Consider the following 111,038-nt stretch of genomic DNA (forward strand, 5'->3'; position numbering starts at 1 on the left):
CAAAAGAGTTTATTATGTGGTTAAAACAATGAAAATACAAAACGTGAATATTGTAAAGGGTGATTTTGGTTTATCATTTAGGTTGCTAATAAAGTCCACAGATATTGATCAATACGTTCCTACATGGTCAGGGGATGGGAATGGGGTCATGAGGGATTGTTATATTAGCCAGCTGGAAGGAACATTTTACCAGGGAATGTAAGAAACTCTCACAATATCCATGTTTTCTATATCCATTGATATAATGCTGCCTTTTGGCTTTAGAAATCGGTGGGTTTTGGAAAAAAGAAAGAATTTTTTTTTAATATACAAAAGCACTTTTATAATTTTGTTATGTAAATTTGTACTTGAAAGCATATTATTATAACATATTTAATCATTTACAAGGATGACAACTGCCAGGTACAAAATAATGTTTTTTTTTCTTACAAGTTGTCTGACTTAGAAATGGCAGTTGAGAAAATAATAACTGTCCCATACAGAATTTGAATTTAATGAATTACATCATCGATTATTGAAAATTTTCACAAAATATGTATTCAGCCTAATAAATCTGTTTTTACTTCAACAATAACTTTTTTGACAGATGGCCAGACATTCAGACAGACTGAGGTTCAATGTTAGTTAAAAAGTATCTTTGCAACTAAACTTAAATTCTAAAGAGTTTCTAAAAAAACATAGGGTATTAATGGCATTCATTACAAAATGAATGTAGCATTTTTTCTATTCATATTTTTTAAATGAAAAGATTATTAGCATTTTCTAAAAAAATTAAGTAAAGAATATCATTCTTTTGAATAATCACATTTTCTTTGAAATTAAAAGAAATATTATGCTAGTTATTTAGAAACAAAAGTGGATTTTTTTGTGGATAATTCTAGTTAAACCTATGTACTAAAGGAGCTGGGCGTATGTTTGTCCAGCAAGATCTCATGGTCCAATCAATCTGGAATTAATAGGGCAGATTGTTTTCTATCAGGGTAAGTTTTGGGCTCGACAGTCGCGAGTTTAGCGCTGCCGAGCTCTAGGACAATGCCACAAGAAAAAGGATTAAAATCAATAAATACATCCGATTAATATATTTTTGTTGTTAATTTTGTTTCAGATTTTACAATTATCTTGTGAAGAATGAGTAGAAATAGAATTTTGAGTTCAGTTTTGTGTTTTCTAGGTATTTATGTTATATGGTAGAAGTTATTAATTATTAAATTATGAATTAATGTATAATAAGGTATTAGAATGTTTTGACAAAGAAGGCAGAAAGGCCTTTTAGATCCTTCAATTTATACCATTGTGTTATTTTTTTTGCTGCGCGTTAAATTAAAAGTTGTTATATTATAAGAACAAGGATGAAAACATCCAGAAAAACGAAACTCAAAAAATCATACGGTCATTATTCAAAACAAAAATTCCGTCTAATTTTATCCCAAAATTGCCAAATCACATTTTTCTCAATAAGGACATACTCAAATTTTAACACTTGATTATGGATATGCTTTGCTTAAAACATCATACCTTATAAAAAATTGAGTCAATTATATAATTTTTCCAAAAGTATAGGAAAGCTTTGGAACTCTATAGCTAGTTCGACCCCATAAAAAAGGATTTAAATTTAAAACGTTCGAGTTGTTTTGAAGAACTTGTAAAAATTTAGTTTAGAATTTATTATCATAATTCAATGAACCAGCTTTACAAATCTTTGGTCTTTTTAATGCTTTTTATTTGTCTTTGAATTCTAGGAGAAATACTTCTTTGTATATAAATTGTATGTTATCTTTGCAAAATTTACTAGAATCTCGTGCTAAGAGATTTTCCAAATATTGGCAGGGAACAAAAGGAAATTCAATCTGAAACATTATTACAAATTTCCAATTATTGTTTATTGTTCGCCCATATAGTATAGGGTATGATAATGGCGTGGGCCATGGTGACGCTTCGGGTACAAGTCCTAACTGTGAGTTGCGCCTGTTTTGGGCCAAGACATTTCCCTTACTCTATCTATTGTTGTCGCGAATAAGACATAGCAGCAGTAGGAACTATTTTTAAAGTCTTTAGTTATGACGCGGTGTCGGACCGAGATTCGAACCTATTACTTTCCCGGCGACGAGCGGATGCACTATGTGTTGATCCACGGTCGCGGGTTATAATAAAGGGTATAGTGAAAAAGGTTATGAAAATATCCCAAACCAATCCAAAACAAATTTATAAAGCTTCCTTGAAAAGTACAACCAATTCTGACCAGCATTTTCTCAAATCTTAAGCTTCAGACAAGAAATATTTCTACTTTACTATAAATTGGGAAATTGATATAAGATTTTGGAACAAAAACATCTTTATCCTTAAAGGAATTGTCCCTTTTATTACTGAGTTTTGCACTGATAATTTACATGGAACATAATCATTGATTTGGGTTTTTCTTCAGAGAGGGATGGGGCATTAGTTTGTAAATTAAAATGGTCCCCAAAGTTTTGTAACATTGACCATGTCCTGTCATTCGTTGGCTCTAGACTTTATAGACCTCATTACATATTGATTGGTTGGTACAAACAAGCAAAGTCCAAAACTGTCACTAATGGGGTAATTTTATTTATCATAATTGTGGTTTAACACACTGTAATAATAAGCAGTTGAAAAACTTTTGCATCTAGTGGCACTTTAAATGTTTTTTAAAAATAATATGATACTTCTCTATGCTGCTTTGAAATCTCTTGCAATGTTGCGTTTAAGTCTCTAAAGTAATTTTTTTTTGTGATTTATCTTGAAAGGGTGGTGACACCCTCCCCCAAAATAGTTAAAAACCTTCCCAGGACCTATGAGAAGTTACCCTGTAAAGGAGAATCATATCGGTTCAGGGGTTAGCGAGATCCATCGGTACAAACATACACACAGACAGACAGACATCCTGTTACTTTAGTCTAAGGATTGTATCCACACTTGAAAAAATGCATGCGCAATCAGTAAATAATTTTTGTTAAAAAGTTTTATATTTCTTCTGTAATTATATCAGCAGGTAGCCTTTTTTTAGTTCCTGTTTAGTTTTTACTTTTTTATAAAGAAAATATAGATGATTAATACAGGTACAGGGTGCGTCACATAAATCGGGACATTTTGTAATTTTTAAAGAAATAAACATAAAATCGTCAATTTTAAAGATTTTATTGAATTTTAAAAACTGGGAAGCAAAATAGGTATATGACTAGTAGATTATTCAATAAAATCGCCGCCAGCCTCAATCACCGTCTCTACAGGTCCAGGTTAAAATGTACCTGTCCAAGCTGGCGTAGTTCTCCTTGATAGTGGCAATAAGGGAGGTCTTTGTGGTATGGGCACGTCTATTGGTGCATGCTTCAAAGTAGCCCTAGGCCCAAAAGTCCATTGAATTAAGATCGGGCTACTGGGAGGCCACATTTCCTTAGGATCATGAGTAACCGCCAAATTGACAAAATCCATGTTTTTGCTCTCATTTGGGCTAGGATTAACCTACAGTGGACTTTAAGTACTCAAAATGCGTGTCTCGATGAGCTTAAGACACACAAAAAATTTTGGGTCAAATTTCCAACTCCTTCCCTGTCGGGCCCTACTGTTTGTGATTTCTTAAGGCTCAAAATCTTGAAAAATCGACCTCATTTCGGCTAGGATTGAGCTAAAATGGATTTAATCACGGCAAAATGTGTGTCTCAATGAGCCTAAGACACACACAAAATTTGGGGTCAAGATTCCAACTCCTTCCCTGTCGGACCCTACGTTTTGTGATTTTGCGCACTTAACCACCGGCGCATTTGGAATCTGCCTTGTTGAACATATACGCGTCCAGCTCGGTGTACACGTCCATCTTCGTCCAAAGATTTTTGTGCTAAAAGGTCATTACCTAAGCTTTCTATAGTGGGGTCAAACGTCCTGATTGGTCAAGTAGTTTTTGCGCTATGGCCGTTTAAAAAATGTCCCGATTTATGTGACGCACCCTGTATAAGACAATTGCCCATAAATTGATTTACATCCAGAATGATAATACACAAATTGACCCCTTCTATTGATTACAATAAGTAGTTGAAACGTATAGACATGCCACTTTCTGAACCAACACATCAAAATTCAATAAAAGTCCACAGAGTTGTTAAGCCAAGGAATAAGAAATATGTTATAAAACTAGGACTAGTATAATAAAAAGCCCAATGTCCCCTCCCTCCCTCCATGGGGTCAATACTTTATTTGTTTCATAGTGTAGTACAATTCGACCACATTGTTGGTTAAAGATTATAGGCAGCTTTTAATTAGTCAGCTATAAACAGTTAAATTTCATAGGATAAAACTTTGCTTGGGGAAATTGTTTTGTCCGACTATTTTTTTAAAGTTGGATGGATTGTCGCAAGGATGATTGAATATCTAGAGCAATACATCTATTATTTTTAATGAAAAATAATACGTTTTTTTGTTCATTGCAAAATACAAATTGTATTTTCAAACTTTGAGTCGACTAATTTGAAGCCAAATTGTTGTCCAATTGAAGTTATTCCGAATTTTAGTAGAATATGCAACTGCCAATTTTAAGCTAATCGAGCAACGATTATTTTTAGAAACAAGACAGCCACAGCAGATGTCTAACCAATAAAATATTTCATCTCCCAATTTTAAACCAATCCGCAAAACAGAGGCGTACACACACTTTTAAATGGGTGGAGACAGGGAGAAGCCCTAATGGGGTTAAAAAAAGATTAATACTTGTCTTGTGGGATGCTGACACTACCCACCCGCTAGAATCGGCACTCAAGGAATTAGAACTAGCCATTTTAAAATCTTTTTTGATGTTGTAAATTCTCAGCCGCTAAGAAATTCAAAGAATAATTTATTTATAGATAATACACGCTCATGCCTCTCTCATTATGAAAGTTACCAACAACTTTTGACTAATTTTAAACTTTTTTAACGTCATTTATTCATAAAAAAAACTTAAAGTTGTTTGTAATTTTAGCTAAATAGAATCCATTCAAATCTATTTGATTTTACCAACTTTTGAAGGACCGGGGTTTCTTATAGTGTATCTTTAGAAATAATCCAGAATTTTATATAATGACTTAAAGAGGTAATTAAGAAGTTTTAGGACCGGGGAATTTTTAATCATTTTGGTGGAATAAAAAGTTTCTTTTTAATTACCCGCGCACTTTACTCGTACTTCGATAATTATTTCTGATATCATCTTTCTTTTGATTCTGTTATAGAAGTTTTATAGAATTTCATGCACCTATCAAAGTGGACTTATTAGAACAGGGATATGTACCTGCACAATTTTTCCGTTGCTCGATAGCTGACAAATTATAGGAAGCCGGCAAGAAATACACCGCTCTAGCTCCTGAAAGACTACCATAGGGAGACCCAAAAGCCTTTGAAGCCTTCATTGATCTAAAATGACATTTTAAAACGTCTATAAATTTTTTGTTGTTGATGCTGAAGACTTCAAATTTGGGATACTTGTGATAGTCATTTAGCAGTTAAAGCGGCGTATTTCTTGCAGACTTCCATTAAATAGTTTTCTTAATGTAAAATATATTAGGTTATTAGAATGTTTAAATTATATCTTATTTTTAAAATTTTCTTTTATGTTTCCACAAATAGAACTATTTGCATTTCAACCCATAGATAATGTTTTGAAAAATGATATTAAAAAAAAATTTAATTATTTCATGCAATTGATTTTTTTGATAGCTTTGACAAATTAATTAAACAAAAACATCTCTACTTACTTTTACCCATTATACTATTATTTATTCATATATAAAGTCTAAATTAAAAAAGATAAAGCCTTAAATTAATTCCATCTTTATTTACTAAAGTTCATAAAACAAATAATTTGCGAAATAAAAGTTTATAATTTGCTAATTTTACATAAGAAATGCACTAAGCATCGCAAATATAAAAATCCTGGCTCATTAGGAATACAAATAAAAACTTTCAAGGACCGGGGTTTTGTTTTGAGACCAGGGTTCTTAGCTTCTTTCATTTTCATAAATAACTTTACCAGAAAAGTTATTAACTAACTATCTCAAGTTTGTCAATAGATCAATTAATCAAGTTCATTCAAATATGTTTTAATTGATTATTTAGCTTGTTATTTATAAAGTGTTTGAGGATCCTTTACGCGTGGAGATCAATATGTTTTCGTCGAAAATTGCATAATTAAGTTAAGTATTATTAAAACATTACAATAGCCTTTACAACTATGGGCTTTACTTGTATTATCATTTATATTTTTTACACGCTGATCTTATGATAGGTATACCCAAGGAGGGAGGGGAAATTGGGCTGTTTATTATACTAGTCCCAAACGTCTTATAAGTCGTTTTCTTATTGGCTTAACAACCTTGGGGACCTTTATTAAATTAGGATTAGCTTGTTAATTAAGTTGAGTGTAATCTACAGAATGAGTAATTTTGTGTATCAATGGGGATGCACATCAATTTATTATAGGCCATTGTCTTATCCCTTTAGATCGCTGGGTATATCAATTCTTTTTTTGACCATTATAATTTATTTTATCAATCTTAATCATGTATTATTTGTATATATTTCTGATCTTTTTTTAAAACTTTCTTTTTCGTAACTTTTAACCCATCTCTCTATAGGAAAAATTTTCTATTCCATTTCTTATTACTTATACCCTCCATGATTCAAATGAATTTTACAAGAATTGTTAACTGTGTAAAAGTGTTCTTAAATTGTTGTATTGAAATATTGATTAAGTGACTGATAAAAGTCTCATATCAATAAAAAGAGAAGCAAAAAAACTGTAAAAATGTGTCCAACCCACCCACGAAAATGATGGGATGTGGGAATTAGAAAATTAACTATTATTCAATACTTAGAATAAAGATTTTGAACTAACGAATTATTACATAGGTTAGGTAAGGTTTAATACTTTGTAATATCTGTGTGTGTGTGTGTGTGTGTGTGTGTAGCCATTGTTTCTTAGGGTTTGGACCTTAGTAGTCATGGAGAAGGACGAGACACTTTTGTATAGCCATTAGGACTATCAAGCTCCACGCTCAAGTACATAATGCCTTGACCCGCTGTCTCAAAGGGAGCTACTCTTTATTACCTCACCCTCGCCGAGTATGGCAGGTGTATCAGACTGTAGTCATAATCTCATTATTAGAATAGTGTTAAGTTAATAATATAGGTGTCTAGTTCTAGTAGTAAATGAATCAATTTTTTTACACCAATAACAACTCAGTCATTTAATACGTAACTGGACAAAGTTTCTAAAAAATCAGCTATGTGACGTCATAAAAATGAGGGAGTTGAGAGGAGAAGTGGGAAAGAAAACTCCTATAAAAGAGATGGATAATTCCTCATTTTTATGACGTCACATGGGCGATTTTTGAGACACTTTGTCCAGTTACTTTAAATACAATAATGTCGAGATATAAATGCATTTCGATAGTTTTTTTTATAGGGCTCAACAATTAGGCTCCCAAAAGGGTTGGCTATTCCAGAGATTTTATAAAACAAACCCTATTTATTGTCTATTACCAATACCCTATATTCCTGATAATCTAAAAAGGAGAAAGTGCCCCCCTGTCCTGATCTATTTACAATTATTTTTCTTTAGACTAACAAATGCAAAAATAACAAAAACATAAATGTATTATGACCAATAAAGTGCGTATAAAAAATTAAACACTTTAAGCTGGCCACTTTGGAGTTTTATATTAAAAAACAGGTAGTGCAAACTTCAGTGTTTTATTTGGATACAAGCATTATGTCAGTAAAGCTTATAAATAAGGCTCGAACAACTTACTTTCTACATCTACTAAACAAATTAAATCATACAATCGAATATTCAGAAAATGTTCAAATTCTAAGCTTTTTACCTTTTCTTTTAATTTAACTAAATTTTCTAGTGTAATTGTTAAGTGGCTTCAAATCTACATGATCTCTGTTTAAAAGTCAAACTTTTCTGCAATTATGGATATTTTATTGAAGGGAGATTAAATTTGATCAACAACCTTTGGTAGGTAGAGATACTCTCCTCCAAAACTTGAAGAAAAATGAAAACATTTTCAGAAACCTATTTCTCTAAAAAGGATAACTTAATCGGTCCATTGTTTAGCAAGAACTTAAATACATACATTTTCCCTCTTACTATAAATTCTATATACTAATGATATAATAAAATTCATTCAAATTTTTTCTCATAGTTTTTATCATGGACATGACTGTCATAAATTGAAAGCGGGTTAAAATACTTTTACTAAAAAATAAACTAAAACAATCATTTTCATATTAAGGCTTTATATATCGTTTGATTATATTATTTAAAGCATAAACCAGAATTTCTCTAAAAGTCTTTTAGGCTGTCAGTCTTCCAAAATGCATAGAAGTCTTATTGGTGAAACTAACTTAAAATCTGTAATTCATCCCTCGCTAATTGAGATCTCGCTAACAGCTAAAACGATTATGTTGTGCTTTTCAAAGAATATACTAGTCGTGTGATGATATTAAGTTAACATTCTACTCTGCATTACACAATAGGTTTATCTAATTTTTAATTGAATAAAATATCTCCAACGGATTACAATAAAAATACAAGTTAAATTGTAAATTAAAGCAGAGCTAAGCTTACAGAAAAGAGTTGTTGATAAGATTTTGATATTACTTGGGTGGCATCGGAATTATAATTGGAACAAGTGGAGTTTCAATATAATTGAAAATTGGTCGACTAAAAAAAAAAGATATAAAAATTCAATACAATACATTTTTTTTTGCCACAATTTGGTAATAAAATTAAGTTTTTTCATAATATAATCACCTTTGTTTTTTATAAACTTTGCATATTTAAATTCTTAGAGAAGAGACAAACTACATTTATAGAAAGGATTCTTTTGAGTTCTGTCGCCATGCTTCATTGTTAAAAATGAAGAAAAGAAGAAAAAATCAAAAACCCTTTAATTTCATTATCATGAGAAGTAGACAGAGCCGTCATGTCTCAATGGTTAATGGGTCTGTTTTTTTTATGTCAAACTAGCAGGGTTTGAATTAGAACCTGGTTAAGGTGACTAAATAAAGGTCTTTCTTTACATACCCCGTCAAAAACTCTAAACATTATGAGGTCTATCTACAAGATTTGAAGTACTTGTCTTTATTTGTAATAAAATATATACACTCTTCAGGTAGAGCAAAATCTTCCACAAGGGCTAGGTCTCGAGCAGTAGTGCTCTGGAGAGGATAGTAGATTAAAAATTCAATATTGTTTTTGCTTGAGAATGAATTGGAGTTATTTTTTTATTCGTTTTTTAATAAAGCTATAGGGTTTATATTGAAAAAAGTAAAGCGAATATTTATTTTTAACACTCTTTATATTAAAATTGTTTGTTTTTGTAGCCCTTACAAAATAAGATGTTAATTTTTACTTTTGTGTGGGGATGCTAGTAAGAATAAATGTGGGGGTTTTCCTGCTTACAAATATATTCAGGGATGCAGGGACTCCAAAATTAAAAATAAACCTACCCCCTTTCCCTTTTGATACATAGCTTAAAGATGGTATTTAGAAATTTCCTCCTTCTCAAAATATTTAAAATAAAATTAAAACAGGAAATATACACCCCCTCCCACAAAACACATTAGCTAGATTAGATTAGGTTAAGTTGGAAGTGGCAAAAAATTTTAAGGTTAAGTCCCTAAAATGATCATGCCTTGGCTTGGTTTGTGGGCTTTGGTTAATAAATTTGGGGATTTAACCACCAACTAGACTAGTTTAAGAAATTTGGAGTGCTACATGACATTAAAGTTAGAACCCTGCGGGGTTTATGGGCTAGGGGTGATAAATTGATAAATTTAGACAGATTAAAAGAATGTATTATTTTTTCTTACAATTAAAAAAAATATAGATTTTTCTTCCATTTACCTATCCTGAGGATCCCTGTTATAAACTCCACACACAGTTTTGCATTCACTTTCTCTTCTCTTTAATTACAAAAGTGGACACAATTTAAATTTACTTTTTTAGTGCTTTATACATATAACTAGCGGCTTCGCCCCTAGCCTCAAGAGGTAATCTAAAGATTAAAAAGAATTTTCTGAAGCCGAAGGCTCAAAAAAAATTGAGGGAGATTTTTTTTTTTTGGGGGGGGGGACCTTAAACTACCACAGGACCAGTAGGTATATTCCTTGAAGAGTAGAATCCGATCGGTTCAGTGGTTACCGAGATCTTAAGGGACAGACGAACAGACATTATTCTACTTTGTATTATAGATAGCGGTTACTAGGGGCACTTAAATTTTAGTTTTAAAAAGAATAAGTAAAAAAATGTTTGTTCTTTTTGGGGGTGGGGATTGTCATTTTTTTCTAGTTGCTATTTCTCATGGGAGGGTGATGGCACCCTCCCCTATAATAATTATAAACGTTCTTAGAACGACACTGTAAAGAGAACCATATCGGCTCAGCGGTTAGCAAGATTCTTACACAGACACCCTGTTACTTTTATATACTTCAGTGTCTTGGGGAGGGCGGGAGAGGTCTGGTAAATAGCATAAAACCACCCCAAGATATTTATAGAGCTTCCCTGATAAGAACAACCAAGTTCAATAAAAAAAATTCCTGCTATATATTAATGGTTAAATATCTGTATAATTATAAAGTAAATGCTCATTAATTAAGTAAATATTTCAATAAATTCCAGCTGTCATTTTTGAAAAGAAGAACCTATTTACCCCAGACTGTCAGTTTTATAGTATTTTCAGTGGAATAAGAATAAAAATATGTCAAATAAAATTAATCTTATTTGTGGACGGGCAGACGGAAGATAAATACATTTGAAATTATTGAGTAGCTTCACACCCTAAAGTGCCGAGGTATTTTTGAAATGCAATGCGATAATACGTATGTGAGTATGTGAAAGCAACCATTATCATTATAATTGAATGTGGGCGTGTTTTATACAAACAAATTTCACAGTTACCATTGCACTTTTACACGGCTTTCCATTCTTTTGAAATTTATTTTTCGACGATTTTTTCCGAAATCTAAAGCAATATTTTTCTTGTTTTTAAAAGTGTTTTAAAATGACTTTTGCAAATATTTTGTTGTTTCTTACAATTGAGAAGCATGGCAAAGATAATAATGTAGAACATCAAAATTGTCAGGGTAGAAAGGTGGTACTATTATTATTGAGTTTTAGTTTTGACCAACGAGACTAATGTTCAAGATTTGTACTACATAAGTTTTGAACAGGGCAAAGATAAAGACTGTTTAGTACACTAGTCCCCAAAGTTTATATTATCGCTTTCTTATTCGTTAGCTTATCAACTTTTGGGACCTTAATTGGTTGGTTCATTAAGTTGGGTATCCAACCGTTTCAACCACTAATTGTAATCTTCAGGAGGAATAATTTTGTGTATCATCATTGTGGATGTACATTGTAAATCATTTTATCGTCTTGTACCTGAAGTTTAATTAATTACGGAATTATGAACACTTCAGAAAATATAAATTTGTAAATAATTTACATAATTCATGTAATGTTCTAAAGATACTCTACAGCACATTTTATTGACGGACGGACTGTGAGATGTACGTACATAATATAGCTATAGAGTAGAGACAGACATGCAGTACAAAATCTGAAAATAACCAGCTTATATTCGTATTTGACTTATTATTTTCATGTCTATAAATGTGTTGAAAAAAATCATTAAACAAATTTTGCTTTTAGAGTAATCATAAACATGCTTCTGTTCTCACAAATATTTTAGCCTTAGATTTAGCAGTTTAGGAGATCTTATTTGTAGCCCACATTAGAATTAGCAAGAAATTGTTTTTAAAATCAACAATCTATGAATATATGGAGAAAAACCATCTAAAATCTTAACCTTTCTCTAATTTAAGCCCATTGAAATTTTTTGGCATGGCATAACACAACATGTGCATACACTTCCGCTCATGTATCATATCATAAATTACCAGTATCGCTATTTATAACCAAAAACAAGGATGACAACATCCATAAGTGGCGAATCACAAAAACATTAAACGATGTCTAGAAAACAAATAGAATAACAAAGTAACAAGTTAGACTGGATATAAATCTGATGGATCATCTGAAATAATCTGGAAATCACTCTTTACAAAAAAATTTCAAAACATACAAACAGGTTTAAATTTGAGTCTTCGGCATGGCTGACGAGCCCTGATGGGAATGTTGGCAAGAAGTTTCTATCCTAAATAGGAACCGAGAAAATCACGTTTCCCCTACTTCCTGTCTTATTATTTGAAATATAGAGTAGCTCCAATACTAAAAACAAACTTGCCATTAGCATTACTCTCATCATAGACACCACCACTAATTTAATAGATACTAGCGGCTACGCCCCTAGAGTGGCATTTAAATGTTTTTATTTTTATTTTAAATATCTAATTTGAGAAATAATTTGTCTATGGTCAAATGTTTTAATGTTTATTGGTTTTCGCAAAACTGAATAGAATTCTAATACATTTAAAAATTTAATAAATAAAGTTTAATTACATTAAATCATAAATACATATTCAATCTTAAATAATGCAATAGTTAGTTAGTTATAGAATGAAAAAATACCCCCCTCTCTTAATGTATTTAAGAAATAAGGGGGGGGGGGTATTAGTGCTCAACGAAAACTTTGTGTGAAAGTACCGTTTAGTTAATTATAAAAATTATGTTTAGAATTCTGAAAATATTTAGTTTGATTTCTCTATCTAAATTCAAAAGACAGGTTTGGAATTCTGATGTGTGTGAATTTAAAAAAAGTTATGACAGGAACGACAGCATACATCAAAGCAAAGAAAAATGTCTAGCATCGTTATATCCAGTTTTCTACGAATATAAAAAAGTACAATTATAAGATTAAAACAAATTTTTTAGCCCGTGCCTTCAGCATCTCGGGGCTAAAAAACTGGTTTTACTCTTATAATTGTACATTTTATAATCGCGGAAAGCTGTTATAATACGATGCGAGAAATAACTATTAATTTTCCCAAAAATAAAGCCGTCTATCTCAGTTTGCAGCTGAATAAATTATATTTTTCCAAAGGAAGGATGGAAGAACATACAAATCAAGCTATAGAGCTGTTTTCGTAAATGTAATTCTACAAAGAATTATGCAGTGTTTGTCCAAAAAAGGAATGATTAAGGGTTTGGGGTTATACAACCAACTTTAAACAAGAGTTAAAACCAAGGGAAAGTTAAGACCAATGACGTTATATTTTAAGAAGAAAATGCGGGTGTTAACCTAGCGTTTGAAAAATAGCATAAACCCTAACAACAATGACCAATAATAGTGCTTATGAAAATTATGAAAATTGTTTGTTTGTTTCAATTGGCCACAGTAAAAGTGTCTGACTATGACGTAAGAAAAAAATAACAATTAACCAATAAGAAGCCAGTATTCACAATGGTAAAATATATAGCGGCCTCTCATTGGATAGTTGTTATTTTTTTCTGACGTCATAGTCAGACCCTTTTACTGTTTTCTTTCAATTTATCTCGGTGCTACCTTATTTCTAAGAGATGTTGACTATTTATTACAAAATAGCGTAAAGCCTTCATGACACACAGACAGATTTACAGACATGCTGCCAATATTTTAGGGTACCTGTGCTTCTTAATAGAGATAATTTTAATTTTCTTTTATTTGAATTTATAAATATTTTAGTTTTAATGTTATGAAAATCCACATGAATCATACCTTTTCTTGTTTTGCACATTTTTTAGTTCAATAACACTTTAAAGTCTGGTTTTTGCAGATTTCTTATTTTTTTGCTTATTTGTTCTAGCGAAACTACTTTACAATTCTTGTGTATTGGTCTGTCCCATATACATATTAAATAATGTGTTGTATAAAACAATGAAACTTTATGGATTAAGAATTATTTGAACATCCTCAAATAATAACTCATAAAATCACTTGTGACGAAAGGACTAACTGGTTAAGCAATGGCAAAGGGCAGATGTTCAGTCATCATAAAAAATTGTGAAAGAAAACTTTTAAAAAACGAAAGGGAGAAAGATTATGAATAAATCATATAGAAAATTACAAAATGTTTAAATATGATTGCACATTTTTGTCTTTGGTAGCATGACCGAACGACATACGGGACAAATAAATTATATACTAGAGGATCATTGGCACAGAGAATCTTCACAAAAAAATCAGCTGTCAATCTTTAATATTTCACGTTTCTTCCATTCCGTTTCTTAAAGATGTACAGAAGAACTGAGAGACAGACGGTCGAACATTTTACATTATGGAGAAGCTTTGCTACTAAAAAACTGTCTATGATTAACATATTGAAACGTCAAGATGTTATTTTTAAGCAAATCATGGAAGTGGGGTTAAGACAATTGAAGATTAATAAACCTGTCTTATTAATTCTTTAGTAACTTCTAATTCACAGGGACTCAAGTAGTGTAGGTTAATTTTTTTGCCAATGTTCCAGCCCTCCCTGACTCAACTGCATTAAATTTAGAGATTTGATAACTTAATTTTTTAAGGCATGGCAGTTGAACATTGAAAAATAAAATGTAGAATTTAATGATTAAATGCTAAATTTAAAGGCTTTTATTTGTATGTGTGTTTCAAACTATTGGAAAGATGTTCAGCAAAGTTTTGTGTAGGTTTCATGGTAGGTTTTAGGCTAGAAGGGAGTTATATCACATATGGCTCCGAGAAAAATTACACACACCCCTCCCCCAAAAGAATATATACTTCTGTATGTTCCGTATTTTTGAAACATTAGAATGAGGTTGGGTGAATCAACTAGTATCTTTAAGCTTTGTTAAATCTCATTAATCTTATTTTATCTTTGGCGATAGAAAAGCTACACGTTACTTCTTAATATTTAATCTATGTGAGGTCCGACTGGAGAAAATTAAAATATTTGGTGGATAATCTACAACACAATTTGATTAACTTGGCACAGAACAATCAAATTTGGCGGGGGTTTTAAATTATTTTAAGATGCATTTCCTAAACATGTACTTTTCAGTTATAACAAGGCTTTAGAGGTGGGCAATGGTTTAGTATACTATTTTCATGGGTTTGTTTCTGAATTCTATTAGGATTGATGTTTTTCTGTCTAAAGTTTGAAACTTACCCTAAGTACCTATACTAAGCTTTTCTAACAATTATTTTTCGATCATTAATATGTTTAGCTGTTTGTGAGATCTTAACAGAAACTCATACATGTAACAATCAATTAAGCTGCTTCAATCATTACCCTCCAACCCACAAAACATTTAGAGTAAAAATATCCCTACTGCAAAAAAAACTAAAAAACCATCAAACTTTACTCGTCAAAGTTGCATGTTAACCAGCTAGACGCATTCTAATGCTTGTATTAAATAGATTTTTACTTTGATATTCCTCGTGCTCGTTGTTGGGGAGTTGATGGGTCCGAATCTCAACCAAAACTGCGTCGTAACTTAGGACGTTAAAAGAAGCACCTACAGCCTTTTTGTCATATGCACGACATGTAGATTATAGGGAATGCCTTAGCATAAACAAAATCGCAATGAATTACAATGTACAACTAGGACATTCATACAAAATTCGTGCAATTAAATTGTTTTTTTTTTATACAATTTTATACAATTATCAACCTCCCTCTTGTGGTGTTTTCAGGTATGATGATTTAATTGTTAATATTAACACCTTAATATGCATTATTGATAGGCTTCATTTTTAATGGGTGTTATCTTTCTTGTGAACCTTTCATATTATTTTTCATTAAAAATATTTTCAATTTGTACCTTTAAATCTTTTAAGATATTAAGACAAATATTTTAATCTTATTGGAAATAGAATAAAATATCATTTCATTATTGCGTTAATGATTATAAGTTAATTTGATGAAATTAGTGACATTAAAAAAAATTAAAAGTCCAACAGTGGTGTGCACAGAGATTTAACAGGGTGTGTGTGTGAAACCATTAGGGGTTGAACAAGGGGAAGTCAGGCCTTTCCAAATTCAAATTTAAGGAGAGTGTTGGCAACCCTCTTGACGCACACCATTAGCTGTATAAATAATTAAAATATGAAAGCAAATCAAGAAAAATATTATTTGAATTAAACAGAAGGAATAAAGAAAATATAAATATACTGTCAAAGGACATACATACAGACAACGTGGAATTGTATAGTAGCCTCGCTCCACAAAATGGAGTGGGAGTAGGAAGAGTAGTCTTTTCATAATTAGTTCAAATAAATTTGTGTTTTCAAGTTGCTTGTTTTATTAAAAACTAGCGGCTGTGCCCCTAGCATATGGAGGCTTTATATTGGAAGAAGAATGGATGGACGGGCATAACATGATCTTAGGCTGTTGACAAAAACTATTACTTCTTTCTATAGTAGGATTTTTATTTGTAAATTTAAGTTTTAAATTAGAAGATGAAGGGGGGTGTTTACTTTATTTGGTGGAAATTTCATTAATTTTTCCGAAAAATAGTATAAAAATTGCACTAGGCTTTAAGGCAACTTTACTGTAGCCATTTGAGAGGTCATATTAAACAGTTAGTCAAATAAGCACAACTTATATTTATATATCATTTGTAACAAAATTTTGTTTCAATACTGGTCTTTAAAGTTTTTATCTTTATAATGATTTTAAATTTTGAGGAATAACTAAAAAAAATGTAGGAGTATTTAGTATTTTTTTCTCTCGAAGATTTCTTATCTATCTTTAAAGTCAAGGTTCTTAAACCTTTGAGGTAACCAATTGTTGATTGCCAATTTTCAAAGAGAGCGAAGCTTTTTAAAGTGCCTATAAAAATAACGTCATACAATACAAATGACCGATATAGGCCAATACAAAGACTATATTACCAATGGCATGCCAGTATCTGTTTTAATTGACCAATGGTAGGCCAGTATGGCGATATTTTTTTTATAAGCCACTATGAAGAGCTTCAGTCTTTTTAACAAATAAGTAGAACTAATTGCAGATTAGATTCAAATTAAATTAAATTTTTAATTTTCTTTTTGTTTCATAGCACAAGTATTGTTCAGTTTTATTATTTTTTTTATAAATATCTATTTGTTGGCCTGGGATTTGGCTCCTCAAGGTCTATGTAATATGTAAGGTCGGAAATATTATTCCGTAACGGTTTCGAACAGGTTTGATTTCTTTTAAATTGTAGCGGATTTTCAACTGTGAAGGAAAGACACAATATTATCTTGAATATAGACCAACAAAAAGGCATATAGAATAGCTTGCAGATAATCAGTTAATCTTTTCCCATGGAAACAAATGTCATAATATTTGTTCATAACATGCATCTTTAGAAAACAAAGCTATAATCTAAGTTTTATCAAAAGTTGTCATAATTGTAAATTTCATTTTTATAACAATATCCTATTATATAAAGTAGTAAGTATTTTTTTGTCTGTTATGAAGGATCTCGCTAACCGCTGAACCGATGTGGTTCTCCTTTGCAGTGAAGCATCCTATAGATCCTGACTTGGTTTTAGGCTATTTTTCTACCTTTCCATATCCCTTCTATAGAGTCCCTAGATGCTATGGGCACAGCCGCTAGTATATTACAAAGCTAAACAGGCCCTTTTACTATCAATTTGAAGGTAAAACTGTTTTAAAATTTGAGAAAAAATTTGATTTGATGATAATATTAAATTTTATTAGTTTTCTTGCATAACTAATCTAGTAAGAACAGATTTGAGTATTTTTTATCATAAAGATTTTCTATAATCAAGGAATCTTCTCTCAAAAACCGTTTACTTTGAAAAGATTTGGAAGCTTTTATGGGTCAAATGTTCCTTGTTAAACTTCAGGTTTTTAAATTTATTCTGAAATCAGGAATTGTCTGCCAAAAAGTGTAAGCATAATTTTACGAAGCTACACTATAAATTAAAATTTCCATTTAGTTCTAATTCCAACGTGTTAAAAATCAAAGGATATAAATGTAACATTTCTAAAATTAATGTCGAACATATAGCACATTAGCACAAAATTTACTGATATTCACATTTACATTATTGTTGTGTTAACCTAGAAAACCCATAGAGACGAAATAACCAGTATTTATAATTTTGATGTATCTCTAAACAAAACCAATTCTTTGATTGCATAATCTTTGTCTGGAAGTCCTAATTGTTAGTGTGCATATTGATAAATCCCGCATACTAAATTTAATTATTTTTAACATTTGACAAAGCAGCAGTAGAAACCATATTAAACGTGTTAGTTATGACGATGTTTTTTCTCGAGATTCTTATATTATCTATCCAACAATGAGCGGATGCCCATTGCCCAAGGTGATACGTTAAAGAAGCCACATAACCTGAAATTAACGTTGTCATTATAGCCAATATTAAGCATTGCTAACAGAATACTATGTTTTCAAAATGAAGCTTTCTAATAATGACACTTTGATAACAGTCTTATATTGATATTATAACAGCACAAAACAAACAGAGCTTCCCAACTATTATAAACTGATATGTGACGAATTATTTTCTTATTGGCATTTGGATTAGAGTGTCCTTTTTCCTTTGGTTCTCACGATATTAATATATTGAATTTTAAAGGCCATGGTTAAAATTTTCTAATATTGTTGTTCCGTCAAAATTTGTTACTGTAAATATGTATCTTATAACTACTATTGACTCTGCCTCCAGCACCTAGTAACCAATATGATTTTAAAAAAGATTATTGATACAATTTGTAATTAAGGAATTCTGTTTATGCCTTATTTTCCTGGTAATAGTAGATGGCATCTCTAAACATACATATCATAGTTGGGACTTTTAGATAAAAGTTGTTGTATCAAAGTGCTCCTATCATTTTCTAAATTAGTAAAGACCTAAGGTATAAATCTGAAAATTCTTATATAAAAGTAAAAGGACGTATGACTGTCTTCGTGGATATCGCTAACTCTAGAACCGATATGGTCCTCCTTTACAATGCAAGGTCATTGGAAAGTTTATAACTATAATGGAGGAGGATATCACCACACTTAAAAGATAAATTGCCTCTATAAAAATCACCCTATCCCAAAAAAATAGTTTTTTACTTTTAAAAAAAAAACTTGAAATTGAAAGTTGGGTGGTCGACTTCAACCCCCCACCTCAAGTTCTCTTAAGCTTCTAGGGGAGTATCCACTAGTGTAATCTAGAGAAATAATGTATATTTAATAAAAATCTACCATATTAAATTAATGTAAATAGTTAGCAGTACCTACTTGGTATCAGGCCAGCCTCAGGGAGGGAACAAGGACCCCTGCACCCCCAATCCATGCGGAGAAAATACCAGATGTTATTCAGCTCCTGTCAGAGGTTAGATAATGTAAATAATACATCTAGAGACCTACTCATTATATTGCCAATTTGACACAGTTTGAATGAACAATATGGCCATAGTATTGTATATCGTGTAAAATTGCATCGCTAGTATTATTGGCGTGTATCATATGTGACTAAACATAAACAGACAGGGGCGATTTTTCTTGGTACACCCACCCTTAAAATAGTAATGAACCTTTTCAGGACCCATAAAAAGTTACATTGTAAGGGTGATCCATATCAGTTCAGGAGATCCTTGTGTACAGACAGACACAGAAACAGAAGACATCCTGCTGTTTTTATTTAATACTTATATTTGCGGGAACTTTTGTTTAATGAAATCTTCCAATTTTTAACATTTACAAAACAGCCTGCTTTATTGCATCAAGATCCATGACAGATCTATATAGGAAATAAATGTCTATATATGAGCTCAAGTTTTCCAAGCAATAAATGTTTAAAACTCATAGTGCTTCAATAATATGTAATAAACTCTCATTGACCAGAACGATAAGACCCATTATTTTACTGTATGAAGAATAAATTCATTTTTTTATTTCATGTTGCTATTTGAATTATATTGCTGTATTAAATTTCTATCCATAAAACAGAAAATTTAAATCAATAATATAGTAAATAAAAGAAAACTAAGTTTTAAAATAATTTGATACTAGCAATACGTGCGTAATGTGGTCAGATATTGAACTAAAATTTAACAGTTAACTGAACATTTTAACCCTTTCAGGACGATAATTTAAAATACAAAATATTAGGATCCTAAAATAGTTTGAAGAAAGAAATCGTCAGGGAGAAGATAATGGAAGAATAGGGTTAATAGTCAGAATTCAGATAACCAAAAGAAAGTAAATAAAACATTGAATAAACCTAGCCAATAGCGAGATAATTAAATCGAGCCCAACTCTAGTATAAGAATATATCAATATTTAGGTGACCCTGTCATATCATGTGAATGTTTAATTGGTTACGAGGTACCCGCAGGGGCTGACCCATTTGATGGCTGTGTAGAACTAGGCAAATAGATAACTATGCAATGCGAACAAGGAAGAGTTGGAGCGATTGCCCTTAAAGCACTTTGCTGAGCACAGAAACCCCTACCTCTTATCTAAAATAAAATGAAATAAGGGTTGTTAGGCTACCGAGGGATTAGGGGTTAGATTTTTTCAATTTATTTCAAAAAAGGGTGGGGGAAGGGTTCAGTTCTCGACAGGAACATTGAAGGAAAGTACCCTTGTAAAAAAACAGAACTAGTGCTTGCTGTTTTGCTTTTTCAAAATAAAGAATTGTTCTCAATTACAAAAAATGTTCAATTTTAAAAAGATCAAAAAGAAAAATTAAATATTCTAAATTAAAATAAGCTAACTAAAAATGTAACTAAAGTTATCTATGACAAGGAAGTACAGCCGCTAATAACAGGGGAAGCAGTAGACCACAATCGCCTATGAGGTTTGTTTTTATTATTTGTATAACTCAGCACATCCCGACACACACCAAAAAACTAAGAGGCCTGTCCTTTAATAGGGAAGAAAGCAAGAAATAATAAACCACTTACGACTCAAAACTACTAAATAAATTGCATAGCTGCTTATTCATGACTAGTAGCTACGCCCCTGGAGGCCTCTACAGACACTTGAAGGAAGAGTGTAGGCGTCCCTTAACTTTTATTTTTTAATCAAAATAAAAAAAGTATATTTTTTAGGCAATTTTTTTCTATGGATGATCCTTATTTGAGGGTTTGGTAAATAGTTATAAACCGAATGGAATTCGGATTGCAAGATCCTTCAGTACACAAAGATAGACAAACACACAGACAGTTAAAAGTAGTTATAAGCCTTCTAGAGACCTAATGAGACCCAAATCATTAAGCAGATAGAGAGATCCTTTGGTATACATTGACCGACAGAAAGACAAACATATTGTTACTTTTTATTTAAGGATTACATTTTTGAAGCCAATTTCCTGATAGTTTATCATATATTACTAAACAAATTTTAGAAATAAAAAAAAAACAAGTAAAGTCTGCTATTGGTAAATTTTATAGACATAACTGTCCATATGTTAAAATTGTTGCTATTCAAATAAAACTGGAAAAGTTGAATTAGATTAAATGAAATTCACTTATCACCTGAAATTTTATTTCCTACTCAAGTTCAATTATTTGATTATATTGCAATAAATTATATTTCATTGTACTTTCCTTCCTCTCTTTGAAATTTATTTCTAGAATAAATGTTTAGGTAGCGCAGCTACTCTATAGGTATTATTTTCTGACCATTTTCTGCAACATATAAATATCTTATTAAACATTTATCTTTTTCACAAAAAAAAAATAAATGTAAAACGAAAAGCTCCTGGTGCTTGCTTACATATGAATACTGGAGCACAAATAACCCCCACCTTCCCTTAATTTTTAAGAAAATAAAGAGGGGAAGGCAGTCTTTACTACCACCCCCCCCTTTAATTTTGAAAAAAAAGGAGAAAGGGGAAGGGGGTAGTCTTTCATCAAGCTTCTTCTTCTGAAATAAAGTAAAAATTGTATTATTTTAGTGGTCTTGTATGACATCTTTTGTTGCCAGAAAGCAAACTAAGAATTATTAAACTAAACCTTGAATAAACATTTTCCTAAATGATTTGTGCGAAGTTTAAAATAATATTTTCATAAGCAGGTTATTAGTCATTGCGTTTATATAGGTGCAGAGTTTTCTCTTTTCAGTATATTTGGTAGCGAAACTTCTACATACTAAGGTCTAATTGTGTAATAATTGATTTCTTTATTTATTAACAGTTTTAAAAAAAACCTGATAACATATATTGCAATAATTAAAGTTGCAATATGATGCGTTATGATTTAAAAGACAAAATCCGCCAAATATAAGTCTAACTTTACTATTGTTGTTGTATTGGAGGTTATATTTGTTATTGTCTTATGAGTATATCTTTTGAATAAAAGAAACAAGAAGTTTTTTCTTGCGCTATGCAAATGCTTTGCTACAATAAAATGTTTAAAGTTAATTGACTATATATTCATAGGGATGACCTCGCATCTAGTGCACCAGTAGTAATTGCAGAGGGTGCTCCTCTGGAAGCCCTGCCCGACCCTCGACCAGCTGCCAGACCTGTCCAGCCAGTCACTGTAAGTCCTTTACGTCCTCTGGCGACCACACAGGTACACACAACATCCAGTAATGGTAATGTTTTCCGAAATGTCCGTTTGTCTGTAAGAAACAATTATTAAAAAACTGCTATTCTAGATGGAAGTCTTGCATTTTTGGCAAAGGTTCTCTATATTTATGAACATCATGTTTATAATTTACTTTGTTCGTCGGTCCGTCGGCCATGCTACAAAAGAACAATACATATTTTATGCCAAGGTTTCGCATTAAAAAAATTAGGACAATGATTTTCTGGTTCAAAAGACGCAAGACGAGTTTTTGTAAAAATCATATCTATTAAATATTACTGGGTAATAATATATTGAAATGGTTTGCCTTCAGACAGACATAAAAAAACAAAGTTCTAAGCCTTCTAGAGCACACTATGCATTAACAAAAACTGAATACTTATTAATGATTTGTGTACATATTGTTTTGTGTCTGGTTATAAATAAATAAATGCGAGGGAGTTTAATAAGACCTCAAGAGAAAGAATAAAAAATGTAAGTGTCATGCATATACTTGGCGTAAATAGCAGATGGTTAGAGGGGGGAGGGGGGGGGGGGTGGGATGTATGACGCCAAATTAAGAAGCTCTTTATAGTGCCTATAAAAATATGACGTCATACAAGAAAATTGACCAATACACAGACTAAATTACCAAACGCAGACCAGTATACATTTTAATTGACCAATGGTGGGCCAGTCTAACGCTTTTTATATGCACTATAAAAGCTTACTTAATTACATCACAATATAACAGTTGTTTAGCTAATAAATTTCTTCGTGTCAACTATCCATAGCTGCAATTATAGCATCAAGTAAAATATTTTGAGCAGTTGGTCTGTACAAAACAGCAGCAGCATCTTTTTATATACTGCAAAAGCATTTTTGCAGCTGTATACCTCTTTTGCGGCCGAAGAGCAGTGCATTGCTCCATTATTTTAGTGTTTCAAATATTATATTGCAACCATCCCAAAATAAAATGTTTGTTTACGCCCTAGTTTGTGTTTACTTAAGCACTTGTCTCAAAACATTTAAACATTTAGGCATAAAAGGAAATCTGATGACAAATACAAATAGCTGCCCATCACTTAGGCTAGCAGGGATGCAGGAATAGACATAAAAAATATTATTGAAGTGAAATGTTTGTTACATTAAGTTTGATGATAAATTAATGATAGTATGTAACAACAGGGATGTAGGGAAAGATATAAAGCAGAAAATAGTAGTCAATCACTCATGCTCACATAGATACATGGAAAAAAGTAAATAATTTCATTTGATTTAACATCAAATTCTGAAAAAATGTAAAATGAAGACATGCCTGAGAAACAAAGAAAACCTATGAAAATTATACTCTCCAAGTTGGTGATACCATTAACAAGCACCTTTTTGTAATAAATATCTATAGAAGAAAAATTTACCTCTATTGCTATTACTTATCTTGTTATCCATGCATACAATTTTTTAACAAACAAGTATATCTCTCCATAATTTAAGTCTGGAAATAATTTGTATAGAAAAATGAATATTTTTATTTGTTTGCATTTTGTTGCCAATTATTATACACTATCTAATGAAGTTTAAGCTTTATAAAACACCATCATTTCAGAGCCTTAAAAAGGTTTTTTATTCATTATTACTATTTATTAAAATCATACACAGTTTTTCCTTCAAATTAGCTAATTGCCTCTATTTTGGAATTGGAAAGCTATAAAAAAAGTTGGCTTTTAATATTTTGGATTATATTTGTTTAAAATTTTAGAAAATTATTACAAATTTAATATAGTAATAATGAAATTATTTAGTTTAGCTATCTAGATAATTCATATTACATACCAATATAAACTAAATTAAACAAAAACCAATAAAATAGTTTAATTTTTTAAAAAAAATTCTATAAGTTCACTTTGTATTGTCCAAAGAGATGGATTTTCGTCTAATAATCGAATGAATAAGAATGAAGTTATATGTGGGCTGAAAAAACAATTGGTATCCATTATTTATTTTCACTGTTTGTAGAGTCAATTTGATCTGCAAAATAGAGATAGATAGATGGTTATATATATATAGATAGATAGATAGATAGATAGATAGATAGATAGATAGATAGATGGATATATGGATAGATGGATAGATGGATAGATAGATAGATAGATAGATAGATAGATAGATAGATAGATAGATAGATAGATAGATAGATAGATAGATAGATAGATAGATAGATAGATAGATAGATAGATAGATAGAGAGAGAGAGAGAGAGAGAGAGAGAGAGAATACATCAAGTGTCAAAAATATGTTAGCAACACCCTCCTAGCTGCCGAGATGATAATTTATTAAATAGTACAATGTGTACAAACCTAGACACCAAATTGGAGTGCACTTATTCAATTGTCTGAATCTTATTTATTATCCTAATTTTAGATTTAATTTTCCTCAACTTATGTAAGGGAAGTTTCACTTTTAAAGATACACTGTAAAAAAAGTATTTTCGTTAAAATATATTCTTAGGTAGTAATTTGTATGAATGTTAGTTTGGTTCTATCTCTTAAACAGCTACACTGATTGCTCCCCAAATTTCAGAGAAGATTTGTATTGGCTTCTTCTTGACACATATTGAAAAATTATCAACCTAACTCCAAAACCTTGTAGGGGTACTTACCGAATCCGTATATACACTAGAATTTTTTAAAAAGATAGTATTATATATTATTAAAATTAAAAAAAAAAAACAATTAAAGTGAAATGCTGTAGTAAAAGTTTTATATAAATGGCTTTTTTATAGTGAATGAGAGGATTTATAGGTTTGTAAAATTAGACTAATTCTTTAATTGGGCATTTAACCTAACTGTGCATTCATTAAAAATAGTTTAATCTGCCTTCGAACACACAGCCCCTAGATCTATGAGTGGGGCAGCCAATAGCTGGGTTTTAAAATTCAAGGAAGATTTATTTCGAAATAAAAAACTTTTCTTTCAGCATGCAGTTTTCTCAATAAAATCATGTTGCTTCATATTCTTTAATTAAACTGTCAATATTATGTCAGCTGCGAAACACTTTATTAAAGCTACTAGCGCTTCGCCCCTAGAGGCCTCTAGGGGCACTTGTGGAGGGGGGAGTCGAATTTGATAACCTAATTTCTTATTTTAGATTTTAAAAGAAAAAGTAAAAAAAAATTTCTTTTTCGGGGGGGTTGCCCACCCCCATCATTTTTAATTTTAGTTAAAAGAATTTTAAAAATGTTTTTTTTGAGGGGGGGGGGGTATTTTTTTTTTGAGGGGGGGGGGTTGGGTTTGTCCCACCCCCCAAGAAAGTAGTTATAAACCTTCCTGTGGCCTATGAGAAGCTACCCTGTTAAGGAGAACCCGATCGGTTCAGCGGTTAGCGAGATCCTTCGGTACAAACACACAGACACACAAACACACAGACAAACAAACATCTTGTTACTTTAGTATAAGGGTATAGTCGGCGTGAATATAACTACCTAAAAACGATTTAAAAATATTATATCGATATTATGTCATCCCGATCACTTTTTATTCGACATAATTCCTGAAAATTTAGTATCACTAGAATGCCTTCAGGTTTTTTTTTTTGTGTAGCTTTAATAGAATTCCTTGCTTTTTTATAATTGAAGCAAGTACAACTAATACTAAGATTTATATTTTAGGCTCCCAGAGCAGTTGCGAGTTTTAACCAAGAGTCCAGATTACAAGAGGGCAAACGACCTTCATTTTTACCTCCTAGGTATAGATAAATCCTTATACGAAAGTAATAGGGTCTGTGTGTGACTAAGTGTGCGCACTGAAGGATGTCGCTATCCATTGAAACTATACTTCTACTTTTCGATGTAGCTTTTTAGGCCCTGAGAAGGTTTATATCTATTTTAAAGAAGGTATCACTCCATCCCAAGAGAAATTGACTAGAAAATAATGTCCTCACCATCTTTTTACTTTCTTTTTAAAAAAAAATTGAAAATGGGGACGGGGTCAACTCCCCCTACCCCAATCCTTCTCGAGTGCCCCTAGAGGCAAAGTCAAAGTTTAAGCAAGGTGATGGAGTCGAGTCGCAACTGTAACATAACCAAAGACGTTAAAATTACTTTTAACTGCTATATCATGTGCACGATATTGGAAGCAGAAGGAATGCCTTGACAAACAAAAAGGAGATACAGTCAATAAATTGATTGTTAATGTTAATACCAAGATCATGCACTTATTTAATCATGATATGGTACAACAAATAATATCTTGTGATATATCTATCCGAATCTAGTAATAGTGTCTAACTTTTTATCTTTGTGACGTAACAAAAATCGAAGGATGAGAGGGGAGGTGGGAAAGGAAACCCCTAAAACAGAGATGGATTTTTGTTACGTCACAAAGATAAAAAATTAGACACTATTAGTAGGTTCATCTATCCCTCTTGGGGCTTAACTAAGATTTGCTACCCATTCGATTACAGATCCCCTAGATGCTATAGCGGGCGGATCCGCTAGTATTTTATAAAATGGTTTTATTCATCTTGTATTCAAAATTTCAGAGGTGACTCTGGTGGAATTGTTCGTCCAAATGAAATTGTTGATGTAGATACTCCAGATCTTTTTCCTGAAGGTACAGTTAGACTCTCCATTTTTTAAATACGTCCGCTAGATATAGGGGAAGTTCAGATATCTTAAAGGGCGATAGATTGATGTACAGTGAAGCTAACAACAATACTCTTTTTGTAGAATCAAATTATTAGACTTATAAGGAAGGTTGACAACTGTACACCCCCCACCGCAAACCAAAACATGAAAATTAGTTTGTAATGTTGCTGTGTCAGTCATGATAAAATATTAGTTAGATATCTGAAGAACTTTGACCAATAGGTAGGCCCAATTTATTACTATTTCAAAGAAGCACATTCAGGCAATGGCTGTTCAATCAAAGGGTTGGTAGTCTTAGATAAAAAAAAATTGTCTAATAATTGAAACGCTTTATTTAAAAAAAGTAGTTAAATACTTATGCGGTTTTAAATAATAGCATCTTAGTGTTAATTTTTGTTTTTAAAATTGTGTTTCCTTATTTATTCATCTTTGCCCCTTAAAAATTGCCTTTGAAACTCCAAAAATGTATTTTTTTCTGTAAAAACGTTTGTAGTCAAAAGTGATCCATCAATTAAATTAAATTATACAAACAACAAATTTATCTATTATGAATATGTAATCCAATTAAATGTTTATCTCCATTCAATTAAACTTATAAAAATATCTACATAACAATTACTAAGAAATCTATGATTTAATGCTATTAATGATTTATTCTGTGGAGCACAACTACAATATAAATTTAGTGTAAGTCAGTCTGTAATGATCCTTCCTAAAAAATACTCATGTTAATGAAGATTAAAATGATAAATGTGTTACTTTAAAACAACAGGAAGAATAGTTTTTTCTCGCATCGTATTATAAACAGCTTTCCACGGATATAAGATTAAAACCATTTTTATATTTGTAGAAAACTGGATATAATACTATGTTAGACATAATTTTTCAGTATGGCTGAGTACCGGTTCTAAACCACCGGATATTAATCGGTTTCAAAGGGAATAATTTACTTTAATTTTGTTTCTCTGCATTGGACGTAATAGTTCTAGATAGACATTGTTAGGAACAGATTTAATTACCTAATTCCATATTAGAAAACAGTTCTTAACCATTTGTGTTGTTAAAGAATTATATTACTATGACATAATAAATAATTGAGTAAAAATTAGATTGATTACATGTTTATTAAAAAAAACCCTGCAATTTAATAATTGCCAATTATAGTTAGATATGATCAAGGATGACAATATGCATAAATAGCGAAACACAAAAATAGATTTGAAATAAAAACAAAGCAAATGAAAAGATAAAATACAGCAATGTTGATGCTCATTGGTCTGAGAAATTTTAACAAAACATTTAGAGGCCTTTTCTTACAGCTAAAATCTTTATCTAATTAAAAATCTCCCCCATAGCGAAATGGACGGATATACAGTTTGTTTTAGAATAAAAGTTGCTTGGCTATGGAACTTTTAGATCATTGAAAGAAAACTAAATAGCTGGTTTGGTCGTATTTTCACTGTAGCTTTTCTCCTATTTCTAGCCCCTGAGGAGGGCTCTAATCCTGCGGGCCAATTTCTCAACCCTGTGGAGCAATCATTAAGATTTGCCTAACCTTGCCTAAAATAGCCTATCAAAGGCAACTGTGAAAATTAGACGAAACCTGCCACTTCGTTTTCTTTCCATGACGATATTTTTAAAATCGTATATCTTAAATATACTTCAATAAATATAAATTATATAAACGTAAAATTTTATTAATCTATTTCTAAAAGGGAATAATATTAGCATTTCCTTCCTACAAGAAAAATACAAATTAAGAACCAATTAAAATATATTGTTATTTTTACCAATATAATAATATTTTACTAAGCATCATAGATATAAAATAAACCTAATTAGTAAATATAGATTTTAACAACAACTATTATTACGTAAAAAACAATTAAATTTAGACATAAACGATATCTTGTGTCTGTCTGTCTGTTTGTACCGATCAATCTTGCTAACCGTTGGTTCTACTTCATATAGCTTCATATAGTCCTGGGAAGGTTTATAACTATTTTGTGGGAGGTTAACACCATCCTCCCAAGAAATTCTCCCCTAGAAAAAAAACTTCCCTTCATTTCTTTATAAAATTTAAAATTGAAAGTAGAGGAAGGGGATCATAACAAAATTTTTTCTTTTTTATTTTCAGAATGTTTAGTGCACGAAGATTGCGAGACAAATGAATATTGTACCCCTCCTCCAGAAAATAAATGTATAGATGCATGTACACTAGATGGTAAGATAAATAATAAATGAATATTGTACCCCTCCCCCAGAAAATAAATGTATAGATGCCTTTACACTAGATGGTAAGATAAATAATAAATAAATATTATACCCCTCCCCCAGAAAATAAATGTATAGATGCATGTACACTAGATGGTAAGATAAATAATAAATAAATATTATACCCCTCCCCCAGAAAATAAATGTATAGATGCATGTACACTAGATGGTAAGATAAATAATAAATAAATATTATACCCCTCCCCCAGAAAATAAATGTATAGATGCATGTACACTAGATGGTAAGATAAATAATAAATAAATATTATACCCCTCCCCCAGAAAATAAATGTATAGATGCCTTTACACTAGATGGTAAGATAAATAATAAATGAATATTGTACCCCTCCCCCAGAAAATAAATGTATAGATGCCTTTACACTAGATGGTAAGATAAATAATAAATAGATATTATACCCCTCCCCCAGGAAATAAATGTATAGATGCATGTACACTAGATGGTAAGATAAATAATAAATGAATATTGAACCCCTCCTCCAGAAAATAAATGTATAGATGCATGTACACTAGATGGTAAGATAAATAATAAATGAATAATGTACCCCTCCCCTAGAAAATAAATGTATAGATGCATGTACACTAGATGGTAAGATAAATAATGAATGAATAATGTACCCCTCCCCCAGAAAATAAATGTATAGATGCCTGTACACTAGATGGTAAGATAAATAATGAATGAATAATGTACCACTCCCCCAGAAAATAAATGTATAGATGCTTGTACACTAGATGGTAAGATAAATAATAAATGAATATTGTACACCTCCCCCAGAAAATAAATGTAAAGATGCCTGTACACTTGATGGTAATATAAATAATAAATGAATATTGTACCCTTCCCCCAGAAAATAAATGTATAGATGCCTGTACACTAGATGGTAATATAAATAATAAATGAGTTCTGTGACCCTCCCCCAGAAAATAAATGTATAGATGCCTGTACACTAGATGGTAATATAAATAATAAATGAGTTCTGTGACCCTCTCCAAGAAAATATATTAAGATTCATAATCCAAATTTAGAATTTAAAACGTTTTTTTTTTTAAATAAACCGGTATATTTGTCATATAATGCAATAGCTTTCTTCTTAAACAAAATTATACTTAAATTGAGTTTTTAACCAAATTGTTTTGATTTCAATATCCATGATGGATTTGAACTATATTTTTATTTTAGTTTGTGGTACCGGAGCTTTATGTTTAACTCGAATCCACCGGCCATTGTGTGTTTGTCCTGATGGCTTTGATGGAAATCCTTATGATAAATGCGAAGAGGTAACAGTTTTTCTATCCTGGCTCCGAATCCGATTTTCGCAGGACAAAATCTTTAAACTTGTTCTAAACCGTAGAGAACCGTGAAACATTTAAAGTGGAAATTATGTTTGATAGTAGTATAGCTTTCAGAAAATTAATCATCTGAAATTATTTTGATTATTGTGCTTTCACATGGGTTCGACAGACACCCCTTTTTACGAAAGTAAAGGGTGTATTTATCCTTAAACTTTTTTGCCAAATATTAAACCTATAACAACTCCATCAAGAATATTAGTTTTATTTATGTAAAATTTATAATTCTAATCATATTTTTCTGTTTTAGACGCCATCAAGAGTTGGCATGGTGTTCAAGAAATAGAGCAAATTTATCAAATGAAAGTGATATTTTTAATGCAATTTTATATGTACATATTTTTATAATGTATTCGATAATAATAAGTTCTAGCTGAGTTAAGTTCTATGAAGAAAATAAAGATACAGGTGAAATAGAAATATAATTGATAAACAAATTATAGCATCAAATTTTATATGCTTATCTATCTTATTCTCCACATTAATAGAATCCCTATATTATATTCCAATTTTAAATGTATGCCTTTAAGTAAAACGTATATTTAAATTCTAAAAAAGTCATTAAAATTGAAGAGGATACCCTAAAAATAAATTAACTTTAACACTTACTTTAAAAATAGAAAACCAATAAATGTACCTATACTTAACAGGGAGGTAGGGGATATAGGACTTACAATTACATTGGTACCCAAAGTTTTATAAAAAAAGTTATCTCAAGAGTTTGGTTACTTTTATCAAATTTTGATTGGTTGGTTCCAAACTTAGTAGTGTAAAAACTTTTTAACTGATAATTTTAATCTACGTCAGGGGAAATTTTTTGTATTATCATTGGGGATGACATTAATTTATCTTTTTCATTGTCTTATCCCTGAAGATCCCTGATATATTAGAAATCAAGCCATGTAAAAATTGCGGGTAGGGCCCCCTTTAATATCCATCAATCTGAACCCATAGCCAAGAAATAAAAGTTGCATCGTGTTTGTGTTATTATTATTATTGGACTCTGCCATTTCTAGCGGCTACGCCCCTAGAGGCCCCTAAGGGTACTTGAGAGGGGAGTTGAATCCCCAACCCCATTTTTTTAAATTTAGAGTTAAAAAAAATATTAATGGGGGGGGGGGGAAGGGCAACCCGTCCCCCCACAAACCCATTTTTGATTTTATTTCAACATTTTTTTGGGGGGGAAGGGGATTTTTTTCTAGGGGCGATTTCTCTTGGGAGGGTGGTGGTACCCTCCCCCAAAATAGTTAATAAGTATTAAGGAGAACCCGACCGGTTCAGCGGTTAGCGAGATCCTTTGCTACAAACAAACAAATATAAATCCTTTTACTTTCTTATAGGAATCAATTACTCTTGTTAGAAATCTTTGAAAATTAATAAATCAATGCTAAATATGCTTGAAAACCAAAATTTTCATACTTTTAAATGCTTTAGATTTCATAATAAGACTTTTTTGTTCTTTTACCTTGTTAGTGTTAATTATAGAAAATAGTTGCAACTTTTATTTCTTGACTATATAAGCTCTATTGAGTTCTGATTTGAAAAGCTTTATCATTAACTGTTTTATGTATTTTAAATGTCTTCCAAATTGGGCATTCAATGTTCCCTGGCAGTTCAAGGAACACTTGCATATATTTTTTATTTGTAATTTTTAAAAAAAAATTGTAGTTGTAAGCTTCTCTTAACTTCTTACTTATAGCAAGTCTGACAATTTTGTTTGTCAAAAATGTAAAATTATTTTGTCCTCTGTTAAACAGAAATCAAATAAGCTTAACTACTTATTGTAATTTATCTTTCTTTTTTTGTATTCAGTTATATAAATGAGTGTCCTATAATGATAAATTTTTTATATTTTGTAATGCATATTATAAAGTTAAATAGTGTCCTATTATAATAATGCTTATATACAGCTTCATTTAGTATAATCTTTATATTTAAAAACACCCACTTTTATAGAAATCCAAGAGAAAATAAATTCATGAAAAATATAATTTGTTTTTGATCGACTAGCTTTTAGTATTTCATTTAATGTCCAAGTTCAGCTATTTCATAATTATGGTATGTTCTTGCCTTCATTAAAAAAAATAATCAAACCTCTGACGCTAGAAACACGCAAGTAAAAAAAGATTGCACACAGTGGCGTGCGGTAGGAGGGTGTATTGGGGGTGACTAGAGCCCCTTTTAAATTAAGAATTTGAAATTTGCCTGGCTACCACTTTGTTTATTCACCGATGGTTACACACCCCCATGGTGAATTGCTTTGCAAGCCACTGGTTGCACATAATCTTTAGATGATCAAAACATGGTGTTGGTTCAATAATTATGCTTAAAATAATAAACTTAATTTACCATTTAAACCTTATATTTAATGGATGTATTACAGCATTTTTTCTTTCTTTATGAATTGGATTCTTGCTGCGTATGAACAAAATTGTCCTTGTTAATAAATTATAGTTATAAATGTCCATCAGTACTTTTTTGTTAATAAAAAAATCATTAGAATAGTTAACAATCTATACCTTAAGAATGGTGGACAAAATTTAGTTTATTGTTATTTTCACAACAATTGTTATTGCTGCACTATTTGTAAACATAGGTGTCCTTGTTGACCTTATGTAAATTAGTCTTAGCTCAATTGAAACGTGGTTCTTTAAAAGGTGCTTCCTTAATAGTCTTATAATATTACTCCAGTTCATCAGTACTGAATCCTTACAAATATTAAATTAAATAGGAGCTCAGCAGCCTCAAATTCACATGGCTGCTGGGTCTTCGGCAATATTAGGTGGTTGACTTAGACTTCAGTAGAACCTAGTTCTGAGGCTTTGGCTGCTGCTGATAAAAAACTAAAAATGGCAGCTGCGAATAATGTTGTTGTTATATAAAATAATCTTGATTTTTTACTATTCTTAAGTAAAAAATATAGCTTTAGCTGCAAATTTGCATTATTTTGTTATGGCTAAAAGGTTGAATTATCGCTAATTATAGATGCAACTGCCTAGCCCTGGATTAAATGATAAAAATAGAAATATTAGGATATTAATTGCGATCTTATTTTAAATATAATTTTTATTCAACTTAATACGCGGTGAACTGAATTTAGTTTCCGAAAGTGTGCGTAGCTTCCGCGTCCTATCTCAATATTTGCTACTAGCTAAAAAAGCTTCAAACTTTAAAAAAAACAAAATTTGAAAAATTTTAATTTTTGAATGTATAATGTATAAATCGCTTTTCCATTTGACCGGAGTCGCTAAAAAAAGGGTCTGCAATAATTGGGTTATCTGCTGTACACTTTAGGAAACTAGGGCTCGAATAGGAATTCATTTTCAGCTGATCTAATACGCACAATTTTTAACGAGGACAATCACGTCCACAAGAAATGCAACAAAAAATCTCTAAATAAGAAATAACATTGTATGTATTATCTGTGTGTCTGTCTGTCTTTACCGTTGGATCTTGCTAACTCTTGAACAGATATGGTTCTTCTTCACAATGTAGATTCTCATAGGTCCTGGAAAATTTATTACTATTTTGGGGTAAGGTATAACCACCCTTTGAAAAGTAATGGCCCCTGTAAATGGTGAATCCTGGAACAATTTGAAATAATGCAGTAAGTGTAGCATCATCATGACGGTGCGAATATGTCAATACGAAGTATCCAGTATTTCACGCAATTTACCAGGGTTTTTTGTTTAACATTTTTGTTAGATGACCATAGAGCAACAAAAGCTTATTTCTATTTATTATTACTAGTAACTACGCCCCTAGAGGCCTCTAGGGGCACTTGAGGAAAGTGGGAGCTGAATTCTATAACCTAATATTTTATTCTAGATTTAAAAAGGAAAAAAAAAGTTTTTTTTGGGGGGGGGTAATTTTTTTCTATGGGCGCTTTCTCTTGGGAAGATGGTGGTATTCTCCCCTAAATTATTAAAAAACCTTTCCTGGACCTTCTTCGCTGTAAAGGAGAATCATATGTGTTAAGTAGTTAGCGAAATCCTTCACTACAGACAAAAATAGCTTACTTTTCACGAATGCAATAAATTTTATAAGCGTAGCTTTTCTACTTTATGCATTTACATTATTTCTAATATGGTGATTCCTAGGACATTTAGTCACAATGTATCTAAAGTAGTATCTCTATAGTTAATCTATGTAAATATGGAAAATTTCATATGTCCTCTTATTGACTTTTTAAGCTTTAATTATTTGAATATTGTAATCCTTGTTTAGATAAAATATTAATCCTTTTTGCGTGATAGATTACTTTGCAAATTTTCGAATAAACGAATAGATGAATTGGATAAAAGTTTTCAAAAAAAAAAAAAATATATTATCACAAAGATAGATAAACAAACTAAAAATCCCATAAAACAGAGCAGTATTTTTGTTTGAAATCGTTATTACTATTGGACCAAAGATTTATATTTTCTCTGACCTCTGGACGAAGCCCATTTTGTTCCGAATTTGTATCACTTTTGAAAAGTGAGACTCCAGTTACGTCATATTTTTCTTTCCCGAAAAAGGAAAGGGGGAAAGAAAAAAAGGGAAGGGGGGAAGAAAAAAGAGATGAGAGAAAAGGGGGTTTTCCCCATCTCTTTTGAAGAGATTTTCTTCCCCCCTTCCCTTTTTCGGGAAAGAAAAATTTGAAGTAACTGGAGTCGCACTTTTCAAAAGTGATACAAATTCGGAACAAAATGGGCTTCGTCTGACCTCTGATATACAAACAGTTATAATTACTAGAAGAGAATCAACAAAAAACAAAAAAAAACAGTAAAAATGATAAAAGTTGGTAAACAAGACATGAGAAAAATACATTATGCAACTAGTTTATTTAGAAATCTTATTATCCCTGAAAAATATTGAATACTTATATAATTTACATGCATTTTATTCATGGTATATTGTCTTCAAAAAATGTATTATTATCTAACATTTATTATTACGTCTAAATCAAATTGCAAACGTTTTTTAAAAAAAATAATGTGGTGGTCTGTAAGTCGTCCTGTAACGATATGTTTTCCAGAATGGTTTCGAAACCGTATCCGTTTAATTTGAACCGGTTCTAAACCTACAGAAAAACCATGTATCTTATAGTATTACAGACAATTTTCTACAAAAAATATTAGAACAAAAATCATAATAATACCATTTTTTTGCCCGGGCGTCAGGCCTCTCGGGGCTAACAAAACTTGACTTAATCTTATAATTTTTAGTTTTACTATCCGCGGAAGGCTGTCTATAATACGATGGGATAAACTCTTGCCTTTGTACATGAATACATTCTTTAAAACTTATGCCGCTACGTCTATTAATATAAGAAAGACATTCAACCAAATCCTTATACTAAAGTAACAGAATGTGTTTGTCTTTTTGTCTGTCTGTTTGTTTGTACTGAAGGATCTCGCTAACCGCTGATCCAATCGGGTGCTCCTTAACAGGGTAACTTCTCATAGGTGCCGGGAAGGTTTATAACTTTTTAGTGGAGGGAAAAAATTACCCCTCCCCCAAAATGAAAAAAAAATAATTTAAAAAAATAAAATCTAAAATAATAGATTGGGTTATCAAATTCAACTCTCCCCTCCTCAAGTTTCCCTAGAGGCCTCTAGGGGCGTAGCCGCTAGGAATTAATAAGACAAAACATTTAAAAGTTTTGCTGCTTAACAGTACCGTGGCTTCTTTATAATTAGTGTCTGTAGTATGTGTCCGAAAATAAGTATTTATGTAAAAACGTCATTCTATGATCCTGTCATTACATTACTCTATTTGATCCGAATATGTAAAATGAAGGAATCAATTTTATTATGCATATTTTAACTAAACTGTACGATATAAAATATAGTGAGCTTGTTTTTGCTGCGCTACTTATGAATATAGTGCTCATTGGTATATTTATGATTTTTATATATGGCCTGCTTGACTAAGTAGAATTCAAATGACTCGGCTAATTTACTATAGCCGTATATACTTGTGTGCTGCAGTGTCAATAACAATTCTCCTCTTGATAAATGGTTTACCCTAACGCCTACGCGTAATCGGCTAGGCGGACGACAAGATTTCTAAATTCTTAAATCATTTCTACTTTTTCTATTATTATTTCATTATTACAATTCAAACTACTCTTTTAGTATTTACTACTAGCGGCTACGCCCATAAAGGGCTTTAAGGGGGAAGTAGAGTCGACCAACTCGTACTAATTTTATTTTTAAAAAATCTGAAAAATGAAATAAAATTTTGGGTGGGGTAATTTTTTGTCTAGTGGTGATTTAATCTGGTAGATGGTGGTACCCTTCAAAAAATAATTATAAAATATAAACCTTCCTAGAACATATGAGAAGCTACACTTTAAATTATAGTCAAATAGGTTAAGCGGTTAGCGAGATCCTTCGGTACACACTAACAGACAGTCATCATTGTACTTTTACATAAGGATAAATGAGAAGAAAAGCAGAAATATATGATTATATTTAAAGAAAATAAGATTTAACTATCTGCCAAACTGTAAATAACTATGCTAAGTGACACCGCAATATTTCAGCTTTAAAAGTATCATTCATTTGACCAACAACCCTGTAAATATTAAATGTGTGTTACTTAAGATCCATTTAACGGATTTACTGATTATCAAGCTACGAGGCTACTCTAAAAGTTTTTTTGTCTGTAAAATTTATTATCTATTAGTGTGTTAGGGAAACGATTTTTTTCGGTTACTACCCTATAATTCAATATAAGAAAGGAGGGGAGGTAGGCTTATCCCATTTACATGTTACTTATTTCTATTGTAGATTACACAAAACAATGAGCATATACTCTACACTAAATTTTTCCGTTCAATTTAAATTTTGCAGTTTAAGTTTTGTCTTTGTTTTTAACAGGGCAATTTTTATTTCATACGTGCCTAGATAGACTAAAAGATTTATTTATGAGCAGTACAACCCTTACATATAATTGTAGTTTGAAATTATTAATAATCTACCAGCGCAATATTAAGAAGTATGTTAAGAATAATAAGCTTCATAAAACGTCGAGCAGAGCGATGTTTGTCTGTTCGTCTGTCTGAATTAAGATCTCTTTAATTGGGCTCTACTCTTCAGGGAATATGACTACTGGTACTGTGGTGGTTTTAAGCTTTTTTCTGTGTGTGTGTGTGTGTGTGTGGGGGGGGGGGGGTTAGGTCATTTTTGTGCATCATGAACCACCATTATTGGTCTAAAAAGTTCACACATTAAACTATAAGGTGGCAGATACACAGAAGTCCGAGAATATCTACAAGTTTCAAGAGTACAAAGTCAAAAAACTACTAAAACATGACTTTACTATTTTGTTTAAAAAATCTTTTTGTAAACATTAGGAAACAAACACCAAAAAATATTTATAAAACTCATTTGACAAAATATACATATATGTACTGCACAAAATAAGACTCTGACATAGTCCCCATTCAACCATGTAACAAACGGACTGTCGTGGTTTTAAAAGTCGCTTGGCTTTTCTCATATAGCCTTTGAAATTATTCTACTTAAAACTCCATGGATGGACATTTGTGTATTTGGATAATTATAGAATATTAATTTATCATATTACTTTAGACTTTCTATTAGGAATGACATCGCCATAAATAATAATATTATTGAAGAACCATTTGAGAGTGACACTTATGGTTATAAAAACATCATGAGACACCAAACAATTGTAATTCTGCATGATTTATGTGCAGTTAACCAGTGTTTTTTCAAAATCACACACAAAATATTTAGTTTTTAAAAGCAATTTTATTCATAAAAAATTTGGCAATTAATTTCTACAATAAGCACAGAAGGTTGGGGGACATTGCTGGTTTAATAAATTTACAACAAGTGAACCGTCTTTTCCCCCCAAAATTAGTCAGCTACCAAAGGCAGAAAAAGTGTATTGTCATAGGGAAGATTAATTTTCCTGTTCCTGAATATCTGACTAATCAGTAAAGGTTTTGTATATCCGCAAAAAAATGATTTTAGTAGCTCAGCTTTATTACTTATCGTCATAATCCTTTATTTTATGAACAGTTGAAGAATGAAAAAAAAATTTTCTAAGGTAAATAATTAAAGCACAAAAAATAAAATATACTGCAAAATGTTTTAAATAGTATCTTCTTTTTTATTTGCATAAAAACGCATTGCTTCTTTAGGCTATAATCATCTTTAGCTGGAATTGAATTGAGTAGTTATTTCAAGTGAACATAATGCTTATGGGTTGGGTCATATAATATTGGGCGGCCAAAAAAAATGAGCAAAGGCAAATTTGTATAATCAATCATAGGATTATAGATTTTAGCAATCCATAAATGGCGAAAGCACAGCGACTTTGCGACAATAGACTTAAGTACATTAGAGTGACTAACATTTTGTTTCTTTAAATTCCATGATTTTCTTTAATTATGATTCTATATACTTTGATTCAATAAGGGAGGGGACATTGGACTGTAAATTATACTGGTTTTGATAAACAAGTTCTTTTGTTCGTAGGATTAAAACTTTGGGAACCTTTATTAAATCCTGATTGGTTGTTTCAAAACATTGTCCTAACTTTTTAACCCTTATTTTTAATATACAGAGGGGTTGATTTTATCTTTTGGTAATGTACAATCATTTTTAAAAATCAACATATAATTTATATCAATTATATCTAGTACGTACGGCTTTTACTTAGTCTTTTAGTTTGTAAAAAAATTTTAAATATTGACTTTTAAATATTAAAAAAGAAAATATTAATTTTTTTTCTATCTCAACAAAATATGACATTTAAAGATGTTTGAATTTGGCATTTTGTTGTTGTTGCAATGCTTTCATTTGATTTGATATGTTGAGTGTGCCATCTATTCCACTATGTTTATCACTTAGTAAAATAATCAGAACCGAAAAACCTTCTAATAAAGTAGCAGGGTGTCTGTCTGTTTGTACCAAAGGATCTCGCAAACTGCTAAACCGATATGGTTCTCCTTTATAGGGTAGCTTCTCATATTTCCTGGGAATATAACTATATAACTAATATAAAATTTTAAAAAAATTCTTTTGTGATCTAAAATAAAAAAATAGATTATCGAATAGAAACCCTACCCCCTCAACTGCCCCTAGATGCAAAACTAATTTCCTAAAGCAAATACTGCCCTGTAACATGTTTCCTTTTTATAATCCAACACACCCTCTACTTTTTTGCTATTGTGATTTTTCGCTAATGGTAGAACATTTTGAGGATACGACAATGTGCAGAAGTGATAGGACAATTGTGTTTGCATATTTGATTAGTTTTGACATCTTTATGATATGATGTTAGTCATGCAAAATAACAAAAAATTATTCAGACGACTAGTATTTGGATGTGTGAATTTATTAATGTTGTACTTTAGATACCATAAACTGATCTACTGACTATTTAATAAAATTTTCTACTACTTTAACGATCCTGATGGTTTTAAGCTATTTTATAAATCTGGAGTGGATTAAAAAAAGTTTATGCTTTTGAAATTTATTTCCCATGCAAGTTGTTTGAACACCAAATGGTGTAATAAAAAGTAAATAATTATGCCTTGATTAGCTTTATCATTTTTTGAAGCTATAATCCGTAAGTTTTTAGAGATAAAAATTACTATAGCAATTTCAATGTTATTTTATATGTTTATATATGTTATATGTAAGTTATTATTCAGATCTAATGTGTAGGTCTTTGAGATCTTTATAATAGTGATGTTAATTGGAGAAAATATGCATATTAAATACTACATAGCCGTTTTGTATTTCCCTAGATGTAGCTTTTAACTTAATTGCACCAACAATATCCTATCTTTGAAAGTGGACCTTCTCCTTACTATAATTTTAATTCCTGTAGTGATATGGTATAATGTAAAAGGATAAGCTAATCCTTTCCAATATGATCGAAATAGTACTTTTCAAAAGTTTAAAATGATACTTTTTGTTTGATTTTCAAGTATTAAGCCTATGAAAATAATAATTATAGGCGTTCAGTTCAGGCGCGTCTCTCTATTTGACTTTGAAGTCCAGAGAATACGTCCACCCTGTTCATCCATGAAGTCCTGGCCTTGGCATGTGTTTCAGCTTCTCCGCATGTCCACATAAGTATTAAATTAATCTGGGAAAGTGGATAGGGCCATAGAAATCACTCCAAGTACAAGGGAAATTGTCATTTATTTGAATTAGAAGAGTAAGTTAAGATTATGATTGGTTATTTCTATGAAGTTACGTGCGTCAGTAACCAGTAGCAAGTAGGTCATACAGCGGAGCATGCATATTATTGGAGCGAAGCTACTGCATAACTTTCCAACAAGGTTTATATTTTTTCGGAGGGGGGGGGGGGGGTTAAACACTTCTTTGCCTTTGCCGCCTTGGATGTATCTGCTTTCCAATTATAATTAGCCCTTTCATCGTGAAAACTAAAGACCCTTATAATTTTTTTGATACATTTATTTCTATTTTAGGAATCCTAGCCCTTTTAGCCCATTGTGATTGTGAAAGGCACCCCCAACATAAAATAAGCCTTCTAAACTAAAATGTACAAAATATATTTTGCTTTCTTTGCTTAGGGGAAAATATTTTACGTTTTCCCAGGTTATGTCAGTTTAGTTCTTACAGAAACCTTTCTTTGTATTGACATTTTTTTTGTTACAATGTCCTAACTGCTTTGCACTTGAAATATTCCTGTCATAACTTTAAATTACGTACCCTTTTTAACCCCTATTGAACTTTGTCTTACTTTTCACAAAGTTTTGATACTGCGCTATCTTAAAAAAATTGTTTTACAACTAATGTTCTACAGAAAATGCGTTACAGGAAAAATGCAGCGCAATATGAAATCATAATTACCATGATTTTAAAATTATAGAATATTAATCAATTAGTTCTAACTCTAAAAAGGACTATCTAACCTAAATCATACACACCTACAAGGACTGTTTTCGATAAATACGTTTTTGTTAATTAAAAAATCTCTGACGTAATAAATTTAATTTATTATATTCCGTTTAACACGGCGTTATACATAGCTATTCATCACTGTACGTCACTTCACAAAATATTGTACTAAATGCTTCAGGAATAACCATTTGAACTTTGAAAATGATAGGACAATTCTAACATGCCTAGATTAACGATAAGAGCTAACCGTTACATATGTACGTACATACAAACCCTAATTATAGAAAAGCTTCGCCTTTAATTAAGTAATAAATAGCAAAAAAGATTTTTAAAAATCTTTTGTTACAAATCCAATTCACAAATAAGCAATGAAAAAAACAAAACTAATATAAAAAGGTGTATTTTCTAAAACTAGAACAAATTATTACAATATAATGAGAATTCAAACCAGACAGAATTTTCTAATGATCTGTGGTGGTGGTGCGTCAACAACAGACCTCTTACATACGTCCACTGCAGACACCGATGCTAGTGCAGACCTCCTGGGGGTTCAGGTTGTCGTTCACGATACCCTCGATGATGGCGGGCAGCTGGGCTTCAACAAGGGCGTTGCAGGTGGCGACAAGGTCGGGCAGGATAGCTCCCATGGCAGCGCAAATCTAAATGTAAAAAGAACATAGTAAAAACATTCAAAATGTCACTTTTATAAGAAGAACAAAAAAGCTTATAAACATAATAATTTTCTCCATTTCATCTATAATACAAAGTAGCTTGATGTCTGTCCTTCTGTCCGTCCGTCTAAAGCTTAATATCTCGGTAACCACTGAACCGATCAGATTCTACTCTTCAGGGAATATACCTACTGGTCCTGTGGTGGTTTTAGGCTATTTTCACCCCCAACCCTCCAAAAAAAAAACAAAAAAAATCCCCATATTTTTTTTTTTTTTTGTAGGAGATATCCTTGGTCCTTTTTTTGTAGGAGATATCCTTATTTTAGATATTCTTATTTTTTTTACGAATTTCACCTTAACTTTTTTTATCATCTCTTGGGGCAAAGCCCCTAGAGGCTACGGGCGAAGCCGCTAGTGCTTTTATATTTCACTAAAAAAAACTCAAGAAAACTTCGAAGGCACCAAAGAATATTTTAAAGGGTTTTTATTTCTATGTACACATAAGATTTTACTTTAAATACTATGAAAAAAGCCTATTTAAAAAAATGCATAGCAGGCTAAGAAAATAAATTAATCAAAGTTTTTTTTTTGTATAAATCCCAAATAATCAAAATTGCTAAAAGTTTACCTCTTCAACGAATTCAACAATCTGTTGTTCAGTGGGATCACTGACCAGGAACTCATCAATGTCGGTGACGACATCAACACAGATGTCACACAACAAGTCACGTGGCTCGGACTGGTTTGGTGCGGCAGCGGTCAGGCCAATGACGGCGCACAACAGCAGAAGGGCGGCTCTCAGCATTCTAAACAAATAATTTTTGAATTTTTCAGAAAAAATTATTTGAAAAGTGAAAAATGAGAAATTAAAAAAAAATTAATGAAACATATTAAAACAGATATCATTTAAGTTTTTCCCAGACGCCAAATACTTGTTAAACGCTGATGATATGGGATTGAATTTGTTATTGATTCAATTTTCCACTTGAAAGCTTGGGTTTGAAAAAGTCGAGACTGCTTAATTTGTAAATTGTAAAGACTAAGTTTCTCAATTCTTCAATTATATGTAGAATATACAAAAAAGTTAAATCTTAATGGATATTTAGAATATTTAAATTACTTTTTCTTGGAAAAGATAATCTTAATATGCTTTTAATGACTAATTTTTAAGGTCAGACTTAGGAATTTGTAAGAAAAACTTAAATACCACATATAAACTAGTTAGAAATAAGGCTTCATAATGCATGAAATATAACATAATCGCCAATCTTAAAATATAAAATTGACATAAACGGTTTAATGTATAAACACTTGAAAAGTCGAATAATAATATGACCAAATTGAAGGTTTTTGGTAATAATGCCCTAATCATTTTTATTTGTTTTTCAATAGTTATATTTAGGCGAAAATTGATGCACACCTATAATAAAAATGTGGAAAGAAAAATGAAAAATTAAGAACTCACCTGAATGTGTTATTTGTGTTCAAGGATTCTAAGGAATGTTTTCATTTTTCAATATGACAGTATTTATACTAACCTCTTATCTCCCCCCAATAGATATTTTCTAAAAAATATGTTCACAAACTATTAACTTTAATACAAGCATATATCTTTGCATAATAGCAATAAAAGTATAAAAAACAACATTATATCGCTAAAAATCCTTGAAATATGCTCCATCGATGGAATGTTAGCAGTTTTGACAGGGAAGTTTTTAATTACTCTCTCGATCGATCCTTTCAATCTAAAAACACTTCCCAGCTAGACTCGTCTGCCATAGCCTTCAGAGCCATTCTTTCTCCCAAAGTTACAGAACCAGTTTGCCGACTTCCTTTACCTACATTATTCTATTGGTCAGAGGTTCTTAACCTTGGAGACCTGCTGCGGATATGAGTACGGCCTATACCAGTTAAACCACAGCCTTAAAATTGATTTTCAAGGTCCAGCTTCTTTCAGAGACACGTCTATAAAGGACGTGTTCTTAGCTAGGGTTACCTTTACTCACTCCAACAGTGTTGCAATGAAATCTCAATCCTGTCTCCAGATCACCTAAGTTTTATTTGTAGGAAATATTAGTTGTTCTTTTCTGTAAAATTTGATGGAACAGTCTAAAAAACATTCGGTCATGATTTAGGAAGAGCTACGCCCCTGAAAAGTATAAGAGATAAGATATTTTAATACCTAACATCACGTTGGATTCAAAAGAAAAATTAATCTTCATGGCAAGGACGTCAATGATTTGTTTGACAAACTTCGTGGTAAATTAGAAATACTACATGATAAATTTGTTTTGCTTGAGGGGGACTATTTTCCACATCACCCCCCCCCCCTTGGACAACCTTGCTCAAGTATAAGGTTTGTTTTTCATTCATTATGACCTCTTGAATTTTCACAAATTCGGGGTAAATTTTTCATTGGTTGCATGATTTAATCTACTTCATATTTAATTTTTTTGCGGAGGCGGGAGGGTGTTATTACAGCCACAGCCATCATCCCCCCCTTGGACAATATTTCTCAAGTATAAGGTTTGTTTTTCATTTAGTATGACCTTTGAGTTTTTATAAAACGTACAAAAAAGCTAAATTTTACACACTTTTGGAGCAAAAGAATTAAAAAACTATCCAATGACTATAAATTATTTAGCTGTTTCATAGCTTCTCTTAAATTTCAATTTATCCTTACATTATTGGACCATTATTCATTTCTATTCTGTTTTATACAGGAGCATAGCTTCAGCTGGTTTCGCTGGAGTTCCTCAAACATGGATTGTTACCAAAACCTTGTCTCGAATTCCTCAGACGCAGCCACAGCTTCCATCAGCCCTTCAGCTTATAGAAACCGCAGGAATCAAATTGTATTCGGTCTAAGCCGCAGCTATCCACAACCACAGCAACAGGCGCAGCTGCAGATCCTGTACCAGTATTAGGGTCTTACTAACCCTAACAATTTATTAACCCAACTTAACCTACCCATTTTGGCTATTTTTTTAGATTCACTATTAAACAATATCGTGAGAACACATTATTTTCTATAATGACATAATTGAAAACAAAAAGCATTATTAAAATGAATACTTTTTCTTTTTTTCACGTGTTGGGAGGTAAGTTGCTCCCAAACCTAATCAACCTCTCCCTTAAACTTGTCTATCAGCTCACTAAGAATGGTTTTATCTCTTGCTGTTTGTTTTTGCCAATTTGAAAATATAAAAATATAATAAACTATTTTGGGGAGGGTGGATGAGCCCAAAGACGGACCCCCTATTAATCATTCTTATGCTAATACTTTTTATAAAAAATAAACTGTTAATATTTAGAATAAGCAAAATAATTGGCTGTTTTCCTTTTAAGTGCCTAGTGAAACCCAGAAACTCCTCCTTACTTTGTAATTGAAAATAAGATGGGGGGGGGGGGGAGGGGGGATTGTTTAATTGTTTATGTTTAATTTTTATGCCCAAATAAGTATGTTTATGTTTAAAAGGGAGAATTATGTTGCTATTTTTTTTTCAGCTCATAGCCTGTTAATTCTGCCTTACATTATGACTTATGATTGTACTTTTATTATCTTTCTTTCTCGCAACTTTGAATTGTCTTTACTTGTTAATTATAGTTAATACGCATGTTTTAACTATAAAACAAATTAAAAGATAATAAAGCTTCGTTTTTTTGACGTACTGTTTTCCTTTGTAAACAATGAAAATTATCTAAATTTTTTCTTTAAAAAAATTAATATTAACGTATTTATATATAATCAGGTAAACATAATTTGTGATGGAGATATATGGCTGTTTATTAAATCTACTAACGGTTGCGCCCCTAGCATTTAGGAGCTGTGCAAAAAAAGAGATAAAGAAACCAAAATAGATTAAAAGCATCTCAAGGCTTAAATGTAAAAATGAAATAGACCAAACCCGTCCTGGGACCTATGTGAGGCTTCTCTAATATTGAGAACTCAATCATTTCTGTAGTCATTGAAATTTTAAGCTTCATACAAATTTACTTTACATAAATGGATATCCCCAACTCCCCAACATTTTATACATCAATATTTTCTTTTTATGCAAATATACAATAAATCTTAATTAGATTTAATCAAAATTACAAATAATCTTTATTAATATTTGAAACATATTTATTACTAAACAATTTACTAAATAAAAGAAAAACAAGGTTGGTTATTTCCAAAGCACTAACATAATAATATTGCTAAGTTGTAGTTAGATATGGATTTTTAAAAATAAAATCACGCAACCTATTTGATATATGCAAATTAAAACGAAATAAACGATAAATTTCCTACCCTCCCATTGAAATATTTTATTTGTTTTTGCTTTATCAAAGGGGGAGGGGGGTGGTGGTGTAAACCTTAGCCTCTTTGGTGAATTGCTGTTCACGCCACTTATAATATACCCACCATATGTATATACCAGGCTTTCCTGAAAATTATAGTCAAAGTATTCAATTTGTTTAACTGTACGTTGAAGCATAACCATAAAACACACACACATGTAAATTCTCTTAGTATCTATGTGATTGAAATGTATGATACAATTTACTTATATTTTATTTATGAATATTAAAAATTAGAACGGGATGATTTACCAAAGTTTTTTAGTAGCCATGCTTTAACAAAAAAAAACTAGGAAGGAAATGAATATAAATAAGTAGATGTTATAATTGTTGCATTCATTAACATTTATGTACATATTAGCATGGAAATATTATTTACTTTAGACCGCCCACGTCATAATTTAAATGATTAGTAAATATAGGAATCTACATTAAACATTTCGGTTCAGGTAGGAAATGTGAAGAAAGTCCTTTAGACAAAAACACAATTTTTAATTGACTTTTAATTTTCCATAACTTGCTTAATGGTTTTATTTTGGAGTACCTTCAAACTAAATCTATCTGATTAACTGCATGACTACGTGGCCAAATTTCCCTCTAATAACCAACCCTTTGATTGCAAGACCCTTGTCTGGAAGTCCCCCAACTGTGCATTAGTTGGACCTAAGCAGCAATAGTATCAATTTTGATCGTCTTTAGTTATGACGTAAATTTATGACGAGATTCGAACCTAGCACCTACCCGACTATAAGCGATTTTTATGACACATATGCATTTTGTGCAAAGTGCTACATTTTGTATATCTAACTTGATCCAACGTTTTCTAACAATATTAGTCATGTAATGAATATATTTTTTTTCTCTCTGAATATTAATTCATGTCTATATATGTTTATATTTCTAATGACTCTAAGGAACGGTATGGGGGAAACGTGAATTTCTTGGCTGCTATTCAATTTAGAAATCTGAATTTTTGTTTCTATGAGCATCAATTATATAACTAACTTGGTCTGTCAGTCTTTCGGTAATGCTCTGACGCTAATTTTATTTATTTTATAAAAACTTGAATAACTCTGCTCTGCTGCTATTCTGTATAAACAAGAATTTAAAGATTTTTCTGATCAATGAGCATCTATTCCATATCTTACTTGGGCGGTTATTCTGTCGGGTAATGGTCTGACAGTTGTTTGATTTATGTTAGGAAAAATTTATTTACTTGGGTGCTATTCTAGAAAAACTAGACATCAAATAAGGAGGTTTTGTTTTCAATTTAAAATCCATTGTATATTTTTTTGTTGTTGAAAAAATAAAGGTAGTAAGACAAGAGAGGTAATGTCTGTTTGAGCCAATAGGAGAATTCCATTGGAACCTACACTAAATCTCATTGGTTGAAATTGTGTACACATTTCATTACGAACGCATGTTTTTTTTTCATTTCATACATAGATAAAAGTCAGCTGTAAACAATATCATTTCTTAGTACAAAGCTTTAAATGAGAAAGCTTCAAACAGAGGTGGATTCTTTTTAAAAATTAGGCTCGCTACTCACTGGTGAGGCAAAATTATTTTTGTGAAAATTCCCCAAAAAATCGCATAAAAAATCTTCAAAATTAAATAAAATTATAAAATGGTTATTAACATATGATTTTGTTTAATGTTAGTAGATTTTTAATAAGCTTTTGGATGATTTTTCACAAAAATAATTTTGCCTCACCATCGAGTAGCGAGTCTATTTTTTTTAAAGAGTTCACCTCAGCTTGAGTCAAAAGTAAACAATAATATCGTCTGCTAATAATGTTCCTTTCAAGATTTGACGAAAAATCAGGTCAGAAGCGTAATCTAGATATAGTATGTCTATTGTTGAAAATATCTCTCCCCAATACACGTCTAATCTATAAATCATATTGTCCAGTCTATCGGTAATAGCCTAAATTAAATTTTTCTCAGCTGTTATCAAACACTTCTGAAATATTTTGTACATATTTGTAGGACCACTGAGCATCATTACTTACTATGCCCATCTGTCTGTCTGTTTGCCCTCTATTTCATTTCATTTGCTTTGCTGTTCTTGTTTTTACATTAAAGAGCTTCGCTACTTATGGATGTTTTCATTCTTGTTGATTTATAAATTGTATGAATCTAAATGTTTGTTTTTAAAGCAACATTAACTGGCTAGAAAACAAATAAGTAAAGATTTTCTTCTCTTATTTTCTTAAGGCTCTACATTAAAAAAATTCTTTAATAACTTTATATCAAACTAGTACTTCCCCCTAGAGGCCTCTAGAGGGATAGTATCCTCACCCATTTTCAATTTTAGTTTTAAAAGAAAAAGAAATATTTTTTGGAGGGGTATTTATTTTCTAGGGACGATAACTCTTGGAAGGGTGGTGGTACCCTCCTGTAAATATTTATATCCTCTCCAGGACCTATGACAAGCCAATATGTAAAGGAGATACATGTCAGTAAAGCAGTTATCGAGACCCATCGGTACAGACAGACACACACAGACAGACAGATATCCTGTATCTTTCATAAGGACATGCAAAAGATGAACATTTCAGAATGAGGTATCTAGTAATGCAATTTAAATTTTGTTAAATAAACGAATGAATGTAAGAGGAAATAAAGTAATGAAGTTCAGGCAATTTACACCTTACGAAGGTGAAACACCAACAAACTTATGAAAAAATGTTTTTAAAAAAATGTTAGGTTAGATTAAGTAAGAGCTAGAGGAGTCTTGCTGTGGTTAAGATTTAAATTATGGAGGGGAGAGGGGTGTTAGCTGCCCTCTTGTTTGTGTTGAGGGACTATACCAAAATTTATCTAAATTTCAAACAATTATCCAAATTAAATTGCCTTATCTGTTTAGAAATTTTATTATTTTTAGAAGCAAAGCTTTTCTATAATTAAGGCCGGTCCTTCCGTCTGGGACGGATAGCTTTTTTCGTTAATTTAAGCATGTTAGAATTGTCCTATCGCTTTCAAACTTTGAATTTTGATTCCTGTAGTAGTTTACGATTCAAAAAGCGTGAAACTCTATAATCGTTTCCAGAACGTCCGTACGTCTATTTTAAACATGCTGATTTATAACCACAAATTTTTATGTCATATAATTATCCGATTAATCCGATTTTTGTATTCTGATTCCTAGGACAACTAAGTACAATGTTATAAGCGGAGCATAATCAAGTCCTAAAAATGTAAGTATGTTTTTATATATTATCATTTTTAAAGCATTTTTTAAAACAAATTTACTTACAATTTTGTTTCGACCTTTATAAATTTATATTCTGAATATTCAGTCTGTTAATGTTCGTTTGTCATACCGTTTTAGAGTTTCTATTTAATGGATGTTGCCATCTTTGTTTTACATACTAATAAATATTCTTGTTGTTTAAAAGATAAAATTCTTATCTTTTTTATTATTCCAGTTGAATAAAAATCATCATGTCATATTTCAAGGTAATTCTATAATATTTTCAAAAAATGTTTTAATTATTGAAACTATAGTATTTAAAAGTGATAATTTAAAGCAGGGGAGCTCGGCATCAACACACTTAAATTACTATTAAGTCGCAGGGAAAACGACGCGTAACTACTTAAAAAATTACTGGATGTCTAAAACTTCCTAATATGGCAATTAGTATTCTTTTACAACGCCCAGGTTGAAAAAATTAATATGACCAAAATATGTATGTACGCCTATCTGTTCGTAGGTCAGCCCAAAAGGTGAAGGTGAAATTTATGTTTTTTCTAAAGCTTTATTATTTGGTAGATATATTAGATAAATGGGTTGGGGCTATTTTCTATCTTTTTTTATTTTAATACTCTAGGTTAGGTTATTTTGGGTACTGGGTAGGCCTGCAGGGTTAGGACATCGAGGGTATAGAGACATGTGAAAAAAAATCCCCCTTTTTTGTTTATTCTGTAGTATTCAGTCTGCTAGTTAAATATATATAAAAAAAAGTTTGTTTTTGGATAATTTCGCTTGATATTTATGTTGTTATCCTTGTTTTTATGTAAAGTTAAATGCCAATATAAAAAGGAAATCCTAATCCTAATTTAGGCAATACTCTAGAGAAATTAATCCAATTATCCTTAGGATATGTAACCAGGAATTAAAGGATTGCAGCTATCCCGATTTTTGAATTATATTGATTTCCATTAAATACAAACCGGCTTTTTTCGTCAAGAATATCACTTTGAGATAAAATTTGCCCATAGAAACATAAAAATTCCATTTTTTGTTGGAACATAATTTCAATTTTAGATTTTAACTTGATATTTGGAGTGGGATAAATTAATGGGATTTTTAAAATCATACTAATAATACAATTTATGAAATTTTCGGACGCACAGACAGACCCACCCTAAGTGTGGAAAATTAACGTTTCGTACACAAATTTTCATTTAAAATCATTAAATTCGAGTTTTTCTGTGTCCGTTTTATACCTGTACTAATACTATAGTGTGTCTTAAACTCTTTCATGTCCCCAGAGGGGTCTCAATAGTTTCCTTTTAGTTTTTTAAATATAAGGTAATATTTAACAAACTGTTTCGCTACTGAGATCTTTTGAAACAAACATTTTATCTATTTAATCTTAGGATATTAATCTAATCCTTATATAAAAGTAATAAGATGTTTATCAGTCCGTTTTTCTGTATCTGCTGGACTGACTTGGTTCTTCTTTACAGTAAAGCTTCTTAAAGGTCCAGTGAAGGTTTAAAACTATTAAGTGTAAGGGTATTTTCACCCTCCCAAGAGAAATCGCTCCTGAAAAAATTACCTCCGTCCTTAAAATACAAAATTTCACGAAGTGTATAAATCCTATATAATCAACTAATAATATCATTGTGTATCTTACTTTAGAAGTTATTAGTGGCTACGCCACTAGTATTTTTTTGGAGGGGGGCATTTTTTCTTAGGAGGTTAGAGATACATTCCCCTAAAATCGTTATAAACCTTCCTTTGACCTATAAGAGGCATTGCTGTAAAGGAGAATCATATCGGTTCAGAGGTTACCAAGATCCTTCGCTACAGACAAAAAATAGCTTACTACTTTATATAATAGGATACTTTTAGAGGTGGGAAAATATTAAGTGGTTTAACAACACTTAATACACTTAATGGGATATTGAATTCGCTTTCTAATTTGGTTCTATAATTAGTTTCTAGTAGGTACAATTTACTTGAGAAAAATACGTATTATTAATTTTCCTTATTCATAATTAAACAATTAGAATTATATTAGTTTAGTAACAGCGAAGCTAAACTACAATTTTTATTTCATTGTTTGTACGCTTGTATAGAACAATAACATAACGATAGTTATATATGTACAGTTGTAAAATTAGATTTTAATCTAACATATGTAAACAATTTTGTAGTCATAGTGTCATAACATTAGCATTACGACACGTCGTTGAGGTGACAGCTTTGACCACTTAAACTCCAATGCTTTTAGTCAACATCTAAGGCAAGGTTTGAACATTTTGATTTTGTTGCTTTGACATATTTTTTTCAAAACCTAATTGTTTTTTTTAAAATCATTTATTTTTTTTCTTCAGACTTTGATATTGGCTGTTACTCTTGTTAGTTTGTCACTACAAGTTACAGCTGTTCCTGCAACCTCAGATGACAGGTAATGTCAGCATTTACCCGACTGTCACAGTAATCATCAGAAGAACTTGGAATTGATAGGTCAATTCCAACATTTAGCTACTAGTTACTGACGGACTGACGACGCAACCCAATCTTTCCCACTTTTGTATTAATTTTGTTGGAACATGATTCCAGTTACGTCATATTTTTCTTTCCCGAAAAAGGGAAGGGGGGAAAAAAGAGATGGGAGAAAAGGGGGTTTTCCCCATCTCTTTTGAAGAGATTTTATTCCCCCCTTCCCTTTTTCGGGAAAGAAAACTATGACGTAACTGGAATCATGTTCCAACAAAATTAATGCAAAAGTGGGAAAGATTGGGTTGCGTCGGACTGACCGACCCTAAATGTAAAAAAGCATCAAAATATTTTTATTATAGTCTTCCCTGTACCATATGCAAGGACATAGTTGAAGATTTTGAATCTTGGATAACAAGTGACGCCACAGAACAACAGGTTAGACATACCCTTGGTGAAGAGAAGCTACTCTAAAATTAGGTTTTACTTAGTAAGTAACTATATTTTGCTGTAACTTATATTTAATCTCATAGACTTGCTATGTCAAAGTGTTTATGCCTTTGCAATATTTCCATCTATTTTTGTGTGCATTATAAAATTACATAACAAATGCATTAAAACTAGTGACTCAGTGATATTACAATGAAAGATAAATAATTTTTTTCTCGTGTCTGTGAAAATCTGCCTTAAGTATTTGAAATTTTTAAAAAGAAAGAAATGGATGTAAATAGAGTTTTCATTTTTCCTGATTCAAAGCAATATAAATGAATGAATAAGTATTTAAGCTATTTTTGCATGTTGGACTTTATCAAAGCATGTAATAGATCAATCAAATAATTCATTTTTATCTTAATACAACCATGATTACATTTTTATTGACTATTAGAAAGGAATTATTGCTTTATTCATTTTTACCAAAGAATATTTTCTTTATTGGAGGTATGTCTGTTCGCAACGGATGGTTCTGTTAATAAATTTAGAAAGAAATACCATTTTGATCTTTTAGCTATTTACGTCCAAATTTTTACAAGCTAAATCTAACAACTTATACATTAAGATAAACTTCATATATATATTTAAGTTTCAACATATTCAACTTGCGTTGTATCAAGTTTAATAAAGTTATTCCATGTTCCATAGACCAATTGTCTCAACATACTTTGTGTTGATTTGAGTATATAGCATACTGTAAATTATACAGTAGATTTGATAGGCGAAAATGGGGTTCGACATAGACCTAAGGACCATTGAGACACATCATAAGATTGAGGACTAAATCTTGTTCTTTCAGATAACGGACTGGATCGCCAGCGCGTGTGAGGGGATCACCCTGATCAACGACCAGTACGCCGACTACGTGAACATCTGCAAGCTTGTCCTGCACGCCGAGATAACTCAGTTGATTGAGGCGCTCATTGCTGGCCACACCCCGGAGCAAGTCTGTACTGATCTGTTTGTTTGTACCCCTTAATTCTTTCAGCTTAAATACAAAATAAGAAATTTACCATTTTCTTTATTATACTGTGGAATCGAATTTTCTTTATTATACTGTGGAATCGAAAAGTAACAGTTTGTGTGTACCGTATGATCTTGCTATCCGTTGAACGGATATGGTTCTCCTTTACAGTGCAGCTTCTCATAGGTATTGGGAAGTTTCAAAAATATTTTTTCTCAAAGCGACTTGATGGGCAAACAACCATCCCCTCAATTTTAAAACAAAATGAAAATGTTTGTTTGCTATTTACTTTAGGTCAGGTTAAATGTTTTTTTACAATTAAAAACTGTTTCACATTAAAAATTGCAACTTAACTGTAATGACTCTAACTTAGTTAAAGCTAATAAAAATTCGCATTGGTTTGTAACCAATATCATCAAATCACAAATTCAATGCGTAAAATATGAATGATTAAAATGTAAAATGAATGTTTAAAAGGCACAATTACTAAAGCCTTGAACGTAAAACAAAATGTTTTTGTTTATCTATTTGTATGTATATTTTTGTTTGTATGTATGTAAATTTAAAGGCCTTGCTGCAAACAACGTCTTTTAACAAGGACGATTTTTTCCTCTTTCACAAGACAATTTTGTTAATCTAAAGCTTGTGCATTTTATTAATATTATATACAATTGATATGACAAATTTTATTCCAAATCAGTTTTATTAATTGTTGACAGGCAAATACATAGATTGTCGTCAAAATACGGAATACGGTAGAATCTTGATAGCTAGAATAATCTTGCCAAGAAAATGCAGAAGCCTATCTTATACTACAACCTAGTAAATCCAATTTCCAACCTCGATTGTCGCATTGCCCCAACTTCAATATGGACGAACTGAAAATTTTAGCCGCTTATTTACATAGCATTTGGAGTGAATACAATTTCCTTCATGGTGTTGGCGGACAAACATACATTGTCAGCACTAGGGTAGCTTCGATACTTAAATTAGAGTCTTGGTCATTTTGTACGCAAGTCCAAGGTTTTGGACATTATAGACAGCTTGGCGGCTTTTATGCAAATTAGGGGTGGGAATACGATGTAGCCAAAATATTTAATACATAAAAGCATCTGTTAATAGTTGAATGAAGAAAAAAACAGTTTTGTAGTAAATAAAGCTAGTTATTAATTGAAGAAATTAAATGAAAATTTTGCTTGAAAATAATCAAGAAACAAAATATATAGTAGAATAATAAAATTAATAAAAAAAACTTTAAAGAAACTTCCTTTCTTACGTTCTTTTTAAATAAATACAAATTAGATTGTTTCTTTTGTTTTTATGTAGTACACATAGAAAATTATAAAAATTAATACCAGAAGCAAAATATATGATGTGTTCAAAATTAAAATCCAAATTCATAGATTCAGATGAAATATCAAATCGTCTTATTATGTTGAAATAGGATAGTTGTATTGTATTCTAAGCTAGTATTGGATTATTAGCTACCTGTTTTGTTATCTAAATAACTCTATGTTAGCTATTTGTCCACGTGTAGAAGAATGATAGATTCCATATTGCTGATTTCTCAGCTAACTAAAGTACAAGCTTAAATAAATATAAACAAATATTAATGTATGTTAGGCATATGTACTTCTGTAGAATTGTAACTTCTTTTTACTTATACTAGTGGCTTCGCCCCTAGCCTCTAGGGGCTTGGCCCCAAGAGGTTTGATCAAACCAATTTTTTTGTAATTTAGATTTTTAAAAATAAATCTAAAAAAAAAATTTTCTCTGGGGGGGGGGAGTCGACCGCACTATTTTAATTTTAGTTTTAAAAGAAAAAGAAAATTTTTTTTTGGGGGGGTATTTTTAATTTTTTTGGGGGGTTGGGGTGTCCCACCCTCCAAGAAAATAGTTATAAACCTTCCTGGGACCTATGAGAAGCTACCCTGTAAAGGAGAACCCGATCGGTTCAGCGGTTAGCGAGATCCTTCGCTACAAACAAACAGACAAACAGACACACAGACAAACAAACAGACAGACATCGTTCTACTTTGTATTATAGATTAAACAATAAAACCTTATAATTCTTAAATTATGTAGGTATGTCTATTTCATTATACAAATAGGTAAACATATTGTTTGTATTAAATTACTGTTCTGTTTAAAAAATATATAATATCATTATCAGTGTTGCTACTCTATACGAAGTACTTGTCCGTCCGTACGTCCATATTATCTCCCGAGACTGATAGCAAGTATGGATTTAAAAACTTAGATTTTTACAATTAAATGATTCTAGTTATAAATCAGAAACCTATTATTGCTACGCTACTAATGGCTATATTTGTCACTGTTTTCATTTCATTACACATGAAACAAAGAAAGAACCTATGGCAATCTAAAAATGCAACTAGTATTATAAAAACAATGAGTGTACATTGTACAACTAAAAAATGGTTAAAAGCCATTCAATCTATTAATCTAACATACTCATTAGCTAAGTAGACTTTTTGAGAAAATTCCTTCCAAGCGCTACTGGACCTTATCTCACGATCCCTCTCTGTTTACATTTTTAGTTTAATGGGATCCAAGATTTGTTTATTCTATTTTGGGCAAAGTAGACAGATCCATTGCTATCTATTCATGGTTTCCCGGGCAGAACTGATTATAATTTAAGTTGATAATATTTTTGATTTTATGACTATTAGACTTAAATTTTAATGCCCAAATAAAAATGTTTGTGTTTATGTTAAGGAGGGGAGGGAGGGGGCAAAAGTCAAGGAAAAGTCTTCAATAGAACACAGATAGGCCTTTTAAAATCTAAATTAAAGCAGTTTTGTCTGGAAAGATGCTTATGGGGGGGGGGGGGGTTAGTTCAATGGTTCAGTAACACTGGTAGGAACATTGCCTCTTTATTCTTAATGGTCGTTTTTGTGTACTAGATACGCATTACATTATTAATTAATATTTCTTGTAATCATTATTTTTAAATACCCATCTAAATATTACAAATAAAGTGTTTATAGTTGGTCAGCTTCTTTACAAGAATTTCAAAATTTTTCTTAAAACTTAAAGTAAGAGGGAGCTGAAAAGTTATAAAACTTAAATTGCTTTTATCACAATAAAACAGGAAAATAATAAAAAAAATCGAAAGTAAAAGTGTTAAAAAGGCCAAGTAACTATGAATGTACAGGTTTATATGTAAATCTTTTATAATTTATATCGTCCTTGCAAAATAATCCATTCTTTGCTATGTAGGTTGAAAAGGAATATGCATTTCAAAATAAATCATTTCATTTTCAATATTTTAAGATTTATTGCTTTTGGCATCATTTTCTATTATAAAGGGTGTGCAAAAAAAATGCGAACATTTTTAAAATTGAAATTGCGCGGCTTGTGTTAATAGTAGAAAAATGTTACGCATATCGTTAGAACCGCTAGGAAGTCTATTTTTTGAAATATAAGAACGATTCCTCTGCTACGTATAGTTTAGGAGCTATGTGGTAAAATGTCCCAACTGGCTTAAAACTTGACTTGCAAGTAAATCATAAAAGATTAAATTAAAGGGTATGCAAATGAAAATACGTACATTTTTAAAATTATAATTGCTCGGCTTGTGTTAATGGTAGAAAAATGTTTTGCAAACCTATGGAATCACTATAAACTCTATTTTATGGAAATATAAGAACCATTCATATGCTACGTATAATTTATGAGCTATGTGGTAGAATGTCCCAACTGACTTAAAACTCAAAAAAAAATTTTTTCCACTTTTCTCACATTTATCAATACAGCTCCTAAACTAAAAATAGCACAAAAATCGTACTTATATTTCCAAAATATAGAGCTTATGACGGTTCTAACGATAAACATAGCATTTTTCTACTATTCACACAAGCCGAGCAGTTTGAATTTTAAAAATGTCTGCATTTTTGCCCACCCTTTTTTTTATCTTTAATGATTTACTCGCAAGTCAAGTTTTAAGTCAGTTGGGACATTCTACTACGTAGCTCCTAAACTATAAGTAGCACAATAATGGTTCTTAGATTTCCATAAAATAGACTTCATAGCGGTTCTAATGGTATGCACAACGCTGTTCTACTATTAACACAAGCCGCGCAATTTGAATTTTAAAAAGGTACATATTTTTTTTATATACATTAATCTTTAATGATTTACTCGCAAGTCACGTTTTAAGGCAGTTGGGACATTTTACCACATCGCTTCTAAACTATACGTAGCAGAGGAATCATTTTTATATTTCCCAAAAGTAGACTTCCTAACGGTTCTAACGATATGCGTAACATTTTTCTAATATTAACACAAGCCGCGCAATCCAAATTTTAAATATGTCCGCATTTTTTTTTGCACACCCTTTATAAAGTAGTAAGGTTTTTTTCATCTGTGGCTTAAGATTGCGATAAATACTGAACTTAAAGAGTTTTCCATTTTAGGGAAGCTTCACATAGGTTCCAAAGTGGTTGTAGGCTGTACCATTGTAACCTCTCTCTAGAGGGGCTAGTCCTATAAAATAAAGTAGCAAAGTTTTCTTGTCGCTAGGATCTCGCTTAGCACTGAACCAATTTGATTTTTCTTTTTAGGAAAGCTTCATATAAGTCCAGTTAACGTTTCAAGCTATTTCATTTAGGACAACTCCCTCAGATATATGGTCTTTAAAAAACAACTAACCGGCCCCTTTATTTCTTTTGCCGAAGTAGTTATTGGATCCCTCATAAACCTGAATTTTGCAACTAAGTCTAACAAATATTTGCACTTATATCTAATTATTATTTATCGCAAATAACTTCCCATTAACTACAATTGCCCAATTTTTTTCGTGAGGGTGGGGGGGGGGGGGGCGGTGAAGGTTTATTTGATAAAGAAAGATAATGAAAAAAATCAGGACAATAACAATTCTAATTAATTATTATTCCTCAAACATACTCTGTAAACCCTTGGCGCTGCTATTTTATCAACATCTATAATACAAAGTAGCTTGATGTCTGTCCGTCCGTCCGTCTGTCCCTTAAGATCTCGGTAACCACTGAACCGATCGGATTCTACTCTTCAGGGTATATACCTATTGGTCCTGTGGTGGTTTTAAGCTATTTTCTTGGGGGGGGTGGGACACCCCCAACCCCCTCAAAAAAAATTGGGGGGAGAGTATGATTCGGAGCACCAGAAATTTTTATTTTTTTTATTTTTTTTAAAACTACCTCATGGGGCAAAGCCCCTAGAGGCTAGGGGCAAAGCCGCTAGTACATATATAAAGAACATTGTTATTATTAGAACAGCGATATGTGGTTGGTAAATTATTAGGTTGTTTCTACAACAGTTAGACTTTTATGTCGATGGCTAGTTAGCTTAAATTATTTCCATAATATTGAAGCAGATTTACAGGTTGAAGTCAACAAATGTATCCAAGTCCAACAGGGAGGATATTTCCATATAATTCTATAAAACAAACAGTAACAAGCCGTTTTCAATCGACAGGGGGAGCATAGGCCGCTGACAATTTGTAAGTGTTTCTGTAACAATGTGGATTTTTTATAGATATGGGATAGGGTTCACAACCCTAAGCCCTATGATTGCGGTGTAAAGCATCCATTTGCCCATCAGACAACGAACATTTTTATTGCACGACCTTTGTCTGAGAAGTCCTAACTGTGCATGGTAGTGAGTTGCGCCTGTTTTTGGGCCAAGGCATTCCCCCTACTCTAATTAATATGTTGCGCACCTAAATAGCAGCAGTATGAACCATTTTTAAAGTCTTTAGTTATGTCGCGGTGTCGGACCAAGATTCGAATCTATTACCTTCCCGACGACGAGCGGATGTGCTACGTGTTGAGCCACGGCCGCGGATCAACACGTAGGCAAATAATTCTATAATTCTAGCAAATATTTATGTGTTGTTGATATTATTGGTAAAAAGGTAATAACAAAAATTCTACATAAATTCATTCCACTTTTTTTCTTAGGAAATGTTAGTATCATTTTTCTGGTAATATATTAAACTTTTTAATTAAAAAACAAAATGAATAAAATTCAGTAAAAATTATAAGATTTCTTTCTAAACAAATATATAGTATATCATATTTGGTAAAGCAGCTATTATATCACTTGTATTTGTCTGTCAGTCTGATCAAGTTTTCTCATGTACAAAAATTTACATTAGCTTTCTCATTAAGTGTCTTATTTGAAAATTGGTTTAAAAATGTCTCAAAAGTGCTTTAATGTAAGAAATTAGAAAGTTAATTTAAATTGCTTCATTTTTAATGTTCTGAAAATGTTCCAAAAAAACTTAATAAAAGTCACATTCATTCCTAAAACATCTTTTAGTAAATTTAGGTAAAAATGTAGATAGAATAAAAAAGAACATCAATTTATAACAGTTTAACCTAGCTGAAAATATGCACATTTTTAATTTTAAAAAACATATATCAAATTAAAATGCCTTATTAGAAGATTTAATCCATCAGCAAGAAAGTCTGTATTTGAAGGTAATATGTTGTTTACATGATTAATTTGTACGCTCCGCTTAAAACTTATAACCTCGCCCTTTACTTTAAATCCTTGGGGTGTAACTTTACTTCCGTATAAAATCAAAATGTGTCAGGTTTTAAAAATATTAATAAAGTACAAAGTAGCCTTTACCAATTCGCCAATCACATAATGGAACGCCATTTTTAACTTTCCTCTTATGTCTTTAATTGGAGATGATGTAACACCTATCCTTGAACAGGATAGGATGAGGGGAGAATATGGAAAAGCATGGATTATTTCCGGACTTTCACATTTGTTTTCAAGATTTATACAGCATTACGATTTGAAACTCGCAGTAAATGCCTTGACAATTTAAATTTGCTTTAAAGGTTCACTGAGAAATAAAAGTGGTACTTTGTATCGAATTTTGATTTAAAAAAAACTTTCTATTAATTAGTTTTGCATTCAAAGTAATGTCGACTTAGGTTAGGAAATGTTGGAAAATTGCAGATTAATTCAATACTTTGACTTGTTTGTAGATTCAGAGTATCCCCACAAAATATTCAGGACTAATAGAGGGCTTTCTTTAAAAGTACAACTAAAATTGTTATGCTGATTTAGATAATTCGGAAATAGTCCCTTTCGTGACAACGCCCCTTAAGGGCCTTTTTTTCGTTTTTATTAGCTTTTCTTCTATATTTAGCCCCTGCGGAGGGCTCTAACCCTGTGGGGCCAATTGCCTGACCCTGTGGGGCAATCACCTAACCCAATATAACCTAACCTTACCTAAAGAAAACCTATTAAAGCCAATTAATAAATAAGAGGCGTTGCCACAAAAGGGACTATACCCGATAATTCTTATTAAACAGAAAGCGGTAATAATATTGTACGTACGAGGTACAAACCGTACAAAGTTTGAAATATAATTGTCCTGATTTCCTACTACCCATTGTGAATATTTTGAAGGTTGTAATATTGAAATATTGATAATTTGCATATGTTGTTGTGTTTTTATTGTTTGTATGCAATTAGAGCATAGACGGACTAAATATTGCACCAGGAAAAGCAAGGATCAAGGAAACTGTAAATTAAAACAAAAACAAATGATAGCTAATCCTTATCTATAAAAGTAACAGGAAGTGTGTCCGTCTTGTTATATGAGCTTGCTAACAATGGAGCTTCTTATATGCCAAGGAAAGATTAAAACCTATTAGAGGCCAATATGGGCTTGGGCATAGCCGCTAGAAAGCATTAAAATGTAAGCTAAAATTACTTTATAAAAGTTGTGTTGACTATTATATTATAAAATGTTAAAATTAACCTAATTTGCAAACACTAACGCTCTTAACCTTAAAATTATGGACAGAGTGGTAAAATTTTTATTAAATCAAAAAATATTTATAATTGTAATGTTTTAACACGTAGAAAAAGATGTTCTTTGTAAACTAACAAAATCCTGCTAATTTAAGGCTTATTTGCAAGCTCCCTTTACTTCAGACAATCCAGACAAAGGTTGCAAAGTAAAACTGCGCATGCAGATTTTTATACGCAAATAGTTGCGTATTGTGTGTTTATGTTCGCCAACAAAAAATGGTTTTTATATTGCTTTAAGGTGCTTTAAAGGCTTTACCAACTGAATCTTTAAGTCTATCTACCTATGGCATAAGTAAAGACACTTTTGACATAAATAAAAAAGTGAGACGGTTTTGCATAATAAAGGAAAAACTTAGCATAACAGACAGACAGACGTTAATGATAAGTTGTAGAGTAGATAATTATTGACCAGTTGAATATTTACAATAAAATTTTAATGTCTTTAAGAACACACCGAAGAACCTAGTAAGTTTTAGAGTAGATGTCCATTTTACAGGAAAATCTTCACACAAAAATTCAGCCACCAATCTTAACAAGTATTTATAATTATTTAGTTTTCTTTTCTTCTAATATAAATAACTTGATGTCTTACCCTCTTTTCTTATATCAAAGCCTACAAGGATGTACAATGGGAGGAGGGATGGGTAAAGTGGTGGTGACCCCCCCTCAAAAAAAAAATGAATTGGGGGGTGACCTAAAAATTTTGAATTTTTACACCCTCCCCCCACCCAAACGAAAATGCTTCACCTTCACCTTTAAAAATGAAATGAGAAGCTTCGCTCCTGACAAGCGTATAAAAAGTTTCTACATGATAAATTTGATGAACATTAAAGAATAAAAGAAAACAAATATTACTCACTAAAAACAAGGTCATTGTATATCGTAGGTATCAATATGGGTCCTTGATAAAATACCTAATGTTGTAAATGATTAAACATACATATCTCATGAACAGTGAAACAGGTTTTAGGGTCTTAAAGGATAAGACAAAGAAGGAAAAACTTACATACAACCACTTTGAACTCTGAAGGATTTTACCGACCAATCGAGATTTAATAAAAGTACTCTATGTTTTTTTTATGCCAACGATTGAGAGATGGTAAGGGTTTCATTTTTATTTACAGTCCAATGTCCCCTTCCTGCTTGTTAAATACTTCATCTGAAACTAACAACGAAATCAATAATGCCACTGTTTATTTGATTACACTATGACAAAATCATCTAAAACGAAATGAAAAAATGAAGAAGGGCAAAAACTAAATACAATAATTTTCGGTATTTTTTCGAGGACCCTGATAAGTATAAATGTGTCTGCTTTATCTTTTCCATTTATTAAACGAGATTCACATTTATGTGAAAAATAAAAACTTCTACACAGAGAATACAAATATATTTACTCACGTTGTGTACAGGAATATTATTGATAGTTAACTTAGCCAACCTAGATATCTTGCCTTAATGAATGCACTAGTAACTAGGATTCCACGACAAACGCAGGAGTCCCAAACGTCGGAGTGGACAAACGCAGGAGTGTTAAAATATTAATTGAAGTAAGTATTTCTATACTGGTTCGGTTAGGTTAAGATATGAATATACAAATAAGCCCTCCGCAGAGGATAGTCATTAAAAAAACATAAAACATGGTTTAAAATAGGTTAGGTTAGGTTAAGGGTCCACTCATGCGTTTGTCCACTCCGACGTTTGGGTCTCCTGCGCGGCGTTTGTCCTAGGACCGTAACTAGTAGCTAGTAACCCTAGCATCCAGAGGAATCGTTATGTACTTAAAGGTTACTTATTTGTTATTGTGTGTGTGTGGCGTGCAAAGGGCGGTTTCCCTTAAAGTGTAAATTCTAGCACATAACTCCACCTTCCTTATTTTGAAATAGACCCACTGGGTTAAGACACCGCAGATACAGGGGATACGTACAGTTAGACTAGAGAAATGAAAGATATATGAGGTTCCAAATACTTTTCAAACGATATAAATGTAATTAGAATGCAAGGGAATAACTTATAGCAGACAAAGATTTTTGACCAGTTATATAATTGCTGCGCTACTAAAAGTGGCAAAATTTAATTTCTTTGCAAAATTATACTTATTTTAACCTTTATTTCCCACAACTTAATCCATGCAACCCTAGTTTAAAGTTTATCTTTTTATGCAAAAATACTTTGTATTTTGAACAAACAAATCATAATTTGTTTGGAAATAAAAACGAATCAGATGCAGCATAAAATACAAAACTAACAAAAAACGTCTACACTAACATTTTAGTCTCCCCTTCAAGTTCTTTAAATTCATAAATTTGTATGAAGATTCCTGTAACAATAGACTAAGGAAGGTACGAAGTCAATAAAGGTAAAAATTATGTTTAAGAGATTTAGTATATCAATTTTACAACAAAAGAATAGTCGAATTTCGTTTAACCTTTTGTCCCTTTTTCTAATATGTTAAGCTGTGCTTTTAATATTTATGCATTTTGTTATCCTAGTTGTATTTTATGGTTTTTAGAAGATTCTTTAAATTTTCATCGTACATTTTTTCTTTATTCTATTGTCATAATCCAAACCTACAAATAAACTACAAAAATACTAGACAGATATATGTATAACTCAACCATTATAGTAATCTAACCTTGGTTTTCAGCCAACCAAGGTTAAATCTGAAATGGAAAGTACTCAAATTTTGAGTTTTCTCTGAAATGTTCTAACAAATGCATTTACTATTATCAGCAAAAAGTAAACCTCTACACACACTGGTTCACAAACTTTGAAAGGCGGATAAAATTTTAAGGGATAAAAAATGAGCGATAAAGGGAGGAGTAAGTTGCGCTAAAATTCTGTAAAGGTGTTATAAGGCTTAAAAATACTAGTAGAACGATAATATTCACTAAATATGTGTATTTCTTGTTAAAAAGAACTAGAGACAAAATTTTTTAAAAACGTTAACATAAATTTTTATCGTTCTACTACTGTTTTTAACTTAAAACTCACAACCTTTATGGATTTTTAGCGCAACCTACTCCTCCCTTTTTCAAAATTATCCCTGCTGTAGATTAAAATTATTTGTGTAAAAGTTTGAACATTGATAATTTGGAATTATTTTGATAGGTAACAAATGAAAGATCATGTTTATAAAACTTTGGGTACTTTATGGTCCAATGTCCCCTGCTTTCTACCTTGATTTTCGAAGCTGGTAGTAGTGTCTTCTAAAAAGGGGACTAATTAAAAAAAAATGGGCAAAGTATCGCGATTGATGTCATATTTCCTTCTACTATTACATCAATCGGAATAGTTTAGCCAATCGTTGAAACGTTTGTCCTCTTTTTAAGGACATTTTTACAATTTCTAAAAGACTTGATATTCGGATATCAAGAATTTTCGCATTTTTTTAAAATCACGTAACAAGTGCACATTCACAACTTATAGACTACAAAACATTCTATACTTGCCAATAGGACTATTCATTTATTGATTTAATGTTCTAAAGCTGGGCGTCGACTGTCCAGCTATTGAAGAAATAGGCCTGAAGATTAACAAAAGTTTTGCACCAAAATTATTGTAATAATATCATATATCTGTCTCAATTCACATAATCCTTTCAAATACACACAAAAGGAACTCTTCAAAATACCATAAAGTTGTTTTAGTATTTTTTTAGCTTTTTAAAGTCAGTCTAAAATGAATACATTTTTTTTACAAAAAGATTATGTTGTACCTATATATTCATGATTATCATTTTTCAATTGGAAAAGTTCCATTGACTTCTATTATCATAACTTTTTTTTTAACTAAACATCATTGACGTCCAAGGAGGGGGAGGAGGTTTACCCCTCTCAAAGTTTAAAACACTTCATAGTACCCTCCTCACAATTTTAAAAATACATTAGATTAGCCCCCTTAGACCTTTGAAACCATCTAAAAAAGCTTGGACGTTCTTGCTGCAAGCATTTTATTTTAAGTCTCTTTTTCTAATCATCATGTTTAATTTTAGGTCCACCAAGAAAGTTTATCTTAAAAACTAAAAAAGACTCTTTACGGTAATACAAACATCCTGCATCTTTCATGATGGAAAACAGAATTTACACATTGATATATTTCTTTCTTGTTGGTTTGACGAGGCTCCATATAAATCTGGAAATGTATATCCAAGGCCTTCTATTCTCTCTCTATATAAATCTATCTTATCTTTCCCATTCTATCTTTTCCTTTACCCCTCTCTCTGCGGCTAGGAGAAGAAAAAAACGAAGGTCACCAAACCTTTTACTTTTCCCATTCGTTGTCTGTCCCGAACACACATACACACCCACCCACACACACACACCTCAACACACCCACACCCACACACACACACACCCACACACACACACACACACACACACACACACACACACATGTTTTTGGTAATGGTTTAAGCTTAGCCAAACTATTTAGATCATTTGTTACAATATTAGGCATGGAATAAAAAGAGAAAGAGAGAGAAAGATAAAGAGGGTGAAAGAGATAAATAAGAATATATTCTTTTTCACAAGGATATCATCTATAATACAAAGTAGCTTGATGTCTGTCTGTCTGTCCGTCCGTCCGTCCGTCTGAAGCTTAAGATCTCAGTAACCACTGAACCGATCGGATTCTACTCTTCAGGGTATATTCCTATTGGTCCTGTGGTGGTTTTAAGCTATTTTCTTGGGGGGTGGGACACCCCCAACCTCCCCAAAAATGAAAATTTCCCCCTCATTTTTTTTTTATCTTTTTTTTCTTTTTTTTTGATGATGTATAATTATAATATGATGAAGATGAGGATCCTAATTTTTTTTTTTTTGATAATGCATATGATGAAGATGAAGAACCACCACATGTACTACATTTTTTAAAACTACCTCTTGGGGCGAAGCCGCTAGTTATTTTATAAGCAAAAGCACAACAAATTTAAGAAATGCAATGTCCTTTAGACTTTTGTTCATAGTGAAAACCTTAAGTTCTTTTTTCATACTAGCGGTTTTGCTCCTAGAGGATCTAAGGACACTTGAGGAGGGGGGAGTATATAAAATTTATATTTAAAAAGCGTATTTTTTTTGGGGGGGGGGATAAATTGATGTACATCCCCAAGGATAAAACTAAAAATTACCCCTTTTGCAGATTAAAATTGCGTGGTTAAAACATTTGGACACTCAACATAATGAACTTACCAATTAAAGTTCAATTAAAGTCCCAAAAGTTGTTATGTTAACGAATAAAAATCCTTTATTATAAAACTTTGGAGATTAGTGTAATAAACAGCCCAATGTCCCCCTTTCCCTGCAATGATATAGCATGTGATAGCAAAGTTTAGATACAGTAAGTTGAATATATATATTTGACAGTATAATGACATTTGCTATATACTTCGTAAGTGTGCAGAAAAAGTTGAGTTTATATGCAAATATTATCATGACGTTTTTCTCCTCATAATATTCGTTAAAATCCGCTTTAGTGTAAGTGGATTAAATATACACCCCCCTCACGGCTATTCCTCGAAAAAATGGTCGATTGAGATATTGAGATGTGATATAATACAAAGGTTACTTATCACCTATCCTGATTTTATATCCACCCTAAATTAAAAGCTTGGACGTCCTTGGAATTTTTCCTTTCCTTTGAATAAAAAATTTCGACAAATTTTTTTTGAGGAAAAGATCAATTAACATAAATATTAAAGTTGAAGCCTATCCATTAAGATTTAGGGAAGCTCCAATCCTGCGAGGTTCTCAGGTACAAGGGGGGGGGGGGGTAAATTCTTAGGTTCAGGAATTTGTCCTTTTATTCATATTCAATGCTTGAAAGTTTTATTGGAAAATATATAGACACATTCAAATTTAAACTGTCAATAACGAGGACTATTATTTATCAAGATAGGTGGAACTTTTAAACAAAAATAAATAAACTAATGTGTTATTTAATAAATAAAGACATTAAAACATTTTAGGCAAATATTTGCGATATTATTGTTTTAACAGAAAAGGTTGATTATATGATTTGTATAGCTACTATCTTTGCCCTTTACTTGTTTACCATTTTCAGGGATCGGAAGCCGCGCGTAAGCCGCGCGTAAGCCGCGTGTAAGCCTAAGTGAAATCGCCATTTTATCACTATAAAATTTAGCTGGATGTATAAAACTGTCACTTTAGTAGACAATCCTTCTTTCAAAAATTTCTTTTTCTGCTCACAAGCAGGTTTAAAACTGAGGCTTATGCGCGGCTGAGGCGCGGCTTCCGAACCCTGACCATTTATACCTAATTAAATTTCTCCACGATTTATCAATTTATCAACCAATAAACATTCAAGACTTTTAGATTAGTTTTGCTTCTGAAAATAGAAAAGGTGTAAAAAGAACATATATTTTGTAAGCTGACAGAATAATTGAATTAATAATTGAATCAATATTCAAATATATATATATGCACAAATTATTTTTCACAGTATTTCTATTGTCAAAGCTTTATTTTTGTCGGTTTTTATGTTTCACAAATGTAACGAACTTAAGAACACACAAAAGTAAATAATAATTGCGATAGAAAAACGTGTTACAGTAAAACAAGCAGTAATTAATAAGGGAATAAAATTGGAATAGTTCACGTTTTAAAAGATAATAAACAGGATGATTTCTTTTCCCTTTATATGACGTCACAGGAATCGTCTTTCTCAAAAGTGACACAAAAGTTATGTAGTTTAGTCTTTCTCTGAGGAAATTTTATTTTCCAAATTTTCACATTTTAGGTCGAAACTATCCTTGTATAAATAACATATGTAGACACATTAAAAAAATGGAATTTTGAACGTGATATAATTCATTGTTTTTAACAAGATACATAGCACAAAAATTGGGCTTTCACGCAAAGTTTAGGGCACCGCAGGTATATGTCTCATAGTTATAGGACCCCTGCAGTGGTTAGGCACAGGGGAAAACGACTCAATATATCAAATTTATTTTTAAAAATAAGTGAAAGGGTTATTAGTGCTTAACAGGCAGTACAAATAGGCTTCAGTTTTAGGCCAACAAGAAATGAAAAAAGGTCCAAGCCAAACGCACGAGTCCCGAACGTCGGAGTGGACAAACGCAGGAGTGGACTCTTAACCTAACCTAACCTACTTTAGATCATCTTATAGGTTTTTAAAATGCTTTTTTGTACATTCATATCTTAACTTTACCTATATCTGTACAGAAATACTTAATCAAATTAATATTGTAACACTCCTGCGTTTGTCTACTCCGACGTTTTTGACTCCTGCGTTTGTCCTGGAACCGAAAAAAAAAACACTTTCTTAGGTGCTGTCCCTCAAGGTGCATATCTGGCATTGAAAATCCCTCCTCCCACCCCCTATAGTTTCAATTTATTGGAAAAAAAAGAGGGGGGTATTTACCCTCATGACTAACACCTAACCTGACCTAAAATATTTAACAAACTAACAAAAAAACATCCACTCGCTCGCCCTATAATTTTTTTTAAAATGAAGGGGGATATCGAATAAGACCTTTATGAGAAACTGCCCTTTTTTAATATAAGGACTTTCCAATAACACAAAATTGAATTGCACAGAATTTTAAATTGTGCTGTAAAATATTTAATTAATAAGAAATTTAAAAAAAAATTATTTTATTTAAGATTGTACTGACCAAATTTCAATATATAAGAAGTATAAAATGTCTCTTACTTAAAATTATGTTATGATATGTAATTAATTCATTTTAAATTCTTCAAAAATTGTATGTCCGCTTCAACTTGGCTCTCGTTTACTTTGTATAATTTTTTGTATCCTTATATGAAAGTATCATGATGGTTGTCTGCAGGGGCGTCCAAGCTTTTTTATTTGGGGGGGGGGGGGGTAAAATTTTGAATATAAAAATTTTGGGGGTGCCTACGGCTCATTTGGGGGGTGGGGGTTAATCTTTATTTTATAGAGGCATTTTTTTTATTTTGGGGGTGCCAACGGCACCCCCAAATTCATTTGAGGGAGGTAATCACCCCTTTACTCCCCCCCTTTGGAGGTCTATGATTGTCTGTCAGTCAGTCAGGTCCAGGGAATATTCATAACTTTTTCGGGGGAGGGTACCATCATCTTTACAAGAAAAATCGCGTCTAAAAATAATGACCTCTCTCATAAATTTTTTTAAAACTAAATCTAAAATGGTGTGTTGACTCTTTTTTCCCACCCATCACTTTTCAAAGTTTCTAGAGGCAAACTCATCGTAAAAATGTATACCACATAGAACATGGTCGTAAATATGTTTGTACTTAAAAATGTGAGGTAAACCATTTTTACACACGGGCAAACAAAGTTAAGTAAAACATGTTTGCTTTATAGCGCAGCTACTCTAAAAATTTTATTGTTACCTGTCTGAGAGCAACAAAAAAGATGTAAATGTTCCATCAATTTAGGAAAAGATTGGGGTATGGTCCCTTTCGTAACATCGCACCTTATGATTCTTCGTATTTTTCACAGTAGCTTTTCTCCTATTTCTAGCCCCTGCGGTGGGCTATAACCCTGCGGGACCAATTACCTATCCCTGTGGGGCAATCACATAACCCAATATAACCTAACCTAACCTAAAATAACCTATAAAAAGCCATTTTAAAAATACGACGAATCGCCCCTTATGGGGCGATGATACGAAAGGCACTATTCCCGAAGATTGTCAAGGTTTAATAAATTTAGAGAATAGAGGTGATAGGAGTTAAAAAGCTGTGCCCCTATCGAGCACTGACCACTGGTTCAGTGTTGTCTTCAGATAAAAAGCTTTTAAAACTGGCACTTTCTAAACTTCTTAAGTGTTATCTTGTTACGCTTGATAAAAAAATTCATCAATAAAAGTTTTCTGCTAAATCGAGGGTCATTAAAGAATAAGGCAGGTTGCTTATAAATCAATTGTTAAATTAAGTTTAAATGGAAGGTTTACCACTTGTTTAATGTCTATACTTGTGGGAAAAACAACTAATACTCGTAGGTGTACATAGAAGCTCCAATGATTATTTTAATGATTTGTACAACATAGATAGTTTACTGGAAAAATTCCTATTATGAATAATGTGTATGTTAGCCTGTACGTCAGCGTGTTTGTAATAAGATCAAATTATCTGTATAGGTTTAATTCATGCTCATAAAACCTTACGTTCGGTTCATTGTAAGTTTTTATATTACCTACTAAAATTAAAAATCGACTGAATTATATAGTACAAATTGTACAAGCCACACAAGAGTATCTTAGCGACCAAAATGGAAGTGTAGGTGTATAACTAAATGTAGGTAAGTGCAAAATATATAAACCGTACATCAAATAATTTCTAAATAGATCAATATTTAAAAACAGAAGTACAGTTTAATTTTAATTCTATTAAAATATACACTGTGCGGCAAATAAATTCGGACTTTTATAATTTATAAACAAATGAACATAAAATCGTCAAAGATAAAGATTTTATTTGATTTTAAGAAATGGGAAACAGATTAGGAGTATGACTATTAGAACCGCCCATAGGCCCTGGTCACCTTGTCCTTGTCCTAGCTGGCAAAGTTCTACTAGATAGTGGCAATGAGGGAGGTCTTTTTGTAGTGTTGGGACGTCAATTTGGTTCGTGCTTCAATATAGCCAGGGGCGTCGAAGCTTTTTTATTTTTTTTTTGGGGGGGGGGGTAAAATTTTGAAAATAAAAATTCAAATTCATTTGGGGTGGTAATCACCCCTTTACCCCCCCCCCCCTTGGACGATTATGAATGTAGCCCCAGATCCAATAGCCCATTAGATTGCAATCTGGACTACTGGGAGACCACAGTTGAGCTCTCACTATCAGCGCAACGTAGTCTAAAACGTGTTTGTATCTGCCATATGGGCAACTGAAGTCAAGAATCGAGAATTTTTCCAGTTTTACTTTGCTGGAGTACTACGACTAAACCAGCTAGGATAGATAGTATTATAGTTTTAAAACTAATCAGTATCAGTTTATAACAGTATCCCTTTCAGGATAAAAACAAGAAAATTTTATTATTTTATCAAGTTTCACTACAAAATTACCAGAAATATTATACAATATGGTATATTTAATTTTGATTTCCAAATAATACAGCTAGTGTCAGTGACCTATAAAAAATATGTCCATTAAAACATCATGGAAATTCAGAAAAAGAAAAAATGTAAAGAAAACTATGAAATAAATATATAAAACTAAAAACAAAAGAACTTTTACGTTGTGACGGAGTAGCAAATAGACATACCTATCGAATAGCTGCTCTTTAAAACATATTATTCCAGTTATCCACTGAGCAGGGGCGTCCAGGGGGATGAAATGGCGCGCGAAGCTCGCCGCAATTTTTTTTTACCCCCCCCCAAAATTTTTACCCCGGGGGTAAAATTTGCTTGGGGGGGGGCTAATTACCCCCCCTGAAATCTGTTGGCAGGGGTAAATTTAGTTTACCCCCCCCCAAAATTTACACCCGCGCAAAATTTATTTTTTACTAGAGATTTTTTATTTTGAGGGGGGTATTTATCCCCCCAAAATTGTTTGGGGGGGGGGGGTAAATACCCCCTCCTAAATGGTTGGGAATCAAGGAATGGATGAATTATATTTTTCCCCTGGCTAACTATTGTAAAGGTAACTAATATCTACAAATATTGTTTTTCTCTTTTTATAATCAGACAAGAAGATCAGGGATCTAAAGAAATAAGACAATGGACAATAAATTGATGTACATCCCCAATGATGATACACAAAATTATCTCCTTTGTAGATTAAAATTAGTGATTGAAACGTACGAGTACTAAACTTAATTGAGCAACAAATAAAAATTTACTAAAGTCACCAAAGTTGTTAAGCCATCCAAAAAGAAACGGTTGTTGTAAAACTTTGGGAACTATTGCATTAAACAACCCATTGTCCCCCTCTCTCTGCAAGAAGATACATAAGAGTTATCTGTTTGTAATTCCTAATGTGTTTGCCGATAATAGATTTCAGCAAAAAAACATTAGGTTTTGCTTAAATGGTTTCTATACTCTACACAGACAAACAAGGATTTCATCATCCATATAGGTAAAACTAAAAAAAAACATACAAAAAAGGCAAAGGAACATTAACAATAAGGTCTTTGCGTTAATAACAATCGATGAAGGGTTTAGGTTTATTATTTTCTAAGAAGATAAAAAAGTCCCTAAAAAAATCAGCATGTTACGTTATAAAAACGAGGGATTATCTCTTTTTTAGGGGTTTTCTTTCCCACTTCTCCTCTCCTCATCCCTCATTTTTATGACGTCAGTCCTTGAGGGACTTGCTTCGTCTTTCTTTTCTAAACTGAGATGTTTTGTGTACTTTCCTTATTCTATCTCAGACGTACTTTTAAGGTGTCGAAAATGTACCCTTTCCAACGTATTACATGGGTAGATCGAGCCTTTTTGCAAAGTCTTAGACACATGTTATTTCACGTATAGCCTTTGTATAGGTTACTCTTTTTGCTTGAATAGATAAATATTAAAATCAGCATGTATTTATTTTAGATATATACAATATGTTTGTATATATCTTTTGTTCTACGCGTGTATATCATTTGAAAAAAAGATATTAAATTAACATAAAAGATGTTTTTTTTCGTATTTTTGAGATCTATTAGGTTAAGTTAGCTGTTATAATTTATACAGAACATTTTATTCCAATAAAGAAAATATAACATTGGTAAATGATTTGAATTGGATAAATCGAGTAAAATAAAAGATTATTTTAATAAATATACGTTTGTCAAAGAATTCACTAAATTATTTTTTTTCCATTTTGTTGTGCAAAAAGATGTTACATTTAACTTGATTTTGTCAAATAGATATTTAATTCATCGTTTAAAATACAAAATAAAAGAAGAGAATCTTTGATAGTCTGAAGAAAATATATTTAAAAATGACTTCATCAGACTGACGTAACGTACGTGTGGACAGTTAACGGACTGACTGACCCTATCTATAGAGCAGATTGTGGTATAAAAAAATTCATTCAGGAAAATCAATAAAACGTTGCAATCAATAAAAATTTGTAACTAAATATAAAGTATGTATATATTGAAGTTGCACAGTACTTACAAAATACTTCCAAGTTTCTAAGTTATTTTTTTTAAAATGTAAGTGAATAAAAAGTAATGTTTTTTTTTCTTACAGGTTTCTGGTACGTCAATATCTGAGCGAAGCTGTACAAAAAGAACCCGGTATTAGTGTCGGACTGATTATGACGTAACAAAAAAAATTAGCCAATGAGAGGACATTATTGACCAATGGTAAAATTCATAGTAGCCTCTCATTGGCTAATTTCTTTGTTACGTCATAATCAGTCCGACACTAATACCGGGTTCGTACAAAAAATGTTTTCAAGTTTATTTCTGTAGACACTAGTATATCCAACACACGCTAAAGGTAATTCTTAAGGAAAATTTATAGACAGAATTTCTTTAAACCATACCTACGTAAATTGATCATACGATATATTTGTTATAAAAATGATACTGACATCAAAAGCCAATAAATATGCAAGTATTACAAACAACTATCCCGCAAAGTTTCAAGTAAGTAGACGCTTATTTCATTATAAATTCTTTTATAAAGCATCAAAACATGGTTACTTTGGAAAAAGTAAAATTAACTCATTTTGAAGAATTTTGAAGAAAAACACGTGCTCTTCAAAATTAAAAGTGCACTTTTATCTTTTTTTTTTAGACAAGGACAATTATTTTAGTTAGCGCAGCAAGACTATTTACAATTGTGACAACATAAGGTACATTATCCTAATATACAGCTCTAACATACACATTCACCTATAGTATAAGCTTTAATGTAAATATCCTATCATTTTCGATTGTTTTAGGCTATTTTCTGCCCTTTCCTGCACCTAAGTATACAAAGCCCCACAAACTAGAGGCGCAACCGCTAGTAAAAGTAAAACAGTTGTCCGACTGCAGATGTTGTGATGGAATATATCTCATGAGTTATTATTATTTTAATAGTGCTGGACTGTAACCATAGATACAGGATAGCCTCGCTACTAAAAAAGGGTTTGTTAACTTTTTGATATTATGCACCTGGCACTGCGTGAATTAGCTAAAAGTACTTTTTAAAAGTACATGTACTTTTCATGTATATAATTGGAGTGTAGTTTTTAGATATACTTACTAAATGCAACTGCGATTCAAGGATAAAATGAGTTTTGTTTAATTCCACCTCTCCCTCTCAATTGTAAAATCTTGAGACTTAATCATATTGGTAGAGGATCTGTTATTAGTTCTAAAGGTACATTGTTATAAGCAAAGCAACTCTAAAATCAAGTCCTTAAATGTAATTATGTCCTTAATCAGTTACTATATTTAAGCGTTTTTTTCGACAAAGATACTTATAATTTTATTTAAACTTATAAATATGTATTCTGCTTATTCAGTTACGAGACTCTAAAAGCGTTAATGTTCGTTTGTCCTATTGTTTCAGAGCTTCGCGTTTATGGATGTGGTCATTCTTTTTATAATAGGATTTACATTAATCCATTGTTTAACCCTATATACCAATGAGATGATAAAGACACAACTAAAAAAAGGGTATGACGAAAAAAATAAATTAAAAACTTGTCTCAACTTCTCCTAGTATTATCAATCGGTTATCTTTCTGCTGTACTTGTATATTACTAGTCTATTAAATCTCACAATCGACGAATGATTACAGAAGAATTAAGAAGAAAAATTGAGAAACAATAAAAACACTGACACGTACAATAAAAGGACATATAATGTCAGTTTGACATTAGAATGGCGTTTGACAAATATTGTTATGAAAACTATACATCTAAATCAATTATTAATGTAAACAAATTCGTGCATATACATTAAAAATGCTTGACGTATGTATGTGTCCTATAAAATCTTGCAAACGACAGAACAGACCTTCCACGATTTTCAGGGAAGCTAAGTATTGTTCTGTAGTATTAGCGCAGGGGGAAAAGGGTCTAACCCAACGGGGTGCTATCCCTGTCGGTCTCTTGAAACCTTTGCTGAATGAAAATTAGCATAAACATAAGTTAACATAACATAAAGCCCTACCTACAAAAGAAAAAGAAATAACATATAGGATGTACTCTCATATTGGTATACAGTATTTCTGAAGAAATTATTGTTTCAGGTAGTCAGTGAGGGAAGCAGATGCTTATAGAAATGCTACGCATCTAAAAAAAAGTAAGTAATAATAATCACTGATAATTAATACTTTTTATGATTTTATTTTTGAAATTATCACAAGTTTTATTTAGTTTTTTTTAAACTAAAACTTCACAATATTTGAAAATACAAAAGCTCAACTTTTACGTAAACATCCAAGGTCAGCACACGTTAAAGGATCAATTTTGCACTTGACTTTCAAATAACAAGGATTTATATGGATAGTAAGAGTGGAGCTGTTTACGGGAGCTGATTAATTACGAAAAATAAGATATTACAGCTATTAAAGAAAAAACAAAGGAATTGTAAAAAAGGAGCTGAAATAGTTTTTGACTTTTGAAACGTTATCGTTAAAGACTATCAAATAAGGTTATATTATTTACTTCTTAGACAATTATCTAAAAAATTGAATCAGTAAATGTAAAATGAAAAAAATAATGCTTATCAAATAGTTTTAAGGTTTAAATTGTATGAATAATAAGTTAATTTTAGTGTTATTGGAAATCCCACATACTGCGTATTCATTTTCCCCCATACCTTTTAAGGACAAACACTCGTACAAATCATATAATAGAAATAATAATATTAGATATTTTTTTGTGAAAAAATCTTGCCTAAACCTTACCTAAACATTATGCATATGAAAATATGACTTTGATAAAAAAAATGGCTATCGATGACATAATATCAAAATGCCGACATTCCAATAACAACAATGTCTTCAAATTATCCTGATATATAATGTAGTAAGCTTTTTTTGTATGTAGCGAAGGATTTCACTAACCGCTAAACCGATCGAGTTCTCCATCTTAGGCAACCTTTACATAGGTCCCTGGATTGTTTTAGGCTATTTATTAAATTTCTAAAAAAGGAGCCTCTTGTAGTAATATAAAACTTTATCAGTATTGCTACAACTATAACTCTAGTTATAATATTTCTGTTGCTTACACACTCGAATAAACACACATTTAAACAACAATGCCTTCTTTGACAGATACTAAAGTGTAAGTGTAAAACTCACAATGACAAAAACAAAAAATAATTTAATAAAAACGACTACAAAAACTTGAAATATTTTAATGATCAATAATTATTTCTAAAGATCCCAGACGTGTCTTTTTAATAGCGAAGCTAATTTATAATTCGGAATGTCCCGTGTATCTGTCCGTTCGATGTATGAGGTAGGGAGGAAACATGAATTTCTCTGATTTTATTCAAGATAGACGACTGACTTTTTTTTTGTTAAGAGTCCTTATTTCAATCAGCAATCTATGTATGATTTACTTTGTCGGTTCATATGCCGTAATTGCTATGACGGGGTATTTTATACCTGTGAGAAAAGTTAATTTCCTCGGCTGCTATTTCATATAATTGAACATCTACTTTATAACGCACCTAGCCCGTCAGTCTGTCTAGAATTCTTAAAATAAACAATTTTCAATTGTTATGAGTATATTGTTTTGTAGGAATATAATCCTTGAGGGGGTAAAAAAGAGAAGGGAGGCCTTTCAAACATTTAATTTAAAGTGGTTATTGCCACCCCAATACGCAACCCTTCAACAGGCCTATAATTGTCAAAAAGTGCTTAAAAAGATTATCTCACCTTATAGTTAAAATGAAAATATAATTTGTCTCTATTATTTAAACTTTGGTGCATAGTGTAAAGAAACAAATATGCAGACAAATGTCTTATTCGAAATATTTAATTTCAGTTTTGACAGTTCGTGGAAAACCTGAGAAAAAAATATCGTTTCCCCAAAATGTCCCTATTTCTCCATTTAAAGTTGAATAAATTTAAATCTTGCCATGGATAGGTAAAAGCTAAAAATACCTAAAAATTTATCTAAAGGACATTTGATAAAATTAACCAATATAAATGATTTTAAATACCTGATTTTACGTCAAGATTTTTTTTTCAGGTTTTGTCATTAAATCACTTAGTATGACATACTCATTACTTAGATATTTTATTTTAAGGGAACTATGTATTAGATTTTGAGAGATTACTTAAAAAATAATTTTCAAATGTTATTGTAAATTATAAACTTTATATTTATTCGCTCAATGTATCTATCCATAAATTCCTGTTAATTGTGCATCCTATGTCTATCCTTCCCTTTCTCTTATTCCCATATGAAACTTTAGGTGTGTATTCACTTCCACAATTACATCACATTATAAAATCAACACAACTACATATTATTACAACAGCACACCCACTCCGCTTTCTTTCCCTTCATCATTAATATTACCAGAGATGGATCTTTAAATCAAGGCGATGCCACTGCCAAAGCCTCTAGTGAACCGATTTTGAAAGCGGCTCACTTAGTAGCGATCTTTTAATCAAAATGGCAGTGGTGAGCCGGGTAACACTTTGGAAACAGCCACCGGCTGACTGGCATCGCAAAATGACTACTGCTACTGAGCCGGTGGCTGTTTCCAAAGTGTTTCCCGGCTCACCACTACCATTTGATTTAATGATCCATGTTTTATTGCCAGCACTAGAAGTGACTATTGTGCCTGCATTTAATTACAATATGCGGAAGTGGAAACACACCATGAAATTTTGTTGACAGAATAAATGATAAAATTTGGGATTTTGATTTATGAAATGCTCCTCCCTCCCCTGCCCTGCTTTTCCCTTAAATCATGTACAAGGGAGAAAGGATACATTGAGCTGTTTATTACAGCAGTCCCCAAAGTTCTATAATAAAGTTTTTTTATTAATTGGCTCCAAAATTCGAGGACTTTTATTTAATTTTGATTGGTTGGTTCAATAAGTTGAGTGTCCATGTGTTTCAACCAAAAATAGTAAACTAGAGATATTTAGTGCATCATCAATGAGCATGCACATAAAACTATCGGCCATTGTCCTATGCCTGTATCCCTGTTGGCTATAAAACTAGGTCATATAAATATTTTGCCCCATAAAACTTTCTATTTGTATGTGTACTAAATTTCAATGAAAATTCAAATTTTAAAATTTTATTGAAATGGTTTAGCTACATTATGCTTACAATTCATATGTTGTGGAATAGGCTCTCTAAATATATGGTATGCTCTTATGCAGCAACCTCCATATTTTTGAAAATATATCTTATTGTCTTCCTACATCCCCCCCCCCCCCACCCAGGGAGGGAACATTGGACTGTAAAATACACTGATAACTCAAATATTTTATAGATAAATTATCTAATTCGTTCTCTTTAAAACTTTGGGTACTTTTATAAAATTTTATAGGTTTGTTTAAAACTAGTCGTGTCAAAACTATTGAACCAATTATTTCAGTCTTTAGAGGGGATACATTTATTTATCATAATTGAGGATGTATATCAATTAATCGTCATTTGTACACAAGGATGTTTAAATGGGGGGGGGGGGGGGTTAAAGTTGGGATTTCCCCCCCCCCAAAAAAAAAAAAAAGAATTTGCCGTAGGCACCCCCAACCATTAAGGAGGGGGTATTAACCCCCCCGAAACAATTTTTTTTTGGGGGGGGGTAAATACCCCCCTAAAAATAAATTATCCCTAATAAAAAAAATTTTGTCGCACTTTGGGCGCATTTTTACTAATGAATATATAATAGACTTTAAATTACCCCTGCCAACAGATTTCAGGGGGGGTAATTACCCCCCCAAGCAAATTTTACCCCCGGGGTAAATTTTTTTTTAGGGGGGGGGGTTAAAAAAATTTGCGGCGCGAGCCATTTTACCCCCCCAAAAAAACAAATTATACCCCTCCCCCCCTATAAAAATTTTACCCCCCCCAAATAAAAAAGCTTAGACGCCCCTGTTTGTACATTTGGGCTTTTTTAATCTATTATATACAAAAAGATCTCACTTTCTCTATCGTTTCTTTTTGCTATCGTATAAAGAAAAACTGCTATCGCTAAAATAAAAACTTTTTCAAGTTAAAAATTTTAAAATATCCATTTATCCAAACATGTAATGCTCTGCCAATATATAATGATTATTGTTCAAGGTTAATGCCATTTTCCTGCCAAAACTTTGCATACATTCTAAAAGTACACAGTTTCATTTTAGACCATTTTATTATATTGGAAAAGTTATTTATCGCATCGTATTATAGTCAGCTTTCCGCGGATATAAAATAAAAAGATATAGATTAAAATAAAATCAGTATTATAAGCCCCGAAGGTCTTAAGGCCCGGGATGATACTTAATTAATATTGTAAAAAAGATTAAATTAATTTTGAATTATTTTATTTAAGTATTCTGCTATAATTCTTTTTAATCACGTATACCCTAATGGATCATGTCTAAATCTATTTTATGGATGTTGTTAGCCTTGTTTAACTAAATAATATCAATAACAACCAGATAATCTTAGAACTAAAATCAGAAGCTGTTAATGGTGCCATAGACGTCCAAGGGGGGGGGGGTAATGGGGCGATTACCCCCCCCAAACGATTTTGGTAGTGCCGTAGGCACACCCAAATTTATTTTCATTTTACCCCCCCCCCCCCCATTTAAAATTTACCCCTACCCTGGGGGTGCAGTAGGCACTCCCAACCATTTAGGAGGGGGTATTTACCCCCCCCCAAACAATTTGGGAGGGGTAAATACCCCCCCAAAAATAAAAAATCTCTAATAAAAAAAATTTTGCGCGCTTCGCGCGCATTTTTAATACTATATGTATTATGTTTAATAAAATTTAAATTACCCCCCCAAAAAATTTTACCACGGGGGTAAATTTTGGGGGGGGTAAACTAAATATACCCCTGCCAACAGATTTCAGGGGGGGTAATAACCCCCCCCCCCAAGCAAATTTTACCCCCGGGGTAAAAATTTTGGGGGGGGTAAAAAAAATTTGCGGTGCGCTTCGCGCGCCTTTTTACCCCCCCCAAAAAAACGAATTAACCCCCCCCTCAAAAATTTTTACCCCCCCCCCAAAATAAAAAGCTTGGACGCCCCTGAATGGTGCCTTTAAAAAAAATACAAATGACGAATGGCAGGCCAGTATACATTTTAATTGACCAACGATAAGCCAGTATGACGTCCTTTTTATAGGCACTATAAAAAGCTTCCTCAAATCAACTTAAAAGAAATCAACAAAGTTTTTAAATGGGAAAAAGGACCAACTTAATCACGTACAGAGGAGCTAAAAAAATAAACTTGTTGGTTTTTTTCTTGTGAAGGAAAACTGAAGGTTATTCTGAGGACATAAACAAATAAAATTAATATTATGTAAATAAATTAACCGCTCGGGTAACCAGAAATATCAAATATTGACAAATATCAGAATATCTAATTTCAAATAATAAGCTGTAGGAACAATTTTTGATAAACTAACCAAATAGTTAGATATTCTTCAAAGTTGTATAAACCCAGGGTTCTTAGGGGATAAGACACAAACGATAAATTGACATCCTAAATGATGAAAACCCCTTCTGTGATTCAGGGAAAAGGGAATGTAATTTTGATAAACAATTATAAGGGAAAATTTCCCGTCAACCCCCTTTCCTTTTTTCTCCAATTCTTAACCACTTTCCTTTCAGTTACATCAAAAAACAAGTTTTACTCCAACTTTACTCCAATATTAATTGGCTGAATAGCAGCCTCTGTGCAGATTTAAGTTATTGTTTGTAACGTTTGGATAGTACTAGTTTGGAACCAACCAATTATAATTCAGAAAAGGTGCCGAAAGTTTTTTGATTCAACAAAATAGGATTATGTGGCTATTAAACTTTGGGTACCAGTGTAATTTACAGCCCAATGTCCCCTCTCTCCCTGTATAAACCTAACCTTGTTCTTAATCTGTTAATCTATGCATTTATTAGTAATATTAAACAACTGAACGTAGTAAATTCGGTGGTATTCAAATAGTGTTAATATTGTCATAATTATGAACCCTACTTTTCATCTATTTTTACAAATCTTTCTTTAAAAACATATATTGATGGTAGACCCATTAAAAAAAGACTTTAAATAGGTTATGTTAGGTTAATTTTGATTATTTGAATGTTCAGATTCAGATTAGCCCAATAAAATAAAAAGTGTCAATTTTACACTGTTTAGCACTAACGTTATTGGATGTTTTCATTGGAGGATTTTTCTCTCAATGTTTTTCACTTCGAAGATTATTTTCTCAATGTTTTTCAAAACATTGAAATTGCTTCCTAGTGCGTGTAAACATTGAAAACCTAATATATATTCGAGTGAATTTGAATGTTTCTACCACTAACAAATAATTGCTAATGTTTAATCCAAGGGTAAACAAATCACAGCAGTGGCGTGCGAACCGAAGGGGGCGTTTGGGGCAATCGCCCCCCCCTAGCGACCAAAACGCCCCCCCCTAGCGACCGCCCCCCCTGCCCCCCCCTAAATGTTCAAAAAAAATGCCCCGTTTTGCCCCCCCCTGGTAAACAAAAATGCCCCTTTTTGCCCCCTACCCAACAAAAAGCAAAACTCTCCCAATTTCCAAAAAAAAAGATCAAGAAATACTGAACAAAAAATTTTTTGGCGCTCCGCGCCAAACAGACAGTTACTATTCATTTAACCTTAATAGGAAGTATCTTTTTTTGTATAATATAAACTTTTTACCAAAGAAATTTTGTACATCCCCAATTATGATACACAAAATTACCCCTTATATAGATTACAATTAGTGGATGAAACGTATGGAAACTCAACTTAATTAACCAACCAATCAATATTCCATTTAAGTCCCAAAAGATGTTGAGCTAACAAATAAGAAAAAATTTATATGAAATATTGGGGACTAGTGTAATAAATAGCCCAAAACACCTTCCCTCCTCCCTGCATATTTGAAGAAAAAAATTTGCGCTTCGCGCCCTTCCAATTGGTTTCTGCTTTTTATCACATTGTATAAAAACATTTGTAAAAATCAAATATTTAATCAAAAAGTTATTTAAATAAAAATGAAACAGCGTTGATATTTATCTAAACCTTTTTTTCAACAATGTATGTCTGTCTAAATTAATAACTATATATGATGTCATATGATGTTCAGGATAAGTTTATAATTTTTTTGTGTACATACCCTTACAAAAAGACATGTTTTTTTATGGCAATTTTCATTAAAGAGCCTTAAAACTAACTACACTCTATATTCCTAACTTGTTAAAATACGTCACTCTTGTTGTAGTTGATTGATTTTAGTTCAAAGAGGAAATAAATATTTTTCGGTGCGCTTTGCACACTGCCCTAATAAATCCTTGAAAACACCACTTCATGAAAAATTGACATATTGTTAAACTGCCATTTGAAGAGGGTAGGATATGTTGATATAACTTTTTATCTTCTCTATAATAACTATGGCTGTCAGTTTGTAATGCTAATGGGGAAATGTAATTTTCTTAACTGCAATTGAAGATAGAAGGCTAAAACTTAATGTTAACACTCCCAACATTATGGAGTATAATTAAATATTAGAAACTTCTGGAGGTCGGACTGCTTTTTAGGACGTTTTTGGCAATTTTGTATCTTTCACAATTCCCCCATTGTTTGGTCCAATTCACAAAATTTTTGTAGCTAAGGGTATCAAAATCAAATTTCGGGTATAGTCCCTTTCGTGACATTGCCTCTTAATTTCTTCATATTTTCACAGTAGCTTTTCCCCTATTTATAGCCCCTGTGGGGCCAATTGCCTAACCCTGCGGGAAAATCACCTAACCTGACTTAACCTATAATAAACTATTAAAAGCTACTATGAAAATACGACGAAATGCCCCTTAAGAGGCGTTGCCACAAAAGAGACTATACCCCAAAGTTTTCCATATTTCTAAGAGATTTTCATATCTGTAGATGAAAGGACAAGTATTTTTTTTTATTTTTTACAAAGTTCTTTATATCTTTGGATTTTATAGCACAATAAATTTTTTTGTGGATTATAATACCAAAAAAACTTTGACTGTCATCACACAACATACAAGAAAAAGGATTTGTGACTTTTTCTACCTAAAATATATATTTATTTAAACTAGTGCTCTTTAAATCTTCTTGTCTATATTCTTATTAATGATTTTTTGTGCTTTGCTACTTATAGATGTTGTCATCCTTGTTGTCATACAATAAAGAAATATTTAAAATCAGTTCTACATATTAGGTTTATTTTTGGTAAATTATTTCCAAAATGAGTGTTTTTATCTACCCCCCCAAAATTTTTTTTAATGGGGTTATTCATCCTTCCTGCTGAGATTTTATAACATCCCCTTCCTCCCATAAAAAATGTTTTGTGGTGGGGGGGGGGTTGGGGTGGAAGGTTAAATTATCTTCTGTACTTTTTTTTCGAAGATGCTTTCTAGCTCCCTTCCCTTCGGTCATTGCAGGGTGGGGAGAAGGGATGGGGGAGAAGAGAGGGGGGGAAGAGATGGGGGATATAAATGGGAAATAGGGATGGGGAAGAAGGGATAAGGACTAGAAGGCCCATAATCAAATAATCCCACCCCTTAAAACGCCCTTATTTAAAATTAGTATATATAATCAAAATGCCCCCCCCTAAAGCAAAGTGCCCCCCCGGGGCACTTTGATTTAGGGGGGGGGCAAAATTTTACAAAATCTTCAAAATGCCCCCCCCTAGACAAAGTGCTTCGCACGCCACTGAATCACAGCCACGTGAGTAGAGGAAAATTTATCAAATCTTATATCTTACACAATTTCTGAAGCTTAGGGGAATTGAGACTTGTACCTTTCAGAGAAGCTGCGTTCGTAACTTGAATTTTAATTACATAACTATACAGAAAACTTTGTCAACAATGAAGCTTTTGTTTTAGTTTTCTTACACCTAAACGTTTCACTTCTACATACGGGGATTAAGAAAGTCCATGTTAAATTTATGATAAGCTGAATAGGTCTTTATTCAAAAGTCTAAACGTTAAAAATTATTCAAAGAAAATAAATCAAAAAAGAGGCTTAAAACGATATTAGCTATCTTATATGCATGTGTATGGTTTTAGCCATCTTAATATTTTTAAAAAGATTTATTTATAAAAGTATTTATGCTGACAGGTATACTGAAGTACCGATCTTAGAACTCCTACAAGGTCTATGTTAATTTTTTAAGTATTGGGCTGGATGCAAAAGTGAAAACTGGGCCAATTTTTCACGGTAGTGCTTTTACCCATTATCCTCAAAATATTTTTCATAAATATTCACATTTTAAAAGATGCCTATGCGTGGTGTGTGTGTGTGTGTGTGTGTGTGGGTGTTTGTGAGTAAGAATGTTTGTCCTTGAGTCTGTCGACGCATTTTGTGCGCTAAAAAAGAGTCTGTGAAAAATTCTTTAATTTGTAAAAAAAAGTCTTCTTAAACAAAAATCAAATATCAAAAATGTATATAAAAAATCTAATAAAAAAGACCAACGAGAGGCCATAAAAAAGTGTAATTGAACAACTGTAAATGTTTTTGTTGTATAATAAATGAATAATATAAATGTGGTCTCAATCTCATGTCATTAAAATACAGCTCTAAAAGCTTTTTTACGATTTTTTTTACAATTTCATAGAAAAATTTTATTTTAAAAAGCTGTTGATTTATTTTCGTTTTTTTTTGCTTCAGAAATTATTGAAATAATATTTGCATGTAGACTGTCTCTTAAAAAAGCTGCTAGACTAAAATTTATATATTGTACGCTAAAAAAAAACTAGCCAAAACTGGAATTCCATATTGTTTATTATTTTATTTGTTAAAAATTTCTCAAGGTTTTCTGTTTCTTATATTTCCTTGTTAAACGTAATAATATTATATTTTAAGCTAAAACGTATCAAGCTTATTTTTAATACCAATAAGAAAATTTAGAACAATAACATATTTGTCATTCATCGCATCGTATCATAGACAGCTTTCAGCGTATATTAAAATCAAAAATTGAAAGTTAACAAAATTGGTATTATTTTATTTTAATATTCATGAAAAAAATTTATGTAATACAATGCTATTCACGATTTTTCTGTATGGCTGAGAACTGGTTCTAATCGGGCGGATATTTATAGGTTTCGAAGCCATACTGGATAGAGTTTTCTTACATTAGGATATGAAATCTGTTTTTCCCCGAAAAAGAAAATCTGTAAAACAAGAATCTAAGCTATAAATATTAAGTAGGACAAATGAACATGAGACTATTTGTTAAATGATTATTTTATTATGCATTTTAACTGCTTATTATTAAATAATTTTCATTATTATGTGTTTTTATAATGTTGTTTTGCAAAATCTTTTTTTTAAATCCTAAAAACACCTATATGTCTTGTAAAACTATTGTGCTGATATTATATCAACACAAGACTGCATGTAGTTGTTGTATCATTATGTTGGAGGGGGCGTTATATGGTAGATAAAATTTTCCTCAATGTTCACCTTTGCATTTTGCAAATTAGGTTCAAATACGATAAATCACCAATATATCAGATTTGACCAATTGGCAATTGCGCTATAAATACCACTAGCGGCTTCGCCCCTAAAAACCTATACAGGAACCTAAGATCGAAGGGGAAACTCGACCCCATTCCAATTTTCAATTTGAGTTTTAATAAGAAAAAGTAAAAAAAAATTGTTTTGTTTTTTTGTGGGGGATTTTTTATTGTACGAATATAATATAGTTTAAAACCTTGCATGGACCTATAATAAGCTTTACTGTAAAGGTGAACCATATTGGTTTAGCGGTTGGCAAGATTCTTCGCTACCAACAAAAAAAACATAGACGTCCAAGGGGGGGGGGGGGTAAAGTGGGGATTACCCCCCCCCCCCCATTTAAAATTTATCCCTACCATTTAGGAGGCGGTATTTACCCCCTCAAAAAATAAAAAGCTCTAACAAAAAAAATTTTTGGGCGCTTGGCGCGCATTTTTAATACTAAATATATTAAATTACCCCCCTAAAAAATTAAACAAAATTTACCTACAATTTTTTACCCATCCCCCCAAAAAAGCTTGGACGCCTCTGAAAAAAAGCTTACTACTTTATATAAAAGGATATATTCGACATTAATTATTTTCTGTCGTCAAAGTGTCTAAAATTTTCACAGGGTAGTTTATACTTGTAAAGTAGGATAAAAAGTGTTTGTTTATTTGTAATTTTGTTTTATTTGGCCTAGAAACAGTTTTATAATTATCCTTTCATAGCAACCTCTGTTATAGTTATTATTAGGTTTGTACTTAACGTGTGCTTTGATTTTTTATTTGTTTCGGAAAATTGCATTGCATACTGTACTTATAGAAAGACTTTGAACCTATAGGTCCTGTAATGCCAAAAAAGTGGCCATTGCTGGCATATTATTTATACTTAGATACTTTAGAAAATGTTACCGCTCATTACATAAACTAATTGACCAACAATAAAAATTACTTTTAATTCTGTATGGCATAATTTATCAATTAAAGCTGTTTGATATTTTGGAAACAAATAATATTGAAATTGTCAGACATCTTTTGGTCAGATATAAAAAATGCAATTTTAATGCGTTCAGCGTTGTATATTAGAATCTCTAAAATGATTGTTATATAATTGTAATAATACTATTAAAATTATTTGTATTCAAATATTAAGAATCTTTTATTTATTTAAAAAACAGTTTGACTTTAGGCAGGCGTTTGGTAATTTGTAATAATCCACCGCGCGACTTAGTTAATAAAAGGATGTAAATATATATTTACGTTTTACCCGGATTTACCTATTTTACCGCGTACTTTATACTTTATGATACAATAAAATATAATGTTTGTCTTTTTCTTTACAAGTGTCAATCTATTTATAAAAATATGTTTTATTTGCCTTTCTTATATATAAAATATGATCAAAAATAACCGAGCGTTATAAAATTAATATACTTACGGAGGAAAAACGTGTTTTGCGTTAATAAAAACTTGAATGGTTAATCATCAATAAATAAAAAGGAAAACAGCAAGCCTTTTTCCATAGTCTAGTAAAGACCTCCACCCTTATCTTATAAATAGATTTAAAGCATCCAGGGGGGAGGGGGAGTCATATATCAACGTTTGCTTGTTAATCTTTTTTAGGTCAGTTTAGGTTAGATTAATTTGTAAACTAAGGTTGCCTCCCCCCCCCCCCCCACACCCCCAGAAGGGGTTAGGAATGGGGAGAAAAAAGCACTTCCTTATACTTAATGTATTTTAAAACGAATGGGGACTTGGGGATTTTATGCTCGATAGGCATCAACTAGATACATTGAAAGGATACAGAATTGTTATATAAAATACAATGGATGAATTAATTGTTTGGTTAAGGATTGATTAGCTTTTATCATTAATTTAAGCATATCACTTTCAGACTTTTCATCCTGTGTTCTCTTGGGTACGTTTTAGAAAGTGTGTTTGTTTATTTTAAACATTTTTAGCTTTTGTGAAAATATTTCAATGGTTCAAATTAATAAAACAATTTGATCACATTCAAAATCATAAAAAGGTCATGATGATTATATAAAAAGGTTAATATGAGTTACAAAAAAACGCTTGACTTTTTAAAGTTTACAAAAAAAATCAGGAATTTTTATATTTTTCCTCTGTTGACATTTCATGTTAATTAAATTCTAATGGTTTTTCCCTATTATAATTAAGGAAAAACAAAAATCATTTTTATTTATCCAATCTCTGAACTAGTACATAGAAGTTTTTAATCCCTAAAACTGATAATTAAAATTTTTAATCTAGAATAATTAAATTTTTGGTAAAAACGTAAAAAGTTCTTTTTTTTCTAAAGAATTGATGATTTAACTTGATGTCATCAGAAATAAAATTTTTACAAAAAAAATGCTGTTTAAGCATATTTTTAAAAGTGATGATTTTCTACATGTTGATGCGTTCATCTGTATGGTTTACTAAAGATCTCTAGAGGTATATTTTCTACGAAAACTATTATGCTATTATGACCAAAAATATGGGTATAGTCCCTTTCGTAACATCGCACCTTATGGGGCGATTCTTCATATTTTTTTACAGTAGCTTTTCTCCTATTTCTAGCCCCTGCGGGGGGCTCTAACCATGCGGGGCCAATTACCTAACCCTGTGGGCCAATCATCTAACCTAACATAAAATAACCTATAAAAAGCCATTTTAAAAATACGACGAATCGGGCGATGTTACGAAAAGGACTATTCCCAAAATTTTCTTTAACTTTATTTAAAAGATATTGAGCATTATAAATTTTAAGTCTTATCTTAAAAACATCATTCGTTTATCCATTTGTCTGTTTCATTGCTGATATGTATGTTGTTATCCTTGTTAAATTTACTTGAAAACGATGTGTAGACGTTTAGGTCTCACACATGCATTAAATTATAAAGTTACCTACATGTTTAATTTTTCCATTACGTATTTTAGGTATTTTTATTTACTAGGTTAGTTAAGGAGGGAGGGGACATTGGACTGTAAATTACTCTTGTACCCAAAGTTTTATAGCCAAGTTATCTTATTTATTGACTCAAAAACTTTGGGTACTTTTTAAAGATTTTTATTGATTGATTTTTTATATAATTTAGTAATAATTTTAATCTACAGAAGGGGTCATTTTGATTATATACATTGGGGATGCAAATCAATTTATCTTCCATTATCTTATCCCTGTGGTTAGTACAATTTCAGTTTAGACATTTACGTTTTAATTTTTTCCGCCTGTACTTTTTTTTTATCTTTTAGCATTTCAAACTCAATTTGCTTTAGATTATGCCTATCTTTAAAAGGATAATATAAAACAAGCAGATTTCTCAAATAATTAAAAAAAATATTTTTCTTAAATATTTTTAAAACTAAAACTCTTTAATTTTTAATTTCCTAAATTTTCATACATCCTCTTTACCGCTTCTAACCCAACAAGGTTTCATATGATCATACAACCTATCCTTTTTTTGCTCGACCTTTGCCTATAAGTTCACCAACAAAATGGCAATAAGTTTAAACCGTTCTGGTGACACAGAATTTCCCTAATCCATAAATTTGTTTACTACTAAGCAACAGTGTAATAGGTGCAATGACACGGATTTGGCGGAGATTTAAATTTTACAGATTTTTTTTCCGCAGTGAGGAATGACATTGTCCTTGTTATTTTAACATTTGAATAATTGAGCAATAGTTGTCAACACAGTACAACTCAAGGAAAGTTATATCCTTGAGAAGCGCAGTAATAACAAGCTACCAACATTTAGGAAAAAGGAAAATGTAAAGTTAAGGCTGAATAGACGGTTTATATCTCAATTAATGTTTGTAGATTTCTAGGATAGATATATAATTGAAAAAGAATAAAGTAAAACATTTTGGGGCTAATGTAAATTAATCAATAAATTTGACAAGTTTTAAAGAATTGCTAATGAACAAGAAGGAAAAACATGAATTTCTTACTTTATGAGAAACTCCACTTGTAGAACAGATGTGCTTGCTTCTAACTAGAAAGTAGTAATTGTCCTGAAAGTGAACGTTTATTTATCGTTTTAGAAGCAAAGCTACTCTGCAATTGTTTTAATTCTCATAGACATCCATCTGTTTATATAAGTAGAAGGGATTTCAGTCTTCAAAGGAATTTATTTTCAAATTCGGTCAATTTCCCCTGGATTAAAACCGGTTATGAACCATATAAAAATCACGATTGCATCATAATCTTTTTTTTTTTTTTACAGGCTATGAAATAAAAATAATTAAATTGGTCTGGTCCAGCAGTTTATTCTTATAATATTTCTTTTTATTATCCGCATAAAGCTTTCTATAATACGATGCCATAAACTGTTATTATCAAGTATCTCATGGACTACAAACCCTCTGATTGAAAGACCTACTGACTCTGGCTAGTTGCAGATGGATGAAAATTTTTAACGTCTTCAGTAATGATTCGCTTTGGATCAAGATTTAAAGCATCTAAATAATATAATTTGCTTAGTGACCGTTCTTGTTAAAAAATGAGTGAAATTAAAGTTTGCAAATGCCTGAAATATTTTGTGAATAGGTCATTCCTAGGGTGTGCATTAACTTCCACATACTATCGACTTATCAGTACAACGTGTTTCATAATTGCAAAATGATATAATAGCTAATAGATTAGAGGGGGTGGGAAAGTTAAGAGCGGCTTTTTATTATAGGAATCCATAATACAAAATAGAACAATGTCTGTCTGTCTCTTTGTCTGTTTGTTTGTCTGTCTGTTTGTTTGTAGCGAAAGATCTCGCTAACCGCTGAACCGATCGGGTTCTCCTTTATAGGGTAGCTTCTCATAGGTCCCGGGAAGGTTTATAACTATTTTCTTGGGAGGTGAGACACCCCCAACCCCCCCCCAAAAAATGAAAAATACCCCCCCCAAGAAAAATTTTTCTTTTCTTTTTAAATCTAAAATACGAAAAATTGGTTTAATCAAACCTCTTGGGGCAGAGCCCCTAGAGGCTAGGGTCGAAGCCGCTAGTTCATTATAACTTATTTTTGTAGAAGTTTTTAAATGGTAAATGGGCAAAGTGTCTCAAAAAGCAGCCATGGAACGTCATAAAAATGAGGGAGATGAGAGGAGAAGTTGGAAAGAAAACCCCAAATAATAAGAGAAGGATAATCCCTCATTTTTGTGACGTCACATTGCTGAATTTTTTAGACACTTTGTCCAGTTACTTTTTAAGGTTTTGAAATGATTGTGTTTTATAAAGCTTAAACTTCATTAGATAATGTACAATAATTGGCAACAAAAATGAAAACAAATAAAAATATTCATTTTGCTATACAAATTATTTCCAGACTTAAATTATGGAGAGATATATTTGTTTGTTAAAAATTTCCCTCCCCCCAAAATTTTTTTTTATATTTTTCTTTTAAATCTAAAATATGAAAAATTGGTTTGATTAAACATCTTGGGGCAACGCCCCTTGAGGCTAAGGGCGAATCCGCTAGTATAATAAAAATTAAAGAGCAGTAAGCGATGTTGTCATAAAACAACATGGATCTAATGATTTGATAATGATATATTCAAACTGGCGAACGTGAAGGTACACCAAGCTTAAAAGCTAAAAATGTCTCACTTGCTAAATAAATATACATTACAATGTTTACGTTAACTTACATTTTTTTAAAAGCGAAGCTTTTCAATGATTAGGTTATGTCTTTAAGTCCATTTGTTTCTATTTTATTTTTATCTGGTCATAAGTAATTTTTCTCAAGCTTTTTAATCCAGTATGTTAATTTTAGAGGCCAAATTTCTTTATTCATATCAGGAGTTTTACCATAACAGAAGATAATAATCAATAATGTGTGGTGCCTAACCGAGTATCACCCCTTATGTTAAAAAAAAAGAATATTAGTCGGGTGAGAGGGGAGGGAGGTGGGGGGGGGGGGGTAGTTATTCTTTGGTTGTTTAGTTCTAGAAGTTTACCCTTATTTGACTTTTCTCATTTTTGTTAGTTCAAAATATACAGAAACATTTAACGTAATAGATTCTTTAATTAGAAATCAGACTAATTTTATACTAAATTAGCTTAAACGTTTAAATTATATCTTTTATCTTGGATTAACAGAAAAAGTTTTTCTTATTTTTTATTAATATACTTTTTAGAAGCAATTTTCAATAATTAAATTGATTTATATTTTTAATATCAAAATCCTATACTTATATAGATAACAGCAGCATAGAATGTTTGGGTATAGTCCCTTTCGTGACAACGCCTCTTAAGGGGCGTTTCGTCTTATTTTTGAGTAGCTTTTGCTAGGTTATTTAGGTTAGGTGATTGCCCTGCAGGAGTAGGCAATTGGCCCCGCAGGGCTAGAGACCACCCCCCCTGCTCCGCCCGAAAAAGGAGAAAATCTACTTTGAAAATACGACATAACGCACCTTAAGAGGCGTTGTCACGAAAGGGATTATAGCCGAATATTTCTAGTATGGATTATAAAACCCCCTGGCAGACTGGTGCTGGACAATGTATGTTGAATAGTAAATCTTTGCTAGCAGCTGATTGAATCATGTTTCCTCCGCACCAGAACACGGACTGACTAACTCATTACTAAATGATAATTAAAATCAGGTATGCAGTGCACAAATTATGATACTCAAAAATATCCCCTTTTGCAGATTAAATCTTTTGGTCTGAAAGTTTTCACACTGCTATTTTGTACAGACAAACTCTATAAATCCGTACAATTTCCCTCTCCATCATTGAATTAATGCTTGGTGTATAATAATTACTATAAAAGTATTTTTAAAATTTTATAATTTGGAGAATGAAAACTCCAACTTGGAAAATTTTATTATTAATCAGTAAAAATCAGTTTAATCATTAGAATTGTACAGAATAGGTTTTTTCTCGTATTCATTCGAATCCGGTGGATAGGAACCGGTTCTCATCCATACGAAAAAACTATGTCTAGCATCGTATTATATCCAGCTTTCTACGAATATAGAAATGTACAATCATAAGATTAAAACCAGTTTTTTAGCCGGTGCCTTCGGCACCTCGGGGCTAAAAAAACTAGTTTTAATCTCATAATTGTACTTTCTATATCCGCGGAAAGCCGTTTATAATACGATGCGAGAAATAACTATTACCAATCATTAGACATTTAAAAAAACAAGGACGATTTCGACGAATGACAGCTTTTAAAATTAAACTCGTAAAATATGGGTATTATAAGAATTACGCCAAACTTAAATAAAAATTAACAATCAAGAAAAGATAAGAAGGGAATATGAGATAGTGGTAAAAAAGGCGCATAAACACAAAAACATGTCTATATGTAAATTAATAACGATCAATTTCATGAGTAGCTTTGATATTAAAGATTTAACAGAAAAATAACAAATGAAAACTTTCAAATAGCAACAAGATCTAAATATTTTCACAATTAATCATCCTATGTAGTTTGAATTTTAAGAATATTTTTTTAGTAGCGAAGTTATGCTTTTAATTACGTTGTCTTTTCGTCCGTCTGTCTGTCTTATTTAATAAATGTAAATTTCTCAGCTGCTATTTAAGATAGAATGCTGATTTCTAAAGATTACAACATAGTTAGTTCGTTGCTTATAAAAGTTATTTTTTTTTATAGCCACTAAACATATGCTCTTAAGCTTACTTGCAGGGGCGTCCAACCTTTCTATTTTTTTGGGGGGGGGGGGGTGTAAAATGGCGCGCGTAGCGCGCCGCAAATTTTTTTTACCCCCCCCAAAATTTTTACCCCGGGGGTAAAATTTGCTTGGGGGGGGTAATTACCCCCCCTGAAATCTGTTGGCAGGGGTAAAATTTGTTTACCCCCCCCAAAATTTACCCCCGGGGTAAAATTTTTGTTTGGGGTAATTTAAATTTTATCAAAAATTTAGTATTAAAAATTTTTTTGTCAGAGATTTTCTATTTTGGGGGGAGTATTAACCCCCCCAAAATTGTTTGAGGGGGGGGGTAAATACCCCCTCATAAATGGTTGCACCCCCAGGGTAGGGGTAAATTTTAAATGGGGGGGGGGGGGTAATCGCCCCATTACCCCCCTCCCCCTTTGGACGTCTATGCTAACTTGTTATTTAATAGGTTACAAAAATGTTTAAAATTATTGTAGGATCATAAACTGTGTTAAAAGCCTATTTGAGAAATTTCAAATTTTAAAAAAATTTATGTTAGGTTAGCATAATGTCAAAAGAACAACTAAAAAAGATAGTTTGATGGGATAAAGAATTACCTTTTTAGCCAGTACATTCGTTTGTCCATTTTTTCTCGTTCTGTTTATGTTCTTCTATGTATAAGGTATGTGATTTTCTACTTCTTACTTCTATTCAACATTCAAATGAGTTAGAAATAACTAGTAAGTATATGAAGAAGACATAAATGAATGATTTAAAAAGAAAAATAAGATTTATTTTTCTCTATATAGTAAGATTAATTTCTTCCAAAAAATAAAAAAACACATTAAATTTTTTAAAATCTTTTCTGGTTTTTGCAAGATAGTTCTAAATAATAAAATTTTAGTCAATTCAGTTTTATAGTAAAATATTGTACATTTTATCCTGTTAATATTTCTATTCAAATTTTGAATAGAAAATTAACTATTTCTCTTAAATTTCCGGTAATTTCCTAATATAAAGTAATTGCAGTTTTTAATTGGTTCTCTATAAACTTTTTGATATTTTTTTAGGAAAAGGATCAGGAAAAGTATATAACCTTTTATTTGTCAAACGATCAATTATTTTTTAGAGGAAATGTCAAAGAAAAATAAAATCAATATTTAATATGTGAAAAACCGTGCAAACATTGAAATAAACAGAGGTGGATTCTTAAAAAAACGTTTTGGCCTAAAATTAGTGAGGCTCGCTAAAAAATGTCGTGAAAAATCCTTCAAAATCGCATTAAAAAAATCAATCATAAAAGGGTTATTAAAATAAGATTTTGTTTAATTTTTGTAGAATTTTAATGCGATTTTGGAGGATTTTTCACATAAATTTTAAGCGAGCCCCACTAATTTTAGTGAGGCAGTGAGCCAAAAAGATTTTTAAGAATCCACCTTAGATTAATGGATAGATTGAAAAGATGAATATCCCGTCGTTAATTCTGATACACCAAACGAAGATGCCTTCATATTTTACAAAAAAAATATAAAAAAAGACAACAGACAGAAAGGCCAACAAATGAAAAAACAGAAAGATGAATTGACAGGACCCTGTCAAAAATCTTGTAGTTATTAATTCAACAAAACTATACAGTTACGGTTTCATCAACATTGAAATGGCACATGAATTGAATGCCTACTGTTTTTAGAGGAAGATATGTATTTAAGATATATAATAAAAATTATGAGAACATCCATAAGAGTAAAGCTCTGAAATGAAACGGTATATAGAACAAATGAACATTAATAAGTTTAGAGTGTCAAATAAAAAGCAGAATATTAATACAAAGGTGCAAACCAAATTTTATATGAAATTGCTACAAACTTGCTCAGATACTGGATTCTGTTGAAAGGGGTTTCTTGTTCTGTTGTCTTAGGAATCAATATTCCAAAAATTAGATGAATAGGAAAACTATATGATACCAAAAAGTGTTTTAAATGGACGTACGGACTTTTTGGTAACAATTTAAGAGTTCCTACGATTTCTAAATCGCACCTTAAACTTAAAGGTTCACAACCTAAGAACAAAAAGAACGAAAAATGCTAATCGTTACGTTCGGACGGACGTACAGATCCTAATTATAGAAAAGCTTCTCTTTTAATAAATATTTCTGTATAAATGTCTGAATTTGATATTAAGAAATTTAGTTCTACATAATAATATTTGAATCGTAAATAAAAGTTATTCAGTCTGTTGAACAATTAAACGCCACAAATAACATCCGATTTCATTTAAACAAAAATCTTTCAGATTTTTACATTAGTACTAAAGCGAAATATTTTTATTTAGGTTTTCATTTCATATGTAAAAATTTTGCAAATTTTTGGTGGAATTTATGAAACACTTTCTTGTTACAATTCGGTGGAACATTTTTATTAGGATTGAACTCTTTTTGTGTCAAATTTATTTGTAAAAGAATATATAATATACTTAGGAAGTGGACGTAAAGTCTTTCCAAATAATTATATAATTTGATAAGTCAATTTGTCAGAAAAAGTAGGGCCCGGTAGCTGCATTATCTATCTTAAAAAACACAGTCGCATTTCGCATATTATATTTTGCGAAAATCTGCACGGATGCTTTAAATTTGATAACCTACAGCCGCAGCCTATTTTATACTTTTTAACAAATAAGTCAACAAACCACAGCTGCAAAAGAGCTGGAAGTTCAAAATTATAGAGCCGCAGTTAGACTTCAGCCGTTAACGTGTTAGCTATACTATCTCATTTGATTATTTATACGTCTAAGATACGCAATATTTGGACGTATTTGCCCTTGTTACTAGATTAAAACGTAATATTTCCCATTAGATACAGTTTTCAAAATACAATTTACACTGAAAAACAATTGAGTTTTCGCATTTTTAAGCGTAAAGGTTAACTTAAGGCTAAAGATGTCTGCTTTTGTTAAAAATGTTTAAAGTTGACACTTTTTACACTCAAAATCTTATTTTGGGGAAACATGACTAATTCTTTAAGAATCCGGCAGTATTTGAGCATTTTTTAAAGCAAAACTTTTCCTCTACAATACTTTTCTTTTTGACGTGAAAACTTTAAATTATTATAAAATTAAAAATAAGGGGGGGGGGGAGGTAGTTGTAGTTTTGATGTTTTTTTTATTTTAAGTTATTTTAGTTAGGTTAGGTTATATTAAATACAGGGTTAGGCCACCGCATTTAGACCCAGCAGGGGTTAGGCAGAGGAGAAAAGAACCAACTCCCTTTGTTGAGAAAAGAACCTAAAAAAAATGTATTTTATTGACTTGAGATCAACTTTTATGAATGTTTACATCCCTTCAATGTTTCAGATTTTTGTAAAAAAGTAAAATGCGCAAGTTCGCGCTTTAAATGATTATTTTTAACAATTATTGAATAAGAGAAACATTTTGATTAGCAATCCTAAATTATCATGCAGTTATATAGATGTCTGTGGGTTTTTGTGTTATTTAAGATCTCAGAAAAAGTCTTTTTTGAAATATTCCACCATTCAATCTCTTCCTTTTCCCCCACTATTATTATTTTTTATCCCAACATAAAAAAATTCCTTGTCTTGTTTTTGATATGTATGGAATATTTTTGTACTATCCAACTATTTTATGTATATCATATTTCGTAATATAAAATAGTTTTTTTTTACTGTTCTGTAATATTTTCCAAAACATTACTTTTACCCAAGGAGGAAGAGGACATTGAGCAGTTTATTACACTAGTCCCCAAAAATGTATTATAACGTTTTCTCATTCGTTCTTAACAACTTTGGGGACTTTCATTGAATTTTGATGGGTTGGTGAAAGGTTGAGTGTCCAAAATTTTCATCTAATAGTTGTACTCTATGGAAGGGGTTATTTTGGTGATAAATATAAATTTATCGGTCATTGTCTTATCCCTTTAGATCCCTGAATCTTACCTAAGTTATTATTACGTTTGTCTTAACTTGGTATGAATGTATTTTGTATATAGATTATAGAAATAATAAATAAGATATTGACAGGAATCAGTACAAAATAGTATTTAAAACGTTCTCTATTAAGCTTAGATTCCCCCAGGGATATAAAGGAATAAGACAATAACCGATAAATTGATGTACATATACAATGATGATAAACAAAATTACCTCTTCTGTTGATTGCAATTAGTGGTTGAAATGTTTGGACACACAACTGAATGAACCAACCAATTAAAATTTAATAAAAGTCCCCAAGGTTGTTAAGCCAACCCGAATAAAAAAAGTTATCATAAGACTTTTGGGACAGTAAAATAAACAGCCTAATGTCCCCTCTCTCCATGGATTCACCTCCACTTCGTAATTATGTATTTTTGTTTTTTACTTTTCTTTTTATGTGTTGTTTTTGATGGATTATTAAATTTCAAAGTTATCTAAATGCTAATCCAACTACTCCCCTTGAAAAAGGCCTAAAACCTGCCCCCAAAATATGACATGCACAAAATTTACAACTTTGCTATACAGGACAAGAAAACAATAATTATTTATAATTGATAATAAGCTACTTATCATAGGTTTACAGATACTTATTTCCTATTCAGATGACATGTAATAACTAATAATAACTTCTAAAAGGAAAATTTAACGATATACATGTTTCTTTTTTGGTTCTTTACACAATTGACCGTGAAAACGTAAAGGAATAGTTTATATACATACTAGTTGCTGCACTCTAGCCCGCAGGGTAGGATGGGTATGTCATAAAAATAGCTAAACCCACCTCAAGATATATATTAAAAGAATTACCCATTCGGACCAGCTATTTCTGAGATTTTTAGCTACAGACAAATAATTTCTTACTTCTTTATATTATAGGACAGATAGATTAAGTTTTGTTAATATAGACAAATCAAACACTAGTAGGCTGCTGTATCAAGGAATATAATCCTAGCTATAGACTAGCTTTACTCAGGGAGGTAGGGGACATTGGCTGTTTATACTAGTACCCAAAGTTGTGTAATGATGTTTTCTTATTTTTTGGCTTAACAAATTTAATGACTTTTCTCGTATTCATTTGAATCCGGTGGATAGGAACCGGTTCTCATGAATACGAAAAAACTATGTCTAGCATCGTATTATATCCAGTTTTCTACGAATATAGAAATGTACAATCATAAGATTAAAACTAGTTTTTTTAGCCGGTGCCTTCGGCACCACGGGGCTAAAAAAAACTAGTTTTAATCTTGTAATTGTACATTCTATATCCGCGGAAAGCCGTTTATAATACGATACGAGAAATAACTATTCTTGAATTTTGATCTAAACCTATCAACAACTAATTGTAATCTACAGATTTTGTGTATGATTTATAGGGATGTACATTAATTTATTGGCCATTGAATTATCCCTTTAGATCTGTGAGCTATACTACTTACTAGATAAGTAAAGTTTATTGCACTCCAAGATTATAAAAGCATTCCTAATTGTTTATACTTGTATATAAGTATATGATGCATGATAATATAGGAGATCTGAATATACACACTTTGAGAGTAGCTACTCTTTAGATATGTAAAAAAATATTACAGATTGGGCCCCAAGAAAAAATTCGTAAAATCCTATCACAATATAGGTAAGCATATAAACAAAGTTTAAAATACCCATTACTTATGTAACTCCACTTGACTTTTACCTATAGCGAACCTTCTCTATAAAGTTTTTATTTGTCTGTATTACTATTCAGGAAGTGTTTACCGTCTTATTCTTGGAGCAATGATAGTCTATAGGTTTAGTGTATGTATAGATATCTAATTTTGAAACATTTACATGTTTTTAGAGCAAACGTTTTTCTGTAAGTCGCATTAAATTTCGGTTTTTTACACAACAACGTTATTTAGTTATAATGGTCAATAAAAAATACATCTTAAAGAATAAATATGTTTTCTATCCTACTTTGGATTTTTCTAGATTTGTTAATCTGTAATTGCCTGTAATTTACACAGATTCTAGAAGGTTTGAGTAATAGCTGTAATTATGCGCTGTTAAACATACATCTCTGGATAGATAAATAGATAGATAACAATATTCAGGCAAAAAGAGTCGTAGACAGAAAGATTTTGTGGAGAAGGGGATAAAAAGAAGAGGGGGAGAAATCATGGGTATGTGTAATATGTTTATTTTTTTAACAAGGATAAACATTTCAAAGAGTGTCGAATTAAAATAAGATGATCTTGATGACAAGAAAGAGTAGATAAGTTTACAATAATAGAAAAACTAATTGCATATTTACAGCAAAATTTTACAGAAAAAGTATTAACTAACGGAAAAGTATTTACTAGTGTAGCTGCGCTTCTAAGAAGCTTGAGCGTGTGTGCATGACAGAAGAGATGAGAGGGGGGGGGGGGGCTGGGGTAGAGCATCCCACGGACAGAAGTAATATTTTGGAGGACACTGAACATATTACTCTGGTGCTATTATCCTGCACCGCATACTTGCTAACAACTCGCTCTCTTCACACGAATCTACGAGGTCGCAATACATACTTAAGCCTGGGTCCGACATCTGTCCCGTCAGTTTATCTAAACCTCACAGCAAAGTAACACTTGTCTAGTAATTTAAAGTTCACAAACAAACAAATAAAAGTTATGGGTGCATCGCATTCACGAGCTCGACCAGGCACAGGTCCTGCTAAGATTACAAAGTTCCAGTTTGGAAAATCTCAAATTCAGCCGGCCACTGGGTATTTCATCATCAGCCTGAAGGGAGATAGAATTAAGGTTGTCAATGCAGAATCACCAGAGCTAAAGCTGTTAACCGCCATCATCCGTCGGCATTGTAAAATTGTAAAAGAGGGATGGGACAGACATCTTACCTACATGTACAAACTGAAAAAGGTCGGCCGTCACATGATGATTCAACTTGTTGCAGACTTCTTGTTGTCTCTGTACCAGGTGGGTTGGGAACCAATGACACCGATTGACATGGGAATCCAAAAGGTTGCCACCGGCAGCGGACCACAAACAGCAATCTGTTTCCGACGAAAATATGGATATGACGAGCAGCATCAACAGGTGTTCGGGTCCAACACCAGCATTCTTTCACAACTAGGATCTTCAAAAGATGGAGACAACAACTGTCTCTGCCTGGAAACATACAAGGATTGTTATGTCGGCTTCCATGACGTTACCAACACAGTTCTGTATGAGTTAGTTGAGACAATAAGAAACGAATGGACGCCGGGACTAAAAGGCGTCAGCATGGCCGTCAGTTCAGTCATCAGCGATTACACAACGAGTATGCCCCCCGTACTGCCAGGTATTCCAGAGTGCCAGGGCGCTAAATATCTGCAGCTTGAGGGAGCCCCGTGGTCCATGGCGACAAATGACCTGGATGACTCATTGTCTGCTGAAAATCTGCAATTATCCATCATTGCCTGCCTGTCACGGGAAGGATATAAATTATCTATGTCCATCAACATGGATACTTTCAGCCATGTTTATTTTTTCATCAAGGAACGGGACGAAGGTCGTGGCGAGGTTCGAGTACCAAATATGGCTGGCGCAGGACTTGGTGAGAAGGATACCCTGTCGGTGTACCGTCCCATGGTGGTCAGATCAAAATCTTCCTTTTTCCGCAGCTATACCAGCCGCAGCGGAACTGTGCGACGAAAAGTTCGGCCGAGTCTGCGCAAGAAGGCAGTTATAAAATCAACCACGGTTAAGCAGCAACAATTACAAAATGAGGAAAATGATTCTAGCTCATCGGAAGATGTTTCATCCACAAATAATACCAGCAGCCGCGGCCAATCTGCTGCCAGCCACAAGCCTGCCATGTCCTACAAGCCGCTGTCCAAGGAGCCCGCCTGGTGGCAGCAGACCTCTACAGATGTCAGCAGTGATCACGAAGACTTTCTATAGGGACAAATCAAAATGTCCCTTGCTACCACCAAGTGTCATTAAAATAAACATTTTCAAAAATATGCTTTTTGCATAAAACGAATAACAAAGTGCCACAACAATATAAATTGTATTTATATATAATTTACCAATCTATGACTTTTAAGATTTTTTAAATTTAAGGTTTTCCAAAAATATATTTTCATATAAAATAAAACAAATTAACAAAAATCATGATCTCTAAAAAAGTATAAAAACAGATCAATCAGTATAATAATATTTCTACAGTTGCCTTATTAATTAGTATTTGCTTGTTTTTAGTTACATTTAAGCTTGTGTTAAATTTTTATAATTATTATAAAAAATGTTGTTATAAAATGTAAAAGCCATAATAATCAATGGCTACCTGCTATTAAATTTGCTCATTGAAATTATTACTTTACATTAAACTGTTTAAAATATATAATAAATAATGAAAAAAAAAATAACTGTTTTTGTTTATGATTCCTAGATGTAGGTCAATTTTGGAGTTGAAACGTTGTAAACATGCTTATCATTTTTATCTAAGGTGCTTTAAACACAAAAAAGTTTCAAGAACTATTTTATGCATAAGTAACGAAGCATTATAAATATGATCGAATGTAACCAGTAATTGTACAAATATAAAGGTATGTTATATTAAAGCGACTTAAAAGCAGCTAATTTACAATTTATACACATGTCGTACCAGAAATACTGTCGAGCTTTTAGAATTCGAAGATTTAAGGCGAATACGTTTTGAAACTATGAAATAATAAATATTATATATATAAAGAATGTTCAGAAAACCGTACTTTTAAGAGGGGAGAAATTTGCAACTTTTAATTAAAAGAAAAATGATACCAAAATGACGTTAATTTTTTACAAGATAAAGTTAATTCAAAAACATTTTCAGTTAATAGAAGGAAAGATAGTTTATTTTGATTTGTGTATGTTGATAGTTTCAAGGACTATGTTTACACTTAGGCTGTATTACAGAAGGGCAGATTAAACTAATAACTTCTCTTAAAAAAGAAGAGAGAATATAACAATTTTCTTCCCATCAAACGTACAATCAAAGCATCGAAATTTTTTAGTTTTTGCGCAAAACTTTAGGTAGAATTAATGTTTTCCTAACATCAAATATCAAATAATGATTTTAATACCTTTTTTTTTAAAGTCGAAAACATCCTTTAATTAAAGATTATGTTTTTCATATTGCGTCTTTACACTAAACTTTATATACAGTTTTGATGAAGGAGAGTGATTAATGTCTAAAAAGGTGTATCAGGTAAGTGGTAAAAAGGAAATTAAATAATTTGAGTCAGGAGCTAGATATATCCTCCCTAATTTTGTCATGAGGTTGTCAACGGCCACTCGTATAAGCCTTAAATATATTTTTAAAGAAAAGACTATTTTTTCAGTTACCTTACTGTACAATGGGCTAGTTCATTAATACTAAAGTTAAATAGAAATTTCAGTTAACTTTTTAGTTGGGTTATCAAAGTAAAAGAATATAGCTACCTATAGCCTTAATCATACAGTAAAGACTTTATACCTTTTGTGAAAAACTAAACACGGCAATAAAAAAAAAACCTTCTGAAAGCATAATTGAGAAAGCAAAGTTTGTTAAAATTGTAATTCGTTTGCTAGCTAAAAGGGTCCTTGCTATATGAGGGAGTTAGTTGTCTCTATATTGGTACATGTATTGTTGAGTTAAACTTTTATTGCTAAAATATGAATATGGCTGTCAAATGCTTCACAATGATGATTTAAAATATACAAAAAAAAATCATTTTAAATGAAAACTAAAAAATCTATATTATACCTACAATTATAAAAATCTCTGAACAAAGAAATGTAAGCAAAAATGATTTATTATCTTGAAAAACTGCATAATGAACCTGACTGTTTAAACAAAGTTTACCCAAAGGCAAAACTGCTTAGATGTTTAACTTGGGAGGGGGATTATTGCTTATCTTGCATATACCCACTCATCCATCCTCCTATCTCCTATCCTTCTTCTATTAGCAACAAGAAATGTAATACTATCTGATATTTAAACCTTATCAAAATTGCCTATAAAGGTATTAATTATATTTCAGTTTCTTTAAATTATGAAGAAAAAATAAAAAGTAATTTCTTAGTATCTTATTATTTTTTTGTGTAAATCGTCTATATATTTGGTAAAAAATTATGGTCAATTAACTGTGGCTGTTAAGGACGTTAAGGGGGGGGGGGTAAAATGGTGATTATCCACCACAAACGAATTTGGATGTGCCGTAGGCACCCCCAAAATTTTTTTCATTTTACCCCCCCCCCCCAAAATACAAAAAAATAAAAAAGCTTCTAGCTTCTATGAAATTCGTTCAAAATTTGGTTTTCTTAGAAATTTTAAAAGACTTAAACTTTTCTGAGGCACTTGCTGTTTTTGTGGGATTCGATTTACATCCTTCTAGCTTAGAAATTAGCAGAAACCACACCAGGATTAATATCAACTTACAAGCCTTTACACACACACAGACAGACAACTTAATACTTGAGTTTCATTTGATTTAACTTATAAAAAGAGGAGTCCACTTAATCATTAATATTTTACCATTTGATATTGAAGAAGTACATAATATCAAATTGAAAATATAAATTAGCATTTTCATGTTAAAATAGCACCAAGATCATATTTCTTAATAACATATCATAAAATAAAAATTTAACAAATCTACACGCACATGGATTTTCATGATTTTTAAATTGAAAAGAAAAAGGTTGCGTGATTTTTTTTACTTTGTTTATTTTAAGCTTTGTTAAAGTCAAAGTGTTTAAATTTTACTATTCTACAAATCAAAAATATTTATTTAGAGTTGCTTCTCAGGAATCAAATGAGATTAAAATCAATGGTTGAAACGTATGAACACTCAACTTAATGAATCAACCAATCAAAATTCAATGTTGCCTGTACAATATGATATAACCCAGCGATGATTATTTGTATTTAAATAAGGATGACAACATCCATAAAGCGAAGCACTGAAACGGTAGGACAAACGGACATTAACACTTGTATAGTGTCAGAACTGAATAATCATAATATATGTATATGTATAAGAGTCAAAGCAAAATTGTAAGTAAATTTGTTGAAAAACTGCTTGATTCAGGATAATGTTTATGGACATACTTACATTTTTAGGACTTGATTATAGAGTTGCTTCGCTTATTACATTATACTTTGTTGTCCCAGGAATCAATATACCAAAAATAAGACCAATCGGATGATTAGATCACATAAAAATTAGTTGTTAAAAAAGTAAAAAAATCAACATGTTTAACATGGACGTACGGACATTTTGGTGATTATTATAGAGTTGCTACGCTTTCTAAATCGTACCTAACTATTAAAGGAACAACCATGCAAAATTTGAAATCGATAGGACAATTCTAACATGTCTAAATTAACGAAAAAAGCTATCCGTGACGGACGGACGGATGGACCGACCCTAATTATAGAAAAGCTTTGCTTTTGAAAATTAACAGTAGGGTCTGTTTATCCGTTAAGATTTCACTAACCAATAATCCGTTAAATGTTTTTTACTTTAATTTGTATATTTTGAGATGTATTTATGTTATTTTAAAACCCTCACTCTCCTAAATGCTGGGAGCGCAGTTTAAAAAATAATTATATCATGAAAAATGCTACTTTTTAAACTTATCTACATTAATAAAATTAAGCATTATGTAAAATGACAAAAATTGCAAATTTTAAAATCTCCAAATGAAGTAAAATTTTACATAATTTTGCAGATTTAAGAAGATTTTGCCAAAAATTGAAGTTTGAAGTTTCATTCAAAAGTGATTTATAAATTAAGAAATATTTACATCATCATGAAATGTACCTACAAATTACTTATTAGTAATTTAGAAAATTATCATCATGATTAGATGAAAACTCTCTGTTATTAGACTTGAAAAAGCCCAAGCTATAAGCTTATTATCAATATGGTATTTGAAAATCAAAAAAGCTCAACAAATTTAAAAAAAACATTAAAAAATTAGATATCTATTTGTTTTAAAATTGGAGAATAATATGTTTAGAAAAGCTTTGCTTTTTAAAACATAAAAAAAAACATATTCTACCTCTTTCATGACAGAGAATTCTATGGAAATCTTTAATGGACTGCAGATATAATGAATACAATATGTTCTTTATCATTTCTGAACATAGAAAAATATAGAATGTAAACGTCGCGCGGCTGCTTATTTTATACCTGATATCCTTAAACTAAAGTAACAGGATGTTTGTCTGTGTGTCTGTACCGAAGGATCTCGCTAACCGCTGAACCGATCGGGTTCTCCTTAACAGGGTAGATTCAGAAAGGTCCCGGGAAGGTTTTTAACTATTTTTTAGAGAAATAATAAAAAATCAAATTTTTTTTACGTTCTCGATTTTAAAAAGAGAGTTCAACGCAAACATAAACGTCTAACGCAAAGTATAAATATTTTAAATATAAAGAAAACATTTAAAGTGCCACTAGAGGCCTCTAGGGGCGTAGCCGCTCGTATCCCGGTATAGTAAGTGGTAGATATTTTTGTTCGTCCAATAAGATCCTGCTATCCTCGGAAAAAATTGAGTTCTTCATTCAAGAAAAGCTTCGCATAGGGTTTAAAATGCTTTCAGACTATTTTACGGCTCTCCTTCCCACAGAAAAAATTGCTTATACGTCAATTTTTAATATGGAACATTAAAAACTCATTAAAACTGAAAGAAAAGAAAAGAAAACGCAATGTCTTAACTAGATACTGTTTAAAAAAAGATTAACGATTATGAAACTTTATTATACTTTTTATATCACGCTAATCATGTTAATATTCTAATTTAATATGTTCTATGATTTTTACAAGTATACTTCTTGGTTATTATAAAACGTATAATATTTATGTTTCCAAGAATTTTCATATTGTTTGTAGCAAAGCCACTCCATAATTGACTGTACCTGTCTTTCCATCTGTATGTAATATTAAGGTGGCCCGATCTTTATTAGATGTGTATATGGCTTTCCCGTATGGCTTCGAAACCGATAAATATCTTCTGGATTAGAAACATTTTAGTCCATACCGAAAAATAATGTATCGTATCAAATTAATCTTTCAATTTTTACTTTTGATACCCACAGAAGGCTCTTTGTATTGCGATGCGATAAATAACTATTTCTAAACTTCTTAAATACTGCTATTCTTTTCAAAATGTTAGATTGTTTTCCACTTTCGGTTAGATTGTAGTTGATCCTTATTTAAAAATAACAGGATATCAGTATGTCTGTCTGTACTGAAGTATCTCCCTAACCACTGAACTGATATGGTGCTCCTTTTTAGTGCAGGTCTTGGGAAGGTTTATAACTATTTTTTTGGGTAGGATAATATCAACCTCCTAAGATGATTCAACCCTATAAAAAAAATGCCCCCCCCCCCCATTTTTGACCTTCACTTTTTAATGCAATTAACATTGAAAGGTGAGGGGGATGAGTATAGGTCTCTAGGGGCGTATAAACAAAGATTTACTGTAAAGCTTATTTCAACAGTAGCTTAAGGAATTAAAAAAACATAACTAAACACACATTTCTGTATAATAGTTTAATCTATGGTTCTAATGAAATGTGAACAGACAGAAAGTCCTGAACACACTTACACAACCAGACATATGTACAGGTAGATAATACAAACAATCTATGGATATGCTATAGCTGCAACCAAAATATTATAACTACTGACTATGTTTCATAATAGCCAAATTAAATAATGGTAAATAATATTTTATAGAGTGTAAGATTGAACGGTCAGTTTGTGCAATGGTAATAATTTGCAGGACTGATGACTGAAAACAATTTTTTTTTTCCAAAATATGTTATGCATTAAGAAGTGATGTTTTGCCAAATTGAAACAATGAATTTAAAAAAAAAAGGTATTATTTGATTAAAAGTTGAGGTAATGAATTAAAATTCAGACACATTTTGTAGAACATGCTTATGAAACATATAATTTTGTGATTAATTCAAAATTAAGTATATTCTTTTAGAGGAAAAATGTGTGTTTGACAGGTTTCGTGATTTTGAAGGATTCCATTTCGTATCATATCATAACCTAACTTTTAAAGACATGAAAACATTAGAGTAACAGCTTGATAACAACATTAAAGTTAAAGAATAGAGGGGCATGAGCTATATGAACTTTGCGGGGTCCACAGAGTGGGGACCCTGTTCCGATTTAGAAATTTATTATAACATCGATTATAAGACAGGTAGTATTATTACCATATCATATTAATAAACAAAAAAGCTTTAAGATTTATTTAGTTATTGTCAAATAAAATTATTTAACTTTATATAACCATATCTCTATTATGTATTTTTCCTTTTATTCAACAGTTAAGAAGCAAGACTTATACATAATTTTAAATATATTTCTATATTCCAGGGGACATGAGACTGGAGATTTTACTGGAAGGCGAAGTTGTAAAAACAAGATATCTAATTAGTTGGCTTACAAGCATCGGGTATTTCATTATTCCTTGATTGATTCGTACAAACTAGCAGTATCAAATCTATTCAACTAATAATTATAATATACAGAACGGGACATGTGTAATTCAGAATCAAGAATCAGATCAACTCTGGCTTATCCAGTGGGGCAGTTATCCTATGAACAAGAGTTTTTTTTCTGAGTTACTTCATTAATAATTTGTCTTATATTTCTGTTTTTCACTATTATTGAATTATGGATGTCATAATCCTTGATTCACTATTATAAATTGTTAAATGGAGTGATGTAAAGATAATTGAAAGATGTTATTTTTCAAAAGTTTTTTTTTAATTCACTTGCCTATTATATAATTTTCTCTATATATTCCAAGAAAAGCTGGAATTTGTTTTATATAACATTTTAAATATTTAGATATGTTTACCTTCCATTATATAATTACTCTTGTCTGTCGGTTTGTCCATCAGCATCTTGGTTCGTTTACTAATAAACACTTATGGATTTATAGTTACTTGGATCTGACACTAAATTATCATGTTGTCTAATAAAGTGAAACTTGTAGCTTACTAAAATAACAACCCCCCTCCTCCATCCCGTTACCACATCCTCTCCCTTCTTACTGTATGAACGAGCCTATCAATAAGTAATGTCCATGTTAGCAACCTAAATTGACGTCAATTTTCCCCTCTGTAATAATATCCACGTATAATCAATATTCATTTAAACATTACGAACACACTATTAGCGAATAAATCACAGTGGTCCTCAAGGCAAAAGAAGTTTGACAAAACCTACCATAAAAACGGACTATATGGCCATCAAATATACACATTGGAGGGCCAGGAACTGATTTTCTTAAAATCATAGCTGTTCCTTCTTGGGGTTTATTCCATTTTAAAGTTAACAGACCAAATTCCCTAAAAAATTAAGGTTGTTTGTCACGATTTTGTTGCTTTGGATTCAAACCTTTATAACTTTGGCTGTATGAAAGACTCATGAAAGCTAAACCTACCATTGGAAAGCCTATTGAATGACAATTTCAGACATAGCTTTAAATTTTTTGTAGCTTTCTTACTTTTTGCTCTACAAGGAAAATTGTAACCAAAGGGAGAAAATTTATTAATAAATCTATTCTCAGAAAGGCTTTCACTAGGGTATTTTGATATAAATTTTTCAGGATTTTTCTTATGTTCAGTGATTCTTTTGATGACAAATGCAAAAAATACATTTTCATACATTTAATTTGGTATATTTGCATTTTTTCTACCTTGTGCCAAAATTTTTTTATAAAAATTATAAGTTGGTGTATATTTTTTTGTCCAAAATTGTACATAAATTTCAGGAATAAATATTAAGAACCATCAATTGCTACATTTTACATGTGTAGTTTTAAATTTCCTATATTCATGGTTGTGTAGGAGCCTCAAAAATGCTAAACCTACCATCGTAAATAAATCTACGACTTTAAAAAAAAAAATTATTTAAAAGGCTTGCACAGGATTTATGTTAGGTGTAATAAATTTCACCAAAAATGTTTTCTTTCCTACAAAATTTGGAGTAGAAGGGAGGTTACAAAGCAGTAATAGTTATCACATTTCCTGTTTCAACACCAATCTATGGAGAAAGTGTGCCCCCCCCCCCCCAAAAAAAAAAATGGTGCAGGGCTTAGGTGCCCCCCCCTTTCCCCCCCTAAAAAGGGAGGGGGGTAACATTTTGATAGTTGAAAATAATGCAAAATTTAAAAATTTTAAAAAATATTTTTTCAAAATAAATAGTTTAAACTATATGTGACAAGTTAAATATCCCTACAAACATTTTAATAAAGAAAAAAGTTCAGATTTTCCCTGTTTTTTTTCAGTTTTCCCTCCCAAAATACCAAAAAATCAAGGCTTAAATCCTTGATATTTTTGATAATACGACGTTTTTAGTAGATCAGTTTATTGAAAGGTGCTTAGAAAATGTTAAGATTTGATAATATGATGAGAAATTTTTACCTTTACACTCCCTTTAGGTGTTCCCTCCTCCAGGTTGTTTTTGGTCTACCTGATTTCCTCTTTCCTATTTGGGGGTTCCAAGTCAAGGCCTGGATATATCATCATGCCCTTTCCTTAGTGTGTGCCCCAACCTTCACCATTTCCTGTGTTTTAATGTCAGTTTTATGTCTGACATGTCACTGCGCTCTAGAAGCTCAGCATTTGTGATCTTATTTGGCCAAAAGATCTAGTGGATTCTCCTGAGACATTTATTGATATATGTCTGTAGCTTGGAGACCACTGCTGTGTTTAGGAACCAAGTTTCACTCCATACAGCAAAACAGAGAGAACATCTTAACTTGGTCTTTATGGAGATGTTGTTGGAATTCCAAATTTTGTTCAGGCTGGCAAAGGCTGTCCTAGATTTTTTAATTCTAGCTTTAACATCTGTTAAAGTGCCTCCAGCTTCATCAATTTTACTTCCAAGATACTCAAAACAATCTACATCCTCAAGAATTTGGTCTCCAATAGTAATTGGTTCTTGGGAATTTGCATTTAATTTGAGTATTTTAGTTTTAGGAACATTAATTTCTAGTCCAATTTTCTTGGAAGTTTTAGCTATCATGTTAGTCCTTCTTTGCATTTGACTTCTATTGCTTGTTAACAAAGCAATATCATCAGAAAAGTCCAGATCTCCCAAATATTTTGGATTGCCAAATAGCTCCCAGCAAATGCCATCATTACTTTCACAGTTCTTCATGATCCAGTCAATGGCA

General features: G+C 31.6%; 3 protein-coding genes and 1 long non-coding RNA gene across 4 annotated transcripts; 3 read left to right on the plus strand and 1 right to left on the minus strand.

Moving 5' to 3' along the window:
• The first annotated feature begins 1,098 nt into the window (after positions 1–1,098).
• On the plus strand, positions 1,099–20,349 carry LOC145313459 (uncharacterized). The gene is made up of 3 exons (XR_013877339.1): positions 1,099–1,171; positions 19,203–19,310; positions 20,265–20,349. It is a non-coding gene; the product is annotated as an uncharacterized LOC145313459 (long non-coding RNA).
• A 380-nt stretch (positions 20,350–20,729) lies between these two features.
• On the plus strand, positions 20,730–32,774 carry LOC145313460 (uncharacterized). Its single transcript, XM_080152891.1, has 7 exons — positions 20,730–20,780; positions 22,365–22,500; positions 26,161–26,237; positions 27,033–27,103; positions 29,276–29,362; positions 30,611–30,708; positions 31,031–32,774. The coding sequence occupies exons 1-7, from the start codon at positions 20,776–20,778 to the stop codon at positions 31,064–31,066; spliced, it is 510 nt and encodes a 169-aa protein (XP_080009017.1). The 5' UTR covers positions 20,730–20,775; the 3' UTR covers positions 31,067–32,774.
• Positions 32,775–42,065: 9,291 nt separating this feature from the next.
• On the minus strand, positions 42,066–43,945 carry LOC145313461 (prosaposin-like). Its single transcript, XM_080152892.1, has 3 exons — positions 43,818–43,945; positions 42,981–43,158; positions 42,066–42,340 (listed from the first exon to the last, which is right to left on the minus strand). Exons 2-3 carry the CDS (start codon positions 43,155–43,157, stop codon positions 42,182–42,184), a joined length of 336 nt encoding a protein of 111 aa, XP_080009018.1. The 5' UTR covers position 43,158; positions 43,818–43,945; the 3' UTR covers positions 42,066–42,181.
• Positions 43,946–50,082: 6,137 nt separating this feature from the next.
• Positions 50,083–53,877, plus strand: LOC145313462 (uncharacterized). Its single transcript, XM_080152893.1, has 4 exons — positions 50,083–50,161; positions 52,268–52,341; positions 52,736–52,811; positions 53,665–53,877. Exons 1-4 carry the CDS (start codon positions 50,147–50,149, stop codon positions 53,842–53,844), a joined length of 345 nt encoding a protein of 114 aa, XP_080009019.1. The 5' UTR covers positions 50,083–50,146; the 3' UTR covers positions 53,845–53,877.
• Positions 53,878–111,038: the final 57,161 nt, after the last annotated feature.

The sequence above is a fragment of the Acartia tonsa genome, chromosome 3 (assembly GCF_053477335.1).
Source record: "Acartia tonsa isolate MP-2025a chromosome 3, ASM5347733v1, whole genome shotgun sequence".
Classification (NCBI taxonomy): domain Eukaryota; kingdom Metazoa; phylum Arthropoda; class Copepoda; order Calanoida; family Acartiidae; genus Acartia; species Acartia tonsa.

Bases quoted from the DNA above. Each gene is read 5' to 3' on its own strand.
- LOC145313462 (XM_080152893.1), top strand. The intron at 52,342-52,735 runs GTAATGTCAGCA...TTTTTATTATAG, and splicing joins CCTGCAACCTCAGATGACAG to TCTTCCCTGTACCATATGCA. The intron at 52,812-53,664 runs GTTAGACATACC...TTGTTCTTTCAG, and splicing joins GTGACGCCACAGAACAACAG to ATAACGGACTGGATCGCCAG.
- LOC145313461 (XM_080152892.1), bottom strand. From the start codon at position 43,157: ATGCTGAGAGCCGCCCTTCTGCTGTTGTGCGCCGTCATTGGCCTGACC. The intron at 42,341-42,980 runs GTAAACTTTTAG...TTTTACATTTAG, and splicing joins TTGTTGAATTCGTTGAAGAG to ATTTGCGCTGCCATGGGAGC.
- LOC145313460 (XM_080152891.1), top strand. The intron at 22,501-26,160 runs GTACACACAACA...TTTATATTTTAG, and splicing joins GTCCTCTGGCGACCACACAG to GCTCCCAGAGCAGTTGCGAG. The intron at 26,238-27,032 runs GTATAGATAAAT...TCAAAATTTCAG, and splicing joins CCTTCATTTTTACCTCCTAG to AGGTGACTCTGGTGGAATTG.